The sequence below is a fragment of the Pygocentrus nattereri genome, chromosome 12 (assembly GCF_015220715.1).
Source record: "Pygocentrus nattereri isolate fPygNat1 chromosome 12, fPygNat1.pri, whole genome shotgun sequence".
NCBI lineage: Eukaryota > Metazoa > Chordata > Actinopteri > Characiformes > Serrasalmidae > Pygocentrus > Pygocentrus nattereri.
The window spans coordinates 18,405,584-18,549,762 of NC_051222.1; the positions used below are offsets into that span (position 1 = coordinate 18,405,584).

Genomic DNA, 144,179 nt, shown 5'->3' on the forward strand with positions numbered 1-144,179 from the left:
TAAAGCTTAATTAGGCTAGCAAGTTATGGAATGATTTCCTTTAAAACTCACCAAATCTTCAGTTGGATTAGATGGTTATGATAGGTAGCACACTTGCTAAATGTGCAATATAACCAACCATTTCAGGTTGTTTTGCCTCTTTTAGTTTTCTAAGAGAGATATAATTAAACAAACCCAATGACAAAACATTTTACGAAGGTAAAATGTAAATAAAAACTGAATGCAGTGATTTTAAACCTGTATTCAAGTACAAAGATATTAAGTCTTTCAACTAATTAACTTTTTTTTTTACATACTACATATGCGTATTCTAAATGTAATGCCTGCAAACATGTTCCTAGAAAGTTGGGACAGTGCAATATTTGCCACCAAGTTATATCACTTTTCCTTTTTCCAACAGTGTTTAGTAATCATTTGGGAACTGAAGACAGCAGTTGTTGTGCGTGTGAAAGTGGAATTTTCCACACTGTTGCCTGATTTAACACTTCAGCTGCTTAGCAATTCACAGTCATATATTGTGCTTTGTAATGCACCATGTGTTTTCAAAGGGAGACACTTGTGGTGTCTAGGCCTGGACGTTCTCACTATAAAGTCATGCCAAAAGATGTTATCTAGATGGCATCGTATGGTGCTCCAAAATGCTTATTTACCCCTCAGCATTTCTGTCAAAAAACAGAAATAAGTGAACGAGAAGGCGTATGTTGATATGTTGCTGACAATAGGTAATACTGTACCTAATGAAACAGCAAATAAAAAGCAAAGAAGTCATGTTCACAACCTTAAATGTCAGGTATGTTTATTTTGAACAAAAACAGCTTAGAAGCAGCTTGAACTGTACACAGTATAAATTAGATTTGAGAACATGAAAACGGTGGATCTGGAAACAAAATCAGATAAATCCACTTAATCACAGGCACGATTGCATGTGGTAAACATCCACAATATTATTATTATTTTTTTAACGTATAAATAACAAATATACAGCAAATAAACCCAAATTATATTCTGGCAGTCTGCCATTGCATGAAAGTAAGGCATAGTCCAGTAAGACTTGTAACTTCCACCCCTGCACAGCTCCTTTTATGAACATTTCAGACAGAAAAGATGACCAGTAAAAATATTCAGTAAGGAATTTCACACACAAGCATCAGAAAAGAGCAAATATTCCTTAATATTCATTAACATCAAAGTTCCTGTTACTGATCAGATGAACCATCATGTGAATAGTTGCAATTGGTAAATTAAATGTTCACCAAGAAAAAAAAACACATTTTTGCCCTGTAACTGCTACATGACCTAATCAAGGTCGTGCCCACAAATGCATTCTTATGAAATCTGAAGAGAACACATGATTAAATTTACAGCTCACATTATTGTGTAGTTTTGGTGATGTAATAACATTAGCATGATAGCAACTGTAGTTACCTAGTTTTGATTAACTGGAAGAGTTATATAGTGACTCTAAAGACCACTTAGGTAGGATGGTACTTTTGCCAATGTTCGGTACAAGTTGTCCAGGCTTGCAACAGTAGCTATGATAGAATGCATTTGTGGGTGGAGCCTGGATGGGTCTATTTCAGTAAATATGCTAAACCTACGTATTTGCACAGTGCAGAGAAATCAATTTGGAGAAGAGTGTATAAAATATTAAAATAATCTTAAATCTGATTGGGTTCTTGGTATATTAAAGTATGGGCACTGATGCATTAAAAAGCCAAAACATACATATCTTGAAAGTCCACAAAACTGGTTTTGTCTGCTTCTTTTCTGACAAAAAAAGAAGTATTAAGTAGAAAGAAGTATAGAGCCTAAAGAAGTATAACTGAAAATCGCACAACCCTCATTGCTCCAAGTTCGTTATGTAACTGTACACATATGCTAGCAATCAAATGTGTTCACTGTTTTGGCGAATGTTAGATATAGAAGATGCAGCTGTGTCATTTAAAGACCACAAAATGAATATCCATTTATAGAGATGGGGCACTGGAAGCTATTCTACTGCAAGCTTCTGTACCTGTGATTGAATTTAATGAGGATAGAATAGTGGTAGCTGACATCACAGTTTTAAATGCTGCATTGAAGAGAAAAATGGAATAGAACAGTTAAACAGTACAACAAACAGATGAATAAAAGAGACAATGGTAAATTAAGATCTGGAAATTTGGCAAGTGAATTTCCCACTATCACCGATGGCACAATGCATACAATGTAGATTACTGACTTTGACACTGCCAGCATTATTCGCTAGTCTTATCTTTTGTTTGTTTCATGTTGATGCAATGGCACCTGCCAAATACCGCAGGTTCAACAGTGGTATTTGAGCATTCACCCTGGAATTGGAGTCGGGTGTTTTCAACTTTTCAATCTTTTCAAAGCACCAACAAGAAGAGAAGTAACAGAATAGAAGCCAATATGGTAATAAACTTATAATAGAAGCCAATGGGCAGTTGCTTCAGCAGCTTGTATCATAAATTAGTTTTTTCCTTCTGTTATTTTGCTTAAAACAAAGTTATTATCCATTTAAAATTTTTTCTACAGATGTAAAAACCATTGAGATCAAGTTGAAAAATTCTGGACTATTACTTTAAACAAATATGGAAGGAAAAGGACATTCAGTTTCACGGTGGACTGTGTTTGACTTGTATTGCCCAAACAAACAACCGTGAGATTGCTGCACTTTGTCTGCTGTGTCCAACACAAGTCACTAATCTCCAAACAACTTGGCCTGAATACTGTAATAATAACAGCAACATAGGACCACAACTTATCAGACATAACAAACGTCATAGACTTAATAGCTTTTGGTCTGGCATTGATATTTGTGATCAACTTATCAGAACAGATAAAAGTAAATGATATGCTTCAGTTAAAAAAATAAAAAATGAAAAAAAATCAGTTAAAATGTATCTTTTCAATGACAGTGCATAGTTGCCAGTCTGCATATTTAAAATTCTCCTACAGTGAAATACAGATCCTCATGAGCACACTCAACTATGTGATGCTTGTTATTGATGAGTGGGTTTTTTTTTTTCATTTTTGGCCTTTTTCTCACAACTGTTTTCACTTCATTTCTTCAAAAAGGTGTCAAAAAGGAACACTACCATAGAAGATCTGATGTTGCTTCCCTAAAACCTCTTTTTTTTATTGACTTTTCTAAATTTCTACATAATTGAACCTTTAAGATGCAAACAAAGCCATTCAGACTAATTTGATGTAAAATGGATCACTGTTGACTTAACAAATATTTTTTTTATTTTTTTACAGTGGTGGTGATGGGAACCAAGTGTGTACAACACAAATATAGCTATTTTATCTCCTGACCCACTCAACCAGTGTACCTACACGTCTTGTGAGTTTCTATATGTAATGCTAATAATGGTGAGTCGTGGTTTAAAAAAGCGTTTTTTTGGGTGCTCTATTTTGTCTTTATATATATCTCTATCATTGATGGGTTTCAAACAATATGATTTGGGCCAAAAACCTTCTAAAATTATACATATACGTACAATAACGTCTTGGGCATCATGTAGCATATCCATAGCCGCTGTGTGCCATTTTTAGAAGCATTAAACACTTCAGATGTCATAAATATCACTATAAACAGTTCTGAAGTTTCTCTAGAAAGGCACATTTCACATCAAAACACTCAGAATGACTTTGTTTATAACATTTGAAAAATTTAATTATGTAAAAAAAAAAAAAAAAGAAAATGAGAAATTCCCCATTAATTCTGAAGAACAGGACTGAAGAACCTCCACATAATCTAAAGGATCTATATCAGTTCAGTTTTTTTTTTCAGAACAGATGGGCCCAGCTTTTATTTTTGAGAGTGTAGGTCACTCAAATACTAATATAATTGGCAGACAAACCTAGACCTGTTTGACTTTTCATTCCCAGCCAAAGTTCTGACCCGTCATCTGGTAGAGCTTCAGATTGAAGGGTCTATAGAAGTCTCTGAGCCTCAGCAGCACTTCAGACGGTATCTGAGGATGAGCTCTACCTTTAGATTTGCCCAGACACCTTGGCCTACTGCTTCCTTCAGGCTTTTTTAAGCAAGGAAAGCCTTTAGTCTGGTTGAAGTAGAAGTGCTTGTTGGTGACCACCCGCTTTAAGCCCAGAAAGTCCTGCACTCTCCCCATCTCACCTGCTGGGTCCGTCACAAGTCTCTCCCCGCTGACAAAGAGTAACCGCGAGAGCGGAAAGTACCGGAGCCAGTTCTCCAGGTGCTTGGCGTAGATGCCGATCCGCACAGCGCTCCACGACGTGTCGATCAAACCTGTGGTGGAGTTCTTGAAGACCAGGTTCTGAAAGGAGGGCAGTCCAGGGTTTTTGGATAGAGTCTGGGTGTAGTCCGAAACAGCCCGGGTGACGGGGTCTCGGACCACCACAATGAGTTTGGTGTGACGGCTCATTGCAAAGACACGAGCAGGGGCTTCTCGTGTGACAAAGTAGCTGGGGGTCTTCTCCATTGTGATTTGTCCTTCCAAGGTACGGGGCATTAGATTCCTACAAAACATGAGATCCAAAAATGAACTGGTAGTCAGAAAAAGCATGAACATTTTAACGTTCAACATTATGGTAGTTTTACTGTAGGAAAGTGTTAATAAAGCCATGAGACTAACATAAGTTTATCATGATAAATGTTATAAACTTACGTTACCAGCATTGTGACATAAAACAAGCTACAAAGTCAGCTGTTATAAATATAATATATAAATACTGGAGAAATGCTTTTTAAATACGTAAGACACCATTAAAATAAAGTGTTACCACAAATTTTATTTGACTTAATTTGGCCAAACTACATTTAACTACATATATTTAACATTTACTAACTGTGACAGAAGTATCATTTTCAATAGTAAAAGACATTATTCATTACTTTAAGCAACTTGAGGCTCAAACGGCAAAATGCTTTATAAAAATCTGAGGGGATATATTTCATGTGATCTGAGCCTCAAATAAACTGCCTGCAAAGTATTAGGCCGCAGCATAACTGAAATCAAAATAAAAATATTTTATTACAAGTGTCTGCTGAGCTGCTTCACAAGTGTCACCAGTCTCAGTTGTCAGTATGAGCAAACATCAAACCTTTGCCATGTGTTTTGCATTTCAGTTACAGGCAAAATATATAATTTTCCTCTTATTAATAAATATCTAGCAAACATCTCTCTGATGAGGTCAACCCTGTGTCATTCAATCTTCTTTTAATAATCCAAAGCCTTGAAATTACATAAACATGAACATTTACTTTATTAAAAAGCCACCCTTGTGAAGTGAACATGGGTGAGCAGCCAGAAGAAATACATCTGGCTGGTATAAAGAGAGAACCTCAAGACCTCAATAATCTTCTAGCAGTCGTTTCCTGAGGGACTTCCTCTGCAGGTTTTATGAAGGATCTCTCTGAGGTCCTGTTGTTGCTGATCTGAGACTTGTTTTGCCTTGTCTCTAGTGTTGATCAAAGGTACAATCTGAGCGCAGGAAGCTGTTCTCAGAGCAGTAGCTCCCCAAAGCCTCTGAGCTCAACAAATGCACTGAAGGCCATAGGCCTCCCATGCTGTGGGAAAGCCAACACCAAGGACACCAAGGGTTTACTTGCTATGGAAGTTTACTTGCCATGTCCTTCATTTTAGTTCCACATTCATAGTCAAGGTATGTTATTTGTTTTAATCTATTCGCTTCTAAAAATAAAGGTTCCTTAATGGTTCTTGGCTTGGACATATGGTTCTATGAAAAAGCACTAATACTTTACTTAAAGCAGAAATGAAAGACATAGCATTACTCAAGTATGGAGAAAATAGAACACACTAAAATATGTGCATGCACTGCTGTGAGTCACCATGTAAAGCCTGAAATAATCACTGAAATCATTTATGAGTCTGATGTACCATAATGAATTTGATGGGAATTTGTTGGACCATGTCATATGTCTTTATGTATTAACATTACAGGCACAGGCTCTAACAGAAGGCCCGGCTTGCTGTTTAGGTCTCAAATGCAAAATCAACATTATATTAATGAAGATATGCTTAGAGTAGTAGATAATTTTCTTGCAAGCTCGAAAGACACGTCCTTCCACAATTTTAGTTACGTTCTCCTTGAATACTTTCAGTGCTCTCTTCAAAAGTCAGATTCATCTGCTCTTCAACAAACCACATACTGAAGGATTCCTTAGGTAACCCAAAGGTGTTTCTTCTATGTCATCACTCCAAAGAACCGTTTTTGGATCCTTAAGAGTTTACCTGTATATCCTTCTTCATCATCTGCAAAGTTATTATAGAATGCAGCTCTAGAAAGTTTACCATATTTACACTCCAGAGAAATTACTGATGCTTAAAATGTGCATAGAAGAAGCCAAAGTCTCTACTTTATGATGAGATTATTTAAATAAACTTCTACTTCCAAAGTCAAATGCAAATAAAGTTCTAGTACTGTCTCATTATTTCCATGATGAGCATGTGTAGCAGATTTGCTCCTGGTTGGTCTGGCCTGGTGCTTTGGTTGTGGCAAGCCGTCTCCTTCTTTCTTTCCTTCCAGCTCTGAGGTTAACCGGCATGTCATTGCCATGAGGCTAATGCAGAGCTCTAATATGAATCATATTACATGGTGAGACCTTCTCTTAGTTTCATGAGAGGGAGAAAAATCACAGTTCAGATCACAGAAGAAAACAATGGGTAGCAAAAGCCAGGATTCTGTCATGTCATGCACCATATAAACACGTCATATAATGTGGTTTATTAGTTTAGCTTGGTGTCATAAGCTAATCATAAGTTTGGTGCAGTAGTACTAATCATATAATACTAACACTGGTAAGGGAATTAAAGATGATTTGCCAAGAGGAATGGGTCAAAACTGAACCATCATGCTGCCAATAATGACTTTGTAAAGTACTTATTTTATTGATTTGTGCTGTCTGAATATTTTCATTCCAAAATTTTTGTTTTTCAAAATGCTGTATATCCATGTCTAACAGTTCTGTATATAGCAAGTTGTTGAAAAGAAAGACAGCTAATATTAATGGAAAATATATTTTTATATCTCTAATGAACAGCGTTAATATAGCACTGATGTTTCTCCAACTTCCAAAAGTGTATATTATGGAACTTTTTGTTCATATCTTTGTTCAAGTCTTTATGTGTGTTAATTTGAGATGGATTCCTGTGCAAAAACCAAAATATCTGAATACTTGTTTTCCCTTGAAGTATGAACCAATCAGGAGCTTGAGTTTTTTCCCTAGGAGCATGTGTGCAGCATGTGTTTAAAAAAGGGTGTGTGTCCAGACAAGAGTAGACAGTTCAGTTTCACAATCTCATGGTTAACGAGTTCATGTTTTCGTTCTCTGCCCTGCGTCTCAAGAGCCAGCACTGTTTGGCCGTGTGCGAGTACACATGGCTAAGTGTGTGTTTAATTCAGTGTAATCAAGCTAATGGAAGCCATCGTGGAGCTAGCCTTGTCCACTGACATCATGTTTACATTTCAGAGAGCTGGCTTGTAATCAGCAAATAGTTTGGACACTGCCAACTCTGAAAAAGGCCTTCGCGTTCACCCGTCCCACCTCTTCATCTTCAAAGCTAAAAAGGCCCATGATAAAACTATCGGCTAGCTTGTTTCTACCTTCATTAAACAGCCTCTATCTACCTCTAACGCTTATTCTGTTAGAACTCTGTATGACTGCTAGTCTTTATCAAGACGCATCTGCAGCTGCTAGCGAGTTACAGAGGCTTGCTAACAGACTGTGCTGTTTGTTTTGATCACACCTTGTGTAGTGTTAGCAGCTAGCATCTGGGTCAAGAATGCTAGCCTGCAGCAGTGCTGAACAGATGTGTTTACCAGCATGAGGCCTGGCTGTATAGCTAGCTCTCTATTTAGTTGCCGGTAGCAAAGTAGGTGGCCTGCAAAATGAATATGCATTTACACAGAACCAGGCCATCAGTGGACAGTAGTCTGAATAAATAATGGCTTAATAGCTTGTTAAGAAGGCAGCTTTATACACTGCCGTAACTGCAGATGTCCTAAATGAACTATTGAGTTCAGTGCTCAACACAGCAGCCATTCATAGAACATCTCAGTGTAGATCTGGTCTCGGATCAGGATCTGTATCTGTAACTAAGATCACTGTGACTAGAGAAGGAATCTGAGCCTTGATCACAGCCCTAGATGCTTTGTGAATACTGGCCCTGGAGACTTGTGCTAGCAGTATAAGATCCCCCAACACCATTTTTAGGTAACCACAGTTGAAAGAACCTTCAGGGATTTGAGAGTCTAGATATACCAGATTTGCCCACTGATTGCCCACTGAAGGAAAACAAACAGGGTGACTATAAATCATTCCCCATTAAACTAACATTCAGATTTGTTATTCCTATCTGTATGGTTTATTTGTATGTTAATGTGGCTGTATAATTCTACCATTGTGGTGGCAAATAATGAGGGATAAGGATAAGAATAAACTATGGATGATGTCTGTATATTCTTTGATCTATTCCTAAATTAACCAACACAAAACTGATTCTTCTTCTTTGTTTTTTTTATTTTTTGTTTCGTTCTTTTTAATATTTGTTCATGTTCTGTATGAAAAACAGTATGTCACCAGGACCTTCACAGAAGTATTTTATGCAAAATTACAATTTTGATTGTTTTACAGTGTAAATTGTAAAAAAATAAGAAAAATGCAGTGTGATCTTGCTATATATTGCTGTTTTCAGAACAAAACGTTTTGTATCTCCAAAATGGAAACTTTAGAGGAGGAAGGAAAACAATTATCTTATTTTTAATGCAAGTCAGTGGTACCAGACTTTTTTCCAAGTAATTTTGAGATACAAGGTATGTTCTGAGAGCAGTGACATAAATTTATTAAATTTATAAATTGTTTGTCAGTCTACTAATTTATTTCAAACGAAGACTAACTCAAAGTTCATGGTCAGTGAAATCACTTCTTATGCTTCTGATAAAACAGTGACCACCTCAAGTGATGTCAGTGGAGTTACTCACTCCTGTAATATTACATGCTTATTATTAAATGACTTAAAATAAAATTGAGAAAATAATATATTCTCTATAAAGTTTTATACAATGTGACTGTAAAATTTTACTGAGGTTCAACATAACAGACAATGTTTTACACTTGAAGTACAGTCATATGCAAAGGTTTATGTGCCCCTGGTCACATTAGATGTTTTTTTGAGTCTCTAAGTGGAAAACAACATATTGAACCTCAACATAATGTAAAAGTTCTGAACCAGTTAAAGTTTTTTTTGTTGTTTTATCCAAACTACATATCTTAACGAACTACAAATCACCCTTTTAGTAAACAAATAAACAAATAAATGTCCCCACACCACCACTTATTATTGGTCCCCGGAGAGTTAATAAAACAGTGTCCATCGATCTACCTAGGCAATCCAAACTCACAGTTTACACAGTCTACAGTACATCCATCCATTTTACCTATGGTGCCTCTTCATTGCTTCATTTAATATAGTGCCCCAGTGCACAATAATAGTCTTATTTTTCTTCCTTTTTAATCAGAGGAACCAATCTAGACGGCACACCCCTGGACATCTGATGCTTACTCTGGCTGCAGTGCCACAGGATGCCCCCCCCAGAGATCTGTGCCACATCTGGAAGGAATGGGCCTCAGATCGGAAACAGCTGAGACTGGAGAGGAAGTGGCCCTCTGTGCTGGTAGGGAGGTACATTTGTACATAATACATGTAGAAATTAGGGGAAAGCAACTCTCTAACGCACCAGAGACACATTCGACACCATTTTTGCCATTAATGAAGCTACTGTAACCCAGGTTTAGCTTTATATAGATATAAACAATGGATTACAGTTATATGTAAAAGTTTGGGCACCCCTGGTCAGATGATGTTTTGTTGAAAAGCTCTATTTTCACACATCATCTACAGAAAACTCAATTTATTCTGCACAATATATTGCACAATTTTTTTTTTTTTGCTGAATATAACATAGTTGTTGCCTTTACAAAACGTTATGGCATATTTTACATTTATTTTTTTCCAATATATTAAACTCATACATAAATACATGCATAGAAATTTTGCTCTAAAATTGGCAGAAAATGCCATTTTTAGGTAAGTATCCTGTAGAAGATTTAACTTATTTTCAAACTTATGTTTAAACTTTTGCATATGACCTTTGTAATTTGCAGTTACTGCCAGTGATAACAAAAGTAAAGTGTAATTTAATTTGATTTCAGAGAAATTCCATCGGACGAGTGAATTTCAAATGTTCAAATAGTGTTTGTAATATATTATTAATACAATTTCATTTCACACACTTTTTTGGAATTGGGGTTTGTGAATGGAGTGTAAATGTGTATACGCTCACTCAGTTCATATAATCACCCTATGGAATATAAAATGTTATGACTTGTGTAGCATAGGAAAAATGATGATAAATCTAGACTTCTAAGAATTACTATAAATTTGCCCTTTTAAAGGGCAAATTTCTAGTAATTATTAGAATTATACTTTGCTAGGTCCAAGTGTTTCTCAGATACTGCTACTTTCTGATCCAGATTTTACTAATTCATTTTTATTCTCAGAAAAATGAGAGCACTAAGAAAACGTGCCCTCCTTACTATGTTATTTGGAACATAGCACTGTGCTACTCGCATTGCTCTCTTAAATGAGCTCCCATCATAGAGATGGGATCCCTTTCAATTATCCACGCTCTCCTTCATTATCTGCTTAGAAACCACCCAAAAGCCTTAAAAACAGCTCGTGTAAACATGGAATCAGGCTAAGTGCACTCTGCAACTGTAAGTGTACTCTGGAGCACACAGGCTTGTCATTGCAGAGGCAGATGGAAGAAGCTTCTGGAGACTGTGGGAGGCAATTAAGTGTCAGCTGGAAATGTGACAAGTGAAGAAGCCGTAAAAACTACACAAACATGTGGAGGGGTGTTTGTTTGCTTGTTTAGCCTTATGGTTATATTGGCCAAAAATTATGGCATTATGAAATTCTGGATTAAGATGAAGCAGCTCCCCTTGATGATAAAAACTGAGAATTATATGCAGTACTATAAATTCAGCATTGACTTCTGAAGAGACTTAAGTCTTTGGGGGCATATTAAAGTAATTATGAGGGGGCAATGAGCACATAACATTTAGGTCTCAGAGTACAAGCCTAAGGAGCTGTGTCATCAGTTCATGGAAGACACTACCTCAGCCTTAATGACAGCGTGTGTGTGTGTGTGTTTTGCATTCCAGTAGTTGGAAACAGAGAGATGGAGAAACGCAGATGTACAGAAATTACATGAGAGGAACGAAAAGAGACTGAAATTAACATCTTTACACAAAATCTATTGGCTTTGCCAAAAATAAGAAACCATTTCATTCTGAATGATGAACCTATTTTAATCTGCTCCTCTTCATTTAATATTGTGATTTCTCAATGTTGTCTGTCACTCAATGAGCTTGTATGCTTATTTAGAAAAGGAGTGCATCCAACAATAAAGGTTCTCCAAATTTTTCCTTCATGCTTAGAGAAGGTTGTGATTGAAACAACCAGAATTTTGTAACTGTTCATTGCAATTATTATTATTAATAATAATATCAGTTATTTATCAAACACTGGTGTAGTATATCATGTATTTCTCTGCTGTTTTACGAAAGTAATAAGCCACACAAAAGCAGTGTGTTACAGTGGTTCATGTTTTATTATAAACAGTAGTTTAACAGTGGAGCAGTGTTGTATGCAAGTCTGAACATCCCCAGTCAAATGACATGTTTTGTTGATTTTCTAAGTGTAAATAAGTAACACATCCTCTATAGAGAACACACTGCTGCACATTTTAAGGCAATTACTGTTTATACAATATACAACATTAAATGTGGCCTGTGTAAAAGTAAAGTATATTTACTTGTTGTTTTTCAGTTGTTGTTTTTTAAAAACATAAGTTGAAAATACCTGTTGTCCTTTACATTGTCTATAAATTTCATGATGAATGGACCAAAAGAAACGACCCAAAATTACTTTGAAAAGTGTCTGGTTCCACTGAATTACATTAAAAGTAAAGTCATTTTCTTCCTTCTGCTGTAAAGTTACCATTTTAGAGAGGTTTCCTTCCGATAACAGCGTTATATATTACTCTACATATATACTCTAAACTCAGCAAATAAACATAAATTGTTCACTACAATTAGCAGAAAAATGACATATTTAGCTGTGTTCTCTGTACGTGATGTGCTGCCTTACTTTCATTTAGAAAATCAACAAGACATAATTTAACCAGGGGTGTTCAGACTTTTGCACACAGCTGTGTATGTTGGGCCAGTGTGTGTTTGTGGGCTGCCTCTAATTACCCCCTGCCTTTCCTATCTTATGGGAAAATCAGCTACCAGCTCCAGTTCCGCTGTGAGGCTGCTCAGTATATATGAGGGCATGTGGTTGGTACTGGTGGCGGAGGTGGAGAGACAGGGGTTATCTCTAATTTGCAGAATTGAACACTAGCCAAGATGACTGCATTAGACAGGACAGGTCAGATTTAAACCGGGAGAATTTCCTCCTCATAATGGCAAATCATAACAGCCTCACGACATCTCACGATCTGATAACATTCACTGACTGCTTATTACAGCTACATTCACAGTCCTGCCTTGAAGTACTCAGGCTTTTCTGAGTGAGGCTTTTGAAATGACAAATTAGGATCAGAAATGCTTTGCGTAAATTTTAAGATACTTTATCTAAATCAGAAAACATTCTCTTAAATATTATTAATTTTCCCCACTTTTTTTTTTAGAAATAATGTGGTTTGAAGTATGAAGGTTTTTTTTTTTTTTTTTTGAAGTTTCAAAATGTCAAAAAGAGCACGGAGGCTCAGCTGCTTAAATCATTTTCTTTTAAACTGAGTTTACGGCAGACACGTTTGGTCTTTTGCCATCTTCAACGCCATTCAATGTTAGTGTGTACTAAAATAGTCAGTGTCACATGACTCTCACATGTACATCAAAACTGTTACAGTTCCTATGAATCCTGTATTTACGATGCATAATACCTTATAATGCCTGACATACACTTGTGTAATGGCTTATAATTACATGTATAACCCTTTACAATGTCAGGTTTCATCAGAGGTGTAAAATTCAGGTCCAGAAAGTAAAAATCCTTCCCAGGTTTCATAGTGCATTACATTATCATAGGAAAACATGAATGTTGTAATGACCTATAACAAGCTTCCGTTTACCAGCTTGGCTAAAATGAAGCGGCTCTTTTTGATACAGACAAAACATAGATTTTTTTTTTGGACCAAGATGGTAGCGCGTGCACACTGCTAGGCCCAGTGTCTCTCTGGAATTCGCTTTTTATTTCATTTCCTTGCCTTGTACCTGTACTGAGCAAAGACAAAGTTGAATCTGTCTGTCTGTATGTCTGTCCATCCATCCATCCATCCATCTTAGCTAACTGGTAAATGAAAAGATACACTGAATGTGTTTGCCATTGCTTAAATTGTGAGAAGCAAAAAATGCAACCAACTTTTAAGACTTTAAGAACTTTGGAGGTGTGGAAAAATATCTACTGTAAAAAAGCTGAAGGCAAGTCTCCTGAAAAGAAAACAAAGAGAGGACATACTAAACACTGAAAAAACGTTTATATTTAATTGAGGCTTCTGTGTAATTTTCCATAAAATGTTTTGTTTTTTCCTGATGCTGATCGTTTTGACTGGAAATTAAATAAATGATGGGTGGTCTTTTGCAAATTACATTTAAACTAAAAAAAAAAGGCAAAATGACTTTTACTTGCACTTTTACGTATTTAATATTTGAATGAAGTAATTTTAATTGAGTAAATGTACACCACACTGACATCACAGACACAGTATGGAGTGCTGTAATGAAATCATAAAGCTGGACTGAAGGAAACCACTTCTTTCCATCAGCTAACGGTCCACCCTGACAGATTCCTCACCCTTGAAGCTACGTTTTTAACAGTCAGAGACAAAGTGCTTCAACCAGGAATAGACAGTATCCAGCTGTTCTATGTTCTGCCACTGCTCATAAACCAGAGTGTGTTTGTGTGGAAGTGTGTGGGAATGTGTATAAGCTGGATTCAGTAGATGTCCAAATACTGTTCGACAGCCTAGAACACTCCTTGAAATAAAGGTCCCAAAAAGGCTCTTTGGCCATAGAAGAACTACATTTTGTTCCCTCAAGAACCTTTCCATGAATAAAGAACCATATTTGTATATGAGACGTGAGCGTGTGAGGACCTTTCTTAAAGTCTGAACCTCCATATTAATGCAAATTGGGGTTGCTTGACGTTTAGGTCTCAAATGCAAAATCAACATTATACTGATGTAGATGTGGTGACAATAGATCATTCACTCACATCCTAAGAAGAGACGTCATTCACCAAGTTCTGACTGAGTTCTCTTTGAATACTGTTTCAATGTGCTTGCAATTATCTGGTTCATCTACTCGAGAACAAGGTCTGAAACACAACCCAAGTAACAAAATGTTCTTCTGCATGTTGCGTGCAATTACACCCTTCCACCAGAGAGGGCCAAATCCCCAAATCTTACATAGTGTAGCTTTAGGAGTACAGACAGCTGCCTGAAATATTGTTGACTAAAAGGGTTAAAGAGGATAGGCAAATGAATCAGATGAAAAAACGAGAGATGGAAAAAACAACCCCATTTGGAGGAATCATCCAGTGCAATTATGCAAATGCAGTACTGAAAATAGGGATTTGATGTACATTTGAGGTACAGTGCACTTCAGAAATATGAGGCTTGGCTGACATTTTGCTCTTACTGCTAACAGTGAGACTGAAAAGTAGTCATTAAGGAAGAGCTCAAGCAGCTGTGAGGTGATGATCCACTTGAGACTAGTTAAAGCAGGTTTTAAATTCTTCGTTTTTCTTGACTCCCTCTACTCATTAAATACAGGCTTACACAGTTTATTTATGAGGCGGGAGCTAGCCACACACTTATGCATGCAGACACGGAGCATAAATCGTTCTTCTTGAGAGAAATTCGCCCTTGACGGTGATTTTCCAAATACAGATCTAACCACATCATAAACCTAATTATAACCACAGAGCAAGCTAAGCATATTTCTCTTAGACCTACATTACAGTCCACACAGGTGTGTTCCAGAAAGAGACCTTCTTGCTCTTTTCTTCTTTAGCCTTTCTTTTCTTTGCCTTGTAATGAACAACAGCTTTATGTGGGAGTAAGGGTGGGCGATATGGCAAAGACATCACAATTCTAAAAAGTGGAGAATCTGAGTAATTCAATCATTGAGACAAAGAAAGACATTCAGAGTGGATTGATGTAAAATAGTGCATTGGCGAGAAACTCACTGACTGAATGAGTGGTGGTGAATCAGGAATGTGGGGGTCCCGATGTCTACCACACAAATATAGCCATTTTATTCTCTATCCAACATCCAGTGAACCTACGTGAGTCTTCTTAGGTTTTAGATGTAATGTTGGAGGTAAAATTGTAGTAAATTTGAAAAACAAAAATTTTCTTATTGAATTAACTTTAGTTTTCTTATTTCTTTTTTTCTCCACCACAAATAGATAAAAAAAAAAACCCACTAAACACTTATACTAAAACTCTGCCTTGGGCTTTGTGCAATGTATTCATATCCATTCCATCTTCATGTGAGGTATGACATGATTCAGACATCTGGCTTGTATGTGAATAATGCTAACTTGGTAACTTTCTCATCACTTTGAATGATTTTGTTTACATTCTAATGATTTACTTATGATTTCTGAAGAATATGAGAAATTAATATGTAAAGACACAAAATTAGGGAGGTTAGGGATCTGGCCCTGTGACCGGAAGGTTGCTGGTTCGATCCCCAGTGCCGACAGTACATGACTGAGGTGTCCTTGAGCAAGACACCTAACCCCCACCTGCTCCCCGTGCTCACTAGTGTATGTGGTGTTTCACTTCACGGTTGGGTTAAATGCGGAGGTGGAATTTCCCTGTTGTGGGACTAAGTATCACTTAATTTGGAACAGACAAAAAACATAACCTCAACAGCTGTAGCATGTTTAAATAAATAAATGAAAAAAAAATACATAAAAATAAACTCCTTTGGTCAAAAAGGGGGCAAAAATGAAACAATTGGTTAAAAAAATAAAAGAATAATATAGTGGACTGGCATCCAATTAGTAGCATACTATGCAGTTTATGGAGTTACTATATACTGGTTGTTGTTGTTGTTGTTGTTGTTGTTGTTTACAGTTTCTATAATTGGTGATAGTATAATGACATTTGTTCAGTGCCCTAAAGGTGCTAGCAATATCCATGAAATACCCCCCAAAAAGCATATTCCTAAGTAATTTATCACAATAACATAGTCATATTGCCCAGCTCTAGTTTTACCTACCTATGTATTTTTACATGAAACAGCTTCTAAATCTATTAGCAATGACCACCTACAACCATACTTCCCATTATCATTGCCATTAGCAACCACCTGATGTGTGATTTCTAAATTTATTTATTTATATTTTTATCACAGCAGACATTGTAGCTACCTACAACTGTCACAGTAGACTAGTCGCTACTCTGTGCAAGGCAGGTGAGTTCAGCGAATTGGCCACCCAGCTTTCTCTGTGTTAGTGCACCTGTGTTCAGACACAGCTGACCTCACTTTGGCCTTAGACATGGTTAGCCACTTAGCCACCTGAGCTAATGGATTGAGTTCCTTCATTTGAATGGGATTCTTGGGGATGTGTGGCATTAGTTGGGCTATTGTGACTCTGCAGTTTTAAATAATGCTAGTTGAAGTAGCTTCCACTCTGAAGGGTTTTGCCTGAGGACGGGCCAGGATGAAATAAAGGAAATGAAATGTTTAATTTACAGCACATGGCAAAGTAATGCGGAACAAATGAATTCCAGTGTACTGCATCGTTTGTAGTGCTGTGCGATATTCATAAAATATAATGTCAATATTTTCCAAGCATATCATAAAACCAGATGATATTTAAGTTTGCATTGATAAATTTAAGGACCCCATGTTTTCTGCTAAAAGAATGTCTTGCAAAATTAGCATAGCTTATTTTGATTGGTCTGTTTTGTCCTGTTTTCTTCTCTTATAAACGCCACAGGAAACTTTACCCAGTGCTGTAAACATTAACCAGACAAACTTCCTTTACAGGAAGGAAGGAAAGTTCCCATTTAAATTGTTTTCATGGTTCTTTAAAAACATCACACAGCAAATGGCACACTGCAGTTAAATGTTCTGTATCAATACCACTGAAATTGTCATTATTGTTGTGACACCAACACCAGTACACCATTATAACTGACATTGCCCACTTTATTGTAAAATCACCCCCTTTTAACACAACAGATGAGTGTTCATTTTTTATAAATTTCAAACCATTTAATTCTAATGTTTAACTCAATGCCATTTTAAATGCCTGGTTTTACCACTGCTCAATAAAAGATCTATATATGTAATGGAGTTTACTCATCTATCTTTGAGCTGAGATACGGAGACAGGAGGAGGGAAAATGATCGTTTTTTTTTTTCTTTTTTACACCTCAGCATCCATGAACCTGATCAGTCAATGCCTGTTAATGTTAGTGACCTCTTTCGTGCAATCAATACCCTGGCACTTTAGCAGAATCTGCAGAAACATCCTCAAGAACATGCATTCATCAACACATTCAGTGATGTGCCGCATACCAGTTAGTGATATTATCAGCAATCATCTTCAGTATATTGGGAGCAGGCAAGTGGCTAATAACTTCAATTTTGGCTACTGGGGGTAGGTGATATGGCAATATGTAGGATATGGCTATTCCAACTAATCATAACAATTTTCAGAGATTTGATAGGTTAGAACAGACAGAGAGCACCAGTATTGCCATATTACAAAAACAAATAAACAACAATAGGTACTCAATATTGAATGTTTTACTTACTGTGGAGCAGTGAATTAAATTAAAAAATGACCAACGGCTTCCTTTTAATGACAAATTCAGTTGGTCAGATGTGCTCAGAAAAGCTGACTGTGGCATATTATAATGTGAATTTTCATGATATGGTAATGTGTTGTCATATTGCCCCATCGCTTCTAAAGCCAGTTTTCTAAAAAACTCACACTTAAAAAAGGTGTAAATTCAGGAACAGTAAGCCAATTTATTTGGAACCCTCTCTATTCCAAGTTACAAAAAACACACCCTCTCATGTTCAAAGTGAGGCAGGATTGTGTTGCCTATCAACTGTCAACAGAGACACCATGCTAATGATTTTTACAACAGCTAACTTCAACAGCAATTCCATGCATCAGTGTTGATCTCACATCAATTTATGTAGATAACTCACACTGAATCAACAGTCTTTCTAGTGTTTACCCAAAGGGAATATTCATTGTGTGCTTGTATCAGCACTTTGTGTAGTGTAATACAATAAGGTATTGCTTGTAGAAAGGTCAATCTACGAACACATCAAAACATTGATCACTTGTTTGACTGTAGGTTTTTCTCCACATTGAAAATCCATATTCATCCACAGACAGTGAATCACATCACCTTCCTTTACAGTTTGATGGATACCTCCTACAATCTCTTTCCTAATCTGTGAATAACCAGGGCTTGAATTGTTTATAGTGTAGTCATAACATCTAGTTCATACCAAAAGGGTGCCAAAAAGGGGTCTTTGTTCCTTAAAAAAACACACACACACACATTTGGTTCCCTAAATAACCTTTAAATGAATGGTTCTTCAGAGGTGTGTGAGTGTGAAGAACCTTTTAAAAGTTTAAAGAACTATATGAAGTACATTTTCTTGTAGGGGTGCACAATATCAAAGTCATATTGGTATTGGCAGATATTTGCTTAAAGAAATATGAATATTTCAAACCACTGATGGTAAAATGATAGGGTGATGTTGGTCTACTGTGCTAAAAAAATCAGTGTTTTATTAATTTTACTGCATTCACAAATCTGTAAAAATAGATATTAAATTCCTCTGTGATGCTAATATAGGTTAATACAGTCTAAATGTTTTTCTATATTTCATCAGTATTAGGGCTGCACAATATTGACAAAATGTGATGTTTAATACAATTGTTGGATATCATGATGACAATATGAGAAGCATTTAATTATTAAAATACTGTGCCTCTAACTGAAAGTTCCTTATGGTGATGCAGATTTGTTGTAACAGTAGTTTTGAATAAGAACCCTTAAATTGGTGTAGAATATTTACATAATGTGAAGATTCTTTCGCACCTGTTTTTAGAGAACCAAAAGTGGTTCTTTTATTAATTCGCTCAGTAAACCTTTGTACCACCATTTTAAGAGTGTAAGAAAACCTTATATCACAAGGTACATTTAATGGCATCTCTGTTAACTACACATTTAAAAAGATGGTTCTTCAAGGGTTCTTTTGTTAAGGCAGTGGCTCTGTATAGATTATAAGCATTGTCGTCTTAAGTTCTAAGTGGGAATGTAATAACATGGAGCTTGTGAAGTGTCTGATTTAGAAGATTTAGAGCAAATCGAAAGCAACAAAACTCCCAAAAACTGTGTATGATAAAACAATTAGAAATAACAGGCAGTAATGGCAGTGTCCAAGCCTCAAGCTGGTCGTCTTGGCCAAAATAACTGGTCTAAACCTGAATTTATAAAAAGATAATCTTGATTTAAATCACACAATTACAGTGACAATATTCACTAAACCATATTCATCATAAAATGTTCACATAATATAAAAGGCTGCTGACATTTTCAAATGGTGTGAAAATGGAAAAAAATAACTAAACAAAAAATATATATTTTTAGGACAGCAATATATTTTTACTATTGCACTTCAGTGCACTTAAGAACACAGGCTGGATCCACTGTTGTGGGTGGAGATAAGCATGTTATTAACATCGACTATAAATAAACCTAAAGTTGGGCACTGTTACCTCCTAGAAGCCTGATGATGAAACTGCCCCATTGTGACTGTAAGGACAGTGAGCAAACAGAAAAACAATAGAACGATGCACACAAGAAAGCACTCAACACGTAATCGCTTACAGCCAAACACCTTGGAGAGCCGTAAACAATGTCAACAGATGATAAGGGCAGCAACGCTTGTCAACAAGATTGAATATGCGCAGGTTAATTAACTCTCGTCAGGCAGCGGTGTAATAAAGTCAGGTAGGGAGGGATCGATGACCACATGGAATTGATCTAGAGATAACTTTTACACCAGCTGGGAATTTATGGAGTCGTGAAAACACAGAAGATGAGTAGTTTTACTGCCATGTTAGATGAAGGAGATAGCTGAAGATAGTGTAGTCACAGGGATGACCTGGTCACAATGTAGGGCCTTATTTTGGGGTGTCGTGTAGGACTGAAATATATTTGGGGTATAACGACACTCACACTTCATGATACAGTATGCACTGTGCTTTATGAAAATCAATAACAACAGTGCCAACACAGATGTAGGCTCTTTTTTAGGGGGTTAATGTCCAATTGCCAAAACAATACCGCAATGTCTGGTGAAGGCATAATTACCATGAACAGGTCATATTATTATATATGTAATCAGTTTTTAGTACAGCACAAGTTGTCTCTTTTAGGAATATAATGGAACACCTGGAAACAATTCCAAATAATTTCATGTTAATTTTAAAAATATTTTTACAGCATTTTATAGCATGTAACTATATTCAGTACACGGCATGTATACAGTCATATGGAAGCGTGAATACCTCTGGTCAAATTAGATGTTTCATTGTTGTTGTTGTTTTTTTTTTTTGTTTTGTTTTTTTGTTTTTTTAAAGTGAAAACACATTCTTTAACATATTCTTTGCAGTGAACATCCTGAAATTACATTTCTTTGCAGATTGCAGTGCACAAGTTCTATTGTTTTTTAGAAAAATACAAAAACCAAAACATAAAGTCTTAAGTATAAAAGTGCCATAAATTTGCCAAAAGTGCCAAACAGGCCTTACTTTGTTTCTTTCTCAAATATGTTAATATGAAGACTGCAAAAAGCAGATGAGCAATAATGTGAGCATTTTGAACATTCCAAATGCTCTTATGTGGACATTTTGAAGAAAGTCATGTGGTCCAACAAGTGTAAATATTTTTATGCAGGATGCTCTTCATTTGCATTTTTTTGTAACATATTAGCATACCACAGTACCCTGCAATATAACAAGGCATTTTGCCCATATTATGTCCTTATCCCTACTATAATAATGTAATAGGATATAATAATAGTTCTTGGATATAATAATAGTGACAAATAAAACTTTAAGGCTAAAACCCTGCAGAACTGATACGAATTTAAACCCATTCAGGTCAGCACTCAGAAAACAGGACAGCATATTATTTGTTTATGTCTAGTTTATGATTTTCATAATATTCATATTTAATTATTATTATGCCTGTTTTTTTCTCAGAATTTATTTTCCCCCAGAAATCCACTTATAATTATAATACACTTTTATAACAAAAAACAGCCATAATCTCTACATTGTTGTTTCCCATACTCTCTTTATCCAGAGTGATCACTTCCTATATCCCACATTAAACTGTGGCAAACTCTCATCACTGAGCTCAGTTTCCAGCTGGCAAGCTCAACATCTGACCTGTTATTAAACAAACACTCACACAAAAACACAAACCCTATGGTGTGGACAAGACTGTCAGTGGGCCACGATCCCCAAAAAGACTTTTGTTAACACAAGCCAGTGAACACACACTGTAGCAAAGCTGTGAGTATGCCTAAGTGTGTGTGTGTGTCTGTGTGTGGCTCTAACACACAAGGTCAGTCTAGCAGAAAGAAAAACACACCGTTCAGATCCCACAATCCCCAGCCCAGCTCACTATCCCTCTTCACTGCTGAAATAGTATTCATACTACTGAATATTCCTAACTTTATTGATCCAGGTCAATTTGAATCCACTGAGAGAACGAGAGATGTGGGCCAATACGGAGTCTTTTTTATTGGCAGGGGACTGAATGTCCTGCCAGTGGGATAGTACTCTAAGCTCTACTGGTTACTGGCAAGAGATATTAATGAACCGAAAATGACCTGCAGGGTCAATAAACAATGACACGCAAACATACCTAAAACGCGCTTGGACCTTAAGCCCACGAGTCCATGTACACAACAACAGTGCACTATGATCGCTCACTGTATCAGTAAGTTAAATGTACACTCTACAGACCACCCTTCATTCTTTATTTAATAAGTTACCAGTTAAAATGGCCATTATGTACAAATCATTCATTTTTCAGGAGATACTCCTGAGGAGATAAGATAGGAGGTAATCCACTTGCATGACAAAGGAGAATAAAGTGGAAAAAAAAAACTGGTGTTTTTCAAATCTAGAGTTCAAAAAATGATTAAAAGAGGAAGTGGGACTCCTAACAACCGTGCAAGACCTGGTAGACACCAAAGCTGTCTTCATCAGATATACAGTACTTAGAGCTTTCATCTTTGAGACAGAGGAGAAAATCAAGCTGAATCATGGATGCACATCATTTTCATACTCATCAAACCATTCAGTGACCCCTCATTCATGTTCATTTATCCTTGATTTCTTGACTCGCAGTGACACTTCCTATAAGGGGATAAGTAGACCCAAACCAGCCAGCAACGTGCCCCTCACAGCATAGCAGAGCTGCCTCCTATGAACAGCTATGTACTGTTCTTATGGAACATATATTACTATGCAAAAGTCAGTGACTCATCAAAACAGTCCTCCTGCCACTGTGAGAAGACAACACTATAAGTCTGAAAGGATGTATAGCTCTTAAGACGTTACTGAGAACCAACTTTGTTTCAGATGCTATTTAAAATTATACTAATCTGACAATCATATAATGACTAAAACTGCTCTGTAATTTGCAGGTGCAGAATGAAATGTGCATACAGAAGAGAGCATGAAAGACACCTTGGGAAGAAGTGAGACAGACTGATAACAGAGCAGAGAGAACTCTAAAAACCACAGAGAACGTAAAACTGCTAACTCATCAACAGGAGAGCACTTACTGAAAAGACAGCACCTTATCAAAACACCACTTAACGTGGCAGTGGGAGACTCCCATCAGCTGGGATCCAAGACGTGCAGCTAAGCCCCAGCTTTGTGTGGTCATTTAATAAACGTAAATGTGTTCATAAGTAATGGCAGTACAAAATACCAGTATTGTGATTAACTTGCTATATACTGCAACTGTGATTATACCCTTCATCCTAATTAAAATACATTAATAAATGAATAATGGTTATGTGCCATGGTTATTTTCATCAACAATCATTTACTTTTATTGGAATGCATCTCATTATTCATCAAAATGTTAACATAAACTCACTTGGAACTGCGATTGGTCAAGATGCTCAAAGATTTATGCAAGGTGCAATAATCCAACCTATGAACTGTTATTGACAGGTTGAGACTTAGAAAGTGCTTCACTATGTGCTTTCCCCCAAATTCTAGATTTGTTAAAAATAATTAAGGGGTCATTGAAGGGAGTGAAGGTGGAGCAGTTTGGAGATAAAGCCAGAGAGGCCAGGTTGAGATGGTTTGGACATGTGTTTAGGAGGAATAGTGGATATATTGGGCAAAGAATGTTGGAGATAGAGCTGCCGGGTAGAAGGAGAAGAGGTAGACCACAGAGAAGGTTTATGGATGTAGTGAAGGTGGACATGGAGATGGTTGGTGTGAAAGTAGAGGAGGCAATGGATAGGGCAAGATGGAGGCAGATGATCCGCTGTGGTGACCCCTAAAGGGAGCAGCCGAAAGAAGAAGAAGATTGAAGGGTAAAACACATCACTTCTATTGATAAACATATGGTTTATACTTGCTTTTTCCCCTTTACTGACAAGAAAAATGAAAGGAAAAAGCAAATGTAAACCAGCTGTTTATAATTTTTTATCTGGAAAATATTATACAAAAAAACCTCTGATACATTATAAAAAATTCCAAAGTTTTCCCAAAGTAGGCTACAAAAACAGAAAATATCAGTAAGATGTTATGAGTGTCAAACTTTTTCTGTTCAACTTTTGCCAAAAATGTGTTTATCTGTACCTCAAATGTTGCAAAATATTATTGGATTTTTTGAGAATTTTCTTTATTGAGAAAAAGGAATGCGTTTTGCATAAAATTAGTGTCATGTGACAGATTTTCCTCACAAACATCTTATAGCAAACACAAAGAGAGGTAGAGCCGAACTGTGAAGGAAACAGGAGCACAGCAAGAATTTTTTTCTTTTAAGCTGTTAAAAGACAAAGATGTCCAGAAAAGGCTTTTCTAAATGGAACGTACGCAGACAGAGGAGCATTATCTTAGGTGTGACGGTTCCAATGAATAAAAAAATACTAAAATTAAACAATGGCCTATTCAGCAGGTTATGGTGGGTGTCTGGGAAGCCAAAGGTACACAAGTTGTGACATACATACAATTAGAGATGGAAATGTGACGAACACCACTTTTTTATTCAGAAACCAAAACTTATTCCCTGAAAACAACAGTTGTGTTCAGGAAATGACATCATTCTGTAAAGCATTTGTATCAGTAACAGGTAGTTTGTTGGAAACAAGTAGGCTTGTGGTAAAAATCTTAATTTCTTTTACACATTTTCTCTTTCCTATTTGCAATTTGTGCAAAACGAGGAAGCAAATGATGATTTGTTAGTTTTCTAGTCTGTTAAAAAGCAACAAACCTACAGGGAATAACTTTTTTTTTTTTTTTTACATTTTATAGTGTAATAATAAGTTTCCACTTATTTGCTGAGTTTTAACATGTGCTCTTAAAAATTGCTCACTTTTAAAAAGCAAATGAATCTATGAAGAACCATGAACATGCAAAAAACCATTTGCATGCTTAAATGGATAATGTGCTGTAGATGGTTCTATATAAAACCTATTTGAAAAGGGTTCTATATGGTACGAAAAAGGGTTCTGCTATTGTTACAAGTGTGACATCATAACAATAGAACCCTTTTTGGTGCTATATAAAACCTTTCTGAAAAAGAACCATCTACAGCATATTCTCCATCAATCTGAAGATCCGTTTCACCAGGCAAACAACCATTTAAGCATGAAAAGGGTTCTATGAGTGTTCATGGTTCTATATAGAACCACTGTCTTTACTAAAGAACCTTTAAAGAACCATCAATAATTCTTTGGTAAAGGCAAAGGTTCTATGTAGAACCATGCACACTCAACATACATTTAAATGCAGAAACGGTCCTTTGCATGGTCAAATGATTCTTCTCTATGACTGAAAACAGTTAGTAGTTTCTTCGAAGAACCCCTTTAAAATGGTTCTATACAGCACCGAAAATGTGTCAGTAGTTTTACAAGTCAAAGAATGCTTTTTCAGTACACTCCTAAAAAAGATGGTTCTTCATGGGTTCTTTAGTAAAGACTTGTAAAAAGCTTGTAACAGTAGCAGAACTCTTTTTGGTGCTATATAGAACCTTTTTAGTTAATGCCATTTGGGTTTATCCAGTATATTAAATTCTGCAAATAAACAGCAATTGTGCTTTAAAATGTGCAGAAATTAGTTGTCTATAGAGGACAGGTTGACTTATTTTACACCTAGAAAAACTACATTTTTGCACACTGTAGATATATTATTGTTTACTGCACAACACTATCAGCACTACAGGCCTAGGCCAACAATATTTGTGTCCTTCACTCTTAAATGATTTTCCATAGTTTTAGGGTTCTCAATGCAGCCATCTAGCACCGAAGCCTGTCTTGCTATTCTTAAAACACTTAGCCATGATATGAGCTGTAGCATGTTAAACTGTGGTAAAATGAATTACAACCACAAGTGACAAACATAACCACAAGGATGCAGATCTCCTCTTGCAGACTGTACTGTAAGTTCCTCTATAAGCTGCAACTGGACCCTTCAATGAGCATCTCCCTAAGTTGTGAAGAATGTTTGTGAGATATTTTGTCATAAAAACCCACCTTTTTGGTTTTAGACAGCCCATTAGTGCTACACAGAAATAGACCTCATTAAGACAAAAGTAGCCGCTGGATGACACACATTGACTGACACAACAGTAACCCTGAAACACACTGACATTTTATGTATGGAAGTAGCAACAGACACAGTTCTATCACTAAATATCCTAAAACATCGCCACCCCTTGTTCTTATCACCACTGTAAAAAAAAAATCTGAGAAAGTTTATCTGCAATGTGCCATTCCACACCAAAACACTCTGAATAGCTTCTGGAATGATTTAATTATGCTGGTATTTTGAAAAATCATCAGATTCCGCTTTGAAGTAGCAGAAGTTGATTTGAAGTGTCTTTGAAGTTTGAATCAATCTAAAATATTGCTTAGGTTCATTTGATCCAGGAGTGCTCAAACTTAGTCCTGAAGATCTGCTACCCTGCAGAGTTTCGTACCAACCCTGATGAAACACACCCGATCCAGGTGATGAAGGCCTTCAGGGGTGTCTGAATATTAGAGCCAGGTGTGTTGAATCAGAAATCTCCAGGGTGGTAGATAAGCATTGTTTTGGTTTTGTTCAAAGCATTTATTTAAGTTCAATAAAACCACTTTAATTTCTTGTTCCCACATTATAACACTCCGATATATGTGTGTATGTATGTATATATATATATATATATATATATATATATATATATAAAATATACACTCACCGGCCACTTTATTAGGTACAATTGCTTGTTAACACAAATAGCTAATCAGCCAATCACATGGCTGCAACTCGATGCATTTAGGCATGTAGAGGTGGTCAAGACAACTTGCTGAAGTACAGATCGAGCATCAGAATGGGGAAGTGACTTTGAACGTGGCGTGGTTGTTGGCGTCAGACGGGCTGGTCTGAGTATTTCAGAAACTGCTGATCTACTGGGACTTTCACGCACAACCATCTCTAGGGTTCACAGAGAACGGTCCGAAAAAGAGGAAATATCCAGATCTCCATCCATCCATCATCTTCCGCTTCTCTGGGGTTCAGGTCGCGGGGGCAGCATCCTAAGCAATGAGGCCCTTTCCCCAGCCACTTTCACTAGCTCCCCCAGGGGGATTCCAAAGCGCTCCCAGGCCAGCTGGGCGATATTGTCATGCCAGCGTGTCCTGGGTCTTCTGCGGGGTCTCCTCCCGGTTGGACTTGCCTCTGACACCTCCCGAGACCTAACCAGATGCCCGAACCACCTCAGCTGGCTCCTCTCGACGTGGAGAAGCAGCGGCTCTACTCCGAGTCCCTCCCGGATGACCGAACTTCTCACCCTATCTCTAAGGGAGAGTCCAGACACCCTGCACAGGAAACTCATTTCGGCCGCTTGTATTCGCCAGCTCATTCTTTTGGTCGTTACCCAGAGCTCATGACCATAGGTGAGGGTGGGAACGTAGATCGACCGGTAAATCGAGAGCCTTGCCTTATGGCTCAGCTCTTTCTTTACCACAACAGACCGGTAAAGAGCCCGCATCACTGCTGACCCAGCACCAATGCGCCTGTCAATCTCCCGCTCCCTTGTACCATCACTCGTGAACAAGACCCCGAGATACTTAAACTCCTCCAATATGTGTGTATGTATGTATGTATGTGTGTGTGTATGTATATATATATATATATAATCGCTGTCAGAAGAAAGCCTTGTATCTCCATTTTTGACGTTTTCCAGTTTTTGACATAATATGAAAGTATATGTTGCCCTTTAAACTTTGTGTAAATTTCATGATGAATGGACTAAAAGAAATGACCCAAAATGACTTGGAAAGAATTCTGGTTCCACTTACATTGAAAGTAAAGTAGGTTTTAATCTTCTACTGTAAAGTTACCATTTTGGAGATACAAGGTTTTCTTCCGACAACAGCGATATATATATCCTACTATATTAGTCACATACGGACATATATGTGACAATATATGCCAACTTATTCGAAACTAGCCATTATCAAATATGGGACTTATATTTCAGACATACATCAACACATGCAAACATATATGTGTAACACACATTTAACAACACATGATGGAGAACTTTATTCCTATATGGATGGCGTATATTACTCATATATGCTAGCTGCATGTTATATCGTATCAGGTTCTTTATTGCATGTATGTTACTGATATATTTCACTTTGATTTTTTCCTTTAAAACATATCGGACAGACAGTAAGTGATCCATATATCATGCATATACATGTTCACCTGCCTATCAGACACTTATATATGATCCATATGTTATGGTATGAAACTGTCACTGGGGTGGTCCCCACAAGGGTACATCTCAGTGCCTTTAGTCAGGGAAGATATGTACCATAATCCATTGAAATGATATATTCTAAGTTGTACTGACTTCCACACACCCCGTCTCGCCTCCAGGCCTCGTCATTTTATCTGATCGTTTTATTTGATCTAGTTTAAAACGCAAGGTTACAAATATGTACTTTTCACCTGACATGAACTTGTTTCAGACACACAATTGGTCCTTAAAACCACTGTTGTACCTTTGAGGGAACGGTTACATTGTTTGTACCTTGACAAATGGAAAGTCCTTCAAACAGTGCAGGTACATAACATCTATTTTGAAATACACACCTGTCCTTTTGTGATCTATGTGTATAAACTGTATGGCCATATATCAGATTTCCACATGGCTACTCATGTGTTGTGTTGTATGTATGCTGAAACACTCATTTCCCTCTTCTGGGTGGATAAAGTCTTATTAAGTACTTTCTGGTACTTCTGTCGACTTTTACTCGCTCTCTGCTCAGATCAGGGACAACAAACGAGTCCACAGTGCAGCTGGGACGGTATTAGTGAACGGCGGACCCACCTGTACCACTCGAGCCCCTTATCGTAAAACCTGTCGAAGAAGTGAGGCTCCGCCCCCACGGCTCTGACATCGGGGTGCACGCGCAGGAACTCCAGCAGCGCCCTCGTGCCGCCCTTCTTCACGCCGATGATGATGGCCTGAGGGAGCTCCTTGCTGCCGAAGCTGTTGGCCATGGACAGGTTGGAGCTGTCGCTCGGCGCGTGCTTCGTGTCCTCCTCCTCGGCAGCGCCGTCCACTGAGCCCTGCCTCGAGGCGTTTCCGCGGAGCTCCTCTGAGGAGAGTTTGTTTCTGAAAGTTTGCCGCTCGTACAGCGGACTCGGCGTCAGGTCGCAGCAGCCGGTGAGACAGTAGAAGACGTAGGTGAAGAGAAGGAGCATGGTGAGGAACACGGACACCCTGGACTGCGCTCTCAGGTGTCCGAAGCTGAAACCTGTCGTCCAACATCCCATGAGGAGCTCTCCTTCTCACCGGGCGAGCTGTCAGACGCGGGAATCATGCCGTAGGGAATCAAAGGCTGCAGGTCAGCGCGAAAAACCTCACCACGCCGCTTCACTCATCTCTCTTCTTCAGCTCAACTCGCTTTTCCTGCCGGGGAGGAGTGCTGCTTTTCCTTCTAGCCCAACGGAAGAGCTGTTAGCCGGTGTTTACATCGTGTAGTCTCTGCCATATGTCGCTCCTCTGCAGCCACGCCAGACTGTCAGTGCTCAGCGCTGCTCTGCGTTCAGCTTCTGCCGAGTCCAAGTTCTTCTGGGGGACCAAGGTGACCATTACGACGTGCCCGCCCCTTTGTGCGTTTGGTCACGCCCATTTCATAAAATCCCCGCCCCTCTCTCTCATTTGTTGCCTGGAAGGACAGAATCCACTGTCCTCAAAGGCTCTGCTGTAGATATAATGTTCCCACAGGTGGCTGGAATGGCCTGAACCCACACTCAGGTACACACATTAATGCTTGGGTAAAATAATGGCTTAAGTAAAAGAAAACAGCATCAGTAGAAGTACAAAAGTATTGGACCAAAAGCCTAAGGACCAAGTGCTTAAGCGCTTTGCATGAAGAGTTCAAGTTATGTTCTTTTAAAAGCAACAAAGTGTTTTTTTATTTCTGAAAGTGAAGGAATCTGTATTTGAACCTAAAAGAAAATGATCTAAATTAGCATTCAAAGCATTAAAATGCCTGTTACCGTCTTAATATGGTGATTTTTAGGCTGTGCCGTCTCACTGACATTGAATATGTTCGTTAAAGTCTTCCAGTAACGCTGTAGTTACAGTGTTATTGGGTTACATTCCAAACAATTTAATATGAAATGTAATTAACAAAGCAGTCACTTCAGCCTGTGTCCCACATTTTATGTGCAGCCTGGCTTCTCATACCTGTTCCTCTTTGTAAAGATGGAACATTCTGTTCATTAAAATGAAAAATGGAATTGAATTAAAATCTCGTTTTCTCTCATTCTGCCTTCTCAGTTTACACACAACACTGATTTGGCTGTATGGGTGAAGCTTTTTTTACATTATTGTTGGAGGAAATAATATATATCCTATTTAAACTATTTATTTGAGCTATATGGTTATTAGTATTACAGCATGTGCATCTAGTCAAGCTAAGCACTCTCGAATGCTGCATATTTTAGGGTAAATGCGAAACCCTGTTACCCATTTTTTAAAAACCTTCAGTTGTTTTTCATGATAATGAAATAAAAATGGCTTGAAACAAATATTTTTGATTAAGACAATTTTTCAACTTAGCCTTCTGCTCTGTGTCTATACTTTAATGCAATAAAAAAATTATAATGTCAGCTTAGTGAGGAATATGATCTCCGTTTTCAACCCTGTTATTCGCTTCCAACTCTGTTCATTTATAGGGAAAATAGCTCAGAAAGTGCTGATTTGACAGCCTGAAATGGAAAAATGTCATTGTCTGAAGTTTAAGCAGTTATATTGAATAATTGAATAATACTTTGTCAGAAATACCAAGGACGACAAAGTACATTTTTAAAGAGTTTAAAGCATAAAATGAACTCTATTCACGGAAAGTGTCAGTAACTGCAGAGCTGCAGTGGAACGTCTTAAGTACAGCATCTGTCAGCACAGGAACTGAAGTTTTTACCACTCTGTTCTTTTTGCTGTCTTCTTTTGGTCTAAAATAAAATGCTAAAGTTTGAAAAATAGAAATGAAAAGATAGACACAAAAATGTTAGTAACAAATTAATAAGATGGGTTCCTCAACTTTAGTTTATACCTTCAGTACACTTAGTTTATATACTCACTATACTTAAGTTTAAACTTATTTAAGGTACACAGTTGGACCTTAAAACCACTGTTGTACCTTTGAGGGAACGTTTACATTGTTTATACCTTGATGGATACCTTGATAAACGAATCCTGTACCTACACGGTACCTTTATTTCTAACAGGGTAACAAAGAATATCTATTCATTTAAATGAATTCATTGAGGCTCAGACACGCTACTCAGACAATATAGATATCGCTGCACATGAGAAATGAAGCAAACATCAGAGAGTCACCCACCAGTATTAAAAAGGTTTATGCTGCTGTAATAGTCAGATTTTATATACATAGTTAACTGTGTGTGGAGAACTGTTTAGGTGTTAAACTGTCAACTAAAAAAAAAAAAAAAAACTAATACCTACTGTGTGTGTGTGTATATATATATATATATATATATGCGCGTTTGTGTGTGTGTACAATGATATTGTGTTCCCTGAAGATCCTGCTACTGTAAGTTACTCAGCTTCATAGGTTTGAAATTATTTGACTTTGACGATTGAGAGTGTTACAGTCTTACACTGAGAATGATGCCCAGAATGGCACATATTTAGAAAGAAAAGGGTGGTGATAAAATCGTGATGCAAATAAATAAGGAGTTGCTGTAAATAGATAAGTACAGTTTACCATTGAATGAGTTCTTCAAGAGCCCAAAAGCTTGAAATCTTTAACAAAACATCTGGCGTGTAGTATTTGTCTACACTGTACAAGTTATTCTTGAATAAACAGTAACAGCAAGTATTGATTAGGTGAGTTGTAACGTATGTAGTGCACTGTATAGAGATTTGAGGGCAATGTGAGACTAAAGTACAGTCTTTTTTACGAGTGTTTTGCATGGCTGTGTTGTTTCTACTGGTATTTTGAGCTTGTCACCCTGAAAGTGGTTCAGTTCTGTTCTGAGTGTCTGCTCGATCTCTGTCTCTGAATACCAGTGGAAGTGAAATAAAATGTTATCTAAGTTATTTTTATGATTGGTACATTGCTGCTACTTTCCTTGTGAGTGTAAAGGGTTGCCCTGTGTCACACATTCTTTATCACATGTGCACACACACACACACACACACACACACACGCACACACGCACACACACTCTGACCAGTTCACTGAGAGACACCTGTCACTGAGGCCACACACTCAGTGGGAATAGACTCCGAACTGTCTCTTAACCTCTGCTGTCTGTCTCCTTCTCTCTCTCTCTCTCTCTGTCTCTCTCTCTCTCTCTCTCTCTCTCTCTGTCTCTCTCTCTCTATCTGTCTCTCTCTCTCACACACACACAAACACGCAAACACACAGAGTCTTCTTCTCTCTAATTAAGGCTATAATACAGGTGTCATTACAGCCCAGACTAGGTGGTGCCTGAGGCCAGACTGAAAACAACACTCTCTAACTGTGCCTGAATACTGTAGTGTACATTTAACGTTCCTTATGTGTATCTCTTGTGTCAGTCCTTCATAATAAGATAAGGTGTTTTGTTAGGTTTGTGGTCCACAGTCAGAAACAATGACAAAATGTATTATTTTCTCACTGTGCTGCCCAAAAGTTTAGACTCACACGTCACTTGTTGTTATTATATTCAATTCAGTTACACAGTGTAGATTTAGTGAATATAACCAGACAACAAAAGGCATATTTGAAGTTATATTGAGTTTTACACTGTAAAACCTAACTGTACTTTTTCAATGAAAGAAGTCGGTTAACACAACATAAATACTACAGAAATTTGGAGTTTAAAAAATTCAAACTAGCTCAAAAATGAATTGTTGAGATAAGAACTCAGTAATTTTGAGTAAGATCATTATTTCAGCAAATTTTGAGTTAAGGTAACTTTAGATAAGATAAGATAAGATAAGGCTTTATTGTCATTCGCATCACATGTGGTACATCAGGTGGAATGAAACATTGTACTCACAGTCCAGTTAACTCCCAAAGTATCATAAACAATAAATAGAAGGTGCAAATAACAGCAGCATGAACCACAGCAGCATGAGTACAAGGTAGAAGGTGTACATCTTAATACTGGTAATATTTAAAGTGACATGTATAAAGTGACGTGTTAGGGGTGATATAGTGGAGGCACTGATTCAGTACAGCAGCAGAGATAAATAAGTGGACATGAAGTGCCATTACAGTGACGTCTAATTGCAATTTAAGAGTCTTTCGGCTTCAGGGCAGAAGCTGTTCCTCAGTCTGGTTGTGTTACTCTTAATGCTCTGCAACCTCCTACCTGAGGGGAGCGGGACAAAAAGTGTGTGTGCTGGGTGAGTGGGGTCCTTCATGATGCCAGGGGCCCTTTTTCTACATCTGGAGGTGTAAATGTCCATGGTGGTGGGAAGGCTGACCCCAACAGTCCTCTGTGCAGCCTTCACCACCCTCTGCAGAGCTTTCCTTTCTGCCACAGAGCAGCTTCCGTGCCACACGGTGATGCTGGAGCACAGAACGCTCTCCACCACACATCTGTAAAATAAGGTGAGGACTGGGCTCCGAGTCCAGCACGCCTCAACCGTCTGAGGAAGTAGAGGCGCTAATGTGCCTTCCTGATCAGGCTGGAAGTGTTTTTACTCCAGGTAAGCTCATTACTTAGGTGTACGCCTAAGTACCTATAACTGGAGACCACTTCCACTGCAGATCCTCCGATGTGTAGGGGGAGGGTAGGGATGGTGTTGCCCCTTCTGAAATCCACAATCATCTCCTTCATCTTCTTCATGTTGATGCAGAGATTGTTCTCACTGCACCAACTCTCCAGGTGTTCCACCTCCTGCCTGTAGCCAGTCTCATCACTATTTGTGATGCATCCAACCACAACCGCCGCGTCATCCGCAAACTTTACAATATGACAGCCTGGATGGACGGCTGAGCAGTCATATGTGAGCAGTGTAAACAGGAGGGGGCTCAGCACACAGCCCTGAGGGGAGCCGGTGCTGAGGATGACGGTGGAGGAGATGTTGTGGATCCTCACAGACTGCAGCCTGTTAGTCAGGAAGTCCAGGACCCAATTGCAGAGAGAGGTGCTCAGTCCAAGTGTATGAAGTTTGTAAGCCAGGGTCTGGGGAATCATGGTGTTAGAGGCAGATGTGAAATCCACAAAGAGCATTCAAAATTTATAATAATAATATATTATTCAAATATATTAAATTTTTTAAAGTCAACTTTTTAATATTTAAGCAATCAGGCCAGTAACCGTTAAAAGGTTTGTGTGGCTGTATTTGTGGCTTTATCTCATATTATAATTATATATCCACACGTGTAATGGACAACAGATTGTTTACCCCATGGACTCATTGCAGTTTTAGCCTATTCAGAATGACCAATGTTAAGTGATGGTTGCCAAGTGCATGAAATAGTCTTGACACCTATAAGGAGTTAGGGTTAGGAGCAGGGTGCTTTTGTGATGTCACTAAAATAAATGCACTGGCTTATATCCACTCATTTAGCCTACAGTGGTTTAGTCCCACCCATTAACATTGAGGTTATAGTAGTGTTTCAGCCTATACTGATTTTTGAGGTCCAATACTGGACAGCCAATCAGAAAATTAGTAATTTACATATTTCAGTCTTAAAGGCACAGGAACAAAAACAACCTGTTTAATTCTGAGATAAAGAAAAGTTGGAAAATATTCATACAAAAATAAATGATTACTATTTTTGGTACACAAAGCCACTCAAATGTCATAATCAAAAAAAGAAAATAAATGACAGAGAAATGCATAGGATTTGGGCCATTTATCTGTACCCTTGTGCCTAATTGTAACACAAAGCATTTTTAAACCCAGTAGTAAACTGAAAGCAATGAAGTTGTCATTTAGAAAAGTAAAAAAAGAGAAAATGTGGACTGTTAAATATTGTCTCATAATGAGGTTGCATTACTCTGGAGAACCACCCTACTGAAGTACAGACTTGCTGACAGCATGATACATTTTTTGGTGACTGTAGCTTTTTGTAATTTTGGCCGTAGATAAATCCGAACAAAAATGGCACAGTTGTTGTGGTGAATAATTAAGTAATTCTGAATTTAGTTTATGTGGGTGTACTGTATTGTGCATGCAGTCGTTTCATTGTGGTGATAGTATAAACCAGTCATTCATCATTCTGCCATGATATACCCTTGATTTGTGCCATGGCTGTTCTGGTGCCATTGGTGACCTGAGAGGATGTTTTGAAAGACTGACCAGTATATTTAAGACAACACTCTCTTGAAATGTGATTAAAAAAATCTTTACTTTGATTGAAATTTAAGCACAAGGTCTCACTTTCAATTACTTGCATCTTCTAAGTCCAAACAGAGGTTTGGCAATGTATTCCATTACAAAACATACAGAATATATATATATATATATATATATAAAACATATAGAATATATTAGGAACATGTGTTAATAAGGCACATGGGAAACCTCTACTGTTCTACTTTTTACTTGATTCATATTTTTTCCCCTTACTGCTTGGTAGTTCTCTTAACGTTATTCTTCATTTAACACATATCATGAGTAATTATAATCTGTTCGAATAAAGTTCTAAAATTGTCAGGTGCTTTATTTTAATACACATTGTCCAACTTCAAATAATAGGATAAATATCTTGCCATTTTTCAATAACAAAATATTGCAAAACTTGGTAGCTATATGTTTTTGTAGTTAATGGCATGTATGTGACATTATACCAGTCCAGTACAACACTGATGTTAAGTTTATCACTTGTGACTGTTTTCACCAGTGATAAGATTATCAGATCAATAATCCTTCACAAGAGCTTAGTAATACTTTAGATAAGTAGCTGGCTCATCACCCTGATTGATCAGTCTACTCACGGTTTAGTAGGAACTTCCGTATTTCTCCATAGAGTGTTTAACAAGCATGTTTATTATATGGCATCACCAGTTTTAAAATAACACACATTGTGTTTCTTTTTTTAAGTATTTCAAAATGATTCTCCTAAACTGTATTCTGAATGCTGCCTTTTCATAACAACACAGACTGAATACAAATACTTCATCAGCACTCTGGATATGGATTCCAAATACTTGTATATTATTATATGCCAACCCTGTATACAACAAACTGCAAACACAAGCTCAAAGAGCCTGTTCTTGTTTGGTAAAAGAAGGGGAGTCATTTGGATAAGGACCACCACTTAAGGCATTTCTGTGTCTACTCAGCATTCCATCAGGTATGTTCAACGTGAACCACTGCAACCCCGGCTCATTTGTGCCCTCTATTCTATCTGTCTAAAAGGCAAAGCGTGGCCTCCACTGATGGCATATAGAAAGCTTGCTATCAGAAGCATACAAATGAAACTGGCTCCATGTGATTGGGCTCTTTAGTATACTCAAGAGATCTGTGTTTATTTCTGTGTACTTCATAAGACTATACCATTATCCGGCTTTCTGTGGCGTTGTATGAAAGCTCAGGCCGTGTAAACCAGTAATAGGCACACAGCCACAAATTGTTTATAAAACTGGTTACCTTACAGGAGCATACATCAATATGTAGCTTGCTCTTTCTGCACTAAATCCTTGTTATGACAGGCAAGTCAAACTTGATCTTAGATCAGCAGACAAGGACAATGTTTCGCATCACCTGTAGTAATGGGTGTGAAGTCCCTAATCACCTTCATCCAGATGTGGTGGGATTGTTTCAACAGCCGGAGAGGCGTTTCTTTGATCTTAATTATGCAGCCGTGCAGGCCCGTGCCCACACATACGCATACTTTAATCTGAGCCCTCAATCAGAGCAGGTCTTACGTGGGAGGAGTTTTCAGTTCTCACACCGTTCCGAAATCAAGACAAGAGAACTTTCTCGAAGCAACTTTCTGAAAAAGAGCTCAGAGATAAGAATAAGTGCTTCAGTGCACCAGACCATCAGCATGTAAAAGCTGAAGCTGTCATTTCAAACCAAGGGGCCAATTCTTACATTATTTATTTATTTTATTCATCCCCCCTGAAGTGACGTTTACATGGGTTCACAGTTTATATTTACATGCCTCCCCCGAAACCTTCTAAAATTAAACCGCCTGTTGTTCTTGCTGTGCTACTGATATTAAGTATGTTTAAAAAGCAGTCATCCCGTATAACTTTAGTGCGAGTGGGCAAAGCTAAACTGCCGTAGGCTAAATTGCAGTGGGCTAAAATACGCAAATGCATTGTTTTTCATGACATTGTGAAAACAGCATGCAAACTGAAAAGTACACTTAAACAAAGGTTGGTATGTGACCGCTGGTTTTACATGAATAAAATATATTTCAACACAATTACTGCCTTTCAGTTTGATTACTTTTGACAAGAATTGTGTTCATGTTACATAGTTCATAGTTCAGCGCTGCTTTGTGAGCTACGTTACGAAACAGGCTATGTATGCTATGCTATAGTTTTTAATGTTGTGCACTGAAAAGAGTGACTTAATTTACTTCATTCAAACTTGCCGTTTCCTCATTAATAACACGTTACATCAAAACCGTTTTTTCTTTAAGTTTACTTTGAATAATAATTTGTATTGATGTATTATGTTATTTATATGGAAATGATGGATAAATTTAGTATGCAGAGTACAATGCATCGCTTTTTATGTATTTTCCCTGGTATCATGCCACCCCACTAAATTGTCTGGGTCTTACCTGACCATCCCATATTAAAAGTTCTAGCTAAGCCCTTGAAATTAAGTACAAATCAGAATCGAGTTGCTCTGGTGATGTTGAACACACTTGAACGTGCCTAGAATAGTTGTTTGGAGCGATGCCACAGAAGAACCAAAAATGAATTAAGAACATTTCAGTGGATCTAAATGCTGATCTGATTGGCTGCTCTGTATTACGTCTGCATACATCATAAACTTCTTATAATTCAAAGACATGAACAACATTTAGTCCTTGTTACGGGCCACCCGTGCTTGTCCTTTGAGCTGGCAATATGGAAATGGCAATAAAGCATGTCACAGCATAATGAAGGTAGATGCAGTTGTATGTAAAAAATTGAGCACCCAGAAAATGTGACCTGTGCAAAAGACACATTATATATTTTGTGTCCTGTTTTTTTAAACACATAAGCAGTTATATTAAGCCCATAAGTAGAAACTGTTCACTAAAAACTGTAGAAAAATGGCATATTTACATATTTCCCTGTGGAGGTTGTGCTCACTTAGAAAATCAACAAAGCATATCATTTGACTGGGGGTGTTCAAACTTTCACTTGGCACTGTATGATGATATTTAGGTATATATATGTATACACACTGTAGTGTGCTCAGCAAATGTGAACAATAACCCAAAATAAACTTGGACAACATTTGCTGAACGCGCCACAATACACACACAAACATAACTGCTTATAAATAAATCATTTTATTTCGGAAATGTGGCGATCAAACATGGATACATTAGTGTTTCAGTGCGTTTGTTTGAAGTGATAAGGATCTGTGAAAATCTACTACTCTCTACAATTGTTTTTCTGGCCTCGTGTGCCATGTTAGCACACGAGAGTGGTGGTGAACAGTGGCAAAGCCAACCTCTCAAAAGAGCAGTGTATGGAAGCCTTGTGGTTGGCTCTAAGTATAGAGTGAAACATACTGCATTGTAGAGAATGGGTGTAGCAGAGAGAGTCGGAGAGAGAGTTTCTTCCAGGCATGCCTGCACACGGCCTATCACTAAAATCCTGCTGCACTAAAAAAAAAATAAATAAAAAATTCAGGAGAGATTCTTATCAGTGTGTATAGTACAGATGATACTGGATGGTGGCTTAAATCTCTCAGACAGGTGATGGCTGGATGCCAGGCAGATGTCTACTGCTCTTTCTGATCTCTTAACTGCCCTTGAACTCTGAGTTTTACTATTTCAGTAATTTCCAAGTTATATAGGTCATACTGTGCATTATTCGGGTTTGTGTTTTCTGTTTGTTTATTTTGCTATTAAGCTGTATCAGTAGTTACCCGTGAATACTGGGGTTGAGTCTGTTATAAATGACTGAATGTTGGTAATTGTAAATGAAATTGTGTTGAATTGAATCATTTGCACATATTAGGATTGACATGGCCATCACGCTTCACTAAAATACACTGGACAGCAGTTACAGTGGAATGCGTGGTGAACAACATTATATGTTAGTGCTACAAAAGTTGCTCTACACTGTTAGAAGTAAATTACATTTTTCCATCATCAAGGTACAAACAATGTAAATGTAACCTCAATGGTGCAACAGTGGTAAGGTCCAATTGTGTATCTTAAATAGGTTTTGAATAAGTATAAGTTGGTGTTATAACTTAATGTTTTGAAAAAGAACAATGACATAAAATGCCTGGAGGCGAGACGGGGTGTTAAAAAAATATAATTTCAGTGGATTATGATAAAATTGTGTTCCCTGACTAAAGGTGCAGAGATGTACCATTGAGGGTACCACCCCAGTGACCGGTGGGGTACTGCCCCAGTGACAGTTTCATACCTTTATTTCGGAGAGTGTGCTGTGTATGTGTCATAATGGAAGCACTGAATACCTAAGAAATAGACAACATCTCAACCTTGAACAACCGTTAACTTTATTACTGTCTCTAAAAGGTACAAAACTGTCACTGGGACAATACCTCTCATCACTGGGGTGGGACCCTCAAGGGAACACCTTTCGTCAGTCATTGAAATGATATTTTCTAAGTTGTATTTAATCCACACTCTCCATCTCGTCTCCAGGCTTTTTGTTTAATTGTTCTCTTTTAAAACATTAGAATATGAAAACGTACAAATACATACTTTTCACCTGGAAAAACTTATTTAAGGCCTTAAAATAACTGTTGTAACTTTGTGGGAGCATTTTACATTGTTGGTACCTTGAGAAATGAGAAATGTACCTGCACAAAACCGTTATTTTTACCAGTGTCCGTTGCCTTGTTAACCTCTTTACCCAGTTGTGTAGTTGCTATAGCTTTAAGGTCCAGAGCTTGATGACCCTCAGAGTTTCACAGTAAAGAAACTACAGTGATACCCACTAAAATGTGCCCTGAACCATTAGCACAAGCTGGTGCATCACAGAAATGCACTGGGAGCAGGTTCAGTGCTGTGTCTATGACCCCAATCTTATCAAGTCAACAGAAGCCACTAGTGAATAATTCACTACTTTCTGTAGCAAACAACTTTAGAAATGCTGACATTTCTGGCTTTTTACCAAACTACAGTGAGTGAAAAGTGCCATGTTTTCTGTGCAGACAGTAAGGTAAATCATTAATTGTAGTATTATATTGAATAAATGGAATCATTTACAGCCCTTCTGACAGAAAACTTGTAACGCTGTTGCTGACAATTACAGCTTAAAGAAGTAATGATCTTTTTGCAGCAGCGTGGTTCAGTTTTGGCCCATTGCTTCTGGCAAACTTTATTCAGTTTCACAGCTTTACGGTCGTTCCCATGTTGAAGAATGATAATATAGACTAGATTGTACACTCTTGAAAAAGATGGTGCTTCTGGTGTTCTTTAATAAAGTTCTAGTTCTATATAGAACCATGAACACTCAAAGAACCATTTGCTTGATTAAATGGTTCCTTGCATCATGAAAGAGTTCTTCAGATTGATACAGAATATGCTGTAGATAGTTCTATAGAACCTTTTTGAATAGGGTTCTGTATAGCACCACATATGCCATATAGAACCCTTTTCATGAAGATTCCATTCACAGCACAATCTCTGTTAAGCTGAAGAACACTTTCATGATGCATGGAACCATTTAATCATGCAAAAGGTTCTTTGAGTGGTCATGGCTCTGTGTATATGTATATATGTAATATTTGGTATTGGAATGTTTTGCTTATCGCTGTATTGCTAACTTATTAATAACCATCCGTCCTGCCCAGACACACACACACACACACACACACACACACACACACACACACACACACACACACACACACACACACACACACACACACACACACACACACACACCTCATCTCCATGTTCTAATGACAAATGTGATCTTCATTCATCAGTGCCAAGCTCTGTACATCCAAATCCAAATACATCAATTCACATTGAATTCAGATTGAAAGTCTGTTTTGGCAGCTTGAATCAAAGTCACATGACTGTAATGACTCCAGGTTAATTACTAGATAGCAGTGATAAATAGGAATGAAGCTACATTATAGATTTCCTACAATATTTAAAGCAGACCACTTTATCATCAGATGTCCATGCTGTCTGTGGTACTCTTTAAAGAAAAGGGTAGGAGTCTTTCAGTGCATCCTGACTGGTGAATATTCTGTGTCCTGACCAGCTGAGAAAATTGGCACAATAAGCCACGTGCAAGTCGGTGAGATTCAAAGAAATACTAACCGGCCTTGCTACCTTTGATTGACAGCGAGATTAGCATTTTATCAAACTGGCCTACACTGCAAGTGTTTAGCATAATTAGCATGCTCAGGCTGTTCCTTTAATTCTTGATCATGGTTGTACTTGTTCTTATCAGTTTAGTGGAAATCTACACAATCAAACATAATCAAAAGGCTTTAAACTTATCATGCAATCACTTATTAAGAGGGTCCAAAATGGGCACTGAAATCAGAATGGAAATAAGTTTTATTGTAAATGTACATTTGAAAATAATCTTCTTCACTAACAGTTACTACTTTTTATATCACTGAATAGTTGGTTGAGTATATAAATGAGTCTACAGATGAGAAAAAATAATACAAGAACGTGATTGTTTTAAAAATCTCAAAGCTATTGATTTTGAAGTCATCCTGGCTGTAACGACTAGGTCTAATTTCATAGCACCTTCCACACATATAAAGTAAATGATACAGATGTGAAGTACTTGGCTTAGTTTAGTTTGCCACCTAGTGGACAAAAATGTGACTACAGAATGATTCGCAACTAACTTACATAATATTCCATGGGCTTCGTTCAAAGTATTTATATAAAAAAAAAAGTTCCAAAAGCATTGTGGACTTTTGGCTGACTTGAATGACTCTATACCTTAATTGTGTTTATTTTATTAAAACAGATAACTGAACATTCCAAACAATCATAACACTACTGAAACGTTAGCAGATATTTTGGTAGTGACCATTTTAACCAATTTTGAGCAGAACTCAAAAATGTTAGCGAGTACATGACTAGTAAACACAGCTTTGAACAGTCCTACACACATAAGATCATAATATGCTACAACTATATGTCAGTTCTTAATGTTATACCCTGATATTCAGATTTTTACAGGCACGTTTATTCCAAACAGTGGGATCTAACTGCTCACTATGTGGCCATAAGGGACAGGGATGCAGTCTCACTTTCTGCTCTAAAACGCAGGGTGTGGCTAAAATAAGACCCCACCTATGGAATTAAACTTTAGAATAAAATTGTTTAGTTTAAAAATCACTTGTTTAAAACTCCTAATAAATTAAAAAAATATATTTTATTAATAAAACCTATGACAAATATAAAAAAATTATTCATAAAAATATAATATATATATATATATATATATAATATTTTTATGAATAATTTTTTTTATATTTGTCATAGGTTTTATTAATAAAATATATATTTTTAATTTATTAGGAGTTTTAAACAAGTGATTTTTAAACTAAAATTATACTATAAAATTAAAGTGAAGTAGAAATTTTGGGGTTAGGATTTGGGACAGACATTTTTTTGCATAGTATATGTATATTTAGCTTATTAATGTCTCAGTGTAATAAGTATTTTTAAAAATGGGACTACACATATGTGTGTGTGTGTGTGTGTGTGTGTGTGTGTGTGTGTGTGTGTGTGTGTGTGTTTTTATTTTTTAGTACCATTTACATCTAAGGCCTTGCCATGAAGTCTGTAGATGTTCACTTCACTGGCGCAGTAAACAACCAAATAAAAAAACACTAATTTTCCAAAACATTTCTTCAGCTGTAAACTTTGCTGTATTTTTACCACCGTTACTGTTGTTTTCACTTTGTGGGTGAAAAGCTAAGCTTCCTTTTCCCAGCAAAATCAACCACTTTTCTAATGTGAGTTTTTTTGTTTTTTATGTTATCTTATATAATATAATTTATGCTTTATATTAGGGTGTCACTACTTCTAATGTATCCATTTTAATTGGCCTACAGTAAAAAAAAAATTCAGCTCAACTCAAAATTTAAAGGGAAAATTATTACACAGCCTTTGTGTGTGTGTGTGTGTGTGTGTGTTACTTCAGAAAATGGTGCAGTACAATCATAATCACTTCATAAAATCACTGTAAAAAAGTACATTTGGGTTAACTTAACAATTTGATGTTACTTGCTTTTCTGTGTCCAGTAACATCATTAAAGGCATTTGATAAGTTTACATTAACAAGATGTAAGACACAGATGGCTGTTCAGTTAATTCAAAATGTTTGGTCAGCTACAATCATTTAAAACTAAAGTTCATTTAACTCACAAATGAGCTTGAATCTTGAACTTTTTCTAATTAAGGATTTTACATGTTCTTTATACAGAGATTGTGCTGAATCAAGTGAAATGAATGTTTTAACCCAACAAAAATGCTACATAGGCCAAGCAATTTGAGTTTTTTTTCCGCAGTGCATTTTTTTTGCATCCTGCTTTGAAGAATGAAAGCTTTTTTCTCTGCATCCTATCATTTCACACTCTAGGTAAACAGGAAGTCAGTAAAAGTACAGGTTAGTTTCTTAAGACCAAGTTGAACCAGTAAAGAATGCTGTACTATGCAGACGTCATATGCATCTGCAGAACAGATAAAATACACACAGAATACAATGTGTAGTAATTTGAACTGTGTTTTCTGGGCTGGTGTCATATTTTCAAATCCACAGATCTATGAGTTATAACTCCACTCGTAAAAGAGAAAGAGATTACTGTGCAAAGAAGGCCTGTTCTCACGCCTGGGAGACTGTATGTGGTTGATAAATGAAACAAGCTAAAGGGGGTTCCATTGCAACTGAGGGTCTGAAAACCATGTCTTTTTTAGTGTAAACCAAATCTGAGTTTAGAAAACCACAACAACCTCATTCTATTTGCAGTAGTCTCATGCATGGCTGATGGCTGAGGATATCCCTTTAAATAAGCTCTTTTTCGTCATATAGACCACCGTTGAAGCGAGGGCCTCACTTGTGCAGAGGTGTGCACCACAAAGACTTTGCACTGTGCGAGCAGGCAGAGACATTAACAATGAAAACAGGAAATGTGCAAACGTGAAGCATCAGCTGAAAGAACACCCACGCACTCGAGCTGGAAACCGTTTGTGTCAGAGCCATGATTTATTTACGTTTGTTCTCTGAATCCTTGAACTAGTTGATGTAGCAGCGAACGTCTGCCTTTTTCTCCAACAAAAGAGCAATGCAGAAAGCATGGAGAATATGGTTACAGCAATAGTTTGGCCAAAAATAGCATTAACACGGTTTTCTCCTTGCCCCAAATGTAGTGAGTCAACCTACACGTGTCTAGTGCTAAAAGTCTGCGTCTTTAGGGTTTTCCACTGCTAGGCTAATGAAGCTAACAGGTAATGGAATCTTATACTCCAAAAATGATCACTGTGGAAACATGTGTATGACTAAATCTTCATATGCTTGCTACAAAATGTGCCGCTGTTAAGTGATAACAAATATATTTGCTGATGTAAGGAAAATGAACAAAACCTCATCTCCAAAATGGTCATTTTACAGAAAAAGGAAAAAGGTAGTGTATTTTGAATGTAAGTCAAAGGAACTAAACTTTTTTAAATGTAATTTTGGGCCATTTTCTTTGGTCCATTCACCATGAAATTTACACACAATATAAAGGCCTATGTGCATGTCAAAAACAGAAAAATGGAGATACAAGGTTTTGTTCCAACAGCAGTAATACAGTGTGTGTGTGTGTGTGTGTGTGTGTGTGTGTGTGTGTGTGTAGTCAAATCATTTTTGCATGATTTCCTTGAATTCACTGATTTGCAAATTGCTTAATCAGTCGTATTCTCCTTGTGTTCTGTGTAACCACTTGACATGACGTTTTTAAAGGGAAATTCCACCGTTCATTTAAATCATTAAGACGTCATCAAAATCATTCAGAGTGCTTTGATGTGAAATTAATTGTCCACAGTGGTGCTGATAGGAACCAGAAGTTAGTACCTCTAAAAGTTCTATCAAAGAAAGATAAGACATGAAATGGTTTGAACGCTATTATCCGCTACAAGTTTCAGGGAATATGACATTTTTTTAAAAAGACCTTCATGGAGGAGGAGTAAATGCTGGCACTGTAAAGCAAAGTAATCTCTGGAGAAAAGATTTTTTTTCTAAATCGAACATTATTTTACCATTATTAACATACAAGCTTGGAACAAAAGTGTAGGTTGACTGGTCATTTCGGATAGTAAAACAAATGACATTGAAAGAAATCTAAAAGTAAAAAAAAAATTAAAGCATTATTTAAAGTTGAAATATAGGGGTTACATTTGGGACAGCTACCTCCCAATAGAAAGTGCCCAAGTCATTCATATTTTATATATTTTTAGCTGATTAGGATCTCAGTCAATACTTTCATTTTAAATAGATCATAACATAATCGTTGGAACTATCTAAAGTCTGAATATTTATGTATTTACTTGGTTACTGTGGGAGTTCAGTTTGAACTAATTTCAGTAGAATAGTACATCTATACAGTAGTACAAAAAATACTAAACACCTAATGAATAAAAAAAGAATATATACAATCAATGTGCATGTGAAAGGGACAAATGCATGAGACTTGAGTCAACAGTACTATTATGGTGCAAGGAGAGAGGATGGTGTTTGAACAATTTAGTATACAATTATAGTATCATATATAAATATGTATAAATACATATGTTAATTTGGAGTGACAGTATTTATACAAACCTCTATAACTAAAACTGTTCATGAATTGTGAAGTGAAAAATCAGGAAATTATTCATCAGATTTGTACCTTATGCAAATGAGCTCAGTCTCTGTATTGCCTTATCTAATTCTGTAAAAGTGCACTAGCAAATATGAAACTCTCTCAATAGATAGAGAGGGGAAATGATGACTATCATGTTGTTCTTTGAACTCATAACAATTTTACCGTTAAAAATGAAAATGTCTGGTTTTAAACAGATTGAGAAACTTGAATCACACAGAGTTAGTTGCTAAGATAGCTAGCTTGCTAGTGAGATCTCGCTGGCTCATTTGGGTGACTGCACATGCTCTGTTAAGGCTAAACAGTCATTTTCATTGTAAGCTTTGATGTAACATTAAATAAAACATCATGTTTAATACAGCCATAGATATATTTAATAAGGTTTTTAAGTTCTTTTTCGTCATTTTCGGGACAGAAATGACATGAAACGGCTACCAACATCAAGCACCCATCTCTGTGCTGAGAATATGCTGAGCAAAGTGCAAGTGAATGCACACTCTTTCTCTGAGAGGTGTGGTGAATGCAAACATTGTAAGACATACTGTTAGATATAAAAATGGATAAAAAGTACAGACTTCAGGGTGGTTGCTTCTACTGTCTTAGCTATGTGATGTATAGCCCTTTTCCAAAAATAGGACATTGTGCAAAATGTAAATAAAGTACACTGATGTGCAGGTTATTTAAATACTATATTTAATTGAAAATAGTAAAAAAGAACATATCAAATGTTGAAAATAAGAAATTTGACAATAGCTACATGTTTCACTGCGTCCTCTACTTTTACACCAACCATCTCCATGTCCACCTTCACTATATCCCATGTGCCTTATTAACACGTTATATATTATATATATATATATATATCACATTTCCCCTCTCTATCTATTGAGAGAGTTTCATATTTGCTAGTGCACTTTTACAGAATTAGATAAGGCAATACAGAGACTGAGCTCATTTGCATATGGTACAAATCTGATGAATAATTTCCTGATTTTTCACTTCACAATTCATGAACAGTTTTAGTTATAGAGGTTTGTATAAATACTGTCACTCCAAATTAACATATGTATTTATACATCTTTATATATGATACTATAATTGTATACTAAATTGTTCAACCACCATCCTCTCTCCTTGCACTACAATAGTAATGTTGACTCAAGTGTCATGTATTTGTCCCTTTCACATGCACATTGATTATATATATTCTTTATTTACACGGTATGAGGATGCATTAGTGCACATGGCATGAGTGCCTTGGCATGTGAAGGCACCATTAATGCTGAATGATATACATACATACATATTATATATATATACACACACACACACACACACACACAGACACACACACACACACACACACACACACACATATATATATATATATATATATATATATGTATATATATATGTATATATATATATATATATATATATATATATATATATATATAGTGCCATGTGCACTAATGCACCCTCATACCATCGCAGATGCTTTGAACTGTGTGCTAATTACAAGGCGGATAGGCCCTCTCCTCTTTAGTCCGGAGGACATGACATCCATGATTTCCAAAAAGAATTTAAAATTTTCATTCATTGGATGACAGGGCACTTTTCCACTTTGCCAGTCCATCTTAAATGAGCTCAGGCCCAGAGAAGGCGGCAGTGTTTCTTGAACCTGTTTATATATGGTTTCTTCTTTGCATGGTATAGTTTTACCTTGCATTTGTGGATGCAGTGACAAACTGTGTTCACAGACAATGGTTTTTAGAAGTGTTCTTGAGCCCATGCAGTGACTTCCATTAAAAAAATTGTGTTTTTAATGCAGTACTGCCTCAGGGCCCAAAGATCACAGCCTGCTAATATTGCTTTTTGGCCTTGTCCCTTACATACAGAGATCTCTCTGAATCCTTTAATAGTATTATGTGCTGTAGATGATGAAATCCCCAAGTTCTTTGCTATTTTACATTGTGAAACATTATTTTTGAATTGCTGCACTATTTGCCTGTGCAATCTTTCACAAAGTAGTGAACCCCTCCCCATCCTTACCTCTGAAAGACTCAGCCTCTCTGGGATGCTCTTTATAAACCCGGCCATGTTACCAACCTATTGCCAATTAACCCAGGTAGTTGTGTGATGGTCCAGCATGTGTTTTTTTTTTTTTGTATTACACAACTCTACCAGTGTTTTGTTGTCCCATGTTGCCAGCAATGGACAGATAATTTTTCAATAAAAAATTTTATTCAATTTGATGTGTTGTCTTTTTTTTTTTTTTTACTATTTTCAATTTGATGTAAATTATTTGCATATCATTGCATTTTGTTTTTATTTACATTTTGTACAGTGTCCCAATTTTTTTGGAACCGGGGTTGTATTTCGCCTGTTTTGATAGATAATGGTATATTATGCAGTGTCAGTAGCTACATGTTTGAGATTACTTATCTACTTTTTGTAGTAGAAGTGATCTGTTGCAAGAACCCAGCCTATTTGCTGCCTATTTATCTCCTTTACCTTTAAACCACCACTGCCAGAAGTGGCCTACAGGCCAGTAGTACAACTGGTTCATTATTGTAGTATTTGTAGTCATGATGTAAATTTAAACTAGATGTACTATGTCAATTTAAACTAGATCTAATTGACAAATTATAACTATCATTATTGAGTGGTGGCAGGGCAGTGGTGGCTTAAAGACGGCTGAGATACCATCTCACCGGCTATAAATGGGCTTAGTTCAGCAACCACATCCAACCCCCTGCTGTTTCATCAGTCCATGCAGTATGTGGTTTGTCCCATATAAATTCTGTGATGATCCAAGCAATTTAAACTAGTAGTTATTAACTTTTAAAGTTTACTCCAAAAGGAAAAATCTGAAAATATCAGAAATTAGCTAAATTATTTATTAGGTTTTAACACAGTTATAAGAATACTTCACTTTAAATTGAAACTATTATGTTAATATATTGCCACAAGATGTTTTTGTCTAAAACGTAATCTTTGTTTTGCAAATAATTTTGCAAAATTAGATATGTACAAACAGGTCAAATATAAAGAAATAGCAGAAAAGAAATTAATACACTATATTGCCAAAAGTATTCACTCACCCATCCAAATCATTGAATTCAGGTGTTTCAATCACTTCCATGGCCACAGGTGTATAAAACCAAGCACCTAGGCCTGCAGACTGATTCTACAAACATTAGTGAAAGAATGAGTTGCTCTCAGGAGCTCGGTGAGTTCCAGCATGATACCCTGAAAGGACCCTACCTGTGCAACAAGTCCAGTCATGAAATTTCCTCACTACTAAATATTCCACAGTCAACTGTCAGTGGTATTATAACAAACAACTGGGTACGACACCAACTCAGTTACAAAGGCGTATAGTACGCAGAGGTCGCCAACTTTCTGCAGAGTCAATCACTACAGATGTCCAAACTTCATGAGGCCTTCAGATTAGCTCAAGAACAGCATAGAAAGCTTCATGGAATGGGTTTCCAAGGCCGAGCAGCTGCATCCAAGCCTTACATCACCAAGGGCAATGCAAAGTGTGGAATGCAGTGGTGTAAAGCACCGCCACTGGAATCCAGAGCAGTGGAGACTAAAGCAGTTCTCTGGAGTGACAAATCACGCTTCTCAGTCTGGCAATCAGATGGACGAGTCTGGGTTTGGTGGTTGCCAGGAGAACAGTACTTGTCTGACTGCATTGTGTCAAGTGTAAAGTTTGGTGGAGGGGGGATTATAGTGTGGGGTTGTTTATCAGGAGTTTGGCTCGGCCCCTTAGTTCCAGTGAAAGGAACTCTTAATGCTTCAGCAGACCAAGAGATTTTGGGCAATTTCATGCTCCCAACTTTGTGGGAACAGTTTGGGGATGGTCCCTTCCTGTTCCAACATGACAGTGCACCAGTGCACAAAGCAAGGTCCATAAAGACATGGATGAGTGAGTTTGGTGTAGAAGAACTTGACTGGCCTCAACCCAATAGAACACCTCTGGGATGAATTAGAGCAGAGGCTGTGAACCTTCTCACCCAACATGAAACAAACTCCATTAAACAAACTCCTAAACCTTGTGGAAAGCATTCCCAGAAGAGTTGAAGCTATTATAGCTGCAAAGGGTGGGCTGACATCATATTAAACCCTATGGGTTAAGAATGGGATGTCACTCAATTTTGTATGTGTGTGAAGGCACACAAGTGAATAGTTTTGAAAATATAGTGTATTTAAAGTCTTCAGTTTTGAGAGATAATATATTCTTGTATTGCTGGTTGTCATTGCTAGATATTATATATGTAATATCATGGAATGACATCTCATTACGTGACCTGTACAAATATTTCTATTACTCTGTATGTATGTATTCATTACCCAGTTCTTTTTGTCTCAGTTAGTGTATGATATTAGCAGTTAAACTAACTATTTAAAATGCAATTTAGGAGCAAACTTTAATATTTAATAGCTAAAAAAATATTTTGAGCACAGCTTTGAAATTTGCCATGGCTGTAGGAACTGAACAGATGAGTTTGTTAGAATTTTTTCATGGAAATCCATGAAGTGAGATGTCAAGTGCTAGACACTAGACACTAGACATGTAAAGACCCTCATTTAGCTTATTCACTCAGCTTGGGAAAGTCTCAAATGCAGGTTCATTAGTCTAAATTTACCATAAGTCTAAATAGAATAATAGAAATTGTAAAAAAAAAAAAAAAAAACAGTTGCAAAAATAAACTCACACAAAATATATATGACACAGCCATTAGTAGTGTTTCTTTTGGCCCTTCTTAAGTGCTTCTGGGCTTCTGTTTCAGTAGAAAAATAGGACTGGGCCACCTTTTTGACACAGACAGGGGTTCCTTCACTGCTTCCCCTTCAGATGGCTCAAAGAAAATAACAGTGTGATGTGCTTTTCATAAAACTTTAACATAAGCACCAACATTTTAACTTAATCTTTAACATGCAAATTGCCTGAGTTTCAGAGTGTGCAAGGAGACAATGGAAACTTCCTGTATGCCATATGGGGATGTGCCTTTGCTGCACCCGCGCATGTGTGCGTGTGCATTTTTTCTCTTCTCTTTAGTAGCAAGCTCTCATAGCCAGACTTTGTGGTGCATCTTCCTCTTCAACTTGAGTCACGTACTGCAGATCAATTACATTTGACCTTAACTCTGCCACTGTGTTTACGTAGATAAAGTCAGCCCACAGGTTTAGTAACAGAACGCGGTAGACTTTACAGCTGTGCGATTGACCAGGCGTGTTTGCCGGCTAATCCAATTGCAACAGAGCCAAGACAAACACATTGATTCCTCCAAAGGGAGATGAAGGCTTTCTGGCTGACCCTCCTGCCCCTCTTCCTTCTAGGTAGCGCCCTCCCGGAAAAACAGAGCCAGTGCACAGGTGAGTTTTGAACACCAATGGTTATTCAGGTAGCATGTCTTATTATAATATATAGTATTATACAGTATTGCATATTTTCATATATAATGTGAAAATATGCATTACATTTATTTGACTTAAATGCAAATATAATTGGTCTGTGACTAAAACATAAATAATATGATAATATAAAATATATTATGGCAACATAATTTTGTATTTATGTAGAGTATCTCTCTCTCACTCTATATATACATAATATATAGATGTATATATGTAGATACATTTGTCCTGTATTAAAAATTCTTAGTGTGAATATTTGTAAAGATATTATTTCATTTCGATCAGTTGATTCATCCCATACATTTTTGGATTGTAAAGGGCTTTTTTTGTTTTGCATGGTGATAATATATATGTACATCTTGTTTATGCATTTATCACTCATTAATTATATTGTTCGTACCATCAGAATAACATACTATACCATATGGTATAATTACATACTACTCAGTACTATATTGTCGCTATATTGTTGAGAAAAACAAGTATCTCCAAAATGGTAACTTTACAAAAAAGGGCAAAGAAACAAACATTCTTTACTTTCAATGTTAGTTAATGGAAAGATATTTTATTCTAAGAAATTTTGCAGCATTTCTATTGGTCCATTCATCATGAAAGGACATCTGCTGAGCTCAAATGATGCAGAAAAGTAAAAATCACAAAAAAAGTGGAGATACATGTTTTTCATTGGATGGTGAAGATCTACAATTCTCAATCTAAGCCAAGCCTTAAGCATAGCCACTCTTTAAATCCGCATTGATGTTATACAAAGCATACCTTGGCTTTTTGTTGATGTTTTCACTGCTTGCACCTGTGGTATTTAACAATAAAAATAGTATAATTTTAACATCAAAAAGAGACAATACAGATTATGGAAATCAACTTTTTAATACAGAAGCTACAGCATCCTGATCCATTTACAAACTATATCATAGAAGTTGTGTAAACAGAAATGTACTGAGTACAAAGAGGGTTCATGAGAGGCGATCACGTTAGACAGTATGCAAAAGACGGTACGTGTGAAAGAGCCTCTGCAGGTTGATGATTCAGGCTTTCCTTGCTTTCTTCTTACATATTTTTTACTTTGTGATGACATTTCTCCATCGTGTCTGCAGTCTATAAAACAGTGAGCAGGAGCTGAAAGGGGGGGGGGGGGGTGGTTTCAGAATCATTATGATGTGGGAGTGGATGGTGGCATATCATCAGTGTCTTCAGAAGAAGCCTGAGTGAAGAGGAAAAAGAAAGATAAATATTTGGTACTTGAAAGATGGACGCAATTATGTTTCACATCAGTTCCCTGAGTACTAGCTCATATGGTCAGATGCTTGCCTTGATTCAAGAAACAGAAAGGAAGGCCGAACCCACAAATTGCACAACAAGATTTTGGGGGCGGTTCCTGAAATTAGTTCTACTTCTGTGCAAACGTGCAGTTTCAACATACTGTCACCAGCTAGAAATGCGCATTCACACCCAGACTGCAGCATGCGGAGTTTGTTACCAGTTATGTCTAGACTGGAAATTACAGAAGGCTACAATACACAAATAAGCCTCCAAGCCACTATATTTTATAGTGTTCTGTGAACTTCCTGAAAAACCTCACACGAGTCCTGGCGAGTTATCGTGGGTGTTCTGATGAATGAATTGCATTCACGTGATTCAACAAACAGAAATGATTTTAAAGTAAGATAAAGAATCTTTTTGACTGTGTCACATCATGAGTTTGAATTTTCATATTTTGTGAGATGGGGAGAATGGGGCTTGGTTGGCATGCTGTTTTATGCATGCAATTTATGTTTGAATCCCACTGGTAAATTTGCATGTTTAACGGATTTTCTATTTTAATACATCATTTACAGAGCGAACCCACTCAATATTGCATTTTCCTGCAAATTTCAGTGCACAGTTTCTACTTATTTGAGTTTAACTTTTTGGAAGAAATGTAAAATGTGCCATGTTCTCTGTAAAGGATGTGTTAACGTACTTTCGCTTAGAAAATCAACAAAACACCATTGAACCAGGCATTAAAGGCATATATATGCCTGTAGTGCTCATTTCTTTCTGGGTCACAAACATGCAACATAAAAACAACTGCCCTCTCGACCAGCATGCATCCGCTCTGAACGTTACAATCTGATAAGGCGGGGACAACGTTTAGATTTTTCAGAAATCCAATAAAACAAACAAATCAACAAACCAAAAAGTCTCCCAGACTGAAACCATTATAGAAATGTCTTAAAAATATATTTAAGTCCCAGTGAACACAGAGTGAAATAAGAGTTTGTATGATGAGACTTGAGTGTTCAATTAAACATCCAGCAAAGCTTGAATAAAACGTATATAGATTTAAATGTGATCAAACACATCTTAAAAAAACTAATCAGACCAATCTGATTAGCAGCTAATGAGCAGCTTGATTGACAGCTCTCTGCCCAACAGTCCTGGACTGCTCCACTCATATAGAACTAAAATCATTATCCAGCTTTTATGTGACGGTAACTGGTCGAAAAAAGTCACAGGCGAACAGATGTGCAGATGGATAAATGGATGAAGGAACGAACGAACGAACAGTGTTGGTGCACGGATAAGCGAATGAACAGGCAGCTACAGACAGGTGGTCTGGGTTGCTAACTTTTGGTTATACTGGGTTAGCTTTAGCTTGCTAAGCTTCTCTGACTCTGAAACGGTTTTGTGTGGGCGGGGCAAGAGACATCAGCCTTGTGATTGGTTAGGAAATGCTTACGTTAGCACTACTCAAGATTAGGAAAGCCCAGTTAGAGAAATATGGTGAAATATTTATTGGTCATTGGAACATTATTCAGAGGGTTCATCGTTTACTGTAAAAACAAGATTGACATAATTAGAAAGAAACTCAGATTTAGGTTCCCAGGGTTTTTTATTGTAGTTACTAGAAATCTAAGTCGGCTACATTTAAACAGATCATTTGAAAGCCAAGAATGAGTAATGTCAGCTAGCTAACATGAAGTAAATACACAGTTGTGACCTGATGTGGGAGAGGTCGATTGGCAGATGGCCAGCCTGCCCAAATGTTGGGTTATTGTCACAAACATATATTATTGCTACACAGCACACATACTAAGTACTGAATTCTAAAAAAAAAGCTATACTTCAGTGTTTATATTGAATTTTTTGGCCTTTTGATGATAAACAAGTCTCTCAGAATGAAAATATCATTTCAACCCTATTGACTTTTAATACATCAAATATTACATTTTAAATATGAAACATAAATAGGGGACTTTATAGGAGTTGGATACTTTGTCCACCATTGTTCACTACGACACTCCTGATGTTTAATTATCATTAATGTTATTTGGTTACTATTTAATGTTTATAATTGTGCTCTGATTATTTCTATCCGTTACTTCGTTCTTTAAAATTATAGCATTTTGACATTGTGTCAGTCATCCCTGTAATGGACCAATGGACCAACCCCCTTTCCTCTATTTTACAGTAGCAGTGTTAATACAGTGTGTAGCAATATAGTCACATAATGTAAATATACCAATTTATAGCACAGCCAATCCAAAAACTAAAGAATAAGGCTTATTTTTAAAAAGGTTTCATTTCAGATAATTTGATGATAAACAATAAGGTAAAAAAAAGTCATTAAATGTGATTAAACTGTTGAAACATTTAGCTCCTAGAAGGCATTCAGCAGATGGCATTTGTAGAAACGGAATGTGCTTAAAACCAATTGTACATCCACAGCGCCTTTCTAAACATCCTGACTTTTGTTTTCCCTTCTGTTCTAGGTAGCATCCCACAAATTCAGCGAGTGGTGGTCCATGGCAATGTTTCTGTGCCTTGTCCCTGTTTCACAGGACAGGAGATGTCCTTCACATTGCACAGGGGCTCAGAGAGATTCACCGTGCACAGGAACTTCACTGATGCCAAAGAGCCAAATGATAAAGAAACGAGGATTAGACACCATTTGACCGAGAACAACTGTACAGAGTTTGTCCTCTTCAATGTGATGGAGAATCAGACGGGGCTGTATGTCTGCGAGGCACAAAGGACCTACCCCCCTCCAATACTGGACTCCAAAGAATGCCCACAAACCATAGTGATAGTTGAAGGTAGAGCTGGATGTGTTTATTGTTCAAGTATGCTGATATTTTATATTATTGTTATAATACAATAAATGATACCATAAATGATATCAGCTCTAAACTTACTTCCAACAAACTTTTGAACAGGTTCCAATTCATGTTTTCAACCATTTTGTAGCGTCTCTTTGTTCCTTAGAATTTTTTGTCACTGTGCCTGTTACTATGAATATTTATGTGACCTCTGTTCTGATTGGCTGCCCTGTTTTGTGCCTCACTCAAAAAGTAGTCCAGGCTCCTTATAACTTCAGCATGAGAGGGCAGGGCTAAACTGTTGTAAGGCAGTTATATGTACATTTGTGACATCAAAAAGTTTAACAATACATACTACATCAAACTGTCATGTTTAGAAAGTGATATGGGCCCATTAATAGTTTGGTTCAGGTGTGTTGAGAGAAAAATGTGACCTGTTTGGGGGCCCTTAAGGCCCATCTTTGTGATATACTGCATCCCGTAATGTAATGCAGTAACTGTGGACATAACCACCTGTGGCCTTGTAGTAGGGGACATGGTACATATCATTAACAGTGGTATACTAGATACTATACTATCTAATAATATGGAAAGTAACACACAGTCTACAGTGTGTAGTGGTAAATGCAGAATGCGGTACACCAGTGGTCAGTTGGAATTGAACTCCGCAGGAAAGGAGTGGGTGGGTGACTTTCAAATATGGTTTAAACAAGAGTTTAGTATGTGGGTGCTTGTTTCCACACAGCTTAAGCTGATTCATCAATTGTGCTCCGTTGTTATTTGACAGTTTTATGAATCAAGCGCTGTGAGTAGTCCGTATGCCATTCTGTACACGCGAAAAACACTCTAAACATTATTGAATAAGGACCATTGAGCTTTAATATTTAAAAGTAACTTCTTCACTGTGGGTAAACAAACCCTTTTTTGTTGCAATGTAAACCATTTTTTGCTTTTGTACTCTCATGTTTGTACGTGGTGCTTCTGGAAAACGCTCTGCTAATAGTTGGTTTTATCTGACTTTGATTCGTCAACAGTTTTGTTCAACCTGTTAACGTGCACGTGCAAATGAGTGGTAACGTTCAATGCAGAAGAAAAAAAAACATTGCTGACTGTTAACATCGCGACAATATTATCATCATATCACCCAAGCCTATTTGACTGTTTCTAGAGAATACAAGGGTTTAGGCGATGCTTGTTTTGCTCTTTATGCCTTTAAAATGTCATGCAGTCCATTTGAATGGTTTTGAAAGTTCTACTGCAAGCAAAATTTATAGAAAAGCAAAACCACCAAGTGTTGCCCCGTATGTCGTTCTTTGAGTCACACTTCCCTTTTTCTTCTTTCTAGAAGAGCATCAGGTCCAACGGTGCGATCATCCTGCTGATCACCTCTCCCTTTGGGTGGGGCTTGGGGTGCTAACAATATATGGCCTGATCATCACTTATGCTGCTTTTTCACTCAGGGTAAGTGACGCCAGTTCAGAAACTGCAATATTACCAAAATGAGCATCTTCCTTCTTGTTTGTTAATGAGTGTACAGACAATACAGAAGGGGGCTGATCACTAACATATGCCAACATGTACATATATATATATACACACATACAGGGTGAGTCAAAAGTCACAGGACACTGTTTTATTTTATTTTTTATGCTGTCACAAGCCTCCATGATGCGGTGCTGAAGGTGGTGTTTGTTGCGGATTTTCTCATATATACATATGGTTTAAAAGATTACCTTCATATATAAAATAGTTATAAGATGAAAGTAATTCTATTGGTACTTCATGCAATCTGTAAATTTGTGGCCAAGATGATCTCTGTGTAAAATTTGTAGAGAATTACACACATTTTGTTTTTGATCACTGAAGAACCATTTTTGAGATCTAAGATTGCGCTGCAGAGTCACAAATTCATCCTCTTTTGGTGATAGAGGAGAACAATAACTAACATTAATGTTATATAAGTTACTCAATATTCTACTTCTGTGTTTCTTCTATGTTATGTAAAACATACAAATCCACACAAATTGGAAAAAGGGCAATATGTTTAATGCTTTGTATAGAAAGAGATTACTAGTCACAGTAAACATAATTTGAAAGCCATGGAAAAATCCCTGTCTTTGTTCTAAATGAGGCTCTTAACTGTTTGATTAGAATAAAAACTGATAAACCAGCCAGTAGAAACTGTTTTTAAAACAACTGCCTCTTTAATACATTTTCGCTGGCTTCGCTGGCTACGCACCCCTACAAGGTATGGTCTTAATGGCTTGGTTCAGGTGTTTTTGAAGCTGAGCAAAAATATGGACTGGCTAGGGGTCTTTCAGGAGTGATTTGAGAATTGCTTTAAGCTACACTCTTATAAAAGATGATTCTTCAAGGGATCTTCAGTAAAGACAATGGTTTATATACAGAACCGCGAACACTCAAATAACTGTTTGCATGCTTAAAGAGTTCTTTGCATTGTGAAATGGTTCTGATTTCAGATTTCAGATTCCAAAAATGGTTCTTCTGTTGTAACAGGTTTGACATTGTAGTAATAGCAGAGACCCTTTTGTTGCTATATAGAACTGTACACAACACATTCATCAGCAATCTGAAGAGAATTTTCATAATGCAAAGAAATTTTAAGCATGCAAATGTGTTTGTGGTTCCAGAACCCTTTAAGAACCATTTAATTTAAGAATGATCTTTCATGTTGGACTTTTAGCAGTGAATATGCAGCCATCTCGCCAAAGTTTGCTTCCCCATAATTTTCCATTTATAGTCATTTTTGCCATCCATCTCAGGATCATCACTTTTGAAATGTGAGGGCTTATGGATTTAATTTCATCCTCGATCCTCTGGCTTTCTCAGGCATTTTAGGGGATTTCAGCCCTATAAAGATGCACAGTAGCAGCACATTGTCATATAACTGCTGTCAGAAGAAAACCTTGTAACTCCAAAATAGCAACTTTACAGGAGACGGGAAAAACATACTTCACTTTCAATGTAAGTCAATGGAACCAGAATTTTTCCCATGTCATTTTGGGTAATTTTACAAACAATGTAAAGAGTAACAGATACTTTCAAAATATGTCAAAAACTGAAAAATGCCAAAAATGGAGATACAAGGTTTTCTTCCGACAGCAATGATATTAGAATTATGTTATGCATCTGCAACCAAAATGATATTATTATGGTTTATTATTGACAACATTGATTCCAAAAATTTGAATAATAGAGGACACAAGTGTCCTGCATAGTTAGTCTCGAAGTCTATTACAAAGGCTAAATATTGTAATAGGTTGGTTACGTTCAGGATCTCCATGATGTTTCTTTATGTTTGGCTCACAGTCCCGACTGACGAGAGTGGACTTTCATAAGCATGACTATATGAATATGAAGCCCAAAGCACGGCGGAAGAAGCAGGGGATCGTTCTCCCAACACGGCTGAGCTGGTACGAGGATTCCGCAGCACCCTACAAACTCTCCACCAAACAAGTGGCGAATTAAACTGAACTATACTGCCATCTACTGAAACACTTGGGTGGGTTGATACCCTGAGACAAGTGAACAGTCTGAGTCTGTTCTATTGTAATTGTGCAGATACTGTAGCAAAGCTGTAAAATAATGATGGGCCTCTGGTTTTATATGTTTTTTTCTATGTGGTTTGAGGGTGTTTCTCTGTAATGTGTTATGTCTTTTTTGATAATAAACATGTGTAGGGATAGTGCATGTTTCTCTGTCTCAGTCAATATAACAGTGCTCTGGATAATGTTATATGGTTACCAGTCCTGTGCACAGACATTGTGGAGGACCTCAATATGAATTAAACTTCAAGTACAATGTACTGCCTATCATTGCTTATAAGCTTATCACGTTTCAAGAAACTATCTAGAAAACAAAGATTTTTTTAGTTTTTCCTGCACTTTTAGCAAAAACAAGTACTAAAAAGTACTGAAAAAATGGTTCTATGACTTGTTACAACAGCAGAATCCTTTTCAGTGCTGTATGGAACAACTTTTAAAAGTTTCTTTAAAAATAAACATATCTACATTCATAACAGGTTAAAGAACCATTTCTGTTTTCATTATATGGGTTGCTGGGAGTGGAATGTTTCCACTACACGTCAGCTATTATTCTTCTTAAAAAATAATTATATCCAAAAGTCTTACACATGGATAGGGCTGGGCAGTAGGACAGCATTTATTGTTATAATGATAAATTGACAGAGTATGTCACAACATTATAGTTTTTGATAGTATTAATGAATTTACATGTTCTCTCTATGTCTGTGTGAGCTTCCTCCAGGTGCTCTGGTTTCTTCCCACAGTCCAAAGACATGTGGTCAGGCCAATGGGACATGCTACATTGTCCCTAGGTGTGAATGTGTGTGTGTCTCTGTCTATCAGTGTCTGCCCTGTGATGGACTGGCGACCTGCCTGCTGGGATAGGCTCCAACTCCCTCTGTGACGCAGAAGGATAAGTGGCTTAGATACTGTGTGTGTATGAAATATGCCACTACTTTATCTGTTCAATCTTATCAGATAATAATTAAGAAACATTTAATATCGGGACATGTTGTATATTGTGAAAACGTTTTAAACTATTGTGATATTGCACTTTTGCCATGCCGCTCAACTCTACAAATTGTTATACAGAGTTTTGGAAATAACCACTGCTGTTGCTAAAGAATGAATTGTTAAAGAAACACTTTAAGGGTGAATAAATAACATTACTAGTCGAGAGGGGATTTGAACCTCACTCTCCAAATTTGCCACAGTCGGTCACTACTGCATGAGAGGGGGCATTGAGGAGCGAAGATGTGTTAGAAGTGGTAATATTAAACATATTAAAATGACTAGACGCCAAACAAGAGAGCTTGTACAGTCTGATGCCCATGTGTCAAACACAAGGCCTGCAGGACAGGTCAGGCCAAGTGAAAATAATTTAATTTACATTTACAGCATTTAGCAGACGCTCTTATCCAGAGCGACTTACTTTGTCTATCTAGAGAAAGTATCTTTGCTAGTTACCAATAGGCTAGAGAAAGACAGTCCTGAGCTCAGATACTGCTAGAAACAAAAAGTCACTGTTGATACCCAGAAAAAAGGAACACAGTTGAACACAGAACTGTGTGCAATACAATACAGTACAATACAATAAAATAGACTACAATACACAGTGCAATACACAGTGCAATACAATAAAATGCCATATAAGTGCAGCACGATATAATACAATCAATACTTAATTCAATGCTCGTTTAAGTGCTGTGTAAAGAGATGTGTCTTCAGTCTGTGTTTGAAGACAGCAAGAGACTCTGCTGTTCGGACAGCCAGTGGGAGTTCATTCCACCACTTGGGTGCCAGTACAGAGAACATTCCCAACGCTCGTCTTCCACGCGCCTTGAAGGATGGCGGGTCAAGCCGAGCTGTACTCATGGTACAGTTCGATATTTCGTAGGTAGCGGCTGGTCCTTTTTTGGCTTTGTAGGCCAGCATTAGTGTTTTAAATCTGATGCGTGCAGCTACAGGAAGCCAGTGAAGGGAGAGCAGCAGTGGGGTGACGTGGCTGAACTTGGGCAGACTGAAGACGAGTCATGCTGCCGCATTCTGGATGAGTTGCAGAGGCTTGATGGCCTGCATGGGAAGACCAGCCAAGAGCGAGTTGCAGTAATCAAGCCTAGAGATGACAAGAGACTGCACTAGCACCTTCTTCTTGTGTCCACTAGAGGGCGATAGAGGACTTTATAAGTGCCTTCTCTAAAAAGCCAGCCCCGTCACCCCACCAATCCACCACATGCTGTCAAGCATTATTTTGATTTCCACCTGTTTTCAGCCAAACCCGTTCTCTCATAAGAGTAGAGCTCCGAACTGCTGGCCAATCCCAGTGTAAAAGGCAGGACGCTGCTGTCCAATCGGGGTTTGTGAAAACCTGGGAGGATGAAATAGAAATTAACTAAAAAAGAAACATAAATATAAACAAATAACAGTAGGATAAGGATCAACTATTAGCCAATACTAGAGTAAGAGGCGAGATTATAGTCTTTAGGAACGGTTCTACTTAGAACCAGGAGTCCTATATAGAATCATTTCATACTTCAGTTGTTCTTTGCTTGATGACAAAGTTCTTCAGATTGACAGAGAAGGCGTTGTAAATAGAACCTTTTTGAAAGTTCTGTTGGCACGAGCTTGACAGAATAGAAGAACTCTTATTGGTGCTATATAGAACCACTTTCTAAAAGGTTCTGTACAGAACCCTATGCATCACATTCTCCATCTATCTGAAGAATGTTCACCGTGCAGAGAACCGTTTAAGTATGAAATGATTATATAGAGAACTTAGGCTTTTAACTTGATCAGTTTCTTCTTAGAAGTAAGCTACTAGCCAATCACAGCGCAGGAGGCGGGGTTCGTGGCTCTTTCTACACGTCTTGAGAGGAGAATCGTGTCTGTTCTGAAACACAACACAGCGCAAACACACGGACTCAGTGGGAAGAGCTCCAGCAGTTTCACTGACGGACTCTTCACCACTCACAGCGAGACGGCTGTCCTCAACACATCCTCCTCCAACAGACTGCAGTACAGCGCTCTCTCTCTCTCTCTCTCTCTGTGAAGAGAAGTGCAGAGCTCACTCAGACTCAGTCAGCAGTGAACAGAACACACACAGGGAAAGCCAGTCAGCCTAACTATACCCAGGTTTTCAGTTCCTCTGCTCGTTCTGGGCTGAATGTGTCGGTGGAGGCTCAGACACGGAGCTGGAAATGGATGTGCAGAGACTGAATGAAAGTCGTTCCGCGGTGTGGGAGTGCGCTGCTAGCGCTGGAGCTACTGCAGAAAACTCCTCAGCCACACTGGAGGTGAACGGCACCTGTAGCAACGCGTCCATAGCAGCCCCCAAACTCCAGCCCACTCGACAGAGAGGTGAGTTTTTTGTCCCTATGTCTTTGTATGTATTATTATTAAATGAGTTCTGAGCTGTTGAATGAACTCAGCTACATCTCCTCCTACGTTGTTGCGCCAGTGAGTGAAACGGTCAAGCAAAGCAGTGAAAAGCAGAGAAGCAGTTTCAGCGTTTCAGTGTTTTAGAGGTTCAGGAAGAAAATCTGGGTTTTTTGTGCGTGTCAGACCTTTTTCATGCATCTAGAACGAGACGGGTTTCATATAATGGCGATTTGTATAACGTAGTTACATTATCTTGAATATTGTTAAATATACACTCATTCATTCTCTGCTGAAAAAACCCATAGCAACCATAAAGTGTTAGTTCCCAATGATTTTGTACCATTTCTGGTTTTTAGGGATTGATATCACAGTGTAAAGGATCCTAATGCTTTAACAGGTGACCAATGGCTGATTCGTAATGCATTTGATGGTTTCCTAACAGACTCTAAAGATGCTCTACAGTGGTCTCTATTGGGAAACCATTAAAAGCCAATTCCTATTAGAAAGCAAAACCATTGGGTTCTAATCTCAGTGGTTTCTAATGGTCCTTTTTCAGAAGGATTATCATCCTAAAATGACCTTCCTGCACAAATTTAGCCGTTTCTGTTTCATTGTTATGGATGGTCCGAGTAATACTGTATTTTCCAATGTCAAAATCATATATCATAAAACAAGTAATAGTTCTATTGTGATATGTAGGACTTGTAAATATTCTGTCCATCTCTCTGTAATATTCCTGGTACACTGTTTTATAGTTGATCTGCACTGTCTGCTTTGTGTCTGTAGTAAAATACAGTAACTGAATTTGCTGTAGGAGTCTTATAAGAATTCTGTAGAAATGTCTCTATCATAACTACAGATCTTTCTCATAAAGATGATATTTATGAACCCACATCATGTTAACATTGTGATTTTTCATCACTGCACTGCATGTAACTACAGTCTATGAAAACCCATGGTTGTGTCTATGAACTAAAAATGCCTACCAACATCTCTGCCTTATGCTACGACGATGATAGGAAACCCCTCAGGGGTCCCTCGGTGCACTTTGCCAAAGTATTTTCCGTCCTAATTCATTCAAACATGTTGAAAAATAATAAGAAACAGATTACATTACTGGGAAAGAATTTAGAAGAAAGTGGTTTAAGTCCAAATATGCACCAGTTCTGTGTTTGTCTGAGAAGCCTTTACATAGATTTCCAAGCACGTTCTAATTAGACTAGATTTATTTATCGCAATCTGTTTCTTTCCACATTACTGTCAACTGGAAGGATTGCCCTTTTGAGCCACCTCATTTTTGGCAGGGAAAATTATTAATAATTATTAATAATTACTGTTATCATCATCCATCAATATGAGTCACTGAAATACAGATAAAACCAAGATAATACAGATAAAATACTGAAATACAGATAAAGCAGCTCAGTTTGTCTTCATTCTGGAAATGGCCATCAGTAACCTCACTCTTAAAAAAGGTTACTAAATAGGTCTGTATGGTTCTAGGAAAAAACATTCATTAGTACCTTAATGAGGGAGTTCTTCAACCTGTAAAAAGATTCTTTACACTAACACATCTCAATTACAAGCTTGGTTCATAAAGAACAAACCGTTGAAGGGTTCTTTGGCGAACCTAAAATGGTTCAAAGAACCCATTTGGCAGTTATTTTTAAAAAGGTTGTGCAGTGATTCTGGATGATTCTGTGCTTTAAAACATTTCAATGTTTTGCTCTTCTTTAATAGACAGTTGGTGAGTATCATTTTCTAATTGCTAAAAACAATTAAGCTTAGTTGATTATGCTCAACAAAAAATTATAACCATATCCATTACAAATGTACCGTGCCAGAAATGCCTATTACTGACACATACCATTCAACATTTTTCCTCATGTTGGTCTCCGATTTGTTTCCGCAGTAAAAATAGGGGCATGTAAGTTTAATAGAAGTGCCTTTTATGGTAGATCATTGACTGAGGGAATACCTACACTACATCACAGTGTTAAGATAAAAAAGTCTTGCTGCTAAGTCTTGGACACTGAGTAAATGTCTGTAGGAGTCTGTCTTATCTGAGCTGCTCAGCTTGCTCTGTTTATGAGTTTGGCTTAGGTTGATTTCAGAAAATATGAGGACAGGCAATTAGGTCTGGTGTGACAGATATATTGAGGCAGGAGCCATCCAGCCACAGAATAGTTCAGATTAAAACTATAAAACATACTCTCGGTGGAACAGAGAGAGAAGGGGTGACATAGGAGAAAGAGAACGACGAAAGAGATAGGGAGAGAGAAAGAGAGAGTTGAAAACCAGTCTTTCCAGTGCTTAGATGTTTAGTCTCAGCCTCACACTTTTGAGAGTGCTGGCTTTCTGAAGAGTAGCCGTAAGCTACATGCTCAATCCCTGCCAAGATCCTGTGGGTGATAATGAAAAATTGCCCATGTCCCTGTAGCTTGCATTGACAGGTGTCGAACCAATTTCAGTGGAAACAGACAAACAGATTAGGGACAGACAATTTGGGCCAGAAAATATCAAAAGCAGGGATAGAAACATCTGTTCCTAATTCCTGACCATCAAAATTCAGTATTTTGGTGCTACTGACTGAATTGCTATACCGAGTAAATGAGTAGTGACTTATGACTCATGTCATCCTTTTAAGACAAAATATCAATACTTATGTAGTCTTATCAGTATCTCGGAGCCAATAGGCATGCTTGTTCCAAAATCCAATCTCCTGATTGGCTGTCAGATGATTAGGACTGATATAGTAATCATCTTTAGATCACAACCCGAGTTTGAAAGTTTGTAGTTTTCAAATGACAAGAGCTGCAATGTTAATTAGTCTTACATTATTCATAGTTGACTTAAGCTTTATGTGGACAAATTTAACCCATCTGAGGTTGAGCTGGCAGTCTGGCACGCTACATTCAGCATTCAAGTTTTAAGCCTGAAAAAGGGTCTTTCTGGCCCAAAACAAAGCTGTGGAGCTTAATTAGAAAAAAAAAAAAAAAATCACATATTGGTCAGAAAAATCACAAATTAATATTCTCACAAAACCTTCTGCCTTAATACGTTTTAACCCCTATGCATGTTATTAGCATCAGCTCATCTTCATTAGTCTGCAGTCCACTGCCTTCAGCAGCCCTGTCCCAAATGGAGCCCAAAGCCACACCTCCAAGACCACACCAGAAACGTGGGGATGTTGAGTGTAAAAGCTTGACCTTGAAGGCTCTAGGTTTAAAAGTGTGCATTTGGAAAAGATTCATGTGACAGGCAGGCTCTGATTATGTAATGGGTCATACTCATTTAAATAATGTGCTCATCTTCAGTGTCTCAATATTGCCAAAACTACTTTCTCCTCTGCCTTCACACGTATATGAAATTGAGTGACATCCCATTCTTAGTCCATAGGGTTTAATATGAAGTCGGCCCACCCTTTGCAGCTATAACAACTTCAACTCTTCTGGGAAGGCTTTCCACAAGGTTTAGGAGTGTATATGGGAAATTTTGACCATTCTTACAGAAGTCTATTTGACTATATTGAGGTCAGATACTGATGTTAGACGAGAAGGTCTGGCTTGCAGTCTCCGCTCTAATTCATCCCAAAGGTGTTCTATAGGGTTGAGGTCAGGACTGTGCAGGCCAGTCAAGTTCTTCCACACCAAACTCATTCATTCATGTCTTTATGGACCTTGCTTTGTGCAATGACACGCATTCATGTTGGAACAGGAAGGGGCCATCCCCAAACTGTTCCCACAAAGTTGGGAGCATGAAATTGTCCAAAATCTCTTGATATCCTGAAGCATTAAGAATTCCTTTCACTGGAACTAAGGGGCTGAGCCCAACTCCTGAAAAACAACCCCACACCATAATCCCCCCTCCACCAAACTTTACACTTGCAGTCAGACAAGTTCCGTTCTCCTGGTAACTGCCAATGGGTGAGTGAATACTTTTGGCAATATAGTGTAGATTACAAAGAAAATTCAGCTCAGTGACAAGTTAAATTACTAAAAAAAAGACCTTTTAGCTCACATCTGTAAGTCTTCTTCTCTGCCACTTTGCTGTAAGCTAAACCATTCACTCTGGTTCTACCTTGAGGAATTTTGGGTAAGAAGCAGCTGCTGGGTGTCCCACTAAAAGTCATATTGAAGCCGGCAGTATATTTCAAACAAAAATTACATTTTGAAGCAAAACTGCTTTTTGGCCAAAACATCACAGTAGTTTGAGTTTGTAAAGTGTGGTCATCATAGTGTCCTTTATTCTGAGACCCCCTTTGGCAAGATTAGTCCACTAGACAAGCTGAGACAAGCTCTTTTAAGTAAACTTATCACAGCATGTTCAGCAGTAGTTCGATTTCAGCTTTTGAAGCACACTGCCAGCTTAAGGGCACATAGAGGGCACTCGCATGTACCCTTTTGTACACCAAAATAGAAATGGGACACCCTGTGCTGTGCCATTTGGAACAGGGTTAGTAAATTTCCACCCGTTTAAGTCACATGCACTTTTGGTTTGTGATTTAAAAGAAAGTATCAGGTAAAAGCAGCATATTTTTCTGGAGATTTAAGTTGTCATTCACAAAAATAGATAAAATCCTGAAGATTAAGGCTAAACCCAAAAGCAACTCATAACTCACAAGGTTCTAGGCAACCAAAAGTAGTTTATCTGTGGCATTGCTCCAAAAGAACACTTTTGCCCTCTACTGCCCTCCCTTTTTTAAAGACCATATTACAGTGTTTCTTATCTCTTTGGCAAGTATTGCCACTTTGCCTCTATGGCTGAATGAATGAATATTGTGACAGTGACATTAAATTGTAATGAGAGAAGTACGGGCAGAGGTGTAAATTAGCACTCATGCATTTGGCATGGTGCCCAAATAAATTGGTTTGAAACCTTTTAATTGGCCTGAAATTACAGCAAGCCTAGTTAGCTGATGTAATTGGGCATGTGACATGCTAAATCACAAAGAAAAGTCCTATTGACTGACATTAATTAAGGCATACTTATTAAAAATGCTGGCCTAAACAGAAGTCTGAAACAGGATTTTTGAAGATACAGAACTGTGGAAAACTCAGAAACTACCGTTGATTTACTTCTTTTTTCAGTTGGAACAGCCATTTAACACAAGTTAAGCATTTTTCATAAGATATAAGATTTTGGAGGAGATTCCAGATTGCATATGGAAGTGGAGTTTTGGTTGAATTATGAGAAGCAGAAAATACATCCAACTTGTAATACTGAACTTTGGAGGTGTGGAACAATATCCTGGCAATTTTTTCATTGAAAACTGTAAGCAAGTCTCCTGACAGCTGTTGTAAGATAGAGATTAGCAGACGAACGCAGATCGGAGATCAGCGTAGTAAACAAATGACACGATAATCGAAAGACAAAGAGCGACACAAAAATCGTGATCCCAGTCCGAGCGAAGTTCAAATAGACAAATATCCAAAACGACCAAAACAGAGGTATCCGAAAAGGGCTAGGCACAAACGAAAGTCAGCATAACAATATTAAACACGAGAAACAAACAGCACAATCCAAAACGCTCAGTAGAGTTCGGCAGAACAATACTTCGCATTGTCGTAGTGCTCGGTCAGGGCTTAAATAACCCAACCTTAGGGTCTCATGATAAAGTTCAGGTGGAGGTCCTTAATAATCAGGAAACTTGGATCTCTGCCAGGAGCGGGGTGGGGAGTATGAAGTCACGTGAGACTCCAAAGGATTCTGGGAATTGGAGTCCCTGCCTTGCGAGGCTGAATCCGAGCGCATGACAGCTGTAATAAAAGAAAAGGTGGGCACATTAAATGCTGGGAATTAGATAATATACTTTAGATAATATATTTTTGAGGCTCCTGTGAAATTCTCTGTGAAATATATGCTTCTTCATTATTATGTTCATGCTGAAATGTCTTCTCTGGACATTGAATGAAGGGTGGTCTGTGACTTCTGCAAAGTACGATGGATGGATGGATGGATGGATGGATGGATGGATGGATGGATGGATGGAATTTCCAGCAAAAGCTCACAAAACAAATAGAGAAAATACAAATGTAGAGAAGCAGCCGTTCAGCTAGTAATCAGATAAATAGAGACAATACGATATGCATGAAGAACTTCCCAATAAGACTTACATCAGCAGAACCCTGACTTTTTCTCTCCAGTCTATCCATTGTGGTTGTTATCAGGCAGATGTCCTTTGATTTGATCCAGTGGCCATATCGATTCTGACAAGGGAGAGAGGAGCCCTATTAGGCAGTTCTCTACTGAGAGCTTTATTGCTCCGTGTGAAAGAACCGACTGTGACGGAACTGACGCCGACTGTGCTGTAACAGCCTTTTTTTTAACCCTGTGATGAAACCACACGCTAAAAAACATGATTCTTCAGAGGCGGTTTAGTAAAAGCAACGGTTCTGTTTAGAACCATAGGTTCTATATAGAACCATTTAATTCTTACATGGTTCTTTGCATGGTGATATGGTTCTTCAGATTGATGGAGAATTACAATTTTGAAAATGGTTCTATATAGCACCAAAAAGGATTCTTCTGTTGTTACAAGCTTGACACAACAACAGTTGAAGTTGAACTTTTTGGTCCTATTTAGAACCATAAACAGCACATAAACATCAATCTGAAGAACCATTTCACTGTGCAAATAACAATTTAGGCACGATTCTGTACAGAACTCAAGGTTCTAAATAGAACCACTACCTTTACTAAAGGACCCTTGAAGAGACATCTTTTTTTAAAAGGAAAATTCCTCAGTGGCACATAGACAGAAAACGTTTTCTGGTTGACTGACCTGTTATAGGACTGATGCTCAAAGGGTTTAGAGTTATGATAAAAATGTTAACACTCTTAAAAGTAAATGCATCAGAAAGGTTCTGTGGAGTAAAGCCATCAAATAGTGGTTCTCAGTTCTCCTGCATTGCATGTTGTAGTGTTTTCCTTCTATAACACAAACGCCAGGAATGGCTTGTTAATTAATTAATAATTACTCAGACCAGATGTGCTGGGAGCAGGGGCTTAGACTGTGCTGGGCACTGGACTGGGATTGAGAAACACTGCTATAGAAACATCATACAAGGAGCCAAAAAGGGTTTTAGTAGTAACTGGATTAATGCCATAGAAGAATCACTTATAGTTCCCCAAAAGACAACTTTTAAATGATGCTTCTTTAAAGACGAATCGTGATCTTTTACAAAATGTAATGGACGTGTACTAGTGATGCACAATGGCATCTGAATCGGATCAGCAGATATTTCTTTTAAGGTAAAACAATCGACATTAGATATTTAATGACATATAAACAGAAATAATTGGTGCTGTCAAAATTTGTGCATATGACTAACAAGGTGCATATGACTAATCTTCCATAAAAAAGCCTGTTAAGTAGTTAAGGATGTTCACGGGTACTCAGGCACTTGGAAATAGTTGGAAAACTTGGAAAACTGAAATCGTTGTTTGGGTGCTCGTTCTAGTTCATCAGTAGAAAATGGAGAAAACACAGAAACGAACAGTTGAGTGTTACAGTTTTGCTTGTATTTGTGAGCAAGTATTTATATCACACTGTACTCTGAAACATGAGTGCATGAATGCGTTGCCGGGGACGTGTTGCTATGGACGTGGCTGAGAAGGCAGATATAGTGTGGCTTTATTGCTAACTAGGCTAACCAAGCTAACTACTCTAGCTGATGTTAGCCAGGCCTAAAAACTGTGGAAATATATTTCTCTGACAAACTAACATGTTGGCACATCGTCCACTGAGGAGAAAGTCCCTTGTGTAAGATGGTGAATCCTCACAGGAATTCAGTGTTGTAGCAGGTAGCTGTAGCTTTAGCTCATTGCTCACCCCTTTTTTTAAACAGTAAAACCTGTTTTGAAATGTATTCTTCTTCCTTCTGCTAAATTTTGTACTTAATTTTTAGTTTCTCCACCAGTCCTGTCACCTAAAAGATTATATCTCCTGCTGTAGCCCTACAGTAATCGTCTGCCAGTCGTTTTTCATGTTTTCCTTCCTTGGGGTTAACAGATATCTGTTACAACAAATTTTCAAATTTAGTCAGAATGCAAATCCCTACAGTGCAGCTAAACATGGCGTGTTTAGTTAGCCTACTGTGTTTAGTTTAGCCAGCTAACATGGTTCAATGTCAGCTAGCTAAATGGAGGAATTTAGCTAGTTTATATGGAACCAAAAAGACCACTTGATTCATTTCTTCAGGTGCTGTAACATTAGGCTGCTTTGTCATGTTACCTTTACATTTACTTAAGAAATAAACCTGCCTTGGTTATTCAAATTCAACAGGACATCTTTAGCCAATTGGGTTAAATCAGTGAATTAGCTAACAGTGTAATGTTAAAGGCAGTCATCGTCTTCTACGTGAGGTAAAGGTGTTTTCTGCTCGGCGAATGATGTGGAAACGTTGGCTTTTCAAGGTAACACTGAGAACAGAGAAATATATTTTCTTACTTCAGCTATTATTGTTAGCTTAGCTGCGCTACTTCAGACTTCTCACTCGTGTGTGTGGCACATTAAGGCACTCATGTTTCATAAAATTATATGTAGTATTAAGACACTACACTAAGTCAGAAGACCTGCCTTGTATCTACACTAATTGGCCATCACTGAATAACAGAGGGCAACCCCCAGGGCCTTCTACGACTTCAGAGAAGGCCTAGTGATGTCTGAGAACTATAAAATGGTTTATTCAATAGATTTGTGCTTGTATTTAATCTCTTTAAGAATTAAAGTATTACTCATACTCACTGGCTGTGTTTACATGCAAAGATTTTTGCCAATCCGACTGAAAACATATCAGATTACAGATTCAGACTGAGGTGTTTATTCTCACTCTGTTCAACAATCTGATGAAAATCTTCGTTTACAGTTCACTACAAATAATCCGATGCAGAATGACGCGCATGCGTGGAGCAGCGCTGAGAGTAACCGTTACCATGACAGTGAACATCCCGTGACGTCCAGTCGGCGTGAGACGAGTTTCTAGTTGACGCGCTTGTGTTTTTAACTGCTTAACGGATTATCAGGCTGCATGTAAACGTGGCTACTGTTACGTATAGGATAGAAACAAGAGTTAAAGTCTTAAAACGCTTTGCAGACACAAAAACACATCACTTTAAGCCTTCTGGAATTCATAGATATGTCACTGACTGAGAATACGAGCGTCAGCCTAACCAATGGGGAAAAAATGGAAAACAGTGACAGCAGCTTTTTTTCCTCATGTTTTGATGAGATTTTTGTGGGAAAAACAGTGACTAGTGACTTCCCACTAGTCACAGTTCGCCACTGCTGACTAAAATATCCAGTAGGTTACTAGGCTAAACACTAACCGTTGTAAAATGCACTAAACCTTTTGTACAGCGTCATCTTTTTTATATCTCGGCTTTTAACATTCACAGGTCTACATGTTTTTCACATCAACCTTTTTTTCTGCATTTGTAATCCTCTACAAATAAATATATCTTCATAAGGCTAATACAGTCCCAGTTTCTGCATTTTTGCATGTTTATTTATTGCCATTGGTATAAGCTTTGGCAAGTATATGCATGTTATATGAAAAACATCAGATATCAGTATCAGCCCAAGTTTTTTCCTAGAACAACACAAGTAAGCCTAGAACCACAACACAGCTTAAAATGGGAAATGAGCACAACAGAATGTGATTAGTTTAACTAAACAACTCGAGTGTTTTTTGCTGATGGCTCACTATTGATTTTAGGTTATACTTGCCTGTTCTGTTACATGATTAACTCGCGACAGACTTGAACCTAAAACTCCCTTCACTTCACTCCAAAAGCTTACTGCAGTTTGGTGGCGCAATCACCTGGAAATCAAGGTTAGGCAGTGGTGCAGAAGTGGATTGGGAGGGACAAAGAGATGTTTTCAATGGCCTGCAGGGCGACTGACTTGATGGTCCAGATTGGAAATTTATGGAGACATTGAGAGCCTGGTTACTTCAGTGATTGCTCAACTGTAATCAAAAGGGACAGTGTTCTTGTCAGTGTCCTGATGATTGCCACTCTGACTGGGTTAGAATTATTCAAGTGTGTAATGATCAGATAAGAATTATTCAAGATTTCAAAGGAATGAGCCGCTATACAGCAAGTCTAATCTACACAGTGGTGAGTTCTGCCTTTACAAGCAATTAATATATCATTACAAGTGATTATTATGCCATTACATCAGTTTAGATAATAACAGCTTGGCAATCAAGAGGGCAATTGTCTTGTGGCTCTCTTCAATTAGAAGACAATAGGTTTTCTGGACACAGATTAAGCCTAACCGTGCAATGAAGAGATATTCAATTGAGGATTCCCATTGATACTCTAATGCAATCTGCCAGGCTTGACCTCTGTCTGGTGGATGGTCATAGCATACTTTAGTTTGCATTATTAGCATGAAACTGTACACATCGGTCTGAAGGTGGTGATTCAATTGCATAGGGCTGTCATGATGCTAAAATTTTTAATGATGATTAACTGCCATATAAATATGTGTAATTGATCATTTGATTTTTAAAGTGTTAAAGTAAGAATACACTGTAAGATTGGCTGATTACTTATCTTGTCTCCTGTCAATTCTTAGTCTCTCAAATAAACAAACATTACTTAACGCTGCCCTCTGCACATATTTGTTGTTTTCCTAAAACTCATAACATATTTCAATAAATTTGTCCAGCTGATGAAAACACACCCAATTCACATTCTGTTTAATGTACATGTATATGACTGTGGAAACTGTAGAAAATGATTGCTTTCAGCTCAAATAACAGCAACAATTATCTGTTTTCTATTTTCTACCATATTCCAGTCACATTTTAAAGATCTGCTACCCAAGCCAAGCCCAGTCCAGGCTCATTTTTCACAGGTTTGACATCAGGCTGGATTTGTTTTGTAATTAGTTTGTATTTGTTTTTATTTGGAAGTATATGCATTTTCTTTTATAGGTATAGTCTATTGCTATGTAGGGAACTGCTCTCTAAGAACATGTATGCAGTCAGGTTCAGGTCGGGTCTGGAATTTAACAGTACAAGTTGGGCCTGTTTAGGTTGAGTCTCAACATCACGAATAAGAATTCAAAGTCATGCCTGTTTAGACCTCTAGGTCACCCCTGTTCATCGACTAAATCACTGTCTTGTCCACTTTTAGAAATGGACTCGCTGCGGATCCTCCTCTACTCACTCATCTTCCTCATCAGTGTCTTTGGCAACCTGGTGATCATTGTGGTGCTGATGGTCAATAAGCGCATGCGCACCGTCACTAACTCCTTCCTGCTGTCACTTGCTGTCAGTGACCTCATGATGGCTGTTTTCTGCATGCCCTTCACGCTCATCCCCAACTTATTGGAGGACTTCATCTTTGGAGCTGTCATGTGCAAGACGGTTGCCTATTTCATGGGTGAGGCACTCTCCTTTTTTTTCTCAACTAAATTTCAAATGTAGGGAACATCTACTGAAACTAAAACCTTAATGATATTTTGGCTTCTCTTGGTGTTAGATGGCTCTTAGCAGAACCATTGTAGTGAATGAGATTATAAGATCTTTTTAAAATGGACATACTGTAAAGGTTCTATACCAATCAAATGCTTTTCTAAGAGCTGTATGCTCTGTTTCTTTTCCTTGTTAAGACTGTAGAGGCACACTTTATTCTTTAAAATTTGAACAAGTCAAACATGTTTTAATCTACGTCAAAGCCATATTATATGTTCTGGAATGAAAGCTTCTGTGCACCTTCTTAAAACATCTTGGAGTAGGAGTCCTGATCTAAGATTGGATTCTTCTCTGATCTGTTGATCACAACATTGCTGTTTATTGCTTTGGACACATACACTATTTTGCCAAAAGTATTAATTCACCCATCCAAATAATTGAATTCAGGTGTTCCAATCACTTCCATGGCCATGGGTGTATAAAATCAAGCACCTAGGCCTGCAGACTGCTTCTACAAACATTAGTGAATGAATGGGTCGCTCTCAGGAGCTCAGTGAATTCCAGCGTGGTACTGTGATAGGATGTCACCTGTGCAACAAGTCCAGTCATCAAATTTCCTCAATACTAAATATTCAGAGGTATTATAACAAAGTGGAAGCGATTGGGAATGACAGCAACTCAGCCACGAAGTGGTCGGCCATGTAAAATGACAGAGCACGGTCAGCAGATGTGGGGTTGTTTCTCAGGAGTTGGGCTCGACCCCTTAGTTCCAATGAAAGGAACTATTAATGCTTCAGCAGACAAAGAGATTTTGGACAATTTCATGCTCCCAGCTTTGTGGGAACAGTTTGGGGATGGCCCCTTCCTGTTCCAACATGACTGCGCACCAGTGCGTAAAGCAAGGTCCATAAAGGCATGGACTGAATGGAGTGAGCAAGAACTTGACTGGCCTACACAGAGTCCTGACCTCAACCTGATAGAACACCTTTGGGATGAATTAGAGTGGAGACTGCGAGCCAGGCCTTCTCGTCCGCCATCAGTGTCTGACCTCACAAATGTGCTTCTGGAAGAACGGTCAAAAGTTCCCATAAACGCACTCCTAAACCTTGTGGAAAGCCTTTCCAGAAGAGTTGAAGCTGTTATAGCTGCAAAGGCTGGGCTGACATCATATTAAACAATATGGATTAAAAATGGGATGTCACTCAAATTCATATGCGTGTTAACGCAGACGAGCAAATACTTTTGGCAATATAGTGTAGTCTGGACTGGATTATATGTTATCTGTGTCATAGGACCTTCTCAGTTAATGTTGGCAACTGGTTTACATCTGTTGTTACCTTTGTCTCTGAAGTCCCCCAAGGTTCTGTATTAGGGAATGTCCTTTTTCATTGTATATACTTCCTTATATGCTTTCGAAAATATAAAATTTGTATTCATTGTTGCACTGACAACACCCAACTCTAACACCCTCTAAAGGCCAGCAACATATGCATATTGATGTCTTGAACAGTGTCTGGAGTATATTAAAAGCTAAATGATGAAAAACAGACATTATGCTTTTTGGCTTTAAAATACACATCCAGCTCAAGAAATCACCTTACAGCACTCTCAGAATATGTCGCATGTTATGAATCGTGCTGATGTTTTTGATTCTGACCTCAGATTTGACCGGTGAATCATTTCCTTAGTCAGAAGTAGTTTTCATGAACTTCCCACAGTTGAACAAAATTAAGTCATTTAGGCCTTTCAAGATCTAAAAAAAAAATTATTCATGCCATTACTCAATCACATTTCTAAACTATTAGAAATTCTTTGTACATAGAACTTAATATGTCATCATTAGCTCACCTTTAATTCATACATTGCTAGATTGCTTATAGGCACCTTGAAATCTACCATGTATACTCTAGTTACATACAGGGCATTACTCCAGTTTTAGCCTCGCTGCACTGGCTCCAAGTCCATCACAGCATTTAATTTACTTTTCTTTTTTTTAAGTTTTTAAATCTCTAGATGGACTAGCCTCTTTAGCATGGACTTGCTTCACTCTTACTCTACTCTACCTGGTGCTTTTGGCTGTCTAAGTTGAAGCTTAAGACTGAACATGCTTTTACAGTCCCTGCTCCCAGGCTATGGAACAGCCTACATCTAAAAATTGAGAGTGCCTCACCTGTTCCTATTTTTAAATCAAGACATAAAATGTGCTTTGATACATTAACATTAAGGTGGCCTGTAATACCATGTTTTGGGCTCTGGAGCTTTGGCAGTTATTGCCAGTGAATCTTTGCTCTGCAAGGGGCCTGGGGGGCTGAGAAGCTTGTTCAGAATATCTGCAGTACATCATCCACTGTAAAATCTGAATCTCCAGGCTAGCAGCTTTCCTCCCAGAATGCTGCGGTGCTCACATCACCCCTTTGCTCTGTCACCCAGGGCTGCTAGCCTCTCTTTGCAATGGGCTGGAGAGCCTACCTAACCTTGAGTTGTCTAAGCGTCTCCTAAGAATCCCAAATTCTACAATGTTTTGCAGTTCACCGTTATTGTTGGCCTACAGTTGTCCAACCCAAAAAGCCCTGAAACAAATCTTAGATCAGCATTCGTATGGTGAGAAGCTTTATGAATACAGGCCATGATCATGGTTATTATAGTCAGCAGTTATCCATCACCAAATATGTTTTTGGAGGAAATGTCTTAGACATACTAATCCAACTAAGGGTGCCTTCAGACTTGATATGTTCAATTCAATTAAAACAAACCCTGGTGTGATTGTGCGATTTCTCTGTCAGTGCAGTTTGTTAGAGGAAATGAGAACATTGCCATCAGAGCTCTGATGTGCACCAAATAAGCAGACTGAGACCCCCTGAGCAGGTCAGTCCCACTTTGCTTCAAAACAAACTGGTGGGATTTGTTTGAAGTATGAATTTAATACAGACTACAGACAAAATGAACGGTCATCTCCTTTATGCAGAGCCTTATTGTTATGTGGAAAATATGAGTTTGTGACGCTGTTTTGACACATACAAGTGTTTATGATCTCTTTATAAGCTCTGAACTGATTTTCAATTTTAAAATGAGGCTAAAGCACATTTGAAGTCCTAAAATACTCTATACACATTTGACTGTGCTCATGAAATATATTAGGTATTAAACTGCCAAGGTTCCTCTGTTTTATAAGAGCCGTGAGCCCCTTCAGGCTGTGTGTTACAGAGATTTCAACCTGCTTTGCATTGTGCAAAACCACAGGAATTCAGAGAGTCTTGTGACTTATAGCTCTAATATCGCAAAATAGATAAAATAAGACATACATGAAACCAGCAAGCCTAGATAACACAGAGAATAGCAAGTTTAAGGAATTGCCGTGGGCATTATCACAGTTATTCTACGTCATAATATCTGCCTAATCAGTGTGACTGTTTGATGTGTGGGTTAGGGTTAGGTTTAGGGTTAGGGTTATTTGATGTTTAATGCAAAATGATATTAATAACTCCCAGCTTATAAGGCTGACCTTACATGATTAAGTTACATGAAACTTGTGTTTTTCTGTGCATCTTTCCAATTACACTTAACAAATTTGCATGCAACACATTTCAGTACTCCACTTGTTGTATGTAGCTAATCAAATCAAATTTATTTGTATAGCACTTTTTACAACGGGTGTTGTCACAAAGCAGCTTCACAGAATTTCGGAAAAGACAAAGTTTTAACAGGAGTGTAAGAATGTACAGAAACCCCCTGGTGGGCAAGCCAGGGGCAACAGTGGGAGGAACCAGGCTCACCAGGGGGGACCCATCCTCCTCTGGTCAAACTACCTACAAGTGATTATACTACTAATATTAATAGCAGTGGTATTGGTATTAGGAATAACTAGGAGTCTATGAGAACATCAGCGTAGGGTGGGCAGCTCATCCAAGGCAGGTGGTGGCAGCTGGGGCGTGGGCAGCTGGTCTAATTAATGTAGTTAATTTGGCTAAAGTAAAGTTGTATGAAATTTTCACTACATAAAGCCACTGCAAAACCACTGTGACCAGTAACCTCATTTCCTTTCCAGTTTAAGTAATAATGGCGCATTTTTCTGTATCTGTATTTCCACATTGGTGGAATTTTTGCCACTTTTCTCTATGCCTACTATTGGCTTTCTCAGCATCACTATGGGACAGTGGACTTTGGGTAAACCCTATAATAACATATCGCTGTTGTCGGAACAAAACTTCGTATCTCCAAAATGGTAACTTTATAGCAGAAGGAAAAAACAAACGTTGCTTTTAATGTAAGTCAATGGAACCAGAATTTCTTCCTAGTGATTTTGGGCTGTTTTTTATACCGTAAAGGTATTTTTAAATGAAAATTACATTTTCAAAAACTGAAACATGACAAAAATGGAGATATGAAGTTTTGTTCTGACAGCAGCGATATGAAGAGTTGTCAGATACTTCGTTGTCTGGTGTGGGAGAAAATATAACTTTGATGTGAAGGAGACAGCATATTGAGCCCTGAGGTGCTACAAATGATCTGTCAAACTCACATCTTAATAATATTTCTTTGATAATGAATATTAGTTTGTAGAACAGCAATCCTGAATACTGTTCACAGATGAGCTGTATGGGTTTTATCTGCCCTTGGACACTGTAGATTACTATTTCAATAATGGTCCAATTCAGATCAGCTCTTGGCTAAATTATGTATTTATTTACACAGTTAAAATCACTTTTTTTGGTTACTGTAGTTTCCTGGGTAACACAGTTCCCATATTGCTTTTGATGAAAATTATTGAATGGATTTTATAAACTAAGTTAGAGTAGATTTACCAATTACTTAAGAGCGCAATGAAGAAATGACCCTGATAAACGAGACGTAAGAGGAAGCCGTCTAGATGTTATATTAGCCTAGACAAAAACAGTCCCTTCATAAACACATAGGGCCATTATGCCTCTATTTCAGTGCATCACCAAAAGACGATGTAAGCTAAACACAATTCATGTGCGGCTAATGTGAAGACACGGGCCGTTGAACACCAGTAATTCTTGTGAGATTATAAATTGTTTCAATTTCCCTCATAGCCTGGGAGACAGTTGGTGACCCTGCAAGAACCGATCTTACGAGAAACAGCTGTTGCTTTCCGCTTATGTATGTAGTGCCACTGTGACTTGATGATTTTAGCAAGCTGCTCTAAGCCTCTGATATGGGACCAGTTTGAGTTAGGGTGAACCCTAATTGCTGGCAATAAAAGCATGCTGCAACATGAGCACCCTTATTTTTGGGGGGTTTAGGCAATAATAATAATGATAATAATGAGAAGGTGTCTCTAGCACATGTGGGAGCAAACACATTGAAATGTGAGTTGAAGCTCAATCTTTGTGGAAAAAGAACATAATAAAAGCACAAACTTTTGCTATGAAACTGTAATTTATCTAGTAATAGAAAACAGAACTGTGACTGTCAAACAAACATTACAGTCTGAGAAGGCTGTCTGTTTCTGGAGTTCATAACAGAAAAACAGTTTATGCTGCAGTTCCTACTATGGTCAAATGGAAATGGGACCGAGCTGTCCAAACGAATCTCCATGTCCTACTGCACGTTTAATGTTTCCCCTTATTAATCAATAGTGCAACATACCATCTGTTTTGTGTGTTAAGATGTCATGCTCACTTGACCACTGAAAAATTATATATATATATATATATATATATATATATATATATATATATATATATGTGTGTGTGTGTGTGTGTGTGTGTGTGTGTGTGTGTGTGTGTGTGTGTGTGTGTGTGTGCGTTCTATGTCTGAATCCCTGGAGTATGTTTGTAGAGATTTCTGTGGGATTTAAATGAGTATCTCCACTGGCAGCAGGTGAAAATATTGATATAGAATAGAATAGAATAGAATTCAACTTTATTGTCATTGCGTATGTCACAGGTACAAAGCAACGAAATGCAGTTTGCATCCATCCAGAAGTGCTTAGCAGCAATATAAATATTTATCTTACAATGTACAGTAATTATAGTATATACAGGTTAAAAAAAATATGAGGGGGTATGAACATGAAGGAGGTTATACAGGTTATAAACAAGAATGTACAGGTTATAAATATGAGGGGTATAAGTACTATGAACAGGTTATAAATATGAGGGGTATAAGTACTATGAACAGGTTATAAATATGAGGGGGTATAAAGTACTATGAACAGGTTATAAATATGAAGGGGGATAAGTATGTACTTATGAACAGGTAGAGTATTTACACAGTATATACAATAATGGGCAGTATATACAGCAGATGTAAGTGCCGGTAAGTGGTGTTGAGTGGTGTGTAAGTCTGTGTGTACAGTCCATTGTTATTTAGATGTCAGGAGGCAGAGTTCAGGAGTGTGACAGCTGTTGGGAAGAAGCTATTCCGGTACCTGGTGGTCTTAGACCGGAGGCTCCTGTAGCGCCTCCCAGAGGGCAGGGGGGTGAAGAGTCTGTGTGCTGGGTGACTGGGATCTTTGATGATTTTCCCAGCCCTCTTCAGACACCGCTTCCTGTAGATGTCCTCTATGGCAGGAAGTGGTGCACCGATGATGCGCTGGGCAGTTTTCACCACCCTTTGCAGCGCCTTCCGGTCTGAGGCAGAGCAGCACCCGTACCATACTGTGATGCAGTTGGTCAGGATGCTCTCAATGGTGCAGCGATAGAAGTTCACCAGGATGTCTGAGGACAGGTGATTCATCCTCAGCCTCCTCAGAAAGAAGAGGCGCTGGTGAGCCTTCTTTACCAGCTTGGAGCAGCTGGTCGTCCAGGTGAGATCCTTGGAGATGTGGACACCAAGGAACTTGAAGTTGTTCACACGCTCCACTGCCGTCCCCTTGATGTGGATGGGTGGATATGGGTCAGCATTCCTTCTGAAGTCCACAATGAGCTCCTTAGTTTTCTCAGCGTTGAGCAGAAGGTTGTTAGTGTCGCACCACTCAGCCAGACGATCCACCTCCTCCCTATAGGCTGTCTCATCGTTGTTTTTGATGAGGCCAAGCACCGTGATGTCATCCGCAAACTTAATGATGGTATTGGAACCATCGACAGGCTTACAGTCATGGGTGAAGAGGGAGTAGAGGAAGGGACTCATCACACAGCCTTGTGGTACACCGGTATTTATGGTGATGGTGGATGAGCAGTGGTTGTCCCACTGGACATGTTGGGGTCGGTTGGTCAGGAAGTCCAGTAACCAGTTGCACATGAGGGAACTAATACCCAAGTCTGTGAGTTTTGTGATGAGTTTTGAGGGGATGACTGTGTTGAATGCTGAACTGAAGTCTACGAACAGCATCCTGATGGAGGTATTTTTATTGTCCAGGTGTGAGAGGACAGAGTGCAATGCTATGGAGACTGCATCTTCTGTGCTCCTGTTCTGGCGGTATGCAAATTGGTGGGCGTCCAGGGAGGGGGGGAGACAGGATTTGAGCTGTGCTAGGACCAACCGCTCAAAGCACTTTGTGATGATGGGGGTGAGGACTACCGGGCAGTAGTCATTCAGTCGTGATGGTTTGGAATTTAGTATAGTAGTATCTCAAAATAATGACTTTCTTGAAATATTGATTTAGTATGTCTAAATATTGACCTATTTTCTCACCATGTTGACTTGTGGTCCTAAAACATTATTTTCTCAATTTTTGGACTTAGTGTCTTGAGTATTGACTTAATTTCTCAATATTTTGACTTAGTGTCCTGAAACATTGACTTATTTTTCTGAACATTTTGACTTGCAAATAATGAATGTTGAAATAATGAGTTCTGAAATTTGTCATTATTTTGATACTTCAAGTCAATATTTTAAGAAAATTAGTAAAACTTTATTGAAATACTAAATCATTTTTTGAAAGATTTCATTGCAAACCTTGTTTTAGACCACTGTTGACTTTTTTTATAATATATATGTAGTTGAGAGTAGGCATTTCACATATGAGATATATCATTGCTATATTACAGTAATACCATGTTTACTGGAAAAATAAAAATGTGTTTCCCCTTAACTTCATTTAATTTTCAAAACCTCTTTGTGTCCAAAATATAACGAATAAACAAAACGATGTACAGCATTTTGGAACAAAACTCTTTTTGAGATCATAAGCAATTATTTTATGACAATAAGTCTTAATTTTGGGTTAAGTCAGTATATTGAAAATGTTTTATTTTATTTATTATTTATTTCCATATCTGGTGGGGATGGGCATCCATAAATTTGTGTAGACTGCTTTATGACGTTACATGAATAGTTCTTTGGTTCTAAGTGGTTCTGCATTAATGCCAAGTAAACACTGCTTTTGCTAACGACCCACATACATTCTTGCTAAATGAACATAAGGGATTAAAAGCTAGTCCTAAATCAATGTAGCAGCACTGATTCTATTCGGATCAGGCTTGGCATGAAGCCGCCTCCTGTTGGGTCACTCCTACAGTGCCATGTGTCAGCTTTGAGTCAGAGGAAGAGCATTCCGCTGGTCCACAGCAGAGAACGTTCTGTTTCGCTCGCCTCTGCTGCATCTAATCTGAGCCAAGCCTGTCGGCAGCCTGGTTTTCATCAGCCACGAGCAATCGATGAGCCGAGCCATTACGACACCCTCCAGCCATTGATTTTTGTGTCTAATCTCTGAGGCCATGTCTGTTAATGTCTACCCTTAAGGAGAGGCATCGCCTGAGGAACGTAGAGGCCATCAAAGTCATGTTAAATGACAGTGGAATGCCTCTAGAAATGAGGGTTAAGGTCTTTTAAGTATGGCCTATACCAGCCATTATTCTGCTGCCTTTTAAAGGTGGTCCACATTAATCCACTGTTTGCACCTACTTTGAATTCTTTTCAGAGGGAAATATAAGCGCGACTCTTTTCTAAGTTAAAAAGCATTGCCAAACCTTTCTTTTTCTTTTTTTCTCCAACTTCACTGTGAGAATCTAAACACTTGGAGCCTGACCTTATTAGAATAAAACTCATTCCTTCCTTTTTTAGCTGGGATTATAAGTTTTGTGAATGGGAAATCAAAGAGAAAGTTTGAGACATTTTCAGCTGTGGTTGTGCCTTGCCATTGAGGAGAGTTTGAGTTTGAGTCTTTTCTAAGGCTCTTCAAGCTCCACTGCATTTCTTCATGAAAGCTCCGGCTCATTCATGTGTCATCTGGGCTCAAGGGCAGGCTGACACACGCGAGCTTTAGGAGTTCATTTCCGAGGCAGTGGCTTCACCTTTCTCAGATGCACTTTCTCAGAAGTGATTGAAAATACTGCATTACTCAGACTTAAAACTCCCAAGACCGAAATCAATATATGAAAAAGCAATATACTGCAAACATAACAAGCTACAAAGAACAGTTTGTGCTTATGAAGAAAATTTCTGCGATGCAGGGTCTCCCAAGTGTGTTCCTCCTCACCAGACTGTAATCAAAGGTGATAAATGGAGGAGCTTCTATAGGAAATCCATCTGAAATGATTGGAAACTCATTAGCGTAGGTGCAAAGTTGGTTGCCTAGGCCCCACCCATTTCCTATAGACTGCCTTTCATTTATTTAATTTCTACTCAAAACAAGTCATTCATTTTTTAGCTTCAAGAAAAAGCAGAACAGGTAATTAATAGAAAATTGCCTTTGACTTCTTTTCAGGAGACTTTTTCGCCGCGTTTTAAGGCCACTGTTTAAAGAATTTTAAAAATGGTAACCTTTGAGAATAAAGACGTAACATTTCGAGATAAAGTCATACAGTGTGATAATTCATTAATAAAGTCATAATGTTTTGAGCTTAAACTCATAATGTTTTGACAAACAAAATAGTCATTTTTAAAGAATAAAGTCATAATATTTTGAGAATAAGTCATAAGATTTTAATAATAAAACTAATAATAATAGAACTACACCATTAAAGTATGTTATTACCAGGAAAAGTTAATATCGTTGCCAAAGGGCTTGCAAAAGGATGGAAGCAACCTCCTCATGTCTCCTGGGACATCAGCATCAGACTGTTATTAGTATAAGAAACAGCTGAAATGGCGGTGCAAGAAACTGTGTTTAGAATAAAGAACCAGAAGGACAGAGGAAATTGTTTTTTGAAGAAGAAGAACTCGCAGGCAGTGGTCATGTACGAGGCTATCAGTTTTACAGGAGACAGTGAGAACGATAAAATGATCAATCCCAAAGACGTGGAGCTCTGGCACACTCAGCATCTTCATCCTTTACAATATAGCAACCAAGGTTCCAACTCATTATGGTAGCCCCACTACAATAAGCCCACTTTGTCCTCGAAATATTGCAACTTTATCCTCTAAATTTTACTGTTTTTATACAACTTTAATCATGAAATATGACTTTGTTCGCAAAGTCTATTTGTTTTAACAGTGGCCCTAAAATGCCATCTACAGGGTTATTTTTCCACTCCCTTGTCTTAGAAATTGGGTGCATTTTATCCTCCTCAATCTCAATTACAAATGTAGGCTTTTCTCAGATATCCCGTTTCTGTTTTAGTGCAGTTGTTCTTTTTTTTTTGTCTGTTTCTTTTTCTCAGAAATGACTCCCTTCAGACTCACAGTGGATGGATGGACAGAGACACCTGTAGATTTTTTCAGATCCAAATGAAGAGTGCAGCTTGATTTTCTTCTCTCTCAAAGATGAAAGCTTTAAGTACTATTTATCTGGTGGGTGGTCTACCAGGTCTTGCACTGGTGTTAGGAGTCTCATTTTCTCTGTATATTTTAGCATGTATATTTATAGCAAATTCAGTTTGAAAACTCTTGTTTTGTTGCTTATTTTCCTTTGGCATAATGCCCGTTGAGTGAAATATAGCAGTCTGTATTTTATCTGTGCTCAGCAGTTGAGTGAGCAGGATAACAATTAAATGGTCACAGAGTACCTGTTTATTGACTTATATTTGACTGAATAAGACTAACTAAGGATTAAGGAAGCAACCTCTAACCGATACATGCTCAATAACACTGACTGGTAACCAAAAACAATCTATTTATTTTTTCATTTATTTATAAAACTTTGTTTTCATACCCGACAGCCCTGCAGGGTGAATGGCGGCGCAAGCCCTCCGCATGATATACATATTCATGTATGCAAACGTCGTTCGGCTGCTGCTCTCAGTCCAGCGGCCCACTATTTGTCTGTGAGAATATTAAAGCCATGGAGAGCTGAGCTTCTTGTCAAAAATAGCAAAACATGATGTGTCAAAGATTAAACATCTTTTCTTGGAGAAAGATTCTCCAAGCGATGCTGTAGAAGAACCACTTTTAGCTCCCCAAAGAATCTTTCCATTGAAGGTCATTCAATGAATTATTAATGTAAATTACATATGTGAAGTTGGTTTTGATTGATTTAACACGTTGGTTCCTGTATGATTCCATATGTGCTATTTTGAATAGTTTTGATATGTTCACTACTATTGTAGAATGGAAATACAGTGCTGTGCAAAAGTAGGAGACCACCCTTCGTGTGTTGAGTATTCAGGCAATTAGAATTAATAATGTGCATTTATACATTTTTCAATGTCAGGAAAAAAGCAGAAAACATGTATTTGTCAGAAAATGACACAGAAGCCTCAACAACTAAATACAGTGTCATTTCTTCAGTATTCAGTGTGTCCACTCTTTAGCTTTCTTACAGCTTCTATTCCTCTGAGCAGTCTTGCTTTCAGTTTTTCAAAGAAAGCCACAGGGACGTTTTTCCACATCTCCAAAGTTCATTAGAAGTTGGTTGCATTTTCTTCTTTGATCCAAGTAATTTGAATTTCAAATTAGATTCATCATTCCATAAACCCTTATTCCACATCCTCAGGTGTCTAGTTCAGTGTTCTAGTACACATTTTCTTCTTTTTTTGTCTGTTTCCTTATAATACCAGTTTTTCAGTACTCACTGTCCACTCTGCCTTCATTACAGCTTCCATTCTTTTCTGTAGACTTCATTTCAGTTTTCCAAAGAAAGCTGTATGGATGTTTTTCCACACCTCCAAAGTTCAGTCTCGGAATTTGCGTATATATGCTTTTCACAATCCAAGTAATCTCAAGCAAATTCAGTCATGTTGAGGTTAGGACTCTGGGATGGTCAGCTCACTGTTCTGAGAACAGCTTCTTTTGTTTTTTTATTTTTACAATCTACTTCCTTTTCTCAGTAACAGCTACTTGACAGCTACACTTACTTTCAGACTCAGTGTTGAGTTGTCTTCTCGCAATGGAAGGATGGACGGAAACATCTGTTTTTTTTTAGGTCTGAAGCAAGCATGCATTCTTCAAAAAGATGCTGCTTCAAGGGTTCTTTAGTAAAGTAGAAGGGTTCTATAAAGAGCCATGAACACTCAAAGAACATTTTGCATGATTAAAGGAAAAAAGGGTTCTACTTAGCACCCATAAGGGTTCTTCTATTGTCAGGTTATGCCAAGCTTGTAATCATCAAGCATCAATTAAGTAATCATGCAAAGGGTTCTTTGGGTCTTAATAGCTCTTTATAGAACCTTTTTTCTTTACTAAAGAACCTTTGAAGAACCATTTGTTTAAAAAGGTGGAGCTTGATCTTCTCCTCTTTAAGTACTAAGCTTTAAGTACTGTTCATCTGATAGTTTGGGTGGTCTACCAGGTTTTTCATGGTTGTTAGGATTGTTTAGGAATCTAGAACGTTTTTACATATTATTTTATATCTAATCTAATATCCTCAAAAGTATCTCCTGAAAAATGAATAATCTGTACTTAATGGCCATTTTGGCTAGAAATAAACACCCCTGGTTTTTGCAGAGTACTGTGTTAAAATAGAAGAAAAACTCTTCTATAAGTAGGTGTGTTCAAACCTTTTGGCTTTATGCCTTCAACGTAGGTCTTTATGAATCATGTGGTTAATAGCTTTAGTCTTACCAGCCGCTGATTTAGTCCTGTATGTCAGAGCGTCTTGTGCAGTGGAGTTTTTGTGGCTTTGTTTTCAGTACACATTATTCACATGTCTCATACTTCCGTCTCACCTTCCACAATTCTTCACAGGTATCTCAGTGAGCATTTCTACCTTCAGTCTGGTTGCCATAGCAATCGAGAGATACAGTGCCATCTGCAACCCGCTGACATCCAGGGCATGGCAGACCCGCTCACATGCCTACAAGGTCATCGCTGGTACCTGGGTGTTGTCTGTGGGCATCATGATTCCATACCCGGTCTTCAGCACGCTGGTGTCCTTTCACAAACCCAACAACACCACCGCCCACATGTGCCGCCTGGACTGGCCCATGAGCCAAGTGGAGCAGATCTGGTAAGTTCACTTAATGGCTAATTGTGATGCTCATTAGTGATGCACTGAAATGGATATTTTTGACTGAAACAGATTTTTGAATATTATAATCTTATTTCTGGTTTTATGGGTACTATTGAAAGTAATTAAAAAAACACTTGCTATTGGTAAAATCTGAATAAATAAAAACAGTTACCGCCAAAAAGACATACTCTAATTATTGTAGCAGATAGTGTGTGCCATGAAATCTAGTCTTAGCTTCAGATGTTTCACTCACACAGAAACGCACAAAGCTGGCCACAACTGTCTGGATTTTGTCAGTTACATTTTAATTGGCTATCTGCGTTTCTGTTTATAAGCACTGTCAGTGTTTTTTTTTTTCATTCAGGTGGGCGACAAAGTTTGTTTTTCTAGTTAAATTCATGTCACCGGTAGCGAACAGCTGCACTTGACATGAAGAAAACTAAGCAATTTAGAGCAACATCTGTAGGACTTTTACAGGTGCCTACTGCTACATGGCACTGGTTATGTTTGTAAATCAACCCCTTCCTAACAAGGTAATTTGTCCTTGGACATGTTTTGTGGTGACTTGTTCAACAAGAAAGAATGATTTGTTGTACTTTGTACTGTAGCTCTTTGATCTGTGCATGGCTACAATTGGCTTTGTTTATCATACACTTTCCTTTCTGCTTCTATTGCTTCTGTTGTTTTGCTGTGTTCTACCTGTAGAACAGGATGTTATACCTGCAGGGGAGAGGTTCTTGGGAGCTGTACCCTCAAAAGTGGCTTAGGGGTTCTTAAAGCAGTGCAGTAGAAGAAATTTTGCTAATTTAAGCAATCCAAATTTTGTTTCCCCCAAAAACATGGTTAAAAATAAGATTTATGCATTTGTGAATAAACATTTTAGATTTATAAAATGGTTTAGAAAACCTTTCTGCAATGTAAAAATAAAAACAAACAAAAGTGGTTCTTCAGTGGCGTTCAACATGCAAGGGGTTACAAATAGTTGGTCTAATGTCCCTCATAGAAATAGTCCCTCATGGCCATCATTTTCACTATTTATTAGTGCTGTTCAAACTTCTTGAACTTATCTGACAGGCGAACAAAGGAAAAATATTTTGCATCCCTGTTTCTCTTTTGGTTTTGCGTTCCAATGATGTATAAACTCTGTGTTGTAAGCCTTTTTAATCCTATTATTTTTTCATTTTTGACCTTTTATGGCCAATTTGTTTTTGGTAGCTGAAATGTAGGTATATCACTAATACGTTGCATTATCAGCCTCATTGAGTTTAGCTTCAGGTTATTAATAGAATGCTAAAAATAGTTTGTCCTACTCTTAAAAAGAAAGATGCTAAAAAGGGCTTTTTGGAGTGATGCCACAGAAAAACCCACTTGTGATTTACAAAAGAACCATGTTTGAAAATTAGATTGGTGACATACTGGATTCTTTGCCAATTTAAGGGGTTCTTTGTAGCACCTTTACATTATATGGAGGTTTTTTAAATGTATAAAATACGCTTCACTCTCACACCTCCCGTCTATAAAAATGGTCCTTCAAAGAACCATTCATTGAAAATTTCTTTAGGGAACCAAAAAGGATTCTTCTTTTTTTGTTTTGTCCCTCATTTGAAGTTCCACACGGCCGACATTTTCACTATTTATCTGCTGATGCTCCCAGTTTCAATACATATGTACTGACCAGCACAGAAAGCAAAGAAAAACTGTTGTATCAGCCCCTTTTCTCATTTTCTGCAGTTTTCCACTTATTTGTAATGGTTTAGATTTTGACAGTTTTTTTGTAGGCCATTTTCATCTTCTGGGAAAAAACACACAAGTCGCAAAATGTGTTGCATCCCTAGTTTAGCTTCAGATTATTGACTGAATATTTAAAAATACAGGTGCTAGAAAGGTTCTTTGGAGTAATGCCGTAGAACATGTTAAAATGACCATGTAGAATTATTTCACTGTTTTAGTGAGGGACATTAGACCAGTGATTTGTACCTCTGCACATGCTAAATGCAGAAGAACCGTTTTAGTTCCCCAAAAAACTGTTTTATAAATCAGACATACAATTACAAAGAAGCACCACATAGTATAAAGGTTCTATACCACAGCCAAGAGTTAGGAAACTTTTATTTTAAACAGTGTATTGTGGTTTAACCGTGTTTATTGTATTTTTTTTGTTTGTTTTTTTTTTAGACTGCTAGATCATTTTAAGGAGTAAAATAATGAATTATTGAATAATTTTCTGATGTATAATTTATGAACCTGTGTTTTTTTGGGTTAAGCATTATCTATTAAGGATGACATGGCCATTTAGCCCACAATATTGCTAAATTGCTCATGAAAGACATAGGAAGTGCCTCCAGCGAGTTCCTTTAGAAAAATGAAGACCTCTCACAGACATTTACAAAATCCAGCAGCAAATCTTGTCTAACCATGCAGGGATCCTTTAATTCATTGCCCCATCCATGCTCTGAATGGCTCACCAGTTAAGTCTGTCAAAAACCCACCCCAAGCAAGATGGAAAAGCAGAGCAATTAAAGCAATCTTTGGCATCTTTGAGCATTTTCTCAGGGCAGAAGACAGAGGACGACACTCTTGAAGCTGTCAGAATTCAAATTTTTCATTTTTTTCCCTCCTTCATAGCCGGTATTATCTAGTGTCACCCTTTCAGACTCCTTTTGTGTAAAATAGACTGTATTGGGTTAGAGAGACCCTGTATTGGGTTAGAGTGTCACAAGCCTAAGTAATTAGCTTGTGTGCTAAGGTGAAGGAACTCTCAAGGTAGTCATAGTAATGCCTCTAATGATGATGGCTGGAAAGCTGTTAACATGCACCCCTTAGAGTGCACAAAATGGTTTTCTTGACCTTTTAGATGAAATGTCTTCAACTTTTGGGGAGGGACCATTAAAAAGCCTTTCAAAGAACGTTTAATGTTTTTTTTTTCCCCTCGTTTTTCAGATTTTTTGTTCTTGTTTTTCAATCGGTGATGAAATAGAGAAAGAAAAATGATAGATTTTTTGGTTCATCAAACAAAGACCTTTCAACCATGTAATGCAGCGCGTCTAATAAAATGGCCTAGTGTTGTTTTGAAGTTGAAGTAGGTGAGCATATACACTGATACACCTCCATAGATCTACACTCACTGTCCAATTTTATCAGCTTCATTTACTATATAAGAGCACTTTGTAGTTCTGCAATTACAGACTGTAGTCCATCTGTTTTTCTGTATACATTGTTAGCCCCCATTCACTCTGCTCTTCAGTAACCAGGACCCCCACAGAGCAGGTATTATTTGGGTAGTGGATCATTCTCAGCACTGCAGTGACACTGGCATGGTGGTGGTGTGTTGGCCTGTGTTGCACAGGTATGAGTGGATCAGACACAGCAGTGCTGCTGGAGTTTTTAAACACCTCAGTGCCAGATTTTTCAATATTAGCTAAATATCACCGGTATAAATATTATATTTAGATATTTTATATTTAAAATATAAAACATGGAAGCTTAGAGCTCACTAGCACATGGTATTTTTGGAAATGCATTTGCATAAATTTTAATTCATTAATCAATGATAATGAAACAATAATATTAAATCCACTCTTTACCCAACCCCAGCTTTTAAGAAATACTTTTAGTTTAAAAGATATAGCCAGCAGATATAGATGTCCCATATAGGACATAACTTCTTCAACAGCTTAAAATTATAATTAGTTACTGAAGCTTGTTTGTAAATACATGCGTTTGACTTTATGTTTCCTGATGCTGAAAAAGAATAACTTGTACTTAATGGCCATTTTAAATCCAAATTAAATAAAGAAAAAGGTGTTCTGTGGGAATGTGTCTGTCTGTCTGTCTGCCCTGTGATGGACTGGCGACCTGTCCAGGGTGTATCCTGCCTTCTGCCCAATGACTGCTGACATAGGCTCCAGCACCCCCTATGAACCCTGAGGGAGAAGCAGCTTAGAAGATGTGTGTGTGTGTGTGTGTGTGTGTGTGTGTGTTCGTTCTCTGGCTTTTGCAAAGTACTGTCCTTTCAGTCCATAGTGTATTGAATGCTAGTGGTGGACAGTAACTAAGTAAATGTAATTGGTTACTGTACTTAAGTAGTTTTTACATCTACTTTCCATTTTGGGCGACTTTTTACTTTCTCTCTGCTATGTTTCAAAGTCAAATATCTCACTTTTTACTCCACTACATTCTGCAAAATCTGTCATTCCGTTTGGCTTATGTGTGTATAAAACATAACATGTCAACACCAATCAGGGTGCAGCGTGTTTTGAGCTTGTTTTGACCTGTTGGACATACTGACCCAGTGCAAGCATATGGTTCTGCGATGGCATTTTAGGTCCACTGTTCATAAAAATAAAAATAGTACAATAATTTGACAATAAATTTGTAATATTTTGAATAAAATAGAGTATTTGGAGGATAAAGTTGGCTAAAAATAGGGGGCTCGGTTGCTGCACTGTTCCACACACTCTTGTTTCTTTGTGGATCATTTTGATGACCATTCTCACGCTCTGTAAAACCTCATGCCCTCTTTGAATGGCGCGGAAATGTATCCACTGATAGCCGTGTAGACCCTGCCTGTGATTCTCCTTCAACACAGAGAGTTTCCTCTGAGTCCATCTGGTTCTTTATTCTAAATAAACAGTTTCCTGCTCAGCCGTTTCTTATACTAATACACTCCGGTGTTGATGTGCCAGGAGATACAGTAAGACTGAGCGTGTCTTTATGGATTAATCAATATGAAAGTGTAACTCAAGCACCTCCTCAATGCCCTTCATTCTATCACGAGGAGGTGCAGTCTTTCCTTTGCAAAGCCTTTGACAACAATATTGTGACCTTTCCTGGTATTAATGCCACTTAACTGTCACAATTCTGACTTTTTTTCTCAAAATATTACAACTTCATTCTCGAAATGTACTATTTTTATTTTTATTAACAGTACCCCTAAAACGCTGTCGTACACTTAAACGTCAGTGCATCAGTGTAAAATTTTGGGAGGGTCTATTCAACATAAATGATGGAACGAACCTAACTTTGTGTAAATAGACCACAATATAGAAAGATACACACATACGCAGTCGTGACTGTCATCTGTCTTTTTTCTGAATTTATACAAACACTTTCATTGTATAATAAAATCTGTTTCGTCTAGTTTATGATTATGAACAGAGTTATTTCAGAGCCACTCGGTTCTACCTGATGGAAATCGTTTACCTTCAGTGTTTTGTGTTCATGATAATTTTAACGTCAGACTAATTCATGACATTCGACTGGTTTACCAAGAGTGACACTGCAGTATTTTCACCTAAAATGAGTTGATGAAGCAAGAGCCTTGTTACAAAAATCGTAATAGAACATTAGTCATAATTAATTTTTTAGTACTTTTACTTCAGTGGAGGTCTAAAGGCATGAGTTCTGGAGTAATATTTTACCTTGGGTATCTCTACTTTAACTCAAGTACATGATTCATGTTCTTCATCCACAACACTTCAGTGTTCCTGAAATACCTTAGGATATTACAAGGAATTGTGCTCATCCTTGAAAAGACACTTAAAAAAACAAAAGAAAAAGAAGCTTCTGGATGGCCAGTGATCATCTCCCACCCTAATCAGACAGCCACTTTCTGAAGCCTTTCCGAGATGGATTTTTTGCTTTGATTGCTTTCTCCCCACTGATGAATTTGAAAGCTACGTACGGAATGACGGGCGTCTTTGATATGGAATAAATGCAGTGGTGAAGGGTGCCACTATCACAAAGGCGCCTGAGAGATGAAAAAGATGAGCGCAAAAGGACCAGCGGAAGATGCTTTCAGGCAACACTCCCACGCTGTCATTTGAATAATATCACAATGAAATAATAACATCAACTCACTTTGTAATTTTTTTTATACATGTGCAACATGATTCTGCCTCGGCCCAGCAGATGTTCTGACTGTTCTTTTATCTTTTTCGATCTTGAAGGACGTCCACTGAACATTGCAGATGCACTGTAGTGCTGAGCTGGTTGGTTTTGCGGTGGTCTCTTGGGGCCAATGCATTTGCTTATCTCTGCAAATTCGATGCTTGAGGGAGACTGAGGGCTGCACTAATTTAAGAAGCCTTTAAAAGACTTGCAATCAGTGAATGAATGTATCGAGTCTCATAGCTCAGTCATTTGACAGGCAGGTACTCTATCTAATAACTGCTTGTGTTTGTCTTATCTGCTCAAGAGCTCAGTTTAAGTCTTGGGTCTATTGTTTCAAAATTCTTTTTTTCTTCTTTTGCTCTCTTTCTCTCTCAGGTACGTCCTACTGCTGTTTATTCTATTTTTCATCCCAGGTGGGGTAATGACCATCGCTTACGGCCTTATCTCCAGAGAGCTCTATCGAGGGATTCAGTTTGAGCTGGAGCAAAAGAAAGACAGTAGTGGTAAGAATCAGACCAACCATTTCTTTTAAAGACTTCTACATCAATACCAAGAAGCCCAAAAGCCTCATTATTGATTTAAGATCCATCTCCAATGGACTGATGTCTTTCCTTGAAATGAATTCCTAATCATATAGGCCTACTCAGTTTTAGGGTTATTTTAGCTATTGACTGCTCTGTCAAATACATTTGTGTTTAATTAATAAGCCTCAAAGTCCATTAGGTGGGTTTGACTCCACTTTTCTTTCGTGCTCTTAAAATAATTAAGTGAATTTTTAGGTCGAAGGTGAGAAGCCTAGACTACACATTTCATTTGGCAGCAGAGCATTAGGTGAAAGGGTAGTTCATTAAAAGTGAGCTCTGACCAAAATGAAAAATGTAACAGAAGCCCTAGTGTAATGTGGAGGAAAGAGAACAGCAGAGGCAGGAGTGCAAAGTACAGTTTATTTAACAATATACATTTTTAAAAAATTTGAGGTTTGAGCCTATTACTCCCAACAGACATAAAGACCATCGACTTGTGGAGCTTTGTGGCTCCTCTCTCTTTGGTCTCTAAACACCTACTTAGTGAAAAAGAAGCGTATTAGTAGGCAGAGAGACAGATGCACACAGGTGGACGTCATGACTAATCCATTCGTTTTCACACCAAAACCAGCTCTCTGCTCCACAGACGGTGCTTGACCACACCCTTACTGCCACATACCCGGCCGGGCAGCCTCCGGCCAGACGCTGACAGCCACCCGTTGCACCAACTCCTTATCAGTTTGGGGACACAACTGTTTTTGACCCTAGTGAATGCCCAGATACTGTACCTCTGACTATCCAACAGCACACTTCTTTGGATTTGCTGTCAGCCCTGCCCATCTCAAGGACTTCAGTGTTGCCCTCAAATGCTACACATATTTTTGTCTATGTGTCATGGGCTGTAGGATTCAGACCATTGAAACTGGGCCTTTGAAATGTGGCCAGGGCTGTAAACAACCTGAATGGGATTGTGACAAATTGGCATAATCCAAACGGAGTGGAGACTGTTTTCCCGTGGGATACTGGAGTCAGCCAGTGCTGACTAGTACTACAAAAATACTCTTTAAATTAGTTAGCATGAACTAACTACTCGTTGATATGTGTAGTGGGTCTGAGCTCATGAGTCATGTTTAAATTAAGCTAAACATAGTTACAGTTGATATATTTCCTAACTAAACCTAGAATGCTTGACCCAAAAAACCCACACAGATGCTTAAAGGTGGTCAAAATGACACATGCTGATATTGCTGGTTTTCTTTAAAGAATAGCTATCTTATTTTGATCTTTATCTTCAATTTAAATAAATAATTTAGCATTATTTGAATCAAAATCACCAAATGCATAATCATTTTTTCGTTTAATCATAATGAATTTGATAATGTTTCCTAATGTTTTAGTCATGCTAATTTGGCTATTATTTGTACATGCACAGTAAAGAAAGACAGTATTCAGTATTGATCAAATGCATGTTCATTGTGTTCATTCTGACACAGCAAAAAAAAAGAATAATTAATACTTATTTATTTATTTATTTATTTATTTATGTAGTTAGTCTCAATCTATTATTCAGGCAACACTCAAATTTTGCTTGCTAGCTAAGTATTGGCCTTAGTATTTTACTAGTTTGCTGATTCAGAATACCTATGATGTATGTTTCTGTCATATTTTGCAAATTACAAAATAAAGCTTACACTCTCACGAGATCAGTCGGTCAGTGGTTACAGAAAGTTGACAGATGAGCGTTGCCTATGACAACTGGTATCTTCAGCAAATGCTCAACCGCACATGAAATGGGAAACATGAGATATGTATGGAAGGGCCTATCAAGCGATGAATAAAAGATAGAAAAGGGTTGTTTAAAAAATATCCGTTTAGTACAAAATCATATAGTGAATGAATTGAGCCTTTTACAAGGATTAGTAGTCATAAAAATGTCTTTTGAAAATGACCATTCAACCGTTTTTGATTACTCTATTGAATATCAAGGAATACAATATTCTTACTGACAGAACTGACATTGAAATGACATTTGTGGGCCTCACAACAAAAATATCAGGAGGTCAGAATCAGTGTTGTTATTGAGTTTTCCAAAATTTACATCTTACTGGTTCACTAGGGTCAATAATGTGAAAAGAACAAAAATGGGTATCACAAGTACCCTTTAAAACCTATTAAGTACTTGTTAAGGTGTCAGTGAAGCCATATATCTGATCTTCTCAACCACTATAGATGCATAAAAAGTCCCATTTGAGGTTTTGTGCTCTCACTAGGTCTGCCAGCATGGCTTATTGTTGTATAAAAGCTTTTTATGTGCCAAGAACTTGGTCCAGAGAATTTCATCATGGGGTCCTTTTAGCCATTCTTTCTGGGTGCTGTTGAGAGGTTGCATGGTGAAGCCGCTGGAAGGTAAAATGGCTGAGCTTTCGTTTCTAAGGCTTGTCTTTAGGGCTTTTCAGGTCCGCACTCTTTAATGCTTGGTCCAGCACTCTCACAAAGAAGGGGCTAAAAAACACTGTTTTGGAGCTGAGTGGTAATTGAGCTGTTAAGGATAGCTCTGTTGTGCTGTACTGTGTAAGGTCTGTTGGGTCACTGAAGGTGCAGAAGCAGGGTTTGAAACGGATTATAGTGGAACAGCTACATACTTTGCTCCTCCGAACTGTCTTTCAAACACTTCTTATTCTCAGTTGGACTGGACGTAAACCACATCTGCACAATACTGTAAATGCTTTTTAAGCTAATGTACATTTGCTAAAATATATTTGCTATTGAAGATCTGCGAATATTCTTCATGTTTGTTTTCAGTCTTTTCGTTTTTTTCTACCTTGTGTTCATGTGTGTCTTAGTATTTCACACACTGAGCCCTTATTTGAGCTTTAGTTATAGCCTGAAACAGCGACATAGTGTCTAGTTTCTAAATGATGTTTACAGTATGTTGTCATTGTAACTGAGTGATTAGTTCTCTATACCATCTGAAAACACCAGCTGCCTTTTACATTGAAGTTATATTGTGTGAACAGCTCATAACCAATTAAATCAATATTGACCTAAATGACTGAGCTAAAACCTTGTATATATTAATGTTAACATAAATGCTTTGAAGGACCATGTTTCCTTTCACAACAAAATAACGTTTTGGAGACAACATGTTTAGTTATTACTGTGATTAAATGGGGAAATACCCCCCATCCCAAAGCTCATATAAATCCAAATAAAGTAAATAAATAGTTTTTCATATGGATGTTTCAGTTCAGTGATACAGTGAAATGAAGGATCAGTCTCTCCTTCAAGATAAATAAGCATTTTTGATATGAACTATTTAAATAAAGTACAGAAAATGTCAAATGGCTGGTTTCTTGTACCTTTTAAGCTGGCCTGTATCTCCAAGAAGCACAGTCAGAAAATGGTCAGTTTTAATAATTGATAAGCTCACAAGCAAGGCAAGTTTATTTATATAGCACCTTTCATACACTGCAGTCATTCAAAGAGCTTTACAAATACGAAAATACTTATAAATAGGAAATAGATCATTCAAATAAAAAATGGAAAAGGATCTAAAAACAGAAACACTCTTTAAGAAGGACTAACAAAAATGGAAAATGTACTATTTATGCATTCAAGCTAGGCCAGATCAGATGGTTAAAACTATATCAGTAAACTAGTTGCTTTTATTTTGTTGTGTCTATATTGACTTATGTTTTTGTTCAGAACTGTAGATATTTGTGTAGCTAGCGAGTCTCTGTACATTTAAGCATTGTTATACTGATTGTGTTGTTCATGTGGTGTTCATCAGTTGTGCATTGGATACTGAAGAGCAAAGCAGATACAACACACACACACACACACACACACAAAAGCATCTTACTTTGGGCTTTTGTACATTTTATAAATATGATCATAAGAAGGTAAAATGTACACTTCAACAATGTGAACTTTTCAGTTCTGTGAACAGATACAAAAATGTGAGCATATTTTGTAATTACATACAATATACTGACTGGCCACTTCATTATGTACACCGTGTTTATGCACTCACTACACTCACAGTGCTGCTGCAGTTTTTAAACACCTCATTGTCACCGCTAGAATGAGAATAGTCCACAAACCAAAAATATCCAGCCAACAGCGTCATGTGTGCACAAACTGTGCAGCAGCAGATGAGCTTTCGTCTCTGACTTCACATCTACCAGTTAAACCAACAAGGTAGGAGTGTCTAATAGAGTGGACATTGAGTGGACACAGTGTTTAGAAACTCCAGCAGCACTGCTGTGTCTGACCTACCAGCACAACACACACTAACACACCACCTCTTTACTGCTTGGTCCAGCACTCTCACAAAGAAGGGCTAAAAAACTCTGGTTTGGAGCTGAGTGTTAATCGAGCGGTTACGGATAGCTCTGTTGTGCTGTATTGTGTAACACCACCTCCATGTCACTACAGTGCTGAGAATGTTGCACATAATACCTGCTCTGTGGTGGTCCTGTGGGGGCCTTGACCATTCAAGTTCAGGGTAAAAGTGGGCCAAAAAAATGCAGAGAATAGATGGAGTAGAGTCTGCAAGTGTAGAACAATGAAGTGCGTAATATGGTAAATTAAGCTAATAAAATAGACAATATGTGGGTGTAGAAACAAGTTATACTTACTGAAGACACCACTCAGGATGTGTATGTATATATAATATATAATAAAGATCTGCATGAATAATTTTCATTATTTCTTTCCTAAAGTACATTGTCAAGTTAGGAAGGATGAGCCATGGAAGCATATACTTTAAAGGACCCATATAATATACCATATACCCTTTTGTGCAGTAGAGTTTGAAGTACTATGGAAACATTGTCAAAGTTCCAAAACATAGCATTCACTCTACAATCCATACTCTCTCTATATAGAAATGATGCTGCAAAAACAACCCATTTTCAACTCATTGTTTCTGTGATGTCACAAGAACAAACTCATTTACATACATCCATCTATTCAGCCAGTTTTCCCTACATCATGCAGTTCATCTGTAGACCCTACTCTTTGAGGTCAATGAGTAGTAGGTACTCCAATAAATTCCCTTCTCCAATTCTCGCTATTCATTTCTGTTCACAGCACTGACAAATGGAATGAATGGCACTGTGTCCCGTGGCCACGATGATGGTGATGGTTGCTACATCCAGGTGCCTAAGAAGGCTCCAACCATGGAGCTGTCCACACTTAGCTCTTCAGCCCCCAAGACAGACCGACCACGTAGCAACACCTCAGAAGCCAAACTGCTTGCCAAGAAACGTGTGATCCGCATGCTGATCATCATCGTGGTCATGTTCTTTGTCTGCTGGATGCCCCTCTATGCAGCAAACACCTGGAGAGCCTTTGACCAGCTCTCAGCAAAGCGAGCCCTGTCAGGAGCTCCGATCTCCTTCATCCAGCTGCTGTCATACACCTCGGCCTGTGTCAACCCCATCATCTACTGCTTCATGAACAAGCGCTTCAGAAAGGCTCTGCTGGCCACCTTCGCCTGCTGCAGTCTGCCTTGTCAGCGCCGCAAGAGGAGGGACGGTGACGAGGACGTCACCGGGGTCACTGCAGCATCCATGTCAAAATTTAGCTACACTACTGTTAGCACGGTGGGACCATGCTAAGTCTTAAGTGGGGGGCTCGTCCGGGATCATTATGGCAAAGCTTTCTTGTTCAGTGCACTGTTTTGTTGTGAGATTTGTCTCTGGCTTTGATCTTGTGTTCTCAGTCTATACAGCATGCTTTAGCTGGTGATTATCTGCTGTTATTGGACTTTCTGTGTTGGAAGGTAGCTTCAAATAGTTGTTTGTGTTTCCAAAGTATCAATGTTAGAACTCAAAAAGTGACAAAAAGCATGAAGAAGGATACCTAAAGTATCAACATAAGAAAGAATGCAGAGGTTGAACCAAGTCATAGAGCTCATTCAGACTGATGCTCACATGGTATTCACAAAAACTATGGACAGATCCTTAGAAAACAATCTACCCTCAGACACTGTGCTGCAAAGGAAAATCATGTAAATACCCTGTTATTCCTACTGTGATGTAATATTGTTCATTGCATGATACAATCTATAAATAATAGAGCACTCTTGTCTTAGGTCACCTACATAATGGCTACAAAATGGTACAGTCATCATTGATTAGCATGCATGGTTGTGATGTTTCCGTTATTGTTAAATGTTTAATCCGAAACCCTTAAGGATGAAAAGTAATCATGCAGACGTTGTTCGTAAAAAAGATTGGGGACGGTTTGCCCAATAAATCATGTTCGTGAAGCGAAGACAACAGTTGAACCTCTGACCACCAAGTGCTGTGATGCACATGGCCAAGGACATGGGTGTTATTTATTTATTTATTTATTTACTTTTAATATTTCATGTTTATGTACACTCTATATGGCCATTTTCCACCTATTAGCCCTCATCATAGGATGCTGCCAACTGGGAGGGTAAGCGAGTATATGCTTCCTCCAAGACATGTGAAGCCAGCCACCTTTTTGAACTGCCACCAATGCAGTTTCGTTAGACAGCTCGACACATTTGAAAGAGAACGCTAGCTGCCAATTCTGTTATGTCAACTAACTGATGCCCAAGTTTGCCAGCGTCATGTAGTGTGATGGGCTAGACCAGGGGTGCACAATTCTGGTCCTGGGGTGGATGATGTCAAGCACAGTTGGGTAGTTCTCTAACTCAAACACACTCATTTAACCGAGCAATTAACAGATGAGATGAATCAGGTGTGGTTAAGAAGGTATATCACCAAATTGTGCTGGACACCAGCCCTAAGGGACCTGACGTTGTACAGCCCTGGTCTAGAGCATCTTACCTACCTGGAGAAAGCGAGGTCAGTTATGCCACATATGGCTGTGGTATCACTTGTGACCAGACTCACATGGCTTAGACAAGTGGAACCACTCAGGAGCCTTTGGTCATTTTATACATCAAGATAACTCAGTTGTGAGTTATAAATGCCACCATCAAAGTGTTGACTCTATCGTTGGGAGAGTGCAAGTTCGGTCTCTCTTCCTATTGGACAGTCAGCAACTTAAGGAAGTTGAGCCTCAATCCCAGTGTTTAGGACAACATGATTTATGAGGGTAAGAAGAACCTTTCTAAAATTTAAAGAGCTTGGACATAATCTGAAAGTTCTGAACATCCAAGCCAAGAACCATTTAGAAACCTTTTTTGAACCAGGTTGAGCCACAGAATTTAATCTTTTACCTCCAAAGTTGTAAGTGTGCTAATCTTGAGACTTTTTAGTCTGTAGATACTATGAATTATTCACTGTCTATTCTGAAGCTGATGTTGGGGGAGTTTATGTTCTTCGGTTTGCCCTTTTTGAGCCGGGCTGATGCTCCAAGTTGCCAGATTCTGTATATCAAATTATGATGAGCTCTGTTATGGGTCTGTGACATTCCTCAGGGAGACACGTCTCAGTCCCAGGTCCATGTCTTTGATGCATATCTCCCAGCTCATTGTTCTTGAAGTTCAGCACACAGTGAAATCAATTCCGTTGCTTAAACAAGAGACAGAGATGGAACCCATCTTAAGTCCTTGTCCAATCCATTATAATTCACTGTTCTACACTGCCGTTCCGCATCAGAGGCAGCTGCTCATTTTTTGAAAGGCGCTCACTCGTCTCGAGCAATTTTGCTTTGGGGAAAAATGAAACACAGGAAGGATAATAAACTGCGGGGGGATGTTCTTCTCCACGACCCCAGTGGTGGTGTCTAAATCCACACTATTTAAATGCACACGGAACATCAAAAAATCAAAATGGCTGATTTGCCTGTGTGTGGTTGTTTAATTGCTTTCTTCCTCATTGTACAGGCTGAGGAGGCACCTGGGACAGTTGTGGTCTCTCAAAGCCTCAAAGCCTTCTCTGAATATATGAAAAGCAATCCGAGTGCCTGTTTGTAGTGAGGTTAATGCATGTAGAGAGCCCTCTTATCTCAATTCCTATCTGAAGATGAGATTTAAAAAAAATCGGATTTGCCTTGGCCTGCATTTTCTTTGATGAGATGATTTAACTGCACTGCACCACTGCAGTGTTTCATTCTAACTTTATTCCTCACTTTTAAAGGCAAATCTCATTTTGATCTTGTTTCTCAGAATCTTAATTACAGAACAGATGCCTGTTCATTATGAAAGAACAATTTTACTCCTCGGTCCCATAACTTACCCATAAATTACATGTTAATTACATAGTAATTACCAAAGAATTCACACATTAACCCTGAATCCAAGATTAAGGCTTATTATTCAGCAACCACATGGACTAAAATGCACTTTGGACCCACCGGTGGGGTAAATAGGTGTTAATTACTGAATAAAAGCCTACACTTCTGAAAATAAAGGTGCCAGAATGGGTTCTTTGAAATGATGCCCTTCAGTTGATGGTTTAGGGAACTGCAAGTGGTTAGTCTGTGAAGAATCCTTTTTTGTGCCTTTAGCCCTGCATGATATGGGTAGCATAGTAAAATGATATTGTGATTGCAATATGCCTTACAGTATATTAGAAAACACACTGAGGAACTTTTGACTGGTTCACAGATGGAAAAGCACTATTTCATTTGTGAAATTTACTCTCTTTAGATTATTTATGGTTGTTGGATTACACCTACCTTCGTTGGTCCAAATCTGGAACTGTGATTGGTCGGGATGCTCACGCTGCCCAATAAAACATTTAGTGATTAAAGGGATTAAGTGCAAAAATCATCAATATTGCCACGATTAAAAAACGATGTACTTTGGCGCCCTCATTTAATTGATCCGCTTCTCGAGTAAGCCGAGTGCAGAGCACAGAGTAAACACTGATATGTAATGTAGTCCTACCTCGTGGTGAAGGACATCATGAAATAATTTTAATTGTAGTTTACGGCTATTCCCGCTCTCTCCCTCCATCATTCACATGTGCGTAATCAGATGGAACGCAGCAGATCTGGACCGGAATTCATAATTCAAACTCATTTACCCTGCCTATGCCGTACACTGAGCCCACGCTTGCATTCCCCCTCCCTCTCCACTCCTTTTCTCTCTCACACATACACAGTCAGTCAGTCCTCTCTCTTTACTTCCTTAAAGACCACCTGTGTATGTTGGTAGTATGTATGTGATGTACAACTGCTGTTTCCCAGGTGGGGGAGTTGTCTCTCCAGAGGTGCTGCAAAGCTCCTTCTAGTCCTCCGGCCCTTGCTCTGAGGATTTGACACGCTGATTTGTCAATCTGTTTCACTGGGAGCTGACAAATATAAATTCAATTTCCACGACTACGGCTCCTTCGTTCCGAATAGGCCTTGAAGCAGATCAAAATTAGCTCAAAGTGACAAATGGAGGGTCAAATTGACATAGACACCACCTGTGGAAAGGATAACAAGAAAATTAGACATGCCTTAGCTGGAGTTTTCCACTACTTCAGGCAACAAGCAAGGACTCGACAGTAAGCAAAAATCTGTGGTCACAGTTCAATTTAATTTGTACTATAGTGGTCCTGCAGTTAAAAATGAAGGTTCCTAAATGGTTCTTGAAGTCTTGATAGTTGTACAACCTTTGCATTGCGTAGAGGTTTGTTAAACTTTAAGTAGGTTCTTCACTTACACATCTCATTGACAAAGATGGTTCCAGATCCATCCTTGGGAGGTTTTTTAGGTAACCAGACATAGTTCTTTTATGGTACCACACTGAAGCAGCATTATTCAATTCCCTGCTGCGTAACTAACGTGTAATTACACAGTCATAAATCAAATTACTATTCACTACAATTGGTAATATGTAATGAATAACCAGTTGTTTAGACAATGTTTGTTCATCTTTCACCATGTGCTACTGGGGCAGTATGTCAAAAATATCATACACTTATTGCTTTGGAATTTTGCTTTAGAATTCTTCTTGCTTTTGTCTAATTACTTAACTAAATTTTCCAAAAGTAAATGCCAAAACCAGCTTATGGAAACTGCACCAAACTCAACAAAAAAACCTGCTAACCTCTTAAAATGTGTTTACCAAATGATGTGCATAGTAATACTGCAATACAGTCAGCATAGAGCGCTGTACACTTATCACCCATGTATTCATGTAGCCTACAGTTGCCTATTACTGTTAACAGTTTACTGTGTATGTGCCTTTGCAAGTGTGCTTGAAAACAACGAGTGTTTAGAAGTGCGCTATTGAGCTGACGCTCAGCTCTTCACGTTGAAGCATGGTCGCTGAGTGAACAGCTTAGCGAGTAGCTTTTAGAATAAATCTACAAGCATTTTTTTGAATGACAATGCTTAGCTAATGACAATAAAAGGTGTTCTTTATGTAAATAGTGTTAATTGCTAAATTACTGCTGTTGAACCTCAATTATCTGCTGACACTATACTGATAGCAGCCTCTAGCTGCTGTATGTAGAAATTGTTCTGTGTAGAAATTAGCTTTGGGTCGGTTTAGAGTATGTTAAAACATATATTAGAGCAAGAGTTTTTGATAGAATAATCTATAATAATAATTCATGTCTTAATAAAAACAAATGATCTGTTTTTGTGTGTATATGGTCATGTATGGTAGGTACAGATTTTAGGCCTATTCCTTCATTTCCATGTTTACTTTTTTGTAGTTGGGTTTTTCTCTGCACGTATATCGGGCTGGGTTTTAGATTTATAGCTGAATAAAAAGACTTGCAGAAATACAATATGAATAATTCACTGTAAACTCATTGTTTATTTATAGTGTTGGACAATGTGGAAAAAATGCAGTTAAGTGTCTGTAAACTAAGCATCCAAAGAGTAGCCAACAGTCTGGTGATTTCAAAGGAGTCAGTGGATTGTAGGCCATTGTCTAGTTGTATTCAAACCTGAATTGCTATTGAGACAGTGATACTGGGGTTAAAAATGGAGTTTATTTGGCTCTAACACAGTCTCTCGGCCACCGTAGCCTTAATAGAGTGAGCGAGCGTGTGCGGGTTGGTGTGTTTACCAGGTGTCATAGTGCCAGATCATTCTTTCCAAAGCAGGCCGACCCGAGGCGGTGTTCATTATTGGTAATTTATACGTTGATTAGTGCTAATGCTGACTTGTGTTCAGTTGTTTGTGTGTTGAATCTTCATGTTCCACCAATTTTCCGCTATGTAAAAGTCATACCGCTTCCAGCTCCTCATCTTGTCCCCTCCTGCTTTGGATCCATATTGCCAGTCTGTGTGATTAATATCATTCTGCGATTGGGAAAATAAGAATATTTTTCCTCAGGTGAAGACACATTTTTTTTTTTTAGTAATTCAATAGTCCTTCAGAAGGAACATACGGTAATGAACGGTAGTTACGCAAATGAAAAATGGCCCACTTCAGCTGCAGTGTAAAGTTGTTTACAAGTAATCTGTTCTCATCGCTGCTCACACTCTTGTCCATTATTTTGTGGCTTCTGGTGCAGTAGGTGGAGAATTACCGGGGCAGTTTTAGCCTGCATGACTAGTCAAATTGACACTTTGCTCAAAATACATTTTTACTGCTATAACTACAGTGCAGTGCAAAAGCCAAAGAGCACTCTTCATTTGATTTACTTTCGGTGAAAAACACTCATCATTTACAAATGATTCATTTTTCAAAAGAAAATACACTTAACTCTCAACAACTGAATACCAGGTTTTCAGTACTCACTGTCCACGCTGCCTTCATTACAGCTGCCATTCTTTTCTGTAGATTTGTTTTCAGTTTTCCAAAGAGATCTGTAGGGATGTTTTTTTCCACACCTCCAAAGTTCAGTCTCAGAATGTGGGGACATCCTATGCTTTTCACAATCCAAGTAATCTCAAGCAAATTCAATGACGTTGAGGTCGGGACTCTGGGATGGTCAGCCCACTGTTCTGAGAACAGCTTCTTTTTTTTTTTTTAATCTATTTCCTCTTCTCAGTAACAGCTTCTTGACAGCTACACATCCTTTCAGACTCACAGTGTTGAGTTGTCTTCTAACAATGGAAGGATGGACAGCTGTGGATTTCAGATCTGGATCAAAAGTGGAGCTTGATTTTTCTCCTCTCTCTCAGAGATGAAAGCTTTAAGTACCGTTTATCTCATAGTGACAGTTTTGGTGGGCTATCAGGTCTTGAACAGTTGTTGGGAGTTCACCATTAATTATAGAAACTCCTGTTTTTCTGCCTGTTTTCTTTTGACTTTTTGTTTCCTTGCAAGTGGATTATTTTATATCTTATCTCCTCAGAAATGTCTCCTAAAAAATAACTGGTGCTTAAATGCAATTTCACTGGAAATGAATTAACTTTAGAGCAGTCTCTGGCTTTTATGTAGTGCTGTATGTTACACATGCATCAGATGAACAGAGTCAACAGGCCCATACACACTTAAAGGATTAGTTCAGTCAAAAAAGCTAATGTTGCTAACCATGAATGAAAGCATATAGCCAACATGTAGCATTGTGGAGCTTGTATTCATAGTTAGTCACATTAGCATGTTTGATCAAGCTATTTCTTTTAACAGTTTCCTTCCATAAACTTTTTTTTGCATATTTTACTCATTTTACTTATGAATAGTTCCAGATATTGATGGCACTTTGATTAGTTTTTAGATTTTCTAATATTAAGCAAATATTGATTGCATATTGACTGAGCATATTTTTGTCCAACCATGTAACATCCAAACTTTTACAACTGTCTTTGACTACTGTTCATGATAAATTAGACAGAAAATGTGCTTTGTATATGTATATGACTACTATCACTGCCATACTTCTTAGCAACAACTGTGTGACAGTCTCTGTCATAGCCTCTGTTTCTAATTCTGTCAAATACATGCTTGGAATTCAAGGAGCAGTTTTGTTATGTATAAATGTCTGTGTATTGTTGAGGTCAAGCTAAAATAAAGCCTACATTGTAGAAATATATTGTCCATGATCATATATTGGCAGAGGGGAACCCTTGGGGCCTTCAGAGGTGCATGTCTGTATTTTATTGTTTTGTTCAACAGAATCATTGCAAGTATTACAGTATTAATTGTTTAATTGTTAAGATTTGGATAGTCTTGAAAAGGCCAGCAGAAAACTGGCCAGTCAGGAACTGTTTCTCTTCATGGTATCTAGGTAGGTATAGTTAAGCAAACTCTTCTATTGGTTAAGACTTCCAAAGTTGAAGAGAAGTTCTAACGCATTAGATTAACTCAGCATAATTACAAAGTAACAGAGGAATCATCTGAGCATTTACAACTATGGCATTTGGCAGACGCTCTTATCCAGAGCGACTTACAATTTTAAACAGGTGGTCTTACCCAAGGGGTCTTATTGGTATAGTGTATGGTGCTTGCCCTGGTGGTGGATTGAACCTCAGTCAACAGCAGGCAGAGGTGTCAACCACTACACTATACCAACCACATTTTAATTTCCAATATGTAGGACCACTTTTATGAGGGAAAAAAACCCCATCACTCTAGGCCATACAGAAGAACTCTACAGAAGAGCTCTATACCAGCTCTCTAGAGTCAGTATGAAACTGCTGCAAGATAAAAGATATGCTAATATGTCTGCCACAAGCTTCAAATACAACATGGGATGTTGTTTAGAAGCTTCAAATGTCTGTGTTTAATCTAAAATGTTTATGCAAATTGGTATTAGCTTCGTGTTCACAAACTACTAAAATAACGCAAAGATGCTAGCAGAAGTTAGCATTATTGTTGAGGTGGGTTTTTCCATGTTTTCACCAAGTTTGGCTATTTATAGCTCTACCAGTCACTGTTTGCCACAGTTTGTTAAACGGTGTTATCACAACAGCTTCTTTTCTCAAAGTTTAATTATTTTCTCACAGAGCTCACAAGATTTAGCGACATCTGTTGCAGACAAAAAGATTTAAGAACCTCACTAACATTTTAGCTGTTGATTATTTACCATAACAATCTGTAATTTTACTATCTGTTTTTGAAAGACATCGAGGTCAAATAAAAACCTCTTGCCATTGCCCTCTTGAGGTGTTAGCGGGGACATGATCTAGAGTCACCTGTAGGGCCAGGCACAGTGAACCAGCAGGTAATTCGACTTTGCTTTTCACCTGTGTCATTTGCTGGCAGCTGACTTTAGCGTGTCTGTCTTTCAGTAGATGTTTGAGGCTGGGAGAGGGAGAGGGGGAAAGGGAGGGGGGGAGAGAGAGCTTGCTTGACACAGAGCCAGCATAAAAATGACTGAAGTCAAACGCTCTGAAAGTTTAGTTCTGTTTGTCTTGCCGGTGGCTGAGAAACTAAGTCGAAATCCTTTAAGTTCCTCCATTAAAAGTTTCGGCTGTGACTCCCGTGTCCTCCTTCCCCTTAAATCCAAGGGTTATCACGCTGTTAAGGCACCAGTCAGAAGGCACTTGTTGATATGCAATGTTATTTGTTTACATGCATTTGCCTCAAATGCACCCATGTGATCACAAGCCTTGTACTCCACATCAGCTAGTGAGGGAGCAGCTGTAGGCTTTAAGAAACATGTGATGTGGCATGTCATCACTTTGCTACTGAAATCTAAATGCTTCCAACTGAAGCAGCAGCTTTGCATTTACGGCTTTGAAATGTTGTGATTACAAATCACAGGTTATGTAGGACCAACTTTCATTTTACTTTTATGTCATTCTTCTGTTCTGTAGTCCGGTACGTTATGTAGCAGTCACCACAGTAGCAGCCTAAACCAGACTCATATATTTATCTGTATTACAGCATTATTGACTAATGCAGCTGCCCCACATTAATTAAGTACCTTACATATTATAACAAAATTCTTTTCTTCATATATCTTTCTAATATATGGGGTCTGGGGTCAGAGCTTAGGGCCAGCCATGATACACTGCTGAAGCAGTGAGGGTGAAGTGTCTTGCTTAAGAGCCCAACAGTGGCAGCTTAGTAGACATGGGTATCGAACCCATGATCACCCAAAGCTCTAACCACTAAGCCGACCCTGCCCCAAAATCAGTACACCTAAGCACTGATTTTGTGCACTGACATTTAAAAAGCCTAACAAAACAGATGCTAAGCAAACTGTTGGCTCACAGTTTTTACAAAATTCTACACGTTTGCCATCACCCACCTCCATATTTCTATTAGGATTAATTTGACCGGTGCACTTAAAAGTATGAACTGAATGTGTGAATAAATGCAGGCAAATGTCACATGATAAACATACATATGAGACTGAACAAGTTACATGTCAAATCATTAAAAAAATCTAATCAAATCATTACATTCATGTACAATTGTAAATTGGTATGTGTAGGCAGTGGTGAACTGTTACTATTAGTGCTAGGTCTTCTGTTTAGGCCATACATATCAAAACTTTGTCAAAAACTAATTTCAGTGCTCTAGTATTAAGCATGAACATGTTTTGACTTCTGAATTACACACAGACATTTAAGGCTTATAAAAACACATTATTAACACATACATCTATTAGGGAAAACATTATGACAACCTGCCTAATATGTTGTTGGTCCCCTGTGAGCTGCCAGAACTCCTCCATCCCACTGAGATGTGGACTCATTGGACAGCTGAGTGCGTTTGAAGGTAAGCAGCAACTGCCAGTTCTACTACGTCAGCTAACAGACGCCTGCACTGGTTAGCATTGCACTGAGTGATGGGAGAAATGAGGTGCCATCCTACCCACCCAGAAAGACAAGGCCAATTGTGCTCTCTTGGACTCTCAGCCATGGATGGCTGTAGCATCACCAGGGATCAGATTTACAATCTCCTGATGATAAGGCCAGCGCTTAGATGGTTGCACCACTCCTATAATTTGCATGGAGGAGCTGTTGCTGATTGGACTTTTTATTCCAGCTCATCCCGCTGATGCTTGATTGGATTGAGATTTGGCGAATTTGGAGGCTGGGGCAACACCTTGAACTCTTTATGTTCTTCAGACCATTCACAAATATGTGTGCAGTGTATCAGGAAACATTATCCTGCTAAAAGAGGCCACTGACATCTGTGCTAATGAGGTTTAAGTAACAAGAACCCCCAGACTCAGGATTTCCCAGCAGAACATTGCCCAGAGCATCACACTCCCTTCACAGGCTTGTCTTCGTGATGAATCTGTCTATTGAGGTACAAACAATGTAAATGTATGTTCAAAGTTACAAAAGTGGTTTTAAGGACTAATGGTGTACTTTAAATGAGGTGAAAAGTACATATTTGTACCCTTTCATTATCTAATGTTTTAAAACAGAGCAATAAAATAAAAAAAGCCTGGAAATGATACAAGGAGTCTCATCAAAACAACTTAGAAAATATAATTTCAATGGATTATGATACAGTGATGATCCTCGACTAAAGGTACTCAGATGTACCCTTAACGGTGCCACCCCAGTGATGAGAGGTGTACTGCCCCAGTGACAGTTATGAGTGTGTGATGTTAACCCTCTCGAAATGAACGTCTTGTTGAGCGGGTGTGAAGCTAATGATTCTCTGCTTTCTCACATCATGTTCTTTACATGTTAAATGATTTATTTGCATTGTCGCTGTTAAAATTAACAATGAAAATGAAATAAAATCTAAAATATGGCCTGTGCAAAAGTTTTACATTTTATTGTCCATTTTAGTGAAGCATGTGCTACAAATGCAGCAGATACAGTCAAGATGTAACATGCTGCAGTATTCCTTTACACCTAGACCAGTGCTGTCAGAGCCCCACTGTTACAGACATCTCACATAAGATTTTTTTCTTCTGCATAACTATCATTATTGCGATGTAGAACAAAATGCAATGCTGAACAGAAGCTGATGAAATATGACAAAGTTTGGTGTAAACATTTGTGAGCTGGGGTCTTACCTAGAAAATACAGTGTTCTTGTCTTTGTGTTGTCATTGAGGGCAAGCCCCAGAGAACTAGACCTTCCAGTGAACCAGTTAATGCTTTTATCTTTGTCTCTGGCAGCAAAATGCCCTCTGAAGAAAGCTGGCTACACTACTCTACCACAACAATAACAGTCACTTTGCCATATTAGTAACTTTTTTATTTCATAATTATGCCACTTTGCTAGAATTGGGTTTGTGCCAGGCTCAAATCACTATAATTTTATATATGTATCTGAAACTAATTTGGATTTATATTATTGAAGACAGTGATTTCAAACTTTAGAGCAGTAGTGTATGTACTCTTGGAAGTTAGCTGACTAGGCAGCAGCTTGATGACCATATACTGGCCCTTTTTGAAGTTGGATCAGTCATCTTTTATCGTTTTCATAAAGCAGCAGCTGACCAATTGGTCTGACTCTAGGATGAAGGAGAGCTGGCCTGAAACCAGTGCAGACAGATGGTCCATAGCTCTAAGGGACAAGGCCTCATGTGGCCACTTTGACCAATCAGCGCAATCCATCGAGAAGCAATCCCTATGAGATAGACCGCCAGGATAGAAAGATAGATCAACTTTTTTTTTGGCTTGGAAGAGTTTTTCTATCTGTTTCCTTTTCAGACTCTTAGTGTTGAGTTGTCTTCTCACAGTGGAAGGATGGACATGTGGCTTCAAGAGTAGAGCTTGATTTTCTCCATGAAGCTGCATGAAGTTCTGTTCATCTAATGGTGACAATATTTGTGGTCTATCTTGCTCTACATCTTTTTATCATTTGGATCTCCATTTTTTGTGCATCTTTAAGTGCAAGTGATAGCTCATATCTAAACTCTCAAGAAATGGCTCCTGAAAAATGAATAACGTGTGTTTGATGAAATGGCCAATGATTTTATTGACAAAGATATATAAACATACCTGTCCATCACACCATGTAAGCTTTTTTTTTACATCCCATCAAGTTGGCTATGACAGCCCCCACTTTTTTTGGTCCATTTGGAGTGTATCTGTGGAAATTCAGTCCAAAATGCATTTGTGAGGTCAGGCACAAGACAACATTCTAATTCATCCTGAAGGTGTTGAGTGGGGTTCAAGTGACGGCTTTGTGCAGGCCACTGGAGCTTCTCCACACCAAACTCATCAAACCAAAAAATAATAATAATAATAATAATAATCAGGAAATAAGTATCAGTGGTAATATATATATATATATATATATATATATATATATATATATATATATTAATGACAGTCAAGTCAACAACAGTCAACAATCATCATCATCATCTTTATCTTTCATAGTATCATACTAGCTATTGGCTGAATCTGCCTGTTTTAGGAGAGTGAGACTGAGCTCTATGTTACACTTATAACAGTGTGAGTAACATCTTTCTCACAGTCTTGGAATCCCTCTTCACACCCGCTCTGCGGAAAGAGCTGTCCGTTCTGTTCTTCTTTAGAAGAACAGCTGTGGGCCAAAAGCAGGCAGCCGTCTGACAACAGATATTGAGGAAATCAAGGCAAGCCAGCAGAGCAGAATGGGCGTTGTATGGAGGGCAGAAAGAGCCAGGGGATTGCTCTATGTCATCCGCCTCGTACACTGCTTCATCATCAAAGACTTGTGTAAAACCATCGCTGAATACTGAGTAACGAGCACTGAGCATCAGTGCCAGTAGGTCATTTGCATCCTTGGGGGTTAACAGCATTAGCATAGACCAGTTATCGGATGAAACAGCTTGCTAGTAGCTCATCATAAGACCATAAAGAGAGACAATCATTTGACATAGAAGAATTCCAGCAGTTTTGGAGTGGTTTTCAAGTGTGGTGACTCATAAAGTATGGAAATTTTGAAAGCAATATTTTTGAGGGAACATTTACCAGACTGAGTGACTTATGCTTTTAAGAAAGGGCAACATATGTCTATTCAGCCACCTACTGCTGCTTGAAAGCTGGTGGAAGGAATTTTAGTGAATTATGTGGAGGTACTAATACCCCTTGAGGTGTCTTTAAAGTTTGAAGTCAGTCAAATGAGTCACTTCAACTGAGCTCTGTACAGGCACTGCATCCCCAGTACCTTTTCAATATACTGAGTTGCCAGTGTATTCGATACAACCTATACCTCTTTGCCATTTTGTCAGAAATATCTACCATATACAATTGTATGTAAAAGTTTATGGAGCCCTGGCCAGATTGCAGTGAAAAGAAGTCAATAACCAATCCAGTATACTGTTTCAAAAAGTACCATTTACTGTTAGTATTAATGCATGGTTATTTATATTTGATTAGCTTTAAAAAAAATAGAAAGAAATGGTAATTGGAGCAAAGTTTGGACACCGTTCCACTCGTGAAGTCTCAGAACTTTATTTAAATCATTAGGCCTTAAGTGACTCAGTAGGATTGGTTAGACAAGTCAGGAATTTTCTTATGCAATTCTAAACTGATGAGTCTATTAAATTCACTGACTTGTCAATCCTTGTCCTAACACTCAACAACTATGAGCTCCTCTAAGCAGCTGGCTGAATGTCTGCAAATGACACTAATTGATGCCTACAAAAGAAGAGTATCGAAGGATATCAAGGTGCTTCAAGATTGCATTTTCCACTGTCTGAAATGCCATTAAACCCTAAAAATCCCATACTTATTACATATTAAGGCTTATTATTCAGTAACTACAAGGACTTCAATGCAAACTGGCTGAGCTATTCTTAGGTTATAGATGTATGTAATAAAACTTTGGGTCCACTGGTAGGTCCTGGCCATTTTAGGGGGTTAAGAAGTGGCAGTTAGGGGAACTGTGGAAGTCATGATAAGATCTAGATAACTAAGAAAACTCTCAGGTAGAACTATTCATATCCTGGCCTGAAAAGCCAAGCAAAGCCACCATATGACAGCAAACGACCTGCAGGACAGTTTAGATGGAATGATGAGGTGCTACTGTGCAGTATTGCTTGCATAAATCAGAAGGAAACCTTACCTGTGACCTTATCTCAAAGTGTATCCTCAAAGTCTAGGCATTAAAGGCATTTTATAAACAAGTGCTATGAACCGGTAAAGTAAAAATGAATTTTTTGGCCACACTCACCAAAAGTATGTTTGGAAAAAAAGGTGCAATATTTCATGAAAAGGACACCTTGCGAACTGTTAAGCATGGGGTGGATCTATCATGTTTTGGGATTGTGTTGCAGCCAGTAGCACAGGACACATTGCATGATGAGGTGGAAAAATAGGTTCCACTAAATATCAGCAAGTTCTGGAAGTAAATGTGACGCAGTCAAAAAACTGAAGCTGAAAAGCGGCAGGCTCCTACAATTGGACAACGATCCAGAAACATTGCCCCGATGAACTACATCAAGGAACACTAGCTAAAGGTCTTGGAATAGTCCTCACAGTCGCCTGACTTGAACATCATTGAAAATCTCTTGGTAGATATTAAAAACGCTGTGCATTCAAGACTTAGGAGACTGCCTTAGGTATAAACTTATATAACTTGCACATGCTTTTGAAAAGAGACCACCACAGAATCACCACTGGCAAAGTGGTGGACCATACTCAACACAGCAGTGCGTGCACAGACAGACCATAGAGAGGGCTTAAGCATCTGCCCTCTTGACCTCAGACTGTACAAGTGCTCTCCTGGTCAGCGTGTATAATAATTGTTTATTATATTGCCTCTACTCTTATTAAAGATATGTTTTGTTGAGGCATGACTGGCTCAGTCTCATCCCAGGAATACAGCTAATGGGTGGGCTCAGGTTTCATGAGCTTTACCCACTCAGAGCTCAACAAAGGAAAATTAATACCATTTAAACTGCACAAAAATGCACAATCAAACTTTTCTATACAGTATCTCACAAAAGTGAGTACACCCTTCACATTTCTGCATATGCAACATTTTATTATGTCTTTTCATGGGACAACACTATAGAAATGAATCTTGGATATAACAAAGTAGTCAGTGTACAGCTTGTAAAGCAGTATAGATTTACTGTCTTCTGAAAATAACACATAGCCATTAATGTCTAAATAGCTGGCAACACAAGTGAGTACACTTCACAGTGAACATGTACAAATTGTGCCCAATTGTGTCGGTGTTCCTCCCTGGTGTCATGTGACTTGTTAGAAGCTACAAGGTTACAGGTGTGAATGAGGAACAGTGCTGTTAAATTTTGGTGTTTTGGGCACAATTCGCTCATACTGGCCACTGGATATTCAACATGGCACCTTGTGGTAAAGAACTTTCTGAAGATGTGAGAAATAGAATTGTTGCTCTCCACAAAGACGGCCGAGGCTACAGAAAGATTGCAAACACCCTGAAACTGAGGTACAGCACAGTGGCCGAGGTCATACAGCGGTTTTCCAAGACAGGTTCCACTCGGAACAGGCTTCGCCACGGTCTACCTAACTGTCTCTTCCCTACAGTCAAGCATGGTGATGGTAGCATCATAGTCAGGAGCTGCATGAGTGCTGCCGGCACTGGGGAGCTGCGGTTGATTGAGGTAAACATGAAGTCCACCATGTACTGTGACATTCTGAAGCAGAGCATGATCCCCTCCCTTCAGAAACTGCACTGCATGACAGTTTTCCAATTTGATCACAACCCCAAACACACCTCCAAGATGACAACTACCTTGCTGAAGGTAAATGACATGGACTGGCCAAGTATGTCTCCAGACCTAAACTCAATTGAGCACCTGTGGGGCATCCTCAAGCGGAAGGAGGAGGAGCACAAGGTGTCTAACATCCACCACCTCCGTGATGTCATCATGGAGGAGTGGAAGAGGATTCCAGTAGCAACCTGTGCAGCTCTGGTGAATTCCATGCCCCTGAAGGGTCAAGGCAGTGCTAGATAATAATGGTGGTCACACAAAATTTTGACACTTTGAGCACAATTTGGACATGTTCACTGTGAGGTGGACTCTTGTTGGAACTTGTGTTGCCAGCTATTTAGACATTAATGGCTGTGTGTTGAGCTATTTTCAGAGGACAGTAAATCTGCACTGCTATACAAGCTGCACACTGACTACTTTGTTATATCCAAGTTTCATTTCTATGCTGTTGTCCTATGAAAAGATATAATAAAATATTTGCAGAAATGTGAGGGGTGAACTCATTTTTGTGAGATTCTGTATATTTTGAGTTATACAGTATTGTGCAAAAGTCAGACACTACATTCATTTATTTCATTTCCAATCAAAATAGCCCCTAAGTTATTGATTTTCCAACACCAGGAAATAAACAAAAACATATATTCAGCAGAAAATTATACAGAAAACACAACAGCTAAATACAATGCCCTCCACAAATATCGGCACCCTGGTAATCATGAGCAAAATGATCATTTGCCATGTGTTCTCCATTCTCATTACTGTACTGTTGCCATTGGGCCAGCCTAGGCGACGTCAAGTGGGAGCCTTCTGTAAAGCCACTGCTGTTTTGTCTATATATTTTATGTATGTTCTCCCAGAGCAACTTGGTGCATATGGTGTCCCTTTGGCTGACTGGTCAACCTCTTGGAGGTTTCTCCTTTCCCCTTTCTTTTGCACTTGGCTTGCTTTGTGTGAAGTCACTACCCTTGAGGTTTGGTAACTTGTGTATATGTGTGGTTGTGGTTTGTGTAATCTCCAGTGTGTGGGACCCAGTGCAAGAGTGCCGGAAGCCAGTTATGGTTATAGACAGATGATCATACCATATTAAGAAAGCTGCACAGCCAGTAACCTTGATTGTGTTCTTTTCTTTATGTCTTACGTGTTGGAGGGGGCAATGCCCCACATTGTTTGTCTTTTTTTAAATAGGTTTTCTTAAATGAAGTTATTAATACAATTATGTATTTTGTTTTTGTATTTTGTCCATTGGCTTTCCATGTATTGCCATTTTAATTTTTAAGTAAATGTTGTAAACTGTACTGCATCCCAAGTCTCCGTGCATTTCTGAATGAATCTATGTGCTTTTGGGGTTGTAATAGAACGTATTCCCTGGGGTGAAATTCCCTAGGTGGCATAGTCGAGCTGCAGGGTTTATTTAATGCTTAAACGAGGGTCGCACTTTGTTGTTAGGAATTCCATTTTCTCTTTTTCTTTTAATAATGTTTTGATTTCTACTTTTGAAAACCCCTGTTTTATTTTCCTTTGACTTTCCCTTTCCTTATGCACATCTATTATCATCTGTCTAATCTCTTTAGAAATATCACTTTAAAATGAAAAACTTTTAACTGGTAGTTTACTGGAACTATGAATATGACTTTATTCTAATGTACATTGTGATAAACTCACTGCAGAGGTAAATTGTTATATATAGATTAATGTATACATATGGAATATATATAAAAATATATGGACTAAATATATATATATATATATATATATATATATATATATATATATATATATATATATATATATACATTTATGTAGTCCAGATGAACATCATGAGCAGATGGGCTTGACCTACAGAGTGCGCCCCCTTTGTGGCATTTTTAACAAAATGGCCGAAGAGCTTAGGTCAATAGTATCTATAAAGAAGCTCTGATTACATACTACAAAGATTATTGCATTAACAAGAGAGCTTTCTTTTTTTACCTTCATTTATTTTCTATTTGCTATTCCGATCCCACTTGATAGAATTGGAATCTATAGAGCTTTTTTAGTGAATCACTGGTGCAAACAGGATGCTACTGTGCTAATAAAACTGATGGGTTTGAATAAAAAACTTCTATTGAGAACTCATTTCTCTGGTCATTCACAGAGAATTGCTTCAGGGCCTCAGAATTACTCTTAATGGTTTTCAGTCCTGCCATTAAACTACCAAGTCAAGGCTAACTCATCAGCATCCATTAATTTTTTTCACGAACACTCTAAGCCCACTTTGGTGCCATGCTACAGATGCTCTTTTCATTTAGGTAATTAATCTACAATAGGTCACAGTTGTCATTTATGAAGATGTAATGGACTGTACATTACTCAGGCTCTAAAAGCTTTACGGAAAGAACTTCCTTTGGAATGACGCAAATGGGCATCAGCAGCAATAACTAATCTCATGAACAGAATTTGGCAATTGAAGCGGTGAAGCATATGACCTTGTCTTCTTTAGTTTTGTGTGAGTTTGGCAGTGGAGTGTCGCGCGCAGCAGAAGTGGGTATTATTCAAAATTAAAGTGCAGATTTCTGAAGTTGAAGCTGAAGTGTTTGATGCCGAAGAAGAACCAGCTTTAGTTTGTTTGATGTGTTTGATGCGTAACGAAGCTGAATTAAGAATTTTCCAGAGCACTTTTTATTTGTGTATGCACATTGTTCATTAATATACTAAGTCATTCAGCTAGTTCTTTGCTAATGTGTCTACTGTATGTAATGAGAGACAGTCTAGCAGGTTAGGTGTTGACTAGAGACTCTGTTAATAAGCATAGTTCAGGTAGAGCACATGTTCCAGTGAGGCCTGTATACCTTCTTTGTATTTGCTAACTAGAAATCTTTACTTCTGAATAGGGGGACAGGTTGTCTTTATTTAGAGATAACTGGTGAGGTTGTGATAGAAAATGAGAGTAATAAGCACATCATTGCAGTCAATAATACTCGTCCTCTGGAAGATACTTAATTCACTATAGTTACTGTTAAGTCATATAGTAATAAGCAGTCAGATAATCAGCTTGATGAGTTAGTTGCCAGGTATTAACTTGATAAGGGCATTACAATAGACACCTTAATGTTGTACAAATGATTATACTGTATGATACATAAATAAAAGTTCTCTGGAAAATACAATGAACAACAAACAACAAATACTGAATGTAAGTATAAATAGTCTATCTACCCAACACTCTTAAAAAGTTTTTTTGAATGATGCCACAGAAGAACCTTCCTAAAGAACCATTTTTGCAAAAGAGGTGTGTATGTGAAAGTTGAACTTTTTGTAGATCACTGTACTGGTTCTGACACATTTCCATCAGAATGTTGAAGTCTGTTGTATTATACACCATTTTTAGACATCAAATCATCCAGCAACACAGTGGTGCAATATACCATTACAAAGCTTGAAATCTCAGGATTCAATTCCCACAAATCGATTTATTGTCAATTTGTTGTTTACAGCAGTAATGATCACCTCATTTGTAACATAAGCACCAAATAAGCCAACATTAGCAAATCTTACCTACAATGCCTTGCTGCTCTCCACAGAGACAGAACATGCGGTCTTCACACCACGGCATGATTCAGAGCTCAGTTTAGAGATCTGTAGAGTTATGGAAATAAACTCCTCCATTTCAGCCTCTGTTACTCCCTGTCAGTAATTCATACAATTATTTTGATAGTTGGAAAAATGAGTGTTATCTTACAAATGACTTATTTTGGAACAAAACCTTGTTTCTCCATTTTTGTCATCATTCAATTTTTGACATAATTTGAAAATGCCTTTTGCTCTTTACATTGCCTGTAAAATTCATGATGAATGGACCAAAACAAATGGGTCAAAAAGACCTAGAAAAAGGTCTGGCTCTATTGACTTACACTGAAAGTGACGTTTTTCTTTCTCCTGTAAAGTTACCATTTCAGAGATACAAGGTTTTGTTCTGACAACAGTGAAATGAGACCAAAATCATGACTACAGCCCAATGTATGTGAGAACAGAGGTCCTTTAACCGTGGGCAAAAATGGGGTAACAATTAAAAGATTAGCTCCTTAAATGGCCAGGGCCCACACGTGGGCTCAAAGCTTTGTTACATGTGTCTATAACCCAATGGTTCTTCTATGGCATCACTCCAACGAATCTTTATGCCAGTAAGGATTCATTTTTAAGAGTGCAGCCATCCAATCTCAGGAAAAAGCTGTCAAGTTTCTTTATAGTTATAGGTTTTTATAATGTACATCCAAGCCATTTATTCAACTTTAATTTTTTTAGAGAGTAGCAAGTCTTTCAACTCAGCATGCTGAAAAATCCTCTAATACTACTATTGTTTAGGTTTTGCTTCGAAAATATGCAAAATAATCCAGAGTCAGTGGGGAGTCACAAATTCATTTGAGTTTTCAGCAGACAGGCCTGATGGTTTTTGTCCTGTAGAGGATATAGCAGTGCACTGTGGAGGCTATTCCACAGATTAAGAGTAGCTCACGCCTTCTTTCCAGGCTTTCCACTGTTCTCCGAAGATAAGTAGAGGAGACAGAGAGTGTGGGAGAGAAGGGGGCGGTGGCATTATCATTTTAATGACAAGCTAATAAATCAGGTCTCTGAGGTGTTCGGCTCTAAATACATAAACAGCCTCAGCCGCTGTTTGTCAAATTCACTTCTAACATCCGTGTTCTACCGCATGACCCGGTGGTGCACAAAACGTGTTGATTAGATGTGCTGTCCTCAAGGTTATCACAGCTTTGTGTTGGTAAATTATTTTTTTTTCCTCTTTGAAGTTTAGTCACTTTCAGCTGGTTTGAAAGCTCATAGCTTAATAAATTCTAGCAAAATACAAAGTCTCCAGCCTTTTGTTTATTAGTTTCTGGTCAAAAGAGCAATTAAGTGGAGGTTATTCATTTTTCAGTGTCAAAAGAAGCAGAAACTTAACAGAAAATTACACAAAAACCTCCCACACTAAGTATAATATCAATCGAGAAAATTTGGTAGACCACTTTAACTGTCCACATCAGATAAACAGAATGTTAAGCTTTCATCTTTGAGAGAGAGAGAGAGGAGAAAATCAAACTCCACTCTTACTTCAGATCTGAAAACATCCACAGGTGTTTCTGTCCATCCTTCTACTGTGAGAAGACAACTCAACATTATGAGTCTGAAAGGATGTGTAGCTGTCTAGAAGCTGTTACTGAAAGATAATAGACGGAAAAGCATAGAATTTGCTCGAGAATACCAAAATTGGACAACAGATATAAATCAAGGTTTTATGGACTGTAACTGGGATAACTTGGATAAACCAGCCATTAGGGGTGTACTTTGTGTACTTCTGGTGCCGGTCCCAAGCCCGGATAAATGGTGAGGGTTGCGTCAGGAAGTGCATCCGACGTAAAACTTGTGCCAAAATTATCATGCGGATCACAAATATGATTGCCATACCGCATCGGTCGAGGCCCGGGTTAACAACGACCGCCTCCGGTGCTGTTGACCAGCAGGGTGCCGGTGGAAATTGGACTACTGTAGGTCAAAGACCATCAAAGAGGAGAAGAGGAAGGCGGGTTAGAAGGCAGCGAGAGAGAAGGAAAGGCAGGAGTGTGGAGGTTAGAATAGGGACTCTGAACATAGGGACAATGAGTGGTAAAGGCAGAGAGCTTGCAGACATGATGGAGAGAAGGAAGGTAGATATTCTGTGTCCAGGAGACCAGATGGAAAGGAAGCAAGGCCAGGAACATTGGAGGTGGATTCAAACTGTTCTATCATGGTGTAGAGAGGAAGAGAAATGGAGTAGGAATAATCCTAAAGGAGCAGCTTGTGAAAAGTGTTCTGGATGTAAAGAGAGTGTCGACAGGATCATGAGCCTGAAGTTGGAGGTTGATGGTGTGATTTTGAATGTGGTCAGTTCATATGCACCACAGGTTTGTTGTCAGTTAGAGGAGAAAGAGGAATTTTGGTAGATGTGGTAGATGGTGTCCCTAGAGAGGAGAGATTAGTGATTGGTGCAGACTTCAATGGACATGTTGGTGAAGAGAACAGGGGATGAAGAGGTGCTGGGTATGTATGGTGTGAAAGACAGAAATGTGGAAGGTCAGATGGTTGTAGATTTTGCAGAGAGAAAGGAAATGGCTGTGGTGAACACATATTTTCAGAAGAGGGAAGAACACAGGGTGACATACAAGAGTGGAGGGAGGTGCACACAGGTGGATTATATCCTTAGCAGCAGATGGCACCTAAAGGAGATTGGCGATTGTAAAGTGGTGCCAGGGGAAAGTGTAGCAAGGCAGCATAGGGTGGTTGTCTGTAGAATGAGATTAGAAACAAAGAAGAGGAAGAGAGTGAAGACAGAGCCAAAGATTAGATGGTGGAAGCTGAAGGAGGAGGACGGTTGCAGGCAGTTCAGGGAAAAATTGCAACAGGCCCTTGGGGGCAGTGAGGAGCTACCTGAGGACTGGGAAACTACAGCTAAGGTGGTGAGACAAACTGGCAAAAATGTGTTGGGTGTTTCGTCTGGTCAGAAGAAAGAAGACACGGAAAGTTGGTGGTGGAATGAGGAAGTCCAGGAGGCAGCTAAGAAAAAGTGGGATAACCAGAGAGATGAAGGAAGTAGGCAGGAGTACTGTGAGGCTAGTCGCATAGCGAAAAGAATGGTGGCAAAGGCAAAGGCTCAGGCCTATGATGAGCTGTATGAGAGGCTGGACAGTAAAGAAGGAGTAAAGGACTTGTATCGTTTGGCTAAACAGAGAGATAGAGCTGGAAAGGATGTACAGCAGGTTAGGCTGATAAAGGATAGAGAGGGAAATGTATTAGTGAGTGAACAGAGAGTGTTGAGTAGATGGAAGGAGTACTTTGAAGAACTAATGAATGAGGAAAACGAGAGAGAGAGGTGGACAACGGGGGGAGAGATAGTGGATTAGGAAGTGCAGAGAATTAGTAAGGTGGAAGTGAGGGCAGCTTTAAAAAGGATGAAGAATGGAAAGGCAGTTGGTCCAGATGACATACCTGTGGAGGTATGGAGATGTTTAGGAGAGAAGGCAGGGGACTTTTTAACCAGGTTGTTTAACAAAATCCTGGAGAGTGAGAGGATGCCTGATGAGTGGAGAAGCAGTGCACTGGTCCCCATTTTTAAGAACAAGGGTGACGTGCAGAGCTGCAGTAACTACAGAGGTATAAAGTTGATGAGCCACACCATGAAGGTATGGGAAAGAGTTGTTGAAGCAAGGCTAAGGCGAGAGGTTCAGATCAGTGAACAGCAGTTTGGTTTCATGCCCAGAAAGAGTACCACAGATGCAATTTTTGCGTTGAGAGTGTTGGTAGAGAAGTACAGAGAAGGTCAGAAGGAGCTACATTGTGTCTTTGTGGATCTAGAGAAGGCATATGATAGGGTGCCAAGAGAGGAACTGTGGTACTGTATGAGGAAGTCAGGTGTAGCTGAAAAGTATGTTAGGGTGGTGCAGGACATGTATGAGGATAGTGAGACAGTGGTGAGGTGTGCAGTTGGAGTGACAAATGGTTTCAAGGTGAAGGTAGGGTTACATCAGGGATCAGCTTTGAGCCCCTTCTTGTCGTGTTGAGGAGGAATAGTTGGATATATTGGGTATTCTAAAACTGAACTTTGGAGGTGTGAAAAAAAATCCTTGCAAATGTCTTTCGAAAAATTGACAGCAAGTCTCCCAGAAAGAATGGAACCTGCTACAATGGCTATGAGTGCAAGCTAAATAATTCCATCCAGTTTAATTGGATTAATGTTTTAATAAAAGATTCATCAAATGTGTGGGAACTTTACTGTTTGGCGAGAGAAACATTTTTAAAAAGAGACGACTGCAAGGCCTTTTTCTCATGGAGATTTACTTTTTAATGTCAAGGTCTAAAAAGGTTGAAAAAGGTCTGAAAATGTGAAAAGTAAAAGCATTCCTGTCAAGTCTCACACTTTGGATGTGGCAATTTGCACTGGGGCCAGATCTTACAGTCTCATGTCAAACCTTTTAAACCTTGTACATCACAAAAAACGTCAGATTTGAAAGTCATTTGAAAATGTACTAATGTATTGTATAGAGTATTATGTTGGCGACTGTCTGCTGTGCAACATGCAACATCTTGCAGTCACATGCTGATACTTTTGTGGCATTCTGCAGACTGGAACTGGGCCTTGGATCATTTGTTACCAGGCTGTAAGAATGCAGCAGTGGACAGAGAGAGTTAGCCACAGCCCACAGCTGGGGCAGCACCAACCATAGCAAATTCTTATTACTACCTGCGATTCAAACTTTTAATACTATGAGAAGCAGCCTAATATGTTTCCAAAAGCACATCATTTCCACAATGATGGTCACAAAACACTTGCCACATTGCTCTCACAACAAACAGACTAAGTCCTACAGTTTAGCTTATCGATTTAAAATAATTTTGTTGTTTATCCAAATAAATATCATGTCTAAACCATGGAATTTCAAAGCTACCAGGACCAGCGGAATTGGAAAGATTTTCTAAATGGTATGTATTATATAAGTTTTTAGACAAGTTACCTTCTCTTTTAACAGCACTTAATAAAGGGACTGAAGACACCAATTGATCCAGTTTTGAAAGCGAATTTTTTCCATTCTTGAGTTATACAGGTCTTCAGCTGTGCAACCATACAGGGCCGTCGTTGTCGTGTTTTGCACTTTATAAAGTGTCACGTTTTCAATAAGACACAGTCGGGCCAGTCTGGCACCCACACTCACTGATTATGCAGCCATGCTGTTGTAACACTTGCAGAATGTTTCTTGTCGTTGTCATGGGGAAGTGAGCATGGACATTCCTGAAAAAGCTGCAGCATATGTTGCCCGAAAATGTCTATATATCTTTCAACGTTTGTGGTGCTTTCACAGATGTGCATGTTACCCAAGCCCTGGGCAGTAATAACCTGCAACACCATGACAGACGCTGCCTTTTGAACTTTACGCTGACAACAGGCTGGATGTCCTTTACTTTTTTTTATTGAATTAATTAATTGAATTACATTAGATCTTTCCAATTAATCTTATTAGGAGGCAGTGCACATGTGCAATTGTAACAGGAAACATGTCATCAACCAGGAAACTACCTTAGCTGGCGTGGTGGACATGAAATGGCTCTCTTTATTCCTTTGTTATTCAGAGCAAATGCAATGAAATAGTGATGAGTGTTCACTTAATTTGTGTTGACCATATATTAATATTTCATTCCACTTATTTTGAGAGATAGTCTAGACAGCACCGGAGAACTGGCTAGCTAGCAGCCTCTTTAATGGTATATTAAATAAACGATGGGAGTGATTTATTGTCAAGCGTAGTATGTAAAGTACATAAAGTATATAATGTATTCCATTAATATTCAAATCAGCAGTTCATGTTTTTTGTAAATGTTGGTGACCTTGACATATTATCATGGAATGAAGTGACTGATAGTGTTAGCTTGCTAACTTGCATGATGGTTAGCATAAGAGCTGCACCGCAATAGGAAAGTTGTGCACATAAGCATTTGCTTTAATTAGTAGTTCAGTTGTGAGTGAATAGAAATTCTAAACCAGGAAATTTGATCACAGCTGAAATATATAAAGTTATGTTTATTTCTTTCACATTAGACTTTACAAGTTTACATGTGTCTTGTAATGAGCCTCAGCAAATACTGTTTAATACAGTTTGGACTACAATAGATGTGAATTTAACATGTATTGTCATTTAATACATTTACACAATCTAAGTAATTGGGCTGTGAATAAATGTTATGTAAGAGAATTGTACATAAATTGTACAAGTACTTCTAATTTAAACGTTATTTAATTCAATCAGGTTTATTGAACAGGATGGAGAAAAATTATAGTATAATTTTTACATTGGATTTGTGTATTTAAATTGAGTGGAAATTAATTAAAATACATAAGTTTTAAATTTTGGTCTTATTTTTTTGAGCCCAGAGAAGTCAGCAGCGTTTCTTGACATTGTTGAAATATGACTTTCACTGTTCACTGTACAGTCTTAATTATGCATTTGTGAATTGACGGACAGTATTGAATCAAACTTAATTGAACTTAAATTTTTGGAAAGTGTTGCAGTCATCAATTTCAGAACGAGCACACTTTTACAAAAACAACAAAAAAAGAAGTTAATAAGATAAAATATTAACTATATTGTCTTTATCCTGCTTTTATTTAAACGTATGTCAAAGTCAAAGTGGATTTGGAAATCATTGCTTTCTATTTTTATTTGCTTTTTACAGAGTGTTCCAACTTTTTTGCTGTTGGGTAAAGAAATATTTTCCATCCCTGTTTGTTGGTAAGTTTCACATCTTACTCACAATTCAGGCAATGGCAAAGACTACTGCGCACTACTTGGTCAGTGCCATAGAAACTGCTTGGACATTATTAATCACTGCTTCTGGTTATATTTAATAATGCAATTTTGTCATTACATGAAAATGCTGTGGTAAGCATTAATCAGACGTCCTGTGATGAAGGGAATTGAAAATAACATTACATCTATTGAAAGATTCCTATAATCAGGCATTATTACATTTAGAAAAGAAGTGAGGTCAGTCTGGCTTTTCCTTCTTGTACCATCTCCAAGTCAGAAAGGTCTGATTAGAGTGAGGATGGCCTAAGTGAGAGGCAGAACTCTCATTTGAACTTTCCACTTCATTTTGTTTTATTCCTCTGGGGAATCCATAATTGGGGCCTGTCTCTCTCTTTCTTTTTTCTCTTTCCCCCTTTTTTTTACCACCTCCTCCCTTCACCACTTCTTTCTTTCTTACTCTAATCACACATGTATGCTGTCCACACCTGTCTGCCTGAGGGAGAGTCCCTGAGGCTATTAAGCACACATTTGATTACCTTATACAGTGCTCTCAGCTTTAGGTTATTGCAACATTACATCTCTAAATAAGAGGACTGTGTCCAATTCCACTTCAATTTATTTTGTTCAGTCAGTGTAACCAATGAGTTAACATTTAAAACATTACTGACAGTCACTCACTTATTTTCCAGCATTTTTTTAAAGGTTTAATTTCTGTGCTGAATTTTTGCTTGGATGGAGTTGAATAGATGAGCTCAATCCCAAACCTGCCCAACAGTGCAGGGCTATGAGTAAGTTTCTTTGGCATTGTGACAAATCGAATGTGATTTCAACTTAATGTGACTATTTGCTAAATTATTCTTATTCAGCGAGGGTGAAAGATCGGATTCTGCTTTTTATATTGAATTATACATCTCACATTATACATATGATTACATTCCATATAGAAGCATATACAAAACATGTTCCAGCACATGATCTTAGATCTGCGGAAACTGGCCTTCCATTAAATACAGAAAACATGGAGAGGCATCTTTCCATTACTATGCTTCTAAACTTTTGAACTTAATTCCACCTTAAATTAGACAGTCAAGCATATTTTTACGAAACATTTAAAACGTATCTCTTTAACTTACCGTTTAATTAAAACTCTACATCTCTTTGGTATTTGGTGATTTCTTTTTAACTTTATCTGTCATTGTCTTGTCTATTATTATTATTATTATTATTTGATGTCATATTTTCACATTGCCGCATACTAAGAGCTGTGGTGTACAATTTTCCTGGGAAGCTGTGACTGGACTCACTCTACCTATTTAGGTCATTTGTGCCTGTTCATTCTTGTTCAGACTGGAACTGGAACTGGGAAGTTAAAAGAATGGAATATGATTCTTGCTTTTGCCTCCATTTTTCACTCTCATCTTTGCTCTTGGAATGCTCAGATTAATCTTGGAACTTTTGTTGAGCCAAGAAGCTGGGTGAGCCCAAGCTCTTTGTTCTTGATGTGCTTTACTGGGCAGTTTCTGATGTTTTTTCCCGACAGTTTGGTGTTCATTTGTCTGTTTGACCTTTTAGCTATGTTTTATTGTCTGTTTCTGTTTTGAGATTGAGACTGAACTCTATGAGTTCTATTCTTTATAGACACTACTTATTTGAGACATGAATTTAAGACGGCTAAAGTAAGCGAAGTGTTTTTGATTTTCTTTGTGACTAAAAGACAGTCATTTTGATTCACAATAATAAATAAAAATAAAAGACATAAAAAAATAATAATTTACATGCAAATTGTTTTATAGATGCTATGCATTTAAAATGACAGCAGCCAACACAGTGGAGCATACAGCAAAAATACATGACAAAGCAACAGAGCAATGCATATGATGGGCATCAAGGACATCAAAGAGCACAATTAAGACCAGCTGAACTCTGTCCTAACCAGCCTGTTCAAAAACACTGAGTGCCACTTTCAACAAATAACACTAGACAAGTGAAATATCCCAAATAAATCTTTGGAAGTTTATTAAAATGACATGCAAATATACATAGACCTTTATTCAAGGATCTGAATGGATATATATAGAATAATAGAACAATCAAAATACATACACCAGTAATAAACCAAACTGGAAAAGCCAAACCAAGGTAAAAAAAACTGTAGCATACAGTTATAAAGCCCTTTGGGGATACCTATATAAACATGAATTATATTCACTTAACATGCTTTTTCAACATGAGTTATTTTAAATGGAGTTACATTTAATGTCTCATGTAATAGCTGGTTATGTTGGCCATCTATACCAAATATCTAGCCAGAAGCTTTGAATTCCATTTTCAGTATATATAGTCAGTCATTTGAAAGTAGTGTGTTATTTTACCAAGCAATAGCAACCTGATTGGTTGAGGTTATCTCTCAAGTGCCCTGCGTCTGTATTATTCTGCACTGCTGAACAGTTTAACTTGGCATTCTTTTTTATGGACATATATCAAGCTAACATTTATAACTCTGTTTCCAATATTATGGTTTTGATGGTGCAAAATGTAAATAAAAACAGAATGCAATGATTTGCAAATCATTTGAATGCTATATTTAATTCAAACTAGTACAAAGACAACAAATCAAATGTTGAAACTGAAGAATTGTATTTTTTTTGTTTGTTTATTTTAAATATATGCCCATTTTGAATTTGATACCAACAATACATTTAAAAAATGTTGGGACAGAGCAACGAATGGCTGGTAAAATTGTATAATGCTGAAAAAAAAACACCTGGTGGAAAATGCCACAATTGATTAGGTTACTTGCCAACAGGTCAGTAACATGCTTGGGTATAAAAAGAGCATCTCAGGGAGGCTGAGTCTTTCAGAAGTTAAGATGGTGAAGGGTTTAACACTGATTTCAAAGGCAAATAGTGCAACAATTCAAGAATAATGTTTCTCAACTTAAAATGGCAAAGAACTTGGAGATTTCATCATCTATGGTACATAATATCATTAAAATATTCAGGAGAATGTAAAGAAATCTCTGTATCTCTTGTAAGGGACAAAGACCAAATAACAGTACTAGTTTGCTGTAATCTTCAGGCCCTCAGGTGACACTGCATTGAAAACAGACATGAACCTTTTGTGGAAATCACTGCATGGGATCAGGAATATAACCACTGTCTGTGTATACAGTGTGTCTCTGCATCCACAAATACAGTTTAAAATTCTACCATGCAATAAGAAGAAACCATATATAAACACTGCCACCTTCTCTGGGCATTAGCTCCTTTAAGATGGACTGAGGCAAAGTGGATAAGTAATCAGATCTATGGTCTAATGAATCAAAATCTAAAATTAAGAAGCCAGCATCCGTCATGCTATGAGAGTGCATTAGTGCACATGGCATGGGTAACTTGCACATCTGGGAAGGCACCATTAATGTTGAACCACATATACAAGTTTTGGAGCAAAATATACTGTCATTCAGATGATGTGTTTTTCAGGGAAGGCCTTGCTTATTTCCGCAAGACAATGTCAAAACAAATTCTGCACTTATTACAACAGCATGGCTAGAAAAAGAGTCATGGTGCTAAACTATCCTGTCTGCAGTCCAGACCTGTCAGCCATCAAAAATATTTGGCACTTTATGAAAAGAAAAATATGATAAAGGAGACGCTGAACTACTGAGCAGCAGAAACCTATATCAAGCACGAATGGGAAAACATTTCACTTTTAGAACTACAGCAATTGGTCTCCTCATTTCATAAACACTTACAGAGTGTTGTTAAAAGAAGAGATGATGAATGAAGGTAAACATGCCCCCATCCCAAATTTTTTGTAACGTATTGCTAGCATCAAATTCAAAACAGGCATATGTTTTTAAAAAACAATAAAATTTCTCTGTTTCAACATTTGATATGTTGTCCGTTTACTATTTTCAGTTAAATATTTTTGGAAATTAGGTTGTAGTAGAAAAACAGTCACATAACCCAAATGGTTATTTCTTCTTTTTTGCTAATGGTAATCTGAGGGATGGCATCCCTGTGCATATAAAGGAAGAAATGTCCTTGCTGTTGGGATTTTCTGGCATGGTTTAAGTTTTTTGAAGTTTGTAACAGACACGTTAAGATATTTTTCCCTTCTATGTCTTGTACCAGTTTTACTTTGACTCACTAAAGAACCCTGGTATAGAAATTATATTCCATGATTGGTTAACTTCTTTTTAAGTCACTGTTAATTCCTCATTATGTTTAATCTGACATATTAGGCCTTCAGTTCAGCTCGTGAAGTCCTACCCAATGGGAGAGCTCACTTAGCTATATCTACCAAATGCCGTAGAGAAAAAAAAATCCTGATTGGACAAATGTATGGCATTTTAAGGATATGCACTACATTGCCAAAATATTCACTCACCCATCCAAATCATTGAATTCAGGTGTTCCAGTCTCTTCCATGGCCACAGATGTATAAAACCAAGCACCCAGGCATGAAGACTGCGTGATAGGATGCCACATATGCAAGTCCAGTCGTGAAATTTCCTCGCTACCAAATATCCTGCAGTCAACTGACAGTGGTATTATAACAAAGTGAAAGCAATTGGAAACGACAGCAACTCAGCCACGAAGTGGTAGGTCACATAAAATGACAGACCTTCAAACTTCATGTGGCCTTCAGATTAGCTCAAGAACAGCGTAGAGAGCTTTATGGAATGGGTTCCCATGGCCGAGCAGCTGCATTCATACCTCACATTACCAAGCACAATGCAAAGCATCGAATGCACTGGACCACTGGACATGAGAGCAGTGGAGACATGTTCTCTGGAGTGATGAATCACGCTTCTCCATCTGGCAAACCCAGTCTGGGTTTGGCGGTTGAAAGGAGAACGGTACTTGACTGACTACTTTGTGCCAAGTGTAAAGTTTGGTGGAGGGGGGCTTATGGTGTGGGGTTGTTTATCAGGAGTTGGGCTCGGCCCCTTAGTTCCAGTGAAAGGAACTCTTAATTCTTCAGCAGACCAAGAGATTTTGAACAATTTCATTCTCCCAACTTTGTGTGAACAGTTTAGGGACGGCCCCTTCCTGTTCCAACATGACTGTGCACCAGTGCACAAAGCAGGTCCATAAAGACATGGATGAGCGAGTTTGGTGTGGAAGAACTTGACCAGCCTGCACAGAGTCCTGACCTCAACCTGATAGAACACCTTAGGGATGAATTAGAGTGGAGACTGCGAGCCAGGCCTTCTCATCCAACATCAGTGTCTGACCTCACAAATGCGCTTCTGGAGGAACGGTCAAAAATTCCCATAAACACACTCCTAGACCTTGTGGAAATCCTTCCCAGAAAGCTTAAAGCTGTTATAGCTGCAAAGGGTGGGCCAACATCCATTAAGAATGGGATGTCACTTGAGCTCATATGTGTGAAGGCTGTCGAGTGAATACTTTTGACAATATAGTGTAACCAAAGCCTAACAAGCAGTAAGAGCATTACTGCAGCGCTTGCAATATTTAAATACGATGAACATGATTACTACGGTTACTGTTTCACAGAAATCATTAGGCCTTCTGTAAAAGCCTAGAAGATGCCAAGGAAATCCCCTCTGAATTTATATTTAATTCATAAGTGGTATAGTACACAGCATATGTAGCTACAGCCCATAATGACATTAATGAGACATGTCAAAGGTGCATATCTGCAGAAAATAACTATACATACATAAATGATATTTTCTAGTGAAACTAAAGCTCCCCATTCATTTTTGATCTAATGAATTATCATGTTTTTTTAATAAACTGCTTTGACACTTTTTTGACATCCTGCTGAGGTTCCTCATATGCAAAATGTTGAGCCAGAGTAAAACAGACTTCCTGCATATCCCTGCCTTAGCTGCCCACTACCTTTTATCCTGTTCCCCTGAGGCAACAATTATTGGGATCTGCTTTGTTTTTTTCTGTTTTTCACCACTTTCATTCTTTTCTTCTCCACATTTGGGTACGTTATCCACACCTGCCTGTCAAACATTTGTCCCTTGAAACCACTAATTAACTGTGTGTGTGGGTGGATGACTGTGTAGAGGCAGGAAATGAACAAGAAGAGAAAATGAAAGCTTTGGCTGAGGGTTTGCATTTGCAAAAATTTCAAGAGCACAAATGCTGTTTTTTAAAAAAATAAAGCAATAAATACATGGTTCACAAAGCCTTTTTTGTTAAGCACTATAGGTTTAAAGCGTTGGCCGTTTTAAGGATGCGACTCTTCCATACTTAACAATGAAATAAGTATTGCTACAATAACTGCAGAGTTTTAATGCAACAAACATGACGATTCTATTAAATGCAAAGCCAATTGAACTAAGCTTCAAAACCAAATCATTTAGAATTCATTGTTTTTGTTGTCATGAACACTATTTCAAATATATTGACCTGTTCATCTTAGAGCAGTTAATCCAGGCTTGGATCATCCAGTGGGTTTTAGGGGCATGTGCCCAGGGGCCTGAGCCACTAGGGAGGCTGTGCAAGCACACATGAGAACATTTAATCAGCTGTTTTGACTCGTGATGGGAACTTTATTAGTGACACAGCCGAAAAATTAACACCACACCTTGATAGCAAGCAGTACTAGTGACATGAACAAAACCAAAACGCTTCCATTACAATCAGTGAAGCCATCTACAAAGCAAGATGTGATGCACCGTTGTTGCCATACACCTGTTTCTGTTTTTGGCACGTCCTTATGCTCCATGTCGTCTTCCAGTAAACTCTTCCAGTACAAAAACTTCAGAGAGAAACAGGCAGACTGCTGTAAGTTAGAGGTGAATACCATGAATTGTGTTTTAGCTAGTTAACCCTAGAGGAGTAGGCTTAGCAGATACAAGTTAGCATAACCAAGCTGCCCAATACCAGGGTAGTGTAATGTTATTTAAACTATTCAATTGCTGATGTTAACTGTGGTCATAAAACATCACCTGTTATATATTTTAATAAATATAAGCCCCAAACAGCCACAAAGCTTGGCCAGTAAGGCATTTTTTGGTCCATGGTATGTTTACATTTTGACTTGACACACATTTGCCATTTTCAGTGTAGACATCCTAAAGGCTATGCAGTGCGATGCGCTACTACATCTGAATGAAGTTTGTCATTGTGTAACAGCCAATCAAAGTCCAGAAAGTCTAAAACAATGTGAGCCGCTCAAAAGTAATGGTACATTTGATATATTTTTTCCAACATGTTAAACTAAATTTGCAGCAATATGACATACATAACTTTGTTTTCTATAGAGAATATTAACTTATTTTCACTGAGAAAATCAACAAAACATGATTTGACCAGGTGTATGCAAACTTTAACATATGCTCATCCTAACACTTCTCAAGAATTCAACTTTCACCAAGAATACTTTTCATTTACACCTAAATCCCAGCCAGCACTGGATGAAAATGTTCAATGAAATGAATTTGTAAGATTCATTCATGGTTGGTGCTCAGTGTTAGGAAAAAAGTCATTAGCAGTGACAAATGTCATCTCTGTGGGAGCTGCACGAGCAAAAGGGAAGGAATGACTCGACTTCTCTAAGGGATTTTTTCACTGGATGTATTTGTAGATTGTGTCATTACGTGATGCCCGACTCCATAAACTAAAAGCTTAGATCCATGCAAACATGGTGTAAGTAGTTGTATCTGCTGGGAGATTGTGATTCACACAAGAATGTTACTGGAATGTGAGAAGGACTGATAAAATGGAAAGAATCTCTAGGCAGTACTTTACCAAAACAAGTAAAAAATAATATTGAGCTCTCTGATGTTGGCTTATATGCTGAATGTGTGTGTGTTGGCTGTCTTATCAGACAGCACTGCAGAAGACAAATTGCAATGTCAAACAAATTGAGTTCATCCTGTGAACTCAATCTCTGGGGAGAATAGAAGATTAACTGTCTTCAGTTTCATGGAACAGTATTTACAACAGGTGCAAAAATATAACATTGCAATACTTGGAACCCATGGAACTTGTTGTTATGCACAAAATGTACCTAGAAAAGAAGTGTCACATTAGAAAAAGCTGTATAAAGTCATAAGAGCACTGATCTCACATTTCACATTTAATTACTCTGTTAATAAAATTAGATCAAGGCTTCATGGGCTGCACAAATAGATTATTCTTTGCTGACAAAAAACATGCTAGTCATGGACATCAGGCTCACTGTGAAGTAACTTCACCAAATGCTATTTATTCCCAGTAAATACAAAGCAGGAATTAAACCACAGAACTGTTATTTTTGGTGTTTCTGGTCAGCTGTGGCCGTTGGACTGAAGGCTCTGCCATCTCTAAGCTACAAGAATTTGAGTGCTCACGATTGGTTGCTTTGCAACTTTGCCACTAATTAGTTCTTTAAATTGTAATTGCTTTATTGCTGCTCATACCTGCAGTTGTCTGGTTACCCGCCTGCTCCTGTGCACATCACTTAAATTAGTCCTGCACCGCAACATATTGTGGTAGGGCAAGAGAATCCCATGGGAGTGCCTAATACACTGTTGGTCTTCTGTGTGCAATGAAAACAACCCTGACTCACTGAGGCATGGACTCTATGAGATCTCTGAATATGGCCTGTATTACCTGGCAACAAGACTTTAACAGCAGATCATTTAACATCATTGCAAAGTTTAGCTGCTGCACACTGGACTTGTTGTTCTAGCACATCCTACAGATGCTTGATTGGATAGAGATCTGGGGAATTTTGAGGCCAGTGCAACACCTTGAACTCTTTGTCATATTTTGAACAATGTGTGTAGTGTGGCAAGGTGCATTACCCTGCTGAAAGGGGCCACTGCCATTGGGGAATACAATTACCATGAGGGGGTGTACCTTCTTCCATTACTCCTGGGTCCAGTTCCAATGCTTACATGCCAATTGTAGACACTTTTGATCATGAACACGGGTTAACATCTTCACTCTGACTGGTCTCTGGCTATGCAGCCCCAGATTCAGGACAGTGTGATGCACTATATGTTGTGATATATTCCTTACACAGTAGCCCTTATGTCAATTCGGACCAGATGGGATAGCCTTTGTTGCCCTCACTCAGCCTAGGACACCCAACACCCTGTTACCAATTTTGTGGTTTATCTCTCTTTGGACCACTGTGGTATTTACTACTGCTGTATGGGAGCACCCCACCAGCCTTGCCTTTTTGTGCTCTGATGCAGTTGTGTCACCATAACCATCTGTTAATCTAATACCATATAATGTATTCCAGACCATCTAATATATCCCACTGTTGGTATGAAAATTATTATTATTCACATCATCTGTGAGTGTATAATGTTTATATAATGTTTTGACTCATTGGTGTAGTAGCTAGGTTGAAAAATGCAGATCTTGTAAGTTATTCAACAGTTTACTTTGAGACAGGTATAAACCAGTAAATACAATTTTGTCATGTTTCCCATTAAGTATAACTCTGGTTTTGAGTGTCGGCTGCCCTTATATGTTACAATGAAACAATTGTATGTGGTTAGTTTATTTTGCATGTCAGTCAGGTGGGCTTTTTCTGTCAAGGTAGGCAGTTCTTAACTATGTTAAGCTACAAAACATTTGTGAGACTAAAAAAATAACTAAAGACTAAAAATAAGACAAACAAAAGAGTGCAAACTGTGGTGCAAACTGGAAAATAAACCAACAGACTAACCCAACTAATAGCAAGGGAAAACAAACAATGTAGGCAATAAGGAAGCACACAACAGACTACAAACAAGACATACTTGAGGGTAATTATTACCAGGCAGGGTTACACACTGAACACAGGTAAGCAGAACAACAAGGAGGTGGATCTAGAGTGACTTGATACGTGTCTTGTTTTGATACATGCAGTTGTAGAACCGTCAACAACACATAGTAGAAACGGGTGGAACACCTGTGTAGGCCCTGAGGACCGGTTTAAGAACCACCGTTCTAGAAGTATTTACAATATTGATAATCTACTTAGAAAAGTCTCCTGTAAGCACACCATTTTGTTTCACTGTATGCCTACATTTGGTTGAAATGGCAAGAGTCTAATGCTGTATTCACATGTTTGTGGTGGACGGACGACAGCAAACCAGATGTTCTGTTATTTTCAAAGGAGCCATGATGGAAAATTCTCCCATCATAAGTGTCACTGTTGCCATCTGTGAACCGTTAAGTATAACAATCTGTCTGAGTTAAATTTGACTAACTTTTGCATTTGATGGCAGCAGTGGAATAAACCAGAAGTTGATTTTTTGGGAGCCATGGATGCCAAACATCATTGCTGATTTCCAGACAAACCCAACATTAAACAATAACACTATAAAAGTGCAGAGTATCCTCCTGCCTTTTTCCACCTTAAACAACCAACCAATGCCGCTAAAGCTCATCTCTATACATCATCTATTTTCGCCAGCACCATGGTTTTTTTGTAGCTTCAGGCCATGTATCGCTATGAGGTGTAGAATGAAGATTTTTTCAATGCAATCATGTGAATGCATCATGGGACCAAGTAAATTAAACCTTGCCTTGCTAAACGTATCACCAAACATATCTTTCGGTGGTTTATTTTGCATTAGAAAGTTGTATCACTGTGCCACCAAGTAATTCCATTTCTTCCCCCCAGGTGCACCTGAGCTTTGTTTTCAGTTCATTTACCGAACAGAAGGTAATAACCAAAAGCAAATCAAATATCCGTATCTATTCTCTATAGGCAGGTCAAGCAACACTGGCCGTGAAACAAATCATCTTGTATTAAATGTTCCGTGTCACCTGGTTGTAAGAGCCACAGGCACAAGATTGATATCATTTATCTTTAGTATTTCCTGAGTAGATTTTTGTCTTTCCCCAGGCAACCTTGTATTGCTGCACTTTTAAAACAGGAATTTACTATCTGTCATCTGAAGGTACCCTCTGAAATATATGTTCACTAAAGCTTAATATTAGACTGCTTGATAAAGTCCAGTTTTCAGTGATATACACTGTTAGAAGAATCTGAATCATGCTGGTGTATGTATGAATGAAATCTCATTTTGTCGCTGTTGGGACAAGAAGTTTAAAATCATATGGAATAAATAATTTCTCTGTTAGCTTTAACGGCTTTTCCTTCTTTTATAAAGTTAACTTTATGGAGATGCAAGTTTTTGCTCCAGCAGAGTGAATGATATCATCACCACAGATTTTTTATAAAAAACATTACAACAGATTTTTAGTCTATGTTAAAAGAATTTTTGCAATAAGTTTGTCAGCTATTGGCTAGGTACACTTCACAATATGGTATTGTAATCACTATTTATTTCTACACAGTAGGTTAGCAAATATCCTGACTTTGCCACTTTGTGTGCAACTTCTTGCAAGATATATTGGTCTTTAATACATTTTAAAGTGTTCGCATAAATTCTGTACATTTAGCTCTACATATCACTGTGAAAAATTCATGTTATACACTACTACACTACACAATCTACACTAAGCTCCTAAATCAACCAAAAACGGTAAGTACCTGAAATATCATGGCTCAGTGAAGCAGGAGGGCAAAAACACAAGGGCCAAAACACTGTATACTGTAGCACACTGCCTCTTTAAACACACCTGATTCAGCTCTTCAGCTAATTAGCAAGGCCTTCACACGCTGAATTCAGAGCAGTGGATGAGAGTAAACACTAAAATCACTTTGGCTCAGAATGTACCCAGTTTGACATGCCTGATTTAGAGGGAAGTAAGAAGGCCATTTGATATATGTACACTGTACCAGTCATTTTCACATGTCTCACAGCGATACAAGGCCAGAGTCAGAGCAAGTGCCTTTTCTGGGATATCCTTCAATATATTACAGAAAAATGGATCTTGCAGAACATCCCCAGTTCCTGAGTATCCTGGGTATATTTATGCTTGGATAACCAATAAATCCGACCCACCTTGAATTCCAGCTATCCTCTGATAATTCCTCAATGATGAAGCAGATCCAAGTAAATATTGTCTGCTAGAAGGTCATGGTTGATGCTTCCTGGCTGCACACTGTTGCACTGTTGGAAAGAAGCAAATGATTGCTTACCACAACTGTAGTGGCCATTTTTCATATTGATGGCAATTCCATTCCTGGATCCCCAAACAAGTAAGGTGTTTTGGGGAGGGGAGGCAACCAAATAAAACCTCCAATCACTCGTTCATGCAGCCTACCACATGCTAACAGGCTAGGCTGCCCTGGAGAGGCCCACACTTCTAAAAAGGCTATTCATCTTCCTTGACATTCACTCAGCCACTTGTATTCATTCCCTTCTCCCTTTCTTCATCTCTCTCTCTCTCTCTCTCTCTCTCTCTATACCTAATATTTGCTTGCCTTGGTCCTTCATTCCATCAGTCATTTTCTCTTCCAACATATTGTCTTATTTTCTCCACCTCTCTCTCTTTTTCTCATTCCATCATTCCTTCTTATTCACCCCTGCCATGATTTTAAAAATCCATTTTTATGGAGTGAATGGTACAATTCTGCCAACCCTAATGACCCTCTGCCACTCAAATCTGCACTTTCACATCTTGTTCTGTTGGAGGGACTCAGAAAAACAAAGCTATTTTCAGTGAGAGCGAACAGGCAGTAATGGATGTCAGTAAATGACCATAAATATGCCTTGTACATTAGAGACAGAACCTTCTCACCACTGCACACCATTTGTATTATAGTAGACATGCCTTTCAGGTGAATCACAATTGATACAGCTTTGTAACTTATCAGCCCTGCTGTTTCAAGAAGGAGTTTAAGGTTTATTAAGGTTATAAATGACACTTTAGCCATAGTATGCATTAATTTTCCTCCAGCTCAATACAAAAACCTAATATAAGGCCACATGCCCCTAATTCACTGTAGTAGATAGCCTAGGTCATACATGGAACACCCTACTGAACTGTTTGAAAGTCAAAAGTTCAAAATACATTTTAGACTGTTAACTTACTTGGACTTTAGATTGAAATGCTTTTGCTTTGAGAGACCCTGTACCTTCATTATGTTTATTTTATTAAAACAAATGGTTGAACATTCCATTTTCTCAGTACCAAAGTGTGAACAGTTGTACACACACAAAATTATATTTTTATTATAACACAAAGTTTGCTTACTGGAATTCTTAATCTTACGCAAAAAAGCAGTGCTAAATACAAATCTCTCTTTAGAGTAAATTTGGCTTCAGAGTTCTGAATGTGAATAATCAATTTTAATTAAACAAACTTCATATGAAATTATAAAAAGTAATAAACATGTTCTGATAAAGTTCACATATATATTTGCTGTCATTTTTCAATTGGCATCATTTGAAATCACTATTTGCTCTTTGCCTCAATTTTTTATTTTACAAACCAACTAATATAAATCATCATACTGTAAATCATTAAAATGTATTCCTGTTGCATTAACTTCAATTACAACTTGTTTTTTCATCTCTTGTAAAGTAAATAATTGACAACATGTTGACAAAATGAGTAGAGTGTGTTTATCACTTTCAATAATATGAACCTGAATATAAAATCTCATGAACGCAAGATGAGCATTTTCAATTTTCAATACTGATGTCCAGTGAGACTAACGGTGGATCTCACCAATAAATGTGTATATTTTACATACATACATATATATCATGTTATATGCAGTCAAAAAACCTAATTAATATGACAGTAGTGTTTGAGGGAAGTGAACCCATCAAAGCATGTTATTTGAATTTATGAAATAATGACACTGCTGGATATTTTACAAAAACATTTACACAAAAGCTATCAACACTAAATACAATAGCAAACCTATTAATATTTAACTTGTCCACTGTTTACTTTTGCACACTTTGCCAAACCTTCCAACCTTATAAGTAACAAACTTATCTATGTAACACACTTAAGAAATTAGCGAGGTTAATACCTTGTTTATTGTTAATTCTCTTCTTGTTACTGTTTTGAGTGCCTTGCTGTCCCTTTGCTGCTGTAGCAGTGAGGGTCTTATCTTACTTTTCTAATCGTTAAACCATTGAAGACTGAATGTCTGAAATAAAGATCCTGATAAAAAGCTGATTAAGTCTTTGTAATGTTTATTGCCAAAGGACAGCAGGTGTGGAATTATGATTTATAGAGCTTTGATGACATTGTTTGTTTGAATGACTTGGTGATTTAATTTTGTTGAGCTACAATTCAGCAATGGGAAAACTAATTTGTCACCAAATGAAAGAAGTTGTGACATTAAGATTTAAGAGGAAAAAAACAAAACAAAAACATTGCACTTACATTTCTAACAAGTAATTAAAAAAGACATCTGCTTGCATAAACATCTGTTCTTTGGTGAATTATTGTACACTTCACTTCACACTTCACTGTGCAGCAAGTCAAAAGGAATTTGAGACATAGAGCACTGGAAAATGTGCTGACGTATTTAGCCTTGGCAACCATTGTACTGTTCTAGCTGTTTACTGAAAAAATGAAACCTTGGCTGAAGCCCTTGAAACACTATAGACGCAATTTAATTTCCTTTTACACGCGCAGCAGTGCACACTATCAGTCAAAAATGTGAGTGCACACACATGAAACTACACTCTTAAAAAGCTGGAGCTTCAAGGGGTTTTTACTAAAGAAAATGGTTCTATATGGAACCATGGACACTCGAGGAAGCCAGTGCTCATCTCATTCTTGTCTTAAAGGTTCTTTGCATCATGAAAGGGCTCTTTTTTAGTATTTTTGTTTCTTTTTTAAGTGTAGTGTTAAGACTTTTTTAATTTGTATTTTAAAATAGATTAAATAAACAATTTTTTATATCAGTTATAAATTATCCATTGTTCCATTACATACACAAGTACACAGTTTTGAATGATCAAAAACATTAATTTCAGCTAGCACTCCATATGGGATTGTAGTGGTATGTAAGCTAATGGCAACTCTCATCAACATTTTTGACTGTTCTAGATTGAACATGGATGTTTGAAGCACATAAATGATATTCTGTGCTTGGTTTGAATTTATTGACAGATATTAAAATTCAAAATATAATATATTTATAGAATGTTTATACAGATGCTTTGGTTAAACTTCCTAAGACCACACTCACATAAGCTTTTCATGACTACTGACTTAAACCTACATAAACAATTATAAAGGCTCATTCCTATAAGCAGCAGTCATGAAGGTTGCTTTTGTCAAGTCTAACGTCAAGTTGGCATAAGCTTTCGAGCTTCAAGTACAGCCAAGATGCATGGAAGATCTAATGTAACTCTTTATTCACATCAAACAAGAGTTTTAATGGCAGCCTTAACAGTGTCCATGAAGTGTTTTGAAGGCCATGTCTACCATTGTGTATGCTCTTCTTTTAATTAAAGTCTGTAAATGTCTGGGATGTGAGGAGATGAATTACTCTAGTTTTTGGAGAAGAATGTTGTCCCATTCTTGTCTGATGTCTGATTCTTGCTGCTCAACAGTCCTGGGTCTTCTTTGCCAGACTTTTTTGTGATACAGGTATTATGTAACCTTGATATCAAATTTGACAAAAGCAGCATTGAAGCCTCTATGTTCATATGCAGTTGTATGAAAAAATTAGGATATCCTATTTAATATTTAGGTCTATATTATGAAATACTGACATCAGTATTTAATCTTTTTTTTCATTTATGTTTATAGATGTGATGTAACTGCATGTCCTTTGGAAAAACAAGTAAAAGAAACTGTTCCTACTGAGGAAAAAATTAGGACTGCATATGCCCTAGTAACTGTTTTTTCCCCAAACTGATACTTCAACTAGACGTTTTCTATAAATCTTTGTCAATGAATGGGAGAAAGTTTTTCCTACTCCTCTATTCAGGAATTCTTCCAGCTGGGTGATATTTGAGGGGTTTCTTGTATGTACAGCACACTTCATATCCCTCCACAGCATCTCAATAGGATTAAAATCTCAACTTTGACCTGGGCATTCCAGACATCTCCATTTTTACCTGTTGAGCCATTCCTTGGTGGATTTACTGAAATGTTCAAGTCATTGTCATGTTGTATAGTCCACCTCTGCTTTAGTTTTTGGACAAATGGTCTCCCATTTTCCTCAAGCACCCTCTGATACGATTAAAAAATATGTAGTTAATTCTGTTGTGGAGAACTTGCCAGGCCCTGCTCCAACAAAGCAGCTCCAAATTATGGCATTTCCACCACCATGCATATGAGGTTCTTGTGCTCAAATGCTGTGATTGGTTTTTGCCAAAAATGTCTTCTGTAACTGCCAAAATAATTCAACTTTGGATTCATCTGTCAAAAGCACATTGTTCCAAAAGTCCTAGTTTCTGGCAAACTTTAGTATAGTCCTGATGTGATTTTTTTTCTTTTTTTCACAACAAAGGTTGTACACTTCCCATGAAAAATTGTGCAGCCTCTTTTTATTAGCTTTCAAAGGATATACAGCTTACATTCCTGTTTAGTGTTAACCAACACAAATAAGTATAATCAAGATCAATCAATTTATATACATATAATACACTGACACACAAGATAAGAGAGTGGGCATAGGATGAGCTTTGTGGGGCTTCATCTAAGGGGCTAATACTAATACCCATTGCTTATGCGCCAAACAACAGGGCAGAGTATTCTGCCTTCTTGGAGTGAGTGGGCGGGATTCAGACTCTATAGTCTTACTGGGGACTTCAATGCTCATGTTGGCAACGACTGGGAGACCTGGAGAGGCATGATTGGGAAGAACAGACTGCCCGATCTAAACCCGAATGGTGAATTGTTATTGGACATCTGTGCCAGGCATGGATTGTTCATAATGAACACCAAGTTCGAACACAAGGATATTCATAAGTGTACATGGTACCAGAGCTCCTTGGGTCAGAGGTCAATGATCGACTTTGTTTCATCTGACTTGGGACCATATGTTCTGGACACTCGGGTAAAGAAAGGTGCTAAGCTGTAAACTGATCACCATCAGGTGGTGGGTTGGATCAGATGGCAAGGAAAACTGATGGTGAGACTCGGTAGGCCCAAGCAAATAGTGAGGGTGTGCTGGGAATGACTGTCGGAGGCCCCTGTTTGGAATGATTTCAACTCCCACCTCCAGGAGAGCTTTTCTCATGTCCTGGGGAGGTAGGGGACATGGAGTCTGAATGGACCCTGTTCAAAACCTCCATTGTGGAAGCTGCCAGGCATAGCTGCAAAGATTGTGGGTACCTGTCATGGCGGTAACCCAAGAACCTCCTGGTGGACACCAGTGGTGAGGGAGGCTGTCAAGCTGAAGAAAGAGGCCTTTAGGACTGGATTGCCTGAAAGACTCCCCACTCAGCAGAGAGGTACCGACAGGTGAAAAAGGTGGGAGGAGTTTGGCGAAGCCATGAAAAAAGACAGTCGGCTTCAAGGAGGTTCTGGACAACTGTCCAGTGACTCAGGAGTGGTCGGGGTGGCTGCGCCCAAGCTGTATTCGGCAAGGCTGGAGAAACTTCAAATGAGGATATTGTCAGTCGGTGGAAGGAGCACTTTGAAGAACTGCTTAATTCGGGAGACATAATTCCCTCACAGGAGTCAGAGCCGGAGGCCTCTGGCGTGTCAAGCTCCATTTCCCTGGTGGAGGTCACTGAGGTAGTTGGCAAGCTCTTCAGTGGCAAGGCACTGGGGGTGGATGAGATTCGTCCGGCGATGCTTAAAGCTCTGGATATTGTGGGGCTGTTGTGGCTGACGTGCCTCTGCAATATTGCATGGACCTCAGGAACAGTACTCTTGGACTGGCAGAGCGGGGTGGTGGTCCCCATTTTTAAAAAAGGGGACCAGAGGTGCCAACTATCCGGTTATCACACTGCTTAGCCTCCCTGGGAAAGTCTATGCCAAGGTGCTGGAAAGGAGACTCCGATCAATAGTTGAACCTTCTGTTCTGGCCATGGAACAATGGACCAGCTTTTTACCCTCTCTTGGATTGTTGAGGGAGCATGGGAGTTTGCCAACCCAGTCTACATGTTTTTTGTGGATTTGGAGAAGGCTTACGACCGGGTTCCCCGAGATATCTTGTGGGAGGTCCTCCGGGAGTATTGGGTACCAGGGCTACTACTCCAGGCCATTTGATCTCTGTACTCCCAGAGTGAGAGCTGTGTTTGTATACTCAGCATTAGGTTGGACCTTTTCAGTGTTAGCATTGGGCTCTGGCAGGGTTGTGCCCTGTCTCCACTCCTGCTTGTGATATTCATGGACAGGGTCAGGAGGGCAGTATGTGTGGAGGCCAGAGGGTGGCATCTCTGCTATTTGCAGACGATGTTGTTCTTTTGGCTGAATCACATGGATACCTCCAGTGCTCACTGGAGTGGTTTGCAGCTGAGTGTGAAGCAGTTGGTATGCGGATCAGCACCTCCAAATCTGATTCCATGGTCTTAGCCCGGAAAAGAATGACATGCCCACTCCAGGTAAGGGGAAAGGACTTGCCCCAGGTGGAGGAGTTTAAGTATCTCAGGGTCTTGTTCACGAGTGATGGGAAGAGGGATCGTGAGATCAGTAATGCGGTCACTGTATCGGACTGTAGTGGTGAAGAGGAGCTGAGCCATAAAGCAAAGCTCTCTGTTTACCGGTCAGTCTACATCCCGACCCTCACCTATGGTCATGAGCTGTGGGTAATGACCGAAAGAATGAGATTGTGAATACAAGTGGCGGAAATGAGCTTTCTTCGCAGGGTGGCAGGCTACACTCTTGGGGGACAGGGTCATCTGGGATTCTCTGCTCTCCCAACTACTACTGCGACCCTATCTGGATTAAGAGGTTAACGACGATGATGATGATGATGATGATGATGATGATGATGATGATGTTGACAATATAATATAATCCCAGAATTAATCTTAGTACAGTCTCAAAACATGTGCAGGAAAGTGCCGACATAATCAGCGTTGCAAACAGTACAATAAGGTGTGGGAACCCTGCCCATTTTATGCCTTAAGTATGGTGTGGAGTAGGCATTCAAAATTAATTAATTGATAAGCAAGATAGGCAATTCACACTCAGTGATGATTTGCATAAGGCCTAGAGTGATTTTTTTGTTTTCTTATGAACTTGGTCCCACCCATTGGAAATCAAAACATGATTGG

At 38.2% G+C, this 144,179-nt stretch overlaps 3 protein-coding genes across 4 annotated transcripts; 2 read left to right on the top strand and 1 right to left on the bottom strand.

Annotated features, from left to right (window-relative positions):
• Positions 1-765: 765 nt before the first annotated feature.
• si:dkey-121b10.7 (heparan sulfate glucosamine 3-O-sulfotransferase 3B1) lies at positions 766-29,506 on the bottom strand. The gene is made up of 2 exons (XM_017710067.2): positions 28,779-29,506; positions 766-4,506 (listed from the first exon to the last, which is right to left on the bottom strand). Exons 1-2 carry the CDS (start codon positions 29,225-29,227, stop codon positions 3,888-3,890), a joined length of 1,068 nt encoding a protein of 355 aa, XP_017565556.1. The 5' UTR covers positions 29,228-29,506; the 3' UTR covers positions 766-3,887.
• A 21,496-nt stretch (positions 29,507-51,002) lies between these two features.
• si:dkey-1h24.6 lies at positions 51,003-59,150 on the top strand. Its single transcript, XM_017710069.1, has 4 exons — positions 51,003-51,302; positions 55,115-55,438; positions 56,787-56,902; positions 58,772-59,150. The coding sequence occupies exons 1-4, from the start codon at positions 51,224-51,226 to the stop codon at positions 58,928-58,930; spliced, it is 678 nt and encodes a 225-aa protein (XP_017565558.1). The 5' UTR covers positions 51,003-51,223; the 3' UTR covers positions 58,931-59,150.
• A 2,724-nt stretch (positions 59,151-61,874) lies between these two features.
• cckbra (cholecystokinin B receptor a) lies at positions 61,875-106,310 on the top strand. 2 transcript variants are annotated; one of them, XM_017710115.2, is made up of 5 exons: positions 62,184-62,343; positions 73,513-73,761; positions 86,763-87,024; positions 93,295-93,422; positions 98,538-106,310. In XM_017710115.2, exons 1-5 carry the CDS (start codon positions 62,184-62,186, stop codon positions 99,065-99,067), a joined length of 1,329 nt encoding a protein of 442 aa, XP_017565604.1. In that variant the 3' UTR covers positions 99,068-106,310. The 2 variants fall into 2 exon arrangements, with proteins under 2 accessions (XP_017565605.1, XP_017565604.1); XM_017710116.2 differs by lacking the exon at positions 73,513-73,761 and having other exon boundaries at positions 61,875-62,343.
• Positions 106,311-144,179: the final 37,869 nt, after the last annotated feature.

Coding starts and splice junctions, on each gene's coding strand:
- si:dkey-1h24.6 (XM_017710069.1), top strand. CDS start 51,224: ATGAAGGCTTTCTGGCTGACCCTCCTGCCCCTCTTCCTTCTAGGTAGC. Junction 51,303..55,114: donor AAAACAGAGCCAGTGCACAG/GTGAGTTTTGAA, acceptor CTTCTGTTCTAG/GTAGCATCCCACAAATTCAG. Junction 56,903..58,771: donor ATGCTGCTTTTTCACTCAGG/GTAAGTGACGCC, acceptor TTTGGCTCACAG/TCCCGACTGACGAGAGTGGA.
- cckbra (XM_017710115.2), top strand. CDS start 62,184: ATGGATGTGCAGAGACTGAATGAAAGTCGTTCCGCGGTGTGGGAGTGC. Junction 73,762..86,762: donor GACGGTTGCCTATTTCATGG/GTGAGGCACTCT, acceptor AATTCTTCACAG/GTATCTCAGTGAGCATTTCT. Junction 87,025..93,294: donor AGCCAAGTGGAGCAGATCTG/GTAAGTTCACTT, acceptor TTTCTCTCTCAG/GTACGTCCTACTGCTGTTTA.
- si:dkey-121b10.7 (XM_017710067.2), bottom strand. CDS start 29,227: ATGGGATGTTGGACGACAGGTTTCAGCTTCGGACACCTGAGAGCGCAG. Junction 4,507..28,778: donor AAGGGGCTCGAGTGGTACAG/GTGGGTCCGCCG, acceptor CATGTTTTGTAG/GAATCTAATGCCCCGTACCT.